This window comes from Aphelocoma coerulescens, assembly GCF_041296385.1.
Source record: "Aphelocoma coerulescens isolate FSJ_1873_10779 chromosome Z unlocalized genomic scaffold, UR_Acoe_1.0 ChrZ, whole genome shotgun sequence".
NCBI classification, from domain to species: Eukaryota; Metazoa; Chordata; class Aves; order Passeriformes; family Corvidae; genus Aphelocoma; species Aphelocoma coerulescens.
The window spans coordinates 39,768,874-39,909,575 of NW_027184085.1; the positions used below are offsets into that span (position 1 = coordinate 39,768,874).

Sequence of the window (140,702 nt, forward strand, 5' to 3'; positions counted from 1 at the left end):
TTTCTAAATGAGATGCTGTGCAAATGTATTGTTTTAACAGAGTATTGTTCAGGAAGATGGACTCACCTTCAAAAAAGGAAAATAACTTGACAGTTGAAGCTTTCATCTGGGATTTGTGAGATCTAGGTTTGAATTCCTACTTTTTCTGATTTAGCCTAAGGAATGGACTCAGACTTTCCTAAAATCTAGTTTTAGTGGCCTATCTAAAAGATTATCAGCTATTTCAAAGCCTGTCTCTGCTCATCTGTTTGTCTTCCTCTTTTTTTTTCAGATTTTTTTTCCATTTTTTAATAATAATAGTGGAAAAAAAAGACAGTAAAACCTTGGCTTTGTCCTGGTGCAAGACAGGAATATGTTTTACATCTCAACATTTGCAGGACAGGGAATCAATTTTCTGCCCAGCTCTGTCTGGAATATAATTATGGCAATTTTAATATCTTTTACTTTAATTCTTTTTATTGATCCTGTTATTGACCTGTGTCTGCTTGTTATTGTGTAAATACTGACAAAGAAACAGGAAAAAAATAACAGTTTCCAGGTGGCACCAATTAATTTGTTAAATTTTCTGAATGGAGAAAGAAAGAATGTTTTTGCACTGACAGTCCAAACCCCTCCCATTCTCCTCAGCGTAATCTTCAATCGTCAGTGTAATCTCTTCATTCCCCAGTGTAATCTTACCCTTTTTTAGTTGCAAGTATGTTCTAACTCTCTATTCTCAGACTCACACTGGTGGCAAAAAAGTCTGCCATGACCTAAAGAGTGAGAATTGGGGACATCATAAAGTGAAAAATAAGTTCTAGGTCCATTTTGAAGTCATAATATAGGAAAAAAAGCCAATAAAGGGCACTGCACTGACTGCAATGATTTCCGCAGTGAGGTCGGGTTTGTTTTTCAAATATTGCAACAGAGTTAACTGTTTTGCTGAGGGGCTGCAGGACTCACGGGTGGAAAGGAGCTAGGATACCCTCACTCTGACTGTGGGTTTACACCTGATAAAAGTTCTTGACTGCATCTGGGCCATTTCTGAGCTTCTTCATTTCGGATGTCAGAGCATGTCTGGCATCCAGGGCACACATACCACCTTCCTTGGATTCAATCTGTTTAAGTATGCTTTGTGCATAATTAAACGGGTTAAGGGTAGATTGTCTTTGCCAAGCAGCTTGGCAGATTGCTTCTCCTACATGGTCAACATGAGAAAAAAATTTCTATGCCTGTGTATGAAGTCATACAGACATTTGTTTGGCAGAAATACAGTTTTTTTTGCTGAGTTAGTGAAAGCCAGCTCTTCCCACAGAAATTAACTCCATCTAAACTGCTGGTTTTCAGCAGGATTATTTTTTACTCACTTTATTCTAGTAGAATTACCTCATGTAGGCGAAAGGTATTATCTCTTTAATAACTAACAGGTCAACCTGCTTGTTTTCATGGTGGAAGTGAATGGCTTTGATAGACGCTGTGTGTTGCAATTACAAATGAATCAAACGGATGAAGACCAGGTCATATCCAGGGACAAATCTTCAGAAGGGGTCTTTTTTGTTGCTCTGAGCTTTTGTTGCTGCTGCCAGTACTTTCTTCTGATTCCCACGTGCAGATGTGGGAAGGTGGAGGGCAGCAAGCTGTAGTGCAACATAGCAGTTCAAGGACATGCAGTTCTATCACGTACCTGGTGTGCATGAAGAAGACGGACAGGATCGTGCCCTCTGCATCTGGCCTTGGAGTTGTATTAGGCAGTGTTTTTGGGGAAAGCCAAGAATGGTGCCCCAGCTGGGGGTACTGGGACAGTCACAGGCCACAGCTCCAGTGTGTGTCTGTAGTCAGTACAGGTCAGGTCTTTACTCACTGTACCAGGCAGGACATGACAAACTGTAAAGACCGAAAAAAAGGCTCTGAACTCTTGTGGTTCAGAAATGTGGTTTTTCTGAAACCATGTGACAAAAAAATAGGACAAAATAATAGTGAAAACCAACGGAAGCCAACAGAGGACACAAGGGATTATGCTTGGTTGGAAGTTTAGGAAAAAAAGGCTAAAAGCAAAGTCTACAGGCAATGAAATGAAACCTAATCTGCTTGCCTTTCTGCAGGACTTCTGGACTAGAATGTGATCTCTGTTAATGTCATTACTTTCCAAGGATGGAATTTTAAAATTAACTCTTGTTAATTATTTTGGGGTTTTTGCAACCACCAGGCTTCTTTGCTCCCATCATGAAAGTTTTGTGAGTTGTGCAGTTTAGTATTCTTCCACATATGCTGTCTTAGTTTTTTCATTATGGACAGTAAAAATAAAGTTTTGAAATCCAGATTCATCTCACTTTTGCATTTAGATATTTGGAAAAGAGAAGAAAAAGGGCTTTCTTGAGGTTAGCATTTTTGGTTTTATAGTTTTTTTCCTTTTGAAATTGTTGTTTGGACAAACCAAAAGATGACAAATATCGTGAGAAGAGGGGTAAGTAGGAAATTTAAATATCATTTTAGAAATTTTAAAAGGTTAAGTTTGAGTACAGTCATGCAACTTTACTTTCACAGTGTATAGATTACGTATATGTGTGCCCAGGGATATTTTAAACCTGGTCTGTCCTGCCAAACTTTATCCATAGAACTTGTCTTTTATAGTAATAATCTTCACACTCAGTTTAAAAACCTGAATTCAGCAGGTTGTCTGGTTCTCCACCCATGCAGCTCAATATAGGCAATGACTTATAAAGCATTTTGCTCTAAGCAAAGGTTTCCCTGAAAGTGGGAACACCAAAAACTTCAGGGTTGATTAATAGCCTCTTCTTTTTCTAAATGAGTTCAAATTAAATAGATATAAAATGCCCATTGCCTTGGATAACCTAGTATATTTTGTGAGGTACAGGCAGGGTCACATGAAAATATCACTTTATGGAATTGAAAATGTATCCTTTTTTTTTCATCAGAGGGCAGTGGACTTCACATTCACTGCATAATCAGAACAAGTATCTGTTCAATTACTGTGAAAGAGCTACCATGTGAATACTTATTTCATGGCTTTCAGGACTCTGACATCTTGGTGTGGGAAATTACTGACCAAAATGTAACCACAGTGAGCATAAAATGTATGCGACATGCTGATCAATCTGTGTGAGGAGTGGAAAGCATAGGGAATAGAAATTCCCTACATTACACACAGATAAAGGAAAATGGATTTGAGGGTGTGCGTATCCAGGATTTCCATACCTTATCGAATCCTGTCAATGCTAATGCTCCAGCTGAGGTAATTACTAAGTATTCAACAAAAAAGCCCAACGACTGTGACATCAGTTTATCCCTTCACAGGCAAAGGTTCTGCTTGAATGTCTCTTGTAGCCAATATCCCCATGGCAGCTCACCTGTTGGGGCTACCTGCTAGAGCTGGAGCTGCTGCCCTGCCTAGTGACATGTTTAAGATTTCCTTGGTGCATAAAAGGCTTGAATGGATTTCTGTTAAATGTTTGTGTAAATGAAATTCTGTGCTAACAATGCAAAAACTTGCTGGGTCTTGGATATGCCAGGGCTGGAAGAAGGAGCAGCTGTAGTAACATTATTTAAAACTGGAGAAAAGTGAAATATCTGTTTTCAAATTTTCTTTCTGGCCAGTGTTAGGCCATGATTGGGTTATTTTTATTTCTACAGGAATAGGATGAGACATTAAACAATTGAGAGACCAAAGGAGAAATAACAATCTGTTTTAAATAGGAGAGAGTGATGAGGGACTTCTAATACTCCTCATCTTAATTTGCTCTTTTAAGTGACACAGCTAGAGTGTTCAGAGTGCATTCGTAGCTTGACTCTGCTTGTGTCTCATGAGCTGTTGGCTTCAACATACATAATCTGTGGGGCTTTTGTGTCCCTCTTTCACATGTTTTAGTGATAAGAGTTATACCAGAATTTTGGGCAATATGTGGTTGGCTGGAGACATGTATTCTAGCCCAAGGCAATGTAAACTCATGTCTCCAAGACCTGGTAAGGATCACCTTAACGCCTAACCAAACTCATTGCAGAGATTGGGTTATATTTGTAAACCAGTCTTTTGAACCTATGTTCCTATGTACCAAAAAGCCCTATGAGCTATAATGAACTGCAAGTGTGAGTCTTTAGTCCTTGTGTAGTGACAAATATATGTATTTTTATCTCAACTGTCTCTATGAGAATCAGAAAGAAATCTGTAAATGGACACAGGCAGCCCAGACCTCTGCTTTGAAATTAGTGCACTTAGCATCAGAGTAAATCAAAAGTGTAACTCCCTAGTTTCTCTCTCATCCGGTGAGTTTGTGTGCTGGCACAGCTTCGGTAGCTCCAGTAAAGGAACGTCTCAGGTAACTTGACTGATTCCTGAAAAAGTGATTTGGTCTCCAGTAGAGGGACATATGTGGAATGACTCTTTGGTTACCCATGCACCTGATGAATCTAGCTGATACATAAATATTTTTATCCTAATGATCAAAACTGACAGAAATATTGAATGAATTATTTTTTTCTGTCCCTGAAGATACTGGTTGAGACATACTGATATAAGAGTACCAATAGAAGCAGGTATTTAAGAGTCAGTCTTTAATTTTTTTAAAGAGGGGATTTTGGCTCTCAATCTCTCCCTATTCAAACCTTTAAATTTCATTAATGACCAGAATGAAATAAAATTCTGCAATAAGACTATTAATATAGCTTTATACAACATTTTTGTAGAAAGCCTAAGAACAGATCAGGTATTACTGGAAATCTGAAATGTTCTTTCTGAATTGAATTCTGACACACACTCCAGTAAAATAACATAACATGTATTGCTCTTTAATTCTGTGCAAGTTTTGCTGTTGAGGCAGACAATAGGTGCATCCACCTTCCCCTTCCCCCAGGTCTAAGCTGTGTGAATCACCTTAGGGAAAAAAACAATGCAGCTTGTACCACCCTCAGTGAGAGGAGTGTAGCATCTTCTCACTGGGGTTGCCGCTGCATGGGATAATACCTGGTGAATCCTAATTCCTTTCTACAGATAACTACCCAGTAGAGGTCTGCAGTTCTTGAGAAAACCTTGCTACAGAGAAGAAATATATCAGATATCTCAGCAAGATAATTTTAACTGGTCAAAACTCTAAAGTTTGACCAGTTAAACAATCATTTTGGTGAAGGGTGTGATTGCTTTATATAAATCCTTCTGTGCTTTTGCACTTATAGTGCAGTAAAGATATTCAAACTATGGAATTGTTCAGGAATAATTATAAACACTTTTTTACTGCTGTAGCTTAATTTTCTTTAAGTTATTGGTACAGATTTAGTCTACCAGATTATGTAATCCATAAATATTAACTACGTCATTAATATGACACCTCTCTCAAAACTGGAAGATAAATTATAATGACTTTCATAAGAAGGATTACTTTTTTGAGAAGCCTGAACCAATCCATAAAGAGGTATTTAGAGTAATAACTTGCAAAAGTATATAACTTGCAAAATCTCAGCACATATGATTTTTTCTCATTCTGGAGCAAAGAGTGCATGAGTTGGGAAGCTTTCTCTCCACTTACAATATAAATACATTGCTATGAGCCGAAAAGAAAAAAAAGATTTTCAGTTCTATAAAGGTTAAGCAAACAATTTATATTAAGTCTTTACACCAGCTTCAGCAGCTCAAGATGATCACTTAGTCTTTTAAAAGAGACGATCAACTCATGAGATGGATGTTTTATCTCTAGGTTGATTTTGGAAAAAGTGCAACTCATCAACAAAAAAACCCAAAACCCAAACCAAGAAAAAGGTAATAAATCAGACAAAAAACCCAACCAAATAAAGAAGTTACTGCCCAGTGGAAAGAAAGCAAAATACCCCACTCAGATAATATATTATTACATCAGCATATTATTCAGTTACAAGGAAAAATTCAGAATTATGGAACTAGTTGCCAAGAATTTGCAGAGAGTGGGTTAATTTTAAACATATGGGAAAAAACCAGACTTTGTCACAAAATATTCTGTGAGCTTGCAGCCTGGCACCAGCTCCTGCTGTGCACAGCAGGCATTTCCCCGGCAAACTAGAGCATATACTCACAAGACACTAAAGAGGACCAGAACTTCTCCTGATCCCTCCTTGAGGAATACATATTACCTCTGGCTTTGTCAAGAGGATATAGATCCATCCTGAAATGGGATTGAAAAAAGCACTTATAAGAAACAAGATAAACACAGATGCAGTATTAAAGATGCTGTTCCTGAGTTTTGCTAGCAAAAAACCTCACCCAAGTAATTTAAGTGAGGACAATCAAAACATTCTGTAAACTAACTCCCTTCCTTCCTTCCTTCCTTCCTTCCTTCCTTCCTTCCTTCCTTCCTTCCTTCCTTCCTTCCTTCCTTCCTTCCTTCCGAATTCCTTCCTTCCTTCCTTCCTTCCTTCCTTCCTTCCTTCCTTCCTTCCGAATTCCTTCCTTCCTTCCTTCCTTCCTTCCGAATTCCTTCCTTCCTTCCTTCCTTCCGAATTCCTTCCTTCCGAATTCCTTCCTTCCTTCCTTCCTTCCTTCCTTCCTTCCTTCCTTCCTTCCTTCCTTCCTTCCTTCCTTCCTTCCTTCCTTCCTTCCTTCCTTCCTTCCTTCCTTCCTTCCTTCCTTCCTTCCTTCCTTCCTTCCTTCCTTCCTTCCTTCCTTCCTTCCTTCCTTCCTTCCTTCCCTCCCTCCCTCCCTCCCTCCCTCCCTCCCTCCCTTCTTCTGTGTGCAAAAATTCTGCTGATACAGAGATTTCTGTAGAAATGCTGGAAAATCTACCATAGGTGTAATCACACCAGCAAAATACTCTTTTTTTTCCCCTTGAGAATCAGCAAAATCCATACTTGTATTTTCAGCTACCTCAGAGGGAGATAAAGCAATAGAGAATCCATGTCATGGCCAGAGCTGCGGTGAAAAAGTTGATAGATACTGCTAAAGGCAATTTTGTCAGGCAGCAAAACTCCCAGGTCAGAATGAGAAATGTATGAAAGAATTTCTTCAGTTAGACCTGTGCTACCAAAATCCCTCTAAGATCAGCTTTGCGTTAGTGTTGGGTGTCTTTGCAGTCACTTATTCATGCTCACAATGGTGGTGCTGCTGTATTTCTTGCTGGTTCTAGGTGTTTGTGGGTATTATGTGTCTCTGTGATACTTTTTGGAGAAGTACAAAAAGAATGGTTCAAGTTTGGCCTGGACTTTGGCTTTAAACCTCTTTTGTACTGTTTTGTTTGTACCCTCACAAAGGGGTAGATTTGGTGCGAAGTGTTAGTGTTCCTCCATTTTTTCTTCCAGTTCATCACAGTGCAATGAAGACAGTTATGAGGTACACTGTAGCCAGAGTCTCCTGCTACAGCTGTGTGTCCAGGAAGAAATTGCCAAAGAAAGACTTACCCTGTCAGTGGAAGCTTCCTTGTTTTGGTTATATCAGAGGTGCTGTTAATTATTAGGTTATTACAGATGAGACTCTCACATACCTCAATATTCAGCAGTGTAAGCTGCTTGGATAGCAGTGTTGCTGTTTTCCTCTTCCACCTGCTACTATTGGACATGTGGGAGCCAAATCTAAACCTACAGTGATATTTGAATGCCTTGGTGTCAGTCTGCCTGCTCCTTTTTCAGGGGTGTCCACCACACAAAGGGTCTATCTAGGGACAACAGGGGGTGCGAAGATCCTTTTGTTTTCAGATTTTTGGCCTACTGTTTTCTTTAACATATTTTGTGGGATCACTGAAAGGCATTGACCTGTTTTACTTTTTCTCCTGAACCAGTGCCAAATCACCAAGGAGAATTGGAACCTAGTTATCCATGTGACACAGAGTTTGTTGTACCTTTCCATTCACCTACTGAAATATTAGGTCTGACATTAATTAATCAGCAGTGGTCATTTCTGTTTAATATACCTCTACCTGAATATTTGGTTTTTTTTCTGTTCGAAACACTTGAGAAGAAAATGAGAAACTCCCATTGCTGGTTGCATGCGAGGCAAGATAATTGAACAGCTCAGAAAAGAGCTGCAAACCATGACCCTATATTCAGTCTGTCCCACTGGGTAAAGGTGCTTAGACCTAACATTTTGATTCAGGCCCCATCTTTACTTTAGAGCTTCACTTGACTGCTTTAAACAGAAGACTGATTGCCCAGATGGATTTTCAGTGCTCCACAGCAGCAGTCTATTAACCTATTTAGATGGTATCTGAGGTAGTAATGAGATTAGAAACTAGAAAGGAAACGGGAGGGAGGGAAGTCAAGAAACTCAAAAGCAGGTTAAAATTTTTGATGAAAGTACCAGAAATAAGGGTCAAATTATCCCACAAGTGAGTGTGTTCAGTTGATATGAGGTAATCCTTTAAAGACAGTCATGTACTAGCTAGATTCTGAAAGACACTAATGCCAAGATAACACAGAATTATTAGAAGATGTTATGCATTTCTCCCAGTGGCATCTCCTCACAGACTAACTGCAGCTCTTGGGAGCACTCTGTTTGCAATAAAACTAGTTTTTCTGCATTACAAAGATCTGAAAGCTGTACTTTCCAAACTTTCACTAAGGACATTAAGTGCAAACTTGCTTCAGCAATTAAATTTTCATCAAACTCTGAATTTGACAGCCACTGCTGTAGGGCAGAGCCACTGTTCTGTGCTTCAGAAAATTAAGTGCTACTTTCTCCAAGAGAACCTTTTGTTTCAGAGCTATGTGGTCTCTGGATCCAGGTTTTACACCTTTAAAACAGTGGTGAATTTTAATTAATTCCTAATTTGTCTGTATTGCCCAATAAAAGTTGTCATCTTCACAACATTAGGATCTGTTTCTCCCTCTCTTTGTATTGAACCCATCTTTGTGAGATGGGTTGTTTGTAAGCAAAGGAGGTGTTATTGTAAAGCATGTTTGCAAAACTTGTAGCTGCTAATTTTCAGAGAATCCCTTCAGGTCAGCAATTTGGGACCTACTGGAAGCTGAGGATCAGAGGCTTTCCACAAAAGGTCATTGTAGCTATATTTTGCCACTTTGATTAAAACAAAGGCTAACCATTCTACAGCCCAGCAGCAGGAGGCAATTTGTTTTTCATGGAAAACCAGAACCTATTAGCAGTTGTGAGCACAAGCTATTGCTCATTACAGCCATTCTTAGAGAAGATTGCATGTGTACACACATGGAAAATTCTGATTCACTGGACTATACAAATCAGGGAATGGCTGTACTGAGATCGAAATCAACCTTATTTAAAAATCTGCCACTCAGCAAAAAGTCCAGCAAGTGTTATGTTGTAAAAATACTTTTACAGAGAAGACGTTCTTAAAGCACTAAGGCATCCTAAAAACACAAAGTAGGTATCAACTGTGGACAAATGTGAAGTTTGAAAACTAAGCAATTCAAGGAGTAGCAGGGGAAACTTAAGACTGTAAAAAGCCTTTTTCTTTTTGTTAAAAGTATAAGCTTCTAATAAGAAGTAAATTATTTAAGGGAGGCCCTGGGACAGTATTATGAGCTTTTTTTATTTCGCCATGATTGAAGTACAGACATTGAGATACCTAAAAGAGCAGGTTACACAACTTGATTTGTAATTCTTCACCGAATTGGCACATGCATGGCAGGAGACGTTTCTGACCATAGAAGGACATATGTATACACATAAAAGTCTAAAGTAAGCATGGCATTTGAATTAAACTTCTTGATGAAGAAGGAGAAAAAAAACTTCATGGTGTGAGAAATAGTAACCTCAATTATCTGATGAAGAGTCATAAGAAAAGTAATCTAGTTGCCTAGGAAAAGAAAGTTTTAACAAGTAGTTGTTTGAACTATGTAAGTGGGTACTGCATTATTTAATTTGCCATTTTAACTGTACCAGTCATTGAAACCAATATATTATAAGCCCAAGGTCTTTCCTAGAGAAAATAATTTTCAGTTCTTGTGAGGAAAAAAAGCTGCTTAGGAAACTTCATTCCTCTCGAGGAAGGTAACTTAGGGAATTAGAGAGATACTAACAGGCTTGTCAGATGCCCATGAAAAAACTGTAGATATTTAAGCGAACAGCTACATTCTCTACACAATGTAGAAAACGACATCCTGTGTAAAAATATCTATTTGTCAATCTCCCCACCCCCCTCTCCTTTTTTTCCCCTCACAAAAGCGTGTGAAGATCCCCGGATAGTGACTTGAGGTATACTGACAATCGGCTTGATTTTTCTGTTACACCTTCCACGGTGGTAGAGGCAGATCGCTGCAGGTACAGAAAAACACGGCTTTATAAAAAATTTCTCATTTAATTTCTCAGGACTGTTAAAACAAGAAAAAAAGAAGGCAATTATTGCTAGTCAGGTACTACAAAACTTTTACATTAAAAAAAGAAAAACCAACCCTGAAATCGTTTAAGGCCAAAAAAAGTGGGAACTTTCTCTTCTTCTTCCATACTGGAAAGCAGAGTACAAGTAGCGTGAAAATAACCACAGATGTTTTCGGCTGGTAAGACACTGGGAAAGTATTTTGAGAATCTCCTCTTCATCCTTACTTTACTTGACAAACCGAAATCAAAAGGAGGAATTCTTTTCGCAGTGAACATGCACATTTCCCCCTTCGATTCAAAAACCTTTTGAGCCATTGGAATGCATTTCTGGCGGGCACTCAGGAGCACAGGAAATTTGAAAGGAGCTGTGAATAGCTGTTAACGGTTGCATTCAGAAGAGAGAAGATAGTGGAAGCTAGAAAAGCTAGAGCAGCAGTTTGTTCCTTGCCTACTAGGCAAAAGTCAGATTCTTGGATTTCTAGGTAGCTTTCTAAAATTGTCTTTTTATAAATCTAATTTTCCCTATTTCGTTGTTTTATCAACAGAGACCTTTGACTTAGCATTTCCCCCCTCAATTAATTAGACAGTTGTCCTGTAGTATGAGGGTTCTCCAAGATGTTTTTCGGCATGTTTGATGTCCTAGTTGTAATGTTGATGTCAGCAGCCTACTGCAACCTAGCAGCTTAGGATCCTGCTTAGTGAGAAAATGCACACCATATATTTGCTGTCTCAGCCCCTAAAGATAATTTACTTACCACAGACGTCTTGAAATATGTGCTATGCTTTGCAGAGTCCTACAAGCACACTTGTATGGAAAAGGAACAAATTCCTCTTTACTGTGGATAACAGCATCACAATCTCTGCTAAACACAAAGAACCCTGCTTATTTTAAAACCAGCCTATTGGTAAACCAGTAGAATATAGATTTCTTTTAAAAATTTCCATTTTATTTTTCATAATGTTCATGTGTTTTCACTGTGACTATGCCCATCAGCCACAGTGCCAGCCACAGAAGTGTTAAGACACTAAACGTACCCGCCCCCCCCAACCCCAAAGCAGACAAAAGCAACTCTCCATGGTACAAGTTCTTTATTTTTACAGCAAAGTTTAACAAATGTAACAACTTGCCTTTAAAATTCTACTAAAAACAGTACTCCTCCCCTAAATCCTACCTTCACACATGCATGTGTTTTTGTGTTTGATCACCTGAGAGTTATAAATAGTGTATTTCCTTCAACTGCATTGAAAAAAAATAAAGGAAAAATATTTTAAAAATAGAGAAATATTGGAAATGTCTGTTGTACAAGGACTAGATTGCTTTTGGATATTTTTTATCCTGTCCTGGACCACAGGGCAGGACGATAAGATAACCTCTTGATGTCTTGCCTTCCCTTTTTTGTAGCTCTGTAATTGCTTGATATTCTTTCAGTGGAAACTGAGAAACAGGGCTGTCCTTCAGTACTGTATTTTCCTTGTGTTATTGCTGCAGGCAGATTGAAGTCAGGGTGACAGGAGGAAATGGTTCTGTAACACCATGTTTAGTAAAAAATCACCTCCCTGCTGTGGTCAGGGAGCTGTATTAATTTATTGCCAGGAATACTTTGGCAAGGATACAGAGAAAACTTGAGAGTCTTTTTCAAGTAGGAGTCCATCTTAAAAAGTTGATTTTAAATGAAGAAATTTTGGATATCACCAAAGTTTTAAAATATGATCATAAAAAGCTCTTTCCCTCACCGGTTAGTGGCTTTTGCCTATTGAGACCAAGTCTCTTCTAGTACAAAAATTATATTTTTCAAGCACAGCATGTATATTTCATTTCCCAAATAACTTTTCCCTTTTAAAAAATATTTTCTTCAAGTGGTTGGAAAATAAGTTCTTTGAAAACAGCACGCTCCAGCTGGCTTCCAGCATGAAAGACTTTTAATAGCTTCAAGTAGAGGTTGCTGGATACATAGCAAGGTTACACATTTGTCATAACTGGTCATAACTCCTTTATTTTAAGTTTTCTAAAGTGAGGAAGCTTACTATCTGCAAAAATACTTTCTTACAAGAATGACCTCAGAAAATCTGAGATTTTTTTTGTTTGAATTATCTTAAAATGAGAGCAAATAATCTAAATTAAGATTTAGATTTAGTCCTAAATTAAGGACTAGAAAGATGCAGAGTATTATGGTGGTCAAATAACAGTTTAGAAATTGGAGATGGAGGACTCAGTTTTTTAATAACTAGTTGAAGAATAAAGAAATCTTTTCACAGTTAGCAAAAGACGAAGGGGAGGCAAAAGTCACTAAGGCAATTAGTTTGAATTATTCAGCCATGTTGCCACCATTCCTATGGCAGAAAATTGCTCCAGTGCATAATCTTTAATCACAGGGTGGTGCAGGAACTTACTGTCGCTGAGGACAAGGAGAGGTAGCTAGGTTATACCTTTGAAAATATATTTGTTCCATTAATTACTCTAGGGAGAATCCAAAAAATTTGTGTCCTGGTGCAACTGTCTGTCCATTTTTCAGTGGATGCCTTCTGGTGTGCTCTTAATTTTAAAAACCGAAAAACATACTATAAGAAAAAAAAAAAAAGGGAAAATATTTTCAAATCTTCCCTAACACACTGAAAGGAAAAGCTCTTACCAAACACCAGTCCCAGCTTCATTGTGTCAGAGAACAGAAGCAGAACACAAATGAATTCACAACAAAAAAAGGGGCTCAGCAGAGGCAAGGACAAGACTAAGTTGCAGCATAGGTGAGAAAGGTGGAGGAACTCCTCAAAAGTTGTATATAAGATAAAAAATTTAGCAAAAGTTTATGTAAACAAATTCAATCCACTAGAAAAGCAGAGAAATCTTTCCCCTTCAGTTGCTAAAAAAATCAGTCAAGAGCACTAACAGAGCTGTAAAGAGGATCTTGACCTTTCTAGCCTGGTAGGGAGGCTCTTTACTCATCATCCTTTTGTATACTTCCAAAAGCAAGGAAGAAATAACAGCACATTTTGTTGTCAAGTCCCTCTAGCCATTGCTTACCATCATCTGTTTTCAAGAGTAACTCACTGTGAGAACTGGAAGCAGCTTTCCAAGTTGTGTTCTGTAAGGTTTAAATGTTGCTACCTCTGCTTTCCTGCCTAGCAAGTTAGTCAATAAGCAATTGCAAGGCAATTATCACCTGTCTACCCCCCACTCCCAGTATGGATATTTCCACTACAGCTCACCTGAGTGAACATATGTCACAGCAGATACAGACTGCCAGTGTTTCTGGCACATACTGCCCCAGTACTACACACATTTTGCAGCAGGTGTCAGAGGCAGATGTATTTTCACTGATATTCATGGGATGAAGATTTATTTATACCTACACAGACATAATTGCCCCAGGAACATTTTGGAAAGCCAGCAGGTAGCACAGAAAGACTTTTGTGAATGGAAAAACCACATCTGTAACACATTCAAGGAAATATCTGATTGAAAACTGAAACACTGAAGCAATGACTTGAATGATTTCTCATATTCGAAAGAATCCTAATTACATTAAGTCTAGGATGTCTAATAGCGTTGAGTATGGAGTAGCAGACAACTTTGATCCAGTCCATTCCTTTCCAAACAGGAGCCCTGGCCATTACCTGGGCATGGAACTGAAAGCTGTATCAAACGAAGTCTTTAGTCCTGTCAAGCTTCATGAAATCGCAGGATCTCTAGGTAGGCTTAAGATCTGCCAAGTCAATACAAAACTGAATGCCTTGTATGCTAACCTTGCCTTGTATGCAGATGGTGCCTGCCTCAAGGAAATTTGCACCTGTAAAGTTTAAATTTGAACAAATCATCAGGTGAATGTCAGGCAGGTGGCCAAGGCTCTTTAAGCATAACACAACTAATCGAAGCTTTGTGGGCATTGTAAATTACACATAAATTGCCATGTCAAAGGGCCTGGTCCTTTGGGAGAAATAGTTCGACAATATGGATTTATGCACTCATTTTGCAATACAAGCACAAAACACAAGGTCAAGGCAATAGAGAACAAAGGACTAGAAGCCAAACCTCCATTACATTAAAGAAAATTTCAAATGGGGTCTAATAAGCAGTCAATTCCACTACTGTTGAAATTAGTGGCAGCCCCTTGGGTAACCACTGCTTGTGCTTTGAGTACACCATCATCTGCAGCTACTTGGGATGGATCTCACAGGATTTGTGGAGTTTACTGAGTGCACAACAGAATGGCTATACTGCAGTCCTTGGAAAAAAAAGCATCTCCTTTTTCTCATGTGGAAAGATGTGATAAAAATGTGTAATGATTTGCCAGGAAATGGAACTTTAAAGGCCAAATATAAATAGGTGATAACTAAAATTTAGCTCTGGGATACCAACATTCCTTGGATGCTTATGCATATAAGCGCGCACACACACACACACACACACACACAGACGTATATATAAATACATATACGCATATAAAGCAAAAAGAGAAATCTGTGGAAATGGAGGAGCAATGTGCCTCCCAAGTTGTACTAAGAACTATGTTAAAGTCATGGACTATCTTGCAGCACTTGCATAGTTTTTTCAATACTTTCTTTTTTACTAGCTTCAGCTTCTTGGTGTTAAATTGAGCTGGCACTGTTGCAGGCCATTTTAAATTGATACTTGCAGAACAGCAAGAAGTGTGAAGCTGCCAATGAAGAGTCAATGAGGAGCCAGTGATAGCAGTTATCAGCTTCTCCACACAAATATCCTGAGTTTTCCAGCTGTGTGAGCCTTTCCAAGTTTGATTAAAAAGGGATTAATTTTCTTTTCTCTATATGTACACACACACAGACACACACACAAATATATATATGTTTACATGAACAAGATTATGTGGGGTTGCAAGTTATAACCCTTCAGGCAGATTTACATTTGAATGTACCCCTTTTCTAATGGGAGCTGTGATTTCAAGCAGCAGTGAAAATTTTTGATCGGACATGCTCATACAATTTTACAAGCACTTTGCATCATTTCATTGTTGAGCCATAACTGGAAGAGGCTATGCTTCAACAGTGAATCCAATGAGCTGGTTATGACATTATTCTTATCATGCTGAAAATGCAGGAGGTTCCTGGTGTCTGGGTGAGGCAGAGATTTTTTAATTCCCTTGGTATTCATCACTACTGACATGATGCAGGGCTTTCTAGATTAGGGAGGGCAGGTCATGCCATTTAATATGGAATACATGAGCTGCTCCCATCCAGTGAACAGTTTGTTGTCATTGGCTGATCACCTTCTCATCCCTTCAGACCGAAAACACACTGAATAACAAAACAAAGTGTTTTTTCTTTCTTTGGTCTGTGACTTGAATTGGCTCATTTGATATCAGATTGGGTGTTTCTCTGTCAAAAGCAAGGGAAGTGGGAAGGGGATTTGGAAAAAAAGGAGCAGCAACCATGACTTCTGTTGCTATCAGTTTATCCAGTTCACCAATCTCACTGAAATCAACCTTAGGAACAGAATTAGCTAAATATGTAAAGACAAAGTGTTGAATCAAAAAACTGGGTCAGAAACACTACTAGCTTTCTCATCTGCAATGTGATGAGAGTACACAATTGTTAAGACCTCCATGTGAATATGCTGGTACAAAGACTGGCCAGCAGGTCAACAGCATGGTTTTTTTATGGATTGTATCTCTCAAAATGTATTGCCATTTTGCATCAGATTGCTTAGACAATATAGGAAGGGTATGTGCTGGTGTTGCTGGAACTATGTAAATTAAGTTCCCAGTCGTGTAAATTGAAATATGATAAACTATGTTTTTCTCTGCATGTTTTCTGTATTCTTCAGGAAGAAGGGTGCCATGAATGTTTCAAACATGAGCAGTAACTTACAGATCCTGCAAATCTATTTCTTCTTCCAATGTTTGTATTTGCAAATGCTAAGGTATAAATTGAAGAAAAAAAGCCGGTGTCAGTAAACATTCTGTGAGTTTTCCCCTTGTGTAGCTGTAAATACATTTAAATCCTAGGGGGATGATGTGGACATGGAGTGTTAAATAATCCTGAGTTAGATAGTGAAGTAACATGACTCCAGAGGAGAAACCGAATGCCCTCTCTTCCAAGAAAGTCTCAAGCATTTATGACTTAAAACTAATGGTACTATGACATTCTTTCCCACCTCCCGCCCCTGATGGCCTACCCCTCTCCCAGCCCCCCTCCTTCCCCAATTTAAACTGATTTCAAATCCTGATGAACTCAATATAAAAAAATTGTTTTCACTGATGGGGTAAATCACATGGTGTGATTCTTGGGGCTGTCCTCTACAGTGCCAGGAGCTGGACTAGGATGACCCTTGTGGGTTCCTTCTAGCTCAGGATAGTCCATGATTCTAGTCTATGCTAAGAAATCTCCCTCTGCCCCTCTGTTTTTTTTTTTCTTTCCACCCTCATCTGAGCAGCCACTTGTGCTGGTATGTATTAGATCCAGAAATCCCGTTTTAAATTAATTGCTTTATCTGAAAGCTGCTAATATATTTTGCTGGAACTGTTTCTTCTGAGTTAATTATAAGACACAGAGAAGAACTGCTTACTGGCAGAGGTGGTACAAGGTAAAGGATGAAAGTATTCACCTCGGAGCTGGGAAAGAATTGGGACTTTCAAGGAATTTTCACATAGCTTGCTGTGCTCTTCTACCAGGGAATCTCCAGGCTGAAGTTTGCTTCTTCTCATCTCTTGCTTTGGACCTGAACATGTAAGGCAAAAAGAAGCAAAAATCCTTCTCCCTTTTGATGAAATCAAAATGACTCCTTTCTGAGGAAATTCCATGATTTCCTGTCTCATGGAATCATGCCTTAAACACTACATTCAGGCTTGGACTACATGCAGTCATAGAGAACTAAGGCCTGCATACACCTGTATATGCTACTCAGACCTTGGGTCTCAAGGCAGAAAGTGCTATGGTGTGCATTGCTCTCTTCCAGAACAGGTTATTGAAGACACCGGGAAAATTTTGGATTTGGATCCCAAAATCTTATACCAGCAAACTACTGTCTGTGTGGACCACACACAAATAGGTTCCTAAGTAGTTCCTAAGAGATGCCATGCATGCCCCGGTCAGAAATAATTTAGAGCAATGCAAAGGTCTGGTGTGTTCATTGACTGACTTTAGCTGATGATCACGGCAGAGGGCAAGCACAGCACAGTAGGTGCTTCTCACTGTATATTGTGTATTCAAGATACTGTCACCATACTTTAGCCAGTATTTCTAGTCAACATTCAATATTAAAAATATAAAATTTAAAATAACTATGTACAATCTCTTGATAGAAGCCAGGAAGACCTTTGAGATCCCTGAGGCTTTTCTGAAGACCCTTAAGTCTCCTAGAATCTGCTCAGTAGCAGTACAGTCATTTTAGCTCCTGGTCAGCAGTCCAAAAAACTTGTGCTTGGTTGTCCGAGATTGAGGCTTCAGTTTCCCAAGTGCTGAGCTACTTTGGTTTTGCCACGGTCCTGCTTACCTAGAGCTGTGGCCGTGCGGCACTCCTCCCTTCTGCTGCAGATGTCCCTACCTGCTGAGCTCTGCCAGCTGTGGAGTTCAGCTGACAGAAATTAACGCTGCCAGAAGAGGTGGGATGTTTTTTCTCTTATGCTTTAACTCCCCAAATCTGCTGTGTGTGGAACAATGGATGTACCAGTGCCAAAAGAAGAGAAGGGAAGATGGACACATCCAGGGCAGAGAGAAAGGTAAAATGACCGAAGGAGGTCTAGTAGGTTTTTTTTTCCGGCAAATTTTATCCCAGCTTCTTATGCCTCTTATCGTGGGCCTCAGGTAGCCCTCCAAGAGATTAAAAACAAACCTGAATCAGTCTCAAAGGGTCTTTTTACCTTTTAAAAAAATCTCATTTTGGTGCTCCTTCATTACTTACTTATAATGAAGATCTCAAATCTCTGAAATACAGTCTTCCAGTTAGCCTTATCAGATTGAACGAAAAGCTATTTAAAACACAAACTACCTGGGAATCAATGACAGTCAGAAAACTACTTATCATCTCCCGTCTTTTTTTGGCACCCATTGCTTGTGGATACACAATGAAGTGCTGCTTAAATCTGTTTTTTCTTCTCCAGTACTGAGAAACACACATTTTAATTGTTCTGTTTTTCGCACACTGTTTCTTTTACCTAGTTTGTTTAGTCCTGGCATCCTGCATGTTTTGTAATTATTGTGGAGGCAAGAAATCTGACTGAGGTATCCTTTATTCAGTTGCTGTGCTTTTGCAGGTCAAGGCTGTGCTAGCCTTTACACAACCAGCACAAACTGGCTGTGAGTAATTCTGGGTGGAACACAAGGAGAGGTCTACTCACCTCCAAACAAATGAGATGCAGTAGCCTCTTTTTCAGTAGCACTGGGGAATTTTGATCAGCTGAGGAAAAACACTGTCTGACTGGCTCCAGCAGTAGTAGGAAACTTAGTTCAAAAGATCCTGAAGTTAAAAGGGCCTTCTTAAAAGATATTTTCACTACAGTTATGAGAAAATGCTATTTCAGTAATGCCTCTTCTTTTTAGGATATTTTTTATACCCATTGTACTTCATATGACTTTTTGAATCTGTGTTAGAAACCTGTGTCCTAGTATAAAAGTACATATATCTGTTGTTGGAAATAGTTGAAAACATAAAAAAATATTTCCATCAAATTATTCTCTGTGTCTCTGATTTTAAGTATTCTGAGAAATCATTACCGGTCCTACTTATGAGTTCATTGTACTAGGATCTGTTCCACCTCAGACATTCGTCTATAAATCTGTAATACAATCATTAAAGCTGTGCTAAAGGTTGGGTTTATTAAAACTTCCCTTCCAAATCAAAATGATGAATTTGTGTCTTAATAGGATAGTTCATTTAAACAAATTAAAGACCATTTAAACGTTTTTTTTTTTTTTTTTTTTTTTTAAATGTTACATTCTACTAGGTTAATTATTTCAAAGTTATTGTTTAATCTGTATGAATTGCCTAGACAGAACAAGGGTCCTTCATCCTTTCTCACAATTCATCTTCTGCTGTGATAAACTGCTTTGTCTCCACTTGTAATTACCTTCTGTAATTGCCACTGCCCCCCCTTGTAATATTTGCTTGACAGACTGAAAGGTAATATATATTTAATGATTGTAGCACCTTTAATATTTGCTGTTGTCAACAATACAAAGCTCAACTGTGTAAAGCTACACTGGTAATGGATAATGCTGTTGCTATTGTGCTGCTAGTAGTGAATTGGTGCAATGCCTTTCATCTGCAGAGGCTGGCAAGGCCTTCAAGTGTGTCTTCCATGTGAGGACTATGGCACACAAGACCTGATGGTGGGTCTGTGTGGTCACAGGAATGGTTAACATATCTGACTGGGCTGCAGGACTCAGAAAGGGCTGCTAGCACCACTGTCAGTAATCATCCCTGAACTAAAGCACCTGCCAAACCCAGACCTGGTTCTTCTGTGGGTGACTGGTGAGACTTCTGGAACAGGGTGCCACATCTACCCTGTGTACTATTCACAGAGCTTCCCAGATCATCAGGCTCTTTGTGGCATGGGGATATATATCTTGTGGCTTTTGACTATGTGAAGATTTATAAGCTGTGGGGTCAGCAAACCTGATGTCTTGCCCTTGCAGTTTAGAGGTTCTTTTGCAAAGACCCTGTACTCTGTTCCAGCTAAATACTTAATTCTGATAACTAGCCCCATGAGTCATGTGTAGAGGAGATGCCTGACTGTTTCTGGTGAATTACCTTATCAATATTAATGTGTGCTAAGAATGTTCATAAAATTAAAACTTCTCCTTATCCACCTTCAGTACACCATTCTTAATCTTGTTCTTTGCGTTTCTCTGCTATTAAGTTAAAACCTTGTACTCTGTATAAACGAAAACCATTAAGAACCATCAGACTGGCAAAATTAAGTTATTTCTCTTTCTTTCAGGGCTCTTTCTGCAGTCTTTACAACTGCAGTGTTATAATGGTGTGGTTTGAGGCTGAACTTCCATTCAGTGTAATTTCTTTCAGCTCTGTTTGTAGTATAGAGAATGAAATAAATTACAGAGAGAAGCACTACAAAATTAGCTTAACTCTGATGGCACAAGATCTGCAGTGACCACAGACTTTTCATTACTACCCTAGATTGAGCTTTACTGCCCTAGTTTGAGCTAGCTTCTTATATGTCACTTTGAAACTAGAAATTATCTTACTCATATGGGCTGCAAGCATAAGAAACTCACTTGAACTCTTGTAATACTTATTAGGTCATTCTAGTGTGATCTAAATTTAGTGTATAATCAGTAACATGGTACTGAGTTGAGAAGTCACTTAGCAATTTTTTTGCTGTGTTTATCTCAAAGTTGCTTCTCTTGAAGGTGATCATATTCATATTTACACTTCCTCTGCTAATAGTTTGTAGGTATGGAACAAAACTCCTTTTCCTCATGGCTCTGTCTTGTAAAGTTATGATAAGAATTTTGCAAAAGCTCAAAAATATCGTGCAGATAGGGGCAGAAGAGCTGGCTGGCAGCACATGAGCAAGATACAAGTTTTAAAAGTTCTCAAGGCAAATTTTTTCTTCAAGTTACACAGGTTGCACTTTCATTGTAATAAACTCTTTCTTCTGGCTCATGTGCCCTTCAAAAAGTGTCTCCTGAGTCAGCAAAACATTAAAACTCTCTGGCATTTCTGCTGCAAACCCAAAATACTGCTGGCAAGCATGCTTCAGAGACCCTCTATAGTCTGCTTTTACATCAACATAGTTGGGGGGGAGAAGGCAGTGGGCAATGTAAGGGCATTTGCTATCCTGCTAGTCAATCCTTGGTCATGAGTCAGAATCCCAAAGTCTCTCTAAGCCTTTAGCCCAGCCTGCTCTGATTAACCATGTGTCAGAATGGTGATATGAGGTCAGATTACACCTTCTTCCCTGCAAAGACAAGAGTGGGCATCTGGCACTGCAGGCCAAATTTGTTTTCTGATGTCACAGTTTTTCCTCGCTTGCTGGCCTGACTCGTGACAGCCTCATGAGTTCTCACTGATCTTTTGTTTGGTTTTTTTTTGGTTTTTTCTTTTTTTTTGTTTTGTTTTGTTTTGTTTAATTCTTTGGTGCCTCTTTTCATAGATTTAATCAAATTCAAGTTCATTCCCCTTACATCAGGGGCTCTGAAAAGTCAGTCCTATTTTCTTATTTTCTTTTTCTGTCATCTTGTGACAATTCCACGCATGAGATAGTTAAGGAATGCCTACAAGGCATGTGGGCTACAAAAAAAAAAAAAAAAGAAAAAAAAGGTAAATATTAAGTGTTGCTTATTGGTGAACTATTTAGTTTACTAGCAGCAGGTCATGAATTAAAAAATAAAACCATTTCTGGATTAGAGTAGACAAAGACAGCTTCTCCTCTCTGTCTTTTCTATCTGCAGCTAGTATGCCTACATCCAGGAAAATTACTGTCTGTAGCCTAGGAATAGACACAGGGAGCCCTTTGAACTTCATACTGTATATGAATGGTTCTACAGGGGGTCAGTGGGGTGAGGCAGTCACACCAGAGGGTTATTCTGTGTTCTAGTTACATATTCTTGCATGTACCTGCACTCTGTAAAATAGACTGCCAAAGCAGATCTATCTCTGAGGCTCCATGTGGCACAAAGGAATAAAAGGGAAAAGCAGCTATTTGTATTAATCTCTCCATAATAGCAGATAGTTGAAGGCAGAAGAACCTTAGGGTTTAATGTGACAAATGCAGGGAGATGGGTGTCCCTGTAATTTGGACAATAGATGGCACCCTTCATTTCTTTCTTAAAAACATTATCTTCTGCTGCAGTTTCATAAAGCAGCAAATCTGCAGGAGGAGGCTGACAACAATGTCTGTGCTGCTTTCTAGCCAGCTCAGAATAGGAACCTTTCTTTGTTTTCTTTATGGTACCACAGTGGAGTGCAATGGGGCACGAGCCATAAATCTGTGTCAATCTATGGTGTGCTGTGGTTTTCACAGGTTAGAGAGTCGCCTCATCCTCTCAGACACATTACATGAATAGACTGCTGTATCGAGTTTGTGTGGCTGGGTTTTGGTAGTGGGGGGCTACAAGGATGGGTTCTGTGAGAAACTGCTGAAATCTTCCTCCATGTCTGGGAGACCCAATCCCTGGCAGCTTCAAACTTGAATGTGCCACTGGCCAAGGCTGGGACAGTTAGAAATGGTGGCAACATGTCTGGAATAACATATTTAAGGGAAAAAAGTTATTGTGCAGATGTAATTGTGGCCAGAGAAGAGCAGAGTGAGAATGAGAGGAACAGCCCTGCAGACACCAAGGTGATGGTATTGGTAAGTGATCTCTCCCTGTCCTTATCTCAACCCAGGAACCTTTGTTATATTTCCTCTCCCCTGTCCATTTGCAAAGTGAAGTGATAGAGAAACTTTGGTGTGTGCTTGGAATCCAGCCAGGATTAACCCACTACAGCTGCCTAGGCAGGGTGTTGCTTTTGGTAGCCCAGTGGTCTGTTTTATCCTGAGCTCCTGACAGGCAAGGGTGACTATAAATGGAACTGAGTTTTCCTATATTTCCCCTCCTTCTTGCAGATTTAATTGTCCCCGGAAAGCAATGAGTTTTGTCCCTAGATAGTGCCCTATTACATCTTGATGAAGATATGCATGCCCAGAAAGAGCTTGTGCTCCTTCACTGACTTGGTCAGGATGGAGGCATAGCTGCAGTTGGCTCCCTTTAATGACATATCTAATGATGCTGTCTACTAAGCCCAGCTCCTGCCAAAAAGCTTCCTGTTCTCAACAATTACTGGTCAATCAAACGTAACACACATCTAATTTCTGTTCATTCACACCAGTGGGCTCCTGGTGGGCTCCTGTGTCTTTCATTTGTTGCACAATTAAATGTAATGAGACAGATCAATAGATGACATGCCCATTATTTAGTTCAGAAAATGTTTCTTAAATGAGGTGATTCAGTTCAAATAGGGTACAAGTCTAAGTAGCTCTAAAAGGAATCTGTTGTTGAGTAAAACTGTGCTTCCACTTACAAACATGTACATCATTCACATAGAGGGCTGATCATCAAATGCTAATTCTAATATAAGTTCTGACAGGTTTTCATCTTGGGAATCTTTATAAGCTTGTTAACAACCTCCCAGGAGGACCTCAACCAGTCACATCCTTGTTGTCTACTCAAAGTCTGTGGTGTCTTATACAACTCTGGATTTTAAGTGCTACACTTCTTCCTCACAGTGCCCGTGCAATCCTTCATGAACTTTCAGACATTCTTCCTGTCATGATTCAAAAGTCCTTGTACATTTACTGGAAGCTGACTTACCTCTGGACAAACAGTCTTAATGAGTTGAAATTATTTTTAAGTCACTTATGAAATTCTGGGGACAGATATACAGGTGTCCTGTGGTTCTTTGAAAGTTATTTATTCCCAGGTCACTTGGGAGCTGCAGCTTTTGAGGACTTATGTATTAAGTCAACAGAGTCTCCAATGAAGTCTCTAAAGAGCAGCAGAGGAAGGGTTTGTTTTGAGAAGAGCTGTGCAATCTCACAAAAAAAATACAAGATGAATTACAAGCTGAAACACTTGTGTCGCGGCAGAGGTAAGTCTGCACAAAAGGTCTCACAGCACAGGTAGGACAGCAAAATAGTGTGACTCAGAGCCCAGAATTATGAACATTGCCTGAGACTCAGCTCATCATACTAATGCTCCAGGCACATTTCAGAACAGCCATCTCTGGGCTGTAGCTTTGTCAGGAGTTATAAATTGGATCTTTCTTTGGTACATACTGAGATTGCATCAGAAAGGACTGACCCCTTAAAACTGAAAGGTCACAGATGTAAGAATCTGACCTGCTGAAGAGATTTTTAATGTGACTTATGGATTCTGCAGTATTATTACATTTACTCAGCAGCTCTGACAGCTCAAGACTGAAAGCCATACGGATAATATGAAAACAAAGTAACAAGCAAAAATGTTTTATTTATCAGTACATGATAAATTACTATAGCAATTTCTATCCTTTCTTCAGCCTGACTTTGTGTAAGTCTTTGCATAGATTTTGCTTTGCTGTATATTTATGGGAAGTGTGTCCCTAAAAAGCTGTTACTTGTCAAGTGTTTCCTTCTAGTAGATGTTTTGATGACAGCAATGCTAGAACCTCTTCTTTTGTCAGTCTTTTAGGTCTGAAATGCTGGCGTGAAGGTGCCTTGTCTACATGAAATGCTGTTTTCACATCTACCCCATGCTGGGTCTTGGCTGCAGCCTGTGTTACCCAGACACTGACCTTAATGTTTAGAGTTTTCCACTGACCTTAATTTAATTGCATATTGTTATCCTTAGTAGAACGAACAATGAAGATAGACCAGCAAAATAAGCATATCTACAGCAATTACTTATACAGCAGATTATGTTGCTAGTATCTTTGTTGCCTTTACTTTATGAGTTTTCTATAAAGAGATTGAGTTGAGAAGTTTTGCTCCAGCTAATGCACAAGTGGAAAAAGATAATATCCCTTGGTTTGTTTTTTATAGTCAATTCTCATTTAACTCAGTTGGATTATCTGAGCTGTGGATCTGACAGTTTCATGGGTAGAGGATCTGCTATCCTAGAATAGTACACTGATTCATGACCAGGGCTGTTTTGCTTTCAGAGTGAACTCATTACTGGAAGCAACACAGCTGCTGCCTCTGGAGCAGCTGACTTCACGCTGCAGCAGCTTGGGCAGATTCGCAAGCTGTTTCCAAGACCTGGATGTCAGGGAGTCCAGTGATGGCTCCTCTGCTTCCAATAGCTCCAGTTTATGAGACTGATGAGCTTCGGCAGCCGAAATGGACCTGCCTCTTTATGAAATGACTGTTTTTTGTACCACTTCCCAGGCAACGGTCCTTGTCCAGGAGGATGATTCAGTAGACTGCAGTGTCATATGAGTACATTGATCCTGGTCAGTCCACTGGACCACCTGGATGAGGAGCACCTCCTGTGGGAATGCTGTGGCAAGCATGAAAGGCTGTGTTGGAGCCAAGGTCAGTTTGGCTCTGACAGACTAATACTGCTGATGATGAACTGGGATGCAGGATGCACTAGGCAGAGAATACCTTTGAAAAAACTCACTTCTGTCACTCTAGCATGCCTTAAATAGATTCAAGCCTGCCAATGGGTTTGTTTGCTTCCAAGCAAGCCTTCTGTCTGTTCACTGGCCTAAGCAGTATGCTGTCTACTACTCTCTTGCTTGTGGTATTTCCATACTATGCAAGCATTTAGGCATTGACTTACAGTTTTCCTTTTCCTTAGTATTTTTTTTCAAGTACACTGAGATCCACAACTAAAGAATATTATATATTCTGTCTCTCTCTCCTCTCTCTCTCTTTCTGACTTCCCAGTCAGTCACTTTTTAATACTTCCTCTAAATCTTTCATGCCCTTCCTCAGTTGTTTTTCCATCCTTAGTGCCTTTTCTTCAGTATGACAGCCTTTTATTTTTTTTTTAAGTAGGTGATGCCTACTTCACCGGCTGATCTTTTTTCTCATTCCCTTTCCAGCAAACATCCCAAGCCTTTCCTTGTCATGGGTAAGCTATGATTGTAGTTGGAAGGTTAGCTGATCTATGAATCCTTGGCTAGGGCCAGGGAATTTACTGCAAGCTCAGCTTTCTGTTACTGAAATGCATTTCAGTATTTCAACATTTAAAGAACGCAAGACCTCTTACCATCCTTTGCCAACATCAACACCTGTACAGCAAGGGATGGATCCTGAAAAAGTGAGATGGAGGTCACTTTTTTCTCAATATTATTGCTAATTAAATATTATTTCATGTTGTCACATTCTGAACAAAAATATAGCAACATGTTTTCCTAGGCAGTGTGCACAAAAGCTGAAATGTGGATCATGCTTTTGAACACAGAAGGGATGCACTTTCCCTGTTCAAAGTATTTTCTCCCTCACTGATTTCTTCATGAGCTCTTGTGGCTGAAGTCTGATAATGGTCACTGCTGCAGGAAACCCAGATAGCTATATGGCAAAAAATATGCAAATGTGTGGGTAGTTGTATCAGAAAATAAAAAGGTGTTATAAAAATTGGATGTGACGATCGCTATTTATTACTGATGTTTGTGAAGGATAAGATGACTGAACAGTAAGAACTTGTGATGCAGGATCCTTCAGGCATGTCACCATACCTTGAAACACACTGCATCGAAAAAGATCAAAGTGAATTCTGATACTTACTCCTTCAGTCTTGAAGACAAAATTGAACATTTAAACTCACAGCTCATGACTTTCCCTGTCTTTCCCATTCCAATACAATGTGATTTCAGCAAGGTCACTGAAAATGCAGCAATGTAAAACTAGTATCTGAAGTTTAAGCCAAGCCCAGCTGTAGTAATTAATGTTTATTGTTATTCACAGTGATGAAAAATAAACAGAAATTGTTGAAAAAGCCTGTTTTTATTTAGATTAAAGATATGAAGCTATTTTCATTGAAAAGCTGAATTTAAAAGGAAATTAAATTAAAAGCAGTTTTTGAAAATACCTCTGATGAAAAACTTTATTTATTGAAAATAAGCCTTTGTTGAAAGGCTTCCCTCCCTCCCTCCCTCCCTCCCTCCCTCCCTCCCTCCCTCCCTCCCTCCCTCCCTCCCTCCCTCCCTCCCTCCCTCCCTCCCTCCCTCCCTCCCTCCCTCCCTCCCTCCCTTCCTCCCTTCCTTCCTCCCTTCCTTCCTCCCTTCCTTCCTCCCTTCCTTCCTTCCTCCCTTCCTTCCTTCCTCCCTTCCTCCCTTCCTTCCTTCCTTCCTTCCTTCCTTCCTTCCTTCCTTCCTTCCTTCCTTCCTTCCTTCCTTCCTTCCTTCCTTCCTTCCTTCCTTCCTTCCTTCCTTCCTTCCTTCCTTCCTTCCTTCCTTCCTTCCTTCCTTCCTTCCTTCCTTCCTTCCTTCCTTCCTTCCTTCCTTCCTTCCTTCCTTCCTTCCTTCCTTCCTTCCTTCCTTCCTTCCTCCCTCCCTCCCTCCCTCCCTCCCTCCCTCCCTCCCTCCCTCCCTGCCTCTCGCATTTTCTCGCAAATTCCCATTTGCCCGTGGCTCAGGCTCCCACATCAGCCAGCCCCTCGATGCTGATTCTGCAGCAGAGATGGTCTCTGTCTGCCCATAGCCTGCCCTTCTTGTCCACTAACAATAGCCAGGATTACTGCCATCAATGACAAGCAGTGTTGTAAAAAAAGTGAGCCACCACCAGTAAGAAAAAGCAGAATTTGCTGCAATCAATCAATCATGCAAAGTGCATGGTGATAGCGTGTGTACATAGGTGTATGCTTATCTCAGAAATGAATGGACATGGGAAGGAAAAGGTAGCCTGTACTAGAGGAATGCAGACTATATGTGCATTTTTGTTTTATTCTCCTTGCCCTTTTCCGATGAAAATACATAAGTATGGGTAACATTAGCTCTGTCACACTTTCCTTGAAGCAAATGAGATGCTGTCCTAGCACTGTTGTTCCCATCCTGTGTTGAGTCATGCAGTGCAGACACTTTATCCTGCCTGTGTCTCTGCTGTAAGACCACATATCATGTTATCACTTTACAAATATAGCATATTAGTACATCTGGAAGGCTAGTCACGCTGTGGGGCTCAAACAGATCTGGCTGGCCATGAGCTATGCTATGCTATAAACAACCTCAGTGTCTCACATTGAATAACTGCAGAGCCCACTCGGGAGCTCTGGACACTTGTGTTCTTTAGTAGTAGGTAAGTGACAGTTTTGCTGATTATTGTGTTTCTTCAGATGTGTGAAGTCAAGGTGGAAAATGGCAGGGAAAGTGAGAAGTAGCTATCAGGTTGCTGCTGTTGTAGTGTGGGTCTTCAAAAACTAATGCATATGGGAAAAATAACTGGAACAGAGAGCACTTAGTGCAAGGCAGTATGTTTGGTGGATATCTTTAAAGATAGTGAGATTAACCCTGTACATAGTTCCTCTAAATAGATTTACACTTGTGACAAATCTGAACTTTATAATTTAGGAAACCCTTCAAGTTTCACTCTGTGACTCAGTTATAATAACCCGTTGCTATTACATCTCAAGGACATATGCTGGTGTGAGAATGATTTTCAATAAAAAAATGGTTTGAGAGCCCAGTCATTTATCTTTGTTGTCTGTCTAAATTTACTGTGGAATTTAAAAAGAGATATAGAACATAAGTTTCTGAAGGCTACTTATAGTTAATCTAACTGGCATAGAAAATACAGCCTGCTACATCTTTTGTGAACACAGCCTATCATTTAAAGTCAAATATTGCCATTATTGTTGTTGTTGTTGCTATCACAAGTATTTATGTGCTATCATTGACATGTTACTTTCTGAGGTTAAAAGGTACTGACTAGCTCTCTTCCTCTCAACAGTAGTTAACTGAGTGGAGTTTCAAGGACCAGGGATGGATGATAATGCTTATTAACCAAAGAGGTAGATCATACCAAAGAGTTTAATTCACTTTGCTCTTCTCAGACAGAAGGCAAATTATTATTCCAAAGGAGAATTATTCAAAAGGAAGGTGTTCAGCTGCCAATGTCACCTGTATCCCCTATCCACAGGCATGGGAAAGTTTTGTGGGAAAGACTAAGGACACAGCTGCGGTGAGAGAACTGATAAAATACAGATGCCACCTCAGGATTCTGCAGTTGGATTCAGACCACTAGAGCTAAAATAACTGGACTGCTGGAGTAGTTGAAAGCAGAATCATCTCTTGCTTATCTAAATTATCTGCCATCTTAAATCACAGAATTTAACATCTTGGCAATTGGCTATGACCATTTTACTCATTATACGACTAATGATCTTGTATCTAACACTGGAAATAGGACTGCTATATTTCAGATATAAATTTATGCTCTCCATCTGCAGTAGAGGCAGGTGACAGTATTGGATTCTTAGATCAATACATGTAAAATGGTCCCCGGGGAGGAAAAGAAAATGATAAATTTTGAGGGTCTTTAATTAGTGTCAGTTAGGACAGAGAGTTTAAAATAAACTTATGATGTAGTCATCCACACAGATAACTTCAGAGGCCCTTCTCTTCAGAGTACCCTCTAAAGGTACATGAAAGGTAAGTAATAGTAGCCTCACTGCTTGGGAACTGTTCAGTAACCTTAAGACAAATAAGTCAATGAAACATTGTGTTTAAAAACACAATGGTCATGAAACAGGTTTGAGAAACCTGAGAGTGTAATGTTATGCTTAATTAAGATCATCTAATTGTATATGAAAGCCTCAATGTTTTGCTCAGTGGCAATGAGTGCAATTTTATTTGCCACATCTGTGTATGAGCAGTTAAGTGGGATCTCTCTAATCAGTTCTTAGAATATGCTCTTGGTTTCCCAGGACTCTGTTGTATGCTACCTAAGACAATTGTTTACACCTGCTGACTACAGCTATATTCATAGATTCAACACCTTTACAAATATGTAATACACTTTAGAGCTTACTGTTTTTCCCCTGATAAGAAACAGCCTCAAAATACATGCTCATTTCAAAAACATCATCCCTCTCTCAGTCTTAAGACAATTAGAACTCTCCTCAGCAATACGCACTGAAAAAAAAAAAAAAAAGGATTTTTGTCTGAGACATCAGTCCAGTGTTTCATTAGCTTCACTGTCAGTGGAAGAATAATTAGTCCGCTCACTGAAGTGCTAGGGGAATACATCTGTAATAAATCCCCTTGCATATGTAACATCTATCATGCTTGATGGCAAACATATTAGTGTTACAAGAGTTGAGAAAGTATAAGGAATATTGTAATTCAGCTGCTAATTAATCCATAATTAAAGACCTAATTAATGAATAACCCCGTGAAAAATTGTCTAAAAATCAAGATGTGAAGACTGCAGTGATAAAGAGGACTCTTGTTTGTGAGACTGGTTAATTTACATCTAGAATAGGAGCTGATTAATGAAAACTGTCAGTAAGGCATTATACTGCAGCACTGGACAAAGAGAAATATGCACATAAAAATGTGTGGAAAACAAGCTCAGCCCTTGCATATCTGTTTTTAATTTTATAGTGTTCATAGCTATTTTTACCTGAAGTATAAGGAGTAGGTTAATAAAAGATATATTTTATCTTAGTTGTGGTGTGTAAACAATGCAAAAGTTATTTACTTGTGTATGTCAGATTCTATTCATAACTGTCTCTTTCATGAAATGGCTAAAGAAGAAAACTAAAAAAAGATCTTAATTCATCAAAGCATTCATGATTAAGCTCCATGATACGGAAAGACACTAATTTCTGAAATTAACTTCGCTGAAAGTTGGACTAATTAATAGCTTGAAAGTGTCACTGTCTGTCGGTGTTTGTTTATGTAGGAGCCAGCTGGCTGAGACTGTACTCTTGAGAGAGCAGGAAGGAACATTTGAAACTCCCAAAACATCTGGGCTCAAGTCCAGGTGTCAGGACTGCTTTCTCCAGCCCTGGAGCAGCTTGTCTCTTTCCTTTTGTATTTATTCTGTGGTATAGCTACATTTATTGGATCTCTGTAGACCCAGTCCTTCAGGGAGGCACTCACTGTGATCCATTGCATTGCCCTTCCCACGTGTTCCCCAGGACCCAGCAATCACATGCATGCATGCATATGTGTTCTGAAGCACAATCTATCTTGGATCCCGGACCTCAAACTCTCACTGTCAAATCTGCACATTTGGCAAGAGTAGTGACAGGTAAACCAACCAAATTCAGAGGAAGGATCATTCCCTGCTGGTGTAGAACAATAAGAGATTGTAACTAGCGGCAAAACTAGGTAGGGAAGGGCAACTTCCCACTTTGCAGTCCTCTCCCATTCCCCAAGTGGAACAGAGAAGCACTACCCCACTTACAAGCTGTGCACAGTAAGCAAAATATAATTGTATACAATGAACATTGTCACAATCTCTATTGCTCTTTCAATCACAGCACGTTTCTCTAATTTAATCTTTTCCTGATAACATAAAAAATGTGTTCAGTTGCTATTCAAATGTCAGGTTTCCTCTGAATTATTTAAAGACTTGAGAGATAAATGACTTGATAATTCTGAAGCACAGTGTGAGTGAGCTTATTTCCTAAGAAATTATTTGCAGGATTTGTAGGAAATATTTCACTCACATTTTCCCCCATGTAATCCTGCCAGTAATATTCATTAGATTGCAGCAGATCTCCCACAGTGATTATCTGAAAGAAAAAGGGCCCAGGTTGAAAAAGTGAACCTGGTTGTTAAGCAAATTGAAGAAACCAAAACATTAATAATTTAATAATGCATGTAAAGCAGCAAAGGAAAGCATACACAGTGCTGTTTTTTTGGGCAACCAGGCGCCATATGAAATCAGTAGAGCTGTTAACAGAGACTAATACTGGCTGTATCTGTAGTTATCAAAACTATGTTGGACTCTTTCCAGACTCAAGAGAAGACACAGGTTTTGTTCTACAGAATACACTGTGTGCACATAAGTTGTTCAGCATTAACACTGGTGTCAGCTATGTTAAGAGGACATTAAACTCAAGAATAATAAGGCCAATGTAATTTTGGCTTATCACTGGCTGTATTCTACCACTGAAGAGAAGACAAATAATGTTGATAAACAGGGAGGAGCCACAGGAGAGTTGGTAAGTTAATCTTGGCAGACCACAGAGTAATCATATCTAAGAATACTTCCCTTGTGCTCTACTTTTCAAAGAACTTCCCTTGTCTCTTTTTTTTTTTTTTGTAGTATGCTTCTCTGTGCATCTGTGCATTGATTGATATTTCTCAGGTGCTGAGAAGTGGCAGGTTATTAAACTCACTTGATAAGAAGATGGATCTCAGTGTTGAGATGGGGCTTGCAATAGGAAGAATCAGAGAGAGTTGCTTGGTAGGAGAGGGGCTTGATAAGGTGCTCTAGTGAAGGCACAGGACTCTGGAATAATGGAATCGAGAACATTTTGCAGGCTATAGTATCTTGAACTGAAAGTACATCCCTGGGGAGATGTATGGGAAAGAGGAATCTGTAGTTTAGAGAGTAGAGGGAAGATTCTAGTTATAAAGATTCCTGTGATTTCCTTATTAATGAAAACTGGGACAAGGTTGACATAGCCTGCTGGTTGAGGAACAGAAGATGTTGTAAAGGCCATGGTGTTCAAAGGGATTTTTTATTCTCCCTCTTCCTAAAAAAAAGTGTAAAGAGAGGGAAGGAGTGAAGCCAAAGAAAATTTATTTCCTCTGACACTAATGCAAGTTTCTCTGGTGACAAACTCTCATATCACTTTGCCAAGTAATGCAATGCTTATTTTAAAAAAAGCTATTTTTAAAATTTTGAGATTATTTTATTTATTTATTTATTATATTACCTAAAAATATTTCCTTAAATGTAATATGTGGCTGCTTCTGAAGGAAAATCTTGAAATAATTAAAACAAAACAAAAAAATGTATCCTGAATGGCCAGGTTTGTTTCTGAGCTAATCAGCTCAGAAGACAAAATCAGCTTGACTTTCTAGTATGTTGCCTTTTAAGGATATTGATTAAGGTCTTGCAGATAACTTCTTCGGAGGTGTAAATGGCTAGGGATAAGATTATTTGCTTCCATAGATACACACAGAGAACTAGTTTCTCCATAAATGATTCTCTTGCAAATGACATCTTTGCCTCCTTTTTGTCTTCCTGAATCCCTTTGCCCCTGGAAAGTGCTGTACATTAATTATCATACATTACTGAGTAGCCTTATTTTGTCACCTATCTCACTAATAACTCAGAAGACTGATAAATGTTTTAACCATGCATCATCTAAGAAAGGTATGCTGATGATCTATAGCATAATTTAGATGTAGATGTCACTCAAGGAAGATGACTTTAGGCGGCAAACTCATGGAGTTATGAAGTACGGTCTTGAGAACGCAGGTGATGACTGCTTTTGCAGTCAGGACTTGTCCTTAATGAAAGCAAGGTTGCCTGTTTCTTGGGTAAGAAATAGTTTTTTGTTTTTCTGCCATGTGAATGGGTCAGGTAATCCTCACAAGTATGACCAAAGCCTGTCCTTAATGATCATGAGTAGGTATGGGGATGAGAAAGGAGCAATGTTGAATTACAAAATGATGGGGAAATTGGAAGAGGAAGGGTGTTGCAGGATGTACAGATTTGGGTCAATAACCATATGACTGCTTTGAACAGAGCAGTCAGGCGAGGTGACCTCTATAGACTCTTTCTAACATCACTGGTTTCTGACAATGGACAAAATTATAATAGTGATTACCTGTGAATAACCTTACTATGGGAGGAAACATAGCTGTGTTTTTGGTTGAAGGGAAGAAGTTAGAAAGAAGTGTATGATGAGACTTTTCTCTATCCAAAGGTAGTTTACCATCTGTGAATAATAGATGATAGCTTTGAGTTTTCAGCTGCAGGCCTAACCTGATGTTTGGAAGCAAGAAACCACTGCATGTGAACTTGAACATGTATTTCTAGAAATCAAAATCATTATTAGTAGTTGCTTCTTCTGTCATAAATTCTTGTGATTCACAAGTAGGTATCCTGAAGAACCTACACTTAGTATCAGATGAGCCTAGCTTTAGTCTGTTGTCCTTTCTGGGCAACATCTCATCATCAGGAAAATGGTGGTGGCTGAACTTTGGCAAATACATATTCTGCCAACATGCTTGATACTTCGTGCCCATTTTCTAGACAAGGATATAGGATAAAGCACCAGCCCTGTGAAGATTGCTAGGTGACCTTTTCAGAGCTGTAGATGTCAAAAAGTGTTTCACATTTGTCCTGATGTGTATTTCTAAAACCTTAGTCACCCTGTAATCTGATCAGGATTTGTGGCTTTGCTCCTACTGAAGAGATTAATTCTGAGGAGTTATGATGGACAGCTCTCACCTCCCACTCAAGTTCCTCCTCTGCTTGGCTTTATCATTGAAGAAAACCCCACAATGCCTTGCAGCTTAGTGCAATATGTGGATAAAAGCTGTATGAACTTTTCAAAACTAGTGTTTAATAAATCAGTGTCTCAATAAAGAACAGATGACTTAACCTGTGAGACAGAAGGGTGAGAAACAAGCCAAGGAAAAGGAACACTTTCACAGTCTATTCAGACTCTGTGCTGATTAAGGCCATCTAGTTCCAACAGAGGTCAAGTGTCCAGCTGCAACTTCAATGTCTCGCAACAATTCAGCTCCGGCAATAGCCTTCCTACCAAAACACACTTCTATGAATTGGTCTATTAAAATGAATTAGACCCTGCAGAGTGACTGCTGCTCTGCAGTTACTGTGAGGGGTGAAGTCCTTGTCACTGGGTTTCTTTCTCCTGTAAGCAGAGGTGAACATTTTATTTTATAAGGTAAACAGTTCCTGTAAATTAGTAGTGAATATGTTTTAGAAGGATAAACCTTTCGACAGAGAATAAGGTCACTGTTTTAATTACACTGCTTTAATGGGGTTTTGGCTCAGCTGGTGTCAGCTGTTAGTTCCAGATAGGTTAGGAACTATTTTTGCCTCATTTTTAGTGCCAGCAAAGATAAACAAGCAATAGGTGTAGCTTTATGAACAGCAAAGATAACATTTTATATGAACATCTTAAGATAGAGAAGGTTATGTAAATAGAATGATACTGGTCTCTGACCAGTTTCTGAGCCAGTACTTGTAGGTATTTGTAAGGGCCTTTCTTATTGAGATGAACAGAGGTATCTTTGCTCTGGATTTACCTATGCATAATTCCTTTTATTCCATGCTGTGCATTTTCCAGAGGACACGAGAGTGTTTTCCTGGCTCAGAAAAAATTATTCCTTTATGTGTTATGTACTACAGAAGGATGCATAGGTGAAAGGGAGTGAAAGAGAAAAGGGACGGTTGCAAAGTTACAAGAGAAAAAATACAGAGAGGAGAATAATTTCCCCTTTGTCCTCAATATTATAACAAAAGGACAGATAAAAAATAGCCCCAGCTGAAGGACGCATTGCTTGAAAAAAATGATCACAGTAGCATCTGAGGAAAAAATTGTAGACACGAGCTTGAAAACACACAGGAAAGGAAGGAGAGGATTGCTCTTTAACTAATCAGTAGATGGATTTTCATCAATCAAGCAGGATTTTCTTCTACTGTTCCTTTATTTCTTTTTCCTAAACTTATAAATGGTATAATAAATGTGTTCTTTGATAAAAAATAGATGTGTTCTCTGATAAAACCTCACACAAAGTTTAAATAACTGACTTTCCTCTGTTGGTAATCTAGCTACATTTCATGAACTTCAGTATATTGTGATGATTGTACCTCCACCAGTGACTCTGGGCAAGAAAATATAGTTTCACCTCTTTTCTGGAGATTTGTTTGTGTACTTGCATTAGAAATTAGTAGATAATTAGTTTCCTATGTTGGTACTGAACCACTGTAACAGTTTAGTAAGGAACACCATGTCATATGTCATGTTGTGTTTCACACAGAAAATCATAGAATGGCTTGGGTTGGAAAGGACCTTAAATGTCATCCAGTTCCAGGACAGGGATACCTTTCACTGGACCACGTTGCTCAGAGCCCCATCCAGCCTGGCCTTGAACACTTCCAAGGAGAGGTAATCTACAACTTGTGTGGGCAACCTGTTCCAGTGCCTTACCACCCTCACAGGAAAGAATTTCTTCAGAATATCTAATCTAAACCTTCTCTTTCAATTTGAATCCATTCCCCCTTGTCTTATCATTACATGCTCTTGTAAAAAATTCCCTCTCCATCTTTCTTGTAGGCTTCCTTTAGGTACCTACATTTGCAATTTGCAAAACCAACAGTTGCAATTACCCCAAAGCCTTCTCTCCTCCAGGCTGAACCATCCCAATTCTCACAGACTTTTCTCTAAGGAGAGGTGTTCCATCCCTCTAATCATCTTGGTGGTCCTTCTCTGGACTGCTCCAACAGGTCAATGCCTTTCCTGTAATGAGGAACATAGAGGAGGATGCAGCAGTCCAGGTTGGGTCCTCACGAGAGTGGAGTAGAAGAGAAGAATCCCCTCCCTCAATCTGCTGACCATTCCTTTTGATCCACTCCAGGACACATTTGGCTTTCCGGGCTGTGAGTGTGCATGGCTGGGTCATGTCCAGCCTCTCATCCACCTGCACCCCCAAGGCCTTCTCAGCAGGGCTGCTCTCCATCTGTTCATCCCCCAGCCTGTGTTGTAAGGGGTTTTCCGACCCAGGTACAGCACCTTGCACTTGGTCTTCTTGCACTTGCACTTGGTGCAGCAAGTTGCACTTGTGCCAAGTGGGAAAGTGGGAAAAGAAGTGAGAAATGCTCATAGGCCTAATTCTCAATCTTGTCCAGGTGCCTGTGGATGCCATCCCATCTTTCAGGTGTGTCAGCAGCACCACTCAGCTTGGTGTCCTCTACAAATTTGCTGAGGGTACACTTGATCTTTTTGTGCAAGTGGTAAACTAAGATATTGGCTACTACTGGTCCCAATACAGATGCCTGAGGGACACCACTAGTCATTGATGTCCATCAGGACTCTGAGCTGTTGACCACTACTCTCTGGATGTGACTGTCCAGCCAACTCCTTATCCATCCAACAGTCCACCTGTCAAATCCTTGTCTTGCCAAATTAGAGAGAAGGACATAGTGGGGGACTGTGTCAAAGGCTTTACAGAAGTCCATATAGATGACATCCATAGCCCTTCTCTTGTCCAATGGTGTGATCACTTCATCACGGAAGGCCACTGGGCTGGTCAGGCAGGACTTGCCCTTGGTGAAGCTGTCTGTCCCAAATCATCTTCCTGTTCTCTATGTGTCTTAGCACAGCTTGTAGGAGGACCTGTTCCAGGACCTTCCCAGGCACAGAAGTGAAGCTGACTGTTTGGTAACGCCCAAGGTCCTCCTTTCTAGCCTTTTTAAAGATAGGTACAATATTTCCCTTTTTCTACTCACCAGGGAGTAGAAAAGTCATTTACCCTGACTTCTATAACTATCCTGATATCAAGGAGATTGGCTTGTCAACCACATCAGCCTATTCCCTCAGGACTCTGAGACGCATCTCATCAGGCCCCAAAAAATGATGTATGTTCAGGATCCTCAGGTGGTCATGAACTTGATCTTGGGGAAGGGAGTCTTCTCTTCCAGTCCACATCCTGCAGTCCACCCAGCCAAGAAGGGTGGGAAAAGAGGTTGCCATTAAAGACTGAGAGTACCTCAGCTTTCTCCTTGTCCATTGCTACCAGTTTTCCAGCATTTTATATCAGAGGGGGTACATATTCTTTGACCTTCCTTTTCTGGCTGACATCAGTTCTTAACTGCATGGAATCAGATAAACTGATACCAAGCCGTTGGAATGTGTCTCCACATGTCTTGTGGTTTAGGAATGGTACTCCCCAGTTTAGTGTTCCCACTCAAAATACCACAGACAATGTGATGCTCTCTCACTCTCTGCCCTCCCTTGTAGCAGGATTGAGAGGAAAATGGGAGGCACAAAAACGTAAAGATCATAGGTTGAGATAAGAATGATTTAGCGGAAACAGCAATGAAATAAAAACCCCAGTTACACCAGTACTAACAACAGACTGTACAGGTTAGGTGAATGATTCACAGGTGATTGCTCACTATGAGCAACCTGACATTACCTGGCTGCGCACTCCAGCAAACCGAAAAAGGCAGGTGTGACCACCTCACCACGAGCTGAGGTGAATAACCTCAGGGTCCTGGTCATGTCCCTCCTGGCTGCTGCAAAGTTAACCCGGATTTGGCCAGAATAAGGACATGTTAATAAGTGGAGACCATGATATGTTCATAAAACCTTCCCCATGTCTCTGCCTCAGGTAAATTTTTTTGTGCATTATGGGGCTCGTCTTTCAATGCATTTCACAGATAAGCACATACTAATGGGAACACTGGAATTTCACAAATTCCACTGAAATAAGATAGCTTGAGGTCACAAAGATCAATACACAAGAACTTCAGATGAAGGGCTTTTGCATGATTTAAAATGAATAAATTCTGTATGAACATTCATTTTAATATTAGTCACAGAAATTATTAAAAATGCAAAGCCTTTAAAGCTATTTTCATCAGTGTTACTTAATCAAACCAGTATTTTTTTGCAACTCTGTCTTTGTCTTGAAAAGGAAAAAATAAAAGGAATACAAAAATTCAGCGTGTAGCTGTTGCCGTGGATTTTATGTACAAGTCAGTTGTGTGCTACATTGATTACGCCAGCACAAAACCCTAGATAAATTGGGTAAGATGGAAAACATACTATGTTAATATTTCTTATTACTTCCGCTCTTATCACCAGATAATTTTAATGAAACAGGATAGTTTGGATCTTTATTTTTCTCGTTATTCCTTTTCTGAAGGGTTGGCTTGTTCTTACAGGAGAAGCTTAATGTCAACAATATGGGGCATCAGGTGATAATATTTGACTTTTCTGTCATAAGAGGACTGTGGGAAACTCGAGTAAAGAAGAACAAAGAACGTCAGAAGAAGGAGAAAGAAAGATTAGAAAAAAGTGCACTGGAGAAGTAAGACAACTTTTGTGTTGTTCATTTTAACCAAATCTATTCTTATTATCCACTAACATTGATATATACTAAATATATTAAATATAAATATATATAATAAATATAACTAATATATGAAATATTTATTTTTGATTATTAAAATTTTGGGGTTTGGGTTTGATTTCAATGACTTCTTTCCTCCTTTCCTTACATGACAGAAAGAGAAATGCAGCACAAACTACACTTGTATTTCATTAGTTCCTGCTCTTTCCTATGTGATATATTAGAGGTATACCTTATTGTTTGCTGTAGACATAAATTGAAGAGAAAAATAACACATTTTGTACCTTTCTATTTCTCATATGCTGCATGAAAGTATGGCTTATTAATTATGGAACATGCTCATAAGTTTCAGTACTAAGAAATACTTTAAGACTTTTTGTTGAGTTGACAGGAGAAAGAAAACTAATTAAATTAGTGGACATATTCAATTGCTTCTGTATAGTTAATAGTGAAGAGAATAAGAATTGATTGATTATTTTTTTCTTGTTGGGGTATTAAAGGCCTTGACTACAATGCTTACACACACTGATAATTTTATTGCTTTATTATATTGAATTAATTTTTTCTTTAAGCAGTATTTTGCTTCCCATAAGACACTGTTAAATATTATATTGTGTTGGCAAGGTTGGAAACATATGACATTAATTTCCTCCCTCTGAGAAGAGAAAAAAGAATAAAAATCACCTTCTGTTTCAAAAATAAAATGCATAGGATTAAACAGTGCATCTGTTTAAGAACATAATTGTATTGAACTTTTGTGTGGTGTTTCAGTGCTTTCAGGCCCTCACTCATAGATTCTCACTGCCAGTGCAGCTACCCTGACAACAGAGCAGCTGGTCTAAGATGAGACCAGGGTAATACAAAGTCTGACTGTTCTTTCTGTGGAACCTTTCTCTTCAAAACAGCCATAGTAGCAGTCTTGGATTTCCCATCTCTACCAAAGCTTACATTAAAAACCATTCTCCTAACAAAAAAAAAAAAAAAAAAAAAAAAAAAAAAAAAAAAAAAGGAAAAAGAAGTTCATCCTTCAGACTGAATTCTCTAGCAAGGATAAGCTTTCTTTTTGGTGTGAGCTGTGTCCTGGTTTCAGCTAAGATAGAGTTAGTTTTCTTCTTCATAACTGGGAGTTAGTTTTCTTCTTAGTAACTGGTACAGTGCCGTGTTTCGGATTTAGTATGAGAATAATGTTGATAACACACTTGTTTGGACTGTTGCTAAGTAGTTCTTATGCTAAGTCAAGGACTTTCCTGTGTCTCATTCTCTGCTAGTTAGGGGCTGCATAAAGAGCTGGCAGGAAGCATAGCCAGGACAGCTGACCTGAACATGATATTCCATACCATAGAACATTATTCTCAGTATAGAAACTGGTGGAGTTGGCAATGAGCAAGTGATTGTTTCTCAGGAATGGACTATGAGTTGGTCAGCTGGTTGTGAACACTTGTATTGGGTATAATTTATATAATTTATTTCTCTTGGTTTTTTTTTCTCTCTCTTGTTGTTGTTTATTATTATTTTTCTTTGTTTTTTACTTTGTTTCTGTTATGAAACTGTTCTTAATGCAGAAATGTTATATTTATTTTCTGATTCTCCTGCCCATCCTGCCAGGGGCTGGGGAGTAAGTGCATGTGTGGTACTTGGTTGCCATCTGGGGTTTAACCATGACAGTGGAGAGACAGATGTTTGCTGTTTCCCTTATGTTTCATATTCATATTATGTTTCCCTTATGTGGAAAAGACAAGTGAAAGGATTTGGGATGAAAATTGTTCAAACCTTATTTCTGTCCCAATGTGGACAACATGTCGACATCCCCCTGCCGCATTTTTGGTTTGATTTTGGTTTTCTGTGATGCAGAAGATAACTTTTGAGTTCACTAGTACAAAAGCAAATGATGCATGGTAAATTCTCTCTGTAAGAAGGAAAGAGGGTCACGTTATGTCCTCTGAGGTAGCTAATTTGGGCTCCCATGTCTTTTGTCAGTAGCATATGTTAAGACTAATTTCTTACATTGACTTGTCTTTTCCATAGAAGCAATACATTCTCCCTGTTTTTCTGCCTGTGGTTAATTGTTGTAGATACACCTCCATCTGAAAGAGTGGAGCTTCAGCACTTTTCCTGTTTTTTTTCCAGTAATGATGTCCAAATTCATTATCTTATCCTCCTGTACCACCTGAAGATGGGGAATTTGAGATAAAATGCACAGAAGTAAAAGTTCCCAGGTGCACCTGCAGCATGCACAAAAGATTTTTGTTTTCTTCTTTTAAATTGCTAATTGCATATTGTGCTTTGCATAGTTGTGCATCTTCACACACTCAGATTGCTTTCCAGTTAGTTCTACTTGTAGAGGTCCTGGGAAAAAAGAAGGAAATACATTAGACTTTGTCTTCTGAATATGAGTGATCACTATTATACCCACTGAAACAAATAACAAAGTTCGTGTTCATTCTCATGATTCAGGCCTTATAGAATGAACAAAGCTGATAGAATAATGGTCAAAGTAATAATATTAGTAACAAAATGCTAAATTCAGTTAAAAGAAAATCCTCTTTTTTTTATGAGATGTGAAGTGACCACTGGCATTTAGGTCCTAAATGTCAGCTCACATGTTATTTCTTAAGTGCTTTTCAGTGCTCTCAAATGTTGGACCAAAAATATGAGAAGACTTCACTGGTTTTTAGCTTTAAAGTATAGATTAGATTGTATTTCTAATTAAATAATACAAATAATATTTCAAAATGTAACTACATTTCATTATTTTATGGAGTTCTGCATTAACTAAATTCAGGTATCATACTCAGAGATCAAAATTTTACTATTGTCAGGCAGATCCACTGAAATCAAAGCAAGTACATATTGTGCCACAGTAATAAAGTATTTTGAAAGTACTTTGATCCAAAATGATAATTCCCAAAAGATGTTTACAAGGGGCACTTTCCTGAAATGGGGCTGCATTTTAGCATTTAAGATTCTAGATATTTGCTTTTTCCAGAAGCCAGAGTGAATTCCTAAGTAGCAGAGTTTGGAATCTGGCCTTTTCAGGCTGCCTTTTTTTTTTTTTTTTTTAAACAAACCCCATTTTTCTCAAAGAGGTTATAATTTGCTAATGTCTTCGAGATTTTGCAGTTCCTTTATATGCAGTGTTACTATGTAAAATGACCTGATAATATGCAGTGAAATGTAGTATGTAGTATTCAAAGATAAACTGCCAGTTAACCTCTAGGGAACTGTTTTTGCCTTAGGGCAAGTTAATTTAGTTCATGCAGCATCATTAAACAGTAACTTGTAAGATATTTTTTGAATGAAGATTTTCTTAGGAAAATCTCACAAATAAATTAAAAGCTTCAACTGTGCATTAATGGTGAGGTCTTGTAAAGATTTGTTTATAGGGCAGATATTTAAGCAACCAGCCAGTGAAATCTCATTCTGGACAACCAACTAGTGAGAATACTGGCCTTCTGAGGTATTGGTATCAGATAAATTTTTGGTTTTGTGGGACTGTGAAAGTATGGCAGTTTAAAGAACACATATAAACCAGCAACTGAATATAAAAGAAAAAGAAATAGGACAGTGTCCGGTAGACTTATTTTCATTTTACTTCATGCTCTTGATCCCATCAGAGAAGCCCAGTCGAAATCTCCCATAGAATATGAAACACAATGTTAGAAAATATGTCCACTGTGCTGAGATTTTCTATATGTTTATGAAAGTGCATATTATGGAAAGAAGTTTGTATTTATAGCACTGTTTTATGTTTAATCTTCTAGAGCATGGTTGTGGGGAACAATAAAAGATTGTTCAAAATCCTGAATGTTGTCAGATGAACTTGATGTGATACGACAATTTTCCACATTGAGATTTCTTTTCTACTTGTTTTCTTTTCTCTCTCTTTTTTTTTTTTAAGGGAATAAGAATAAAAATTTACAGTTAGATTTTTTTTTTGAAGGGTTGCAACGTGTTTTGTCATTTGTGTGAAAAGCAGGTAAGATAAATCTGAAGGCTAACAAATTAAGCATTCAAGTGAGGAAATGCCAGAGCTGTTTGCCCAGATTAGCTATCTAAATCTTTGTTGTGAAATGGCACAGCCTGCTCTGTCCACCCACAAACATGCAGCAAAAATTAAAGGTTGTTCAGCTACCTCTTCCAGTGTGTCTCTTCTCCAAAAATATCTCCTCGAGGTCTGACTACTTAAATGTGCATGTATTACTTTTTGAGTTATATGCTTCCCGAATATTAAAAGTAAAAAGCAAAACAGCAAACTACACTCTGCAGGCAGACTGACTTTTTTCCCTGAAAGGTTACACTTTTGTCCAATAAAAAAGATTTGTCTCTATCTCTCTGCCAAACTTCAGTGTTATAACTCTATTTGTACCTGAACTAAGATTTTATTTGTTATGTTTATCTTTATTCTCCTACTCAATACCCAATGCAGAACTTTTTCCAAGCAAGTCTAAAACTCAAGCTGGGAGTTCCTTGGCCCCAAACACAAATTATAGGCAAAAAGTTTGGTTTCAATCTGCAGCATTAATAAATATACTAAGTTATTTGACTTTGTGCAGACAGACTGTGTGTCTTAAGTAATGCACAGAAGTGCATTGTAAGATAAAAGCTGTTGTTTAGCCACAATCCTTTAAAACGGAGGGAAGAGCCTGGCAGTGATACTGAAATTGAATCAATCCAATTGAATTTGAAGCAAATGTTACTCATCCATCAGGAATATTATTCTGGGCTGAGCTCAAGTTTTACTGCGATGCTCTTCTAAAAATTCCATACGACTATTTAATGATCCTACATGGCTAGTGATTCTGATTTAAACATTGCTCAGGAGTTCTCAGCTGGTGTCATCATGTAGTGTCCTGGTCAATTCTTCTGTCCTGGTTTAGAGGAAATAGTGCCATCTAACGAAACTTCCTTTCCTTACCTAAGAATCATAACTTTTCCCCAAAAGCTGCTAAGCAGACGTTGAGCAGAGGATAACTGCTGAAGGAAGAGCAATTCAAAGAAACCCAGTTACTCCTCATTAGCTTCAATGGCTCTGAAACCCCTACCGAAGCACACTTCCTTTCCAAGCTGGTTGTTCCTTTGAAAGGTCCAACCACTGAACTAATTATACAGTAACTCTTTGCATCAGGTTGATTAGATGGAGAATTTTGTTGGAGAAAATAAAATTTCAAGCAGGGAACTCTCACATCCTTGAAAAGAAATATGTGTAATAATTAAAAAATTATATGCTGTGAATCTTTTTTCTGAATGTATACTCCAATAGTGAAGTAGCATTTGGGAAATGATTACCTGAAGTGAAATTCAGGACTAATTAAAATGGAAATACTTGAATCTTCTATTTCCCTGCTGATCCCATTTCATAACTATAGTGTATTGTCCTGAAAGCTCACTGGAAAATGGAAATGTATTGGAAAATAGCTTGCCAGAGTAAAATTTCCTCTATACCACATATATCTGCCTTAGTGACACATGTGCTTTTGTGTTACAGATGTATAGGTATGATATGTAACTTTTTTTTTTGACAAACATAAGCAGCATGCAACAAGCCTTTTTTAAAATTAGTGGAACTATATGTATGATTGAAGTGGAAATACTGGAGTAGTTAGCTGATTTAGAACCTTAGATCTCATCTGGCCCTTTGTCCAGGAAAAATATTTTTTTTGTTTTCATATTCCCACATAAATTAGGCTTGACTTGACTGTCTTCAACTTTCTTAATACTGAAAATGATTGTTGTTTCTTTAATCTGACTGAAACCGTTTGATCAAGGCGTAGAGGAAGGCAAAAATATTTTATTGTTAAATAGTATTAAAAAGACATAAACTTCAGGAGAGCTGTGATTTTGTAACTCATTTGTCAACTGTGAAAATGTGTTTCTGGAACATCAGGAGTCTTTAAATTGTCAAGACCAGAAATTTAATTTCTCTAAAAGTGTATTAGTATTTAGAAGATTATTTTATTTTTGTGGAGATTTCTTTTCTCTTTTTACCCCATTGGTTTAGAGGCCTTTTCTTTTAGATATCTTTCCTGAAGATTCATGTAGTAGCCTCCAGATATGACAAACCTGGTGGAAATTCTGTCTTGTCTGAGGATTGTCACCAAATGAAGACTTAAAATGTCATTATTTTGGTAATGATCCCATAAAAAGTACCATCACCTCATTTTTTTTACGATGACAGAGCAGAATGACAACCATGTAGCCAAATAGATCCCTTTGGTTTGATCTCAACCGGACCTGCAAATTTACAGCTTTGTCATCTTTGCTTCGTGATGCACACTGGCTTGATATAAGTCACAACTCCAGACCAGTAAGGCTCATAGTGATTAATTTGGTTAGCATGTAACCCAAGAGTACAGGCAGGTGTTGTAACTTATTAGACCCTTTGCCATGGGAAATATAATGTTTCATTCTGAGATGCACTGTACAAAATTATGCACTTTTGTTGCTTCATTATTAATTCTCTTTCCATCTGTTCTAAATGTGCTTGCACTCAATACTTGCATTCTTTAAAAGCTTAACAGAGCATGTTTCCATTAACTTAATGTATGAGTAAAGAAGAAATTTGACACAGGACTTTCGTATCAGTGTGCAATATACACGCTGAATTCCCTACCAGGTTTTATTTTTGACCCCTGTCTTTCTTCTGAGGTAAATGCTTCACTGACTGATTTGCTTAATAGCCATTTTTGTTACATGCATTATATTTTACTTGGCTAGCAATGACCTCCTGAGTTTTGTGTTTTGTATATATTATCAGCAGACTGTCAGAGGGCAGTTTGTTTTTTTCAGCTTTACTGTAGTTCCCTTCTTCCATTTTTTACGTTTCTTGTTTTGACAGAGTAAAATTTTAGATCTGAGCCCTCTGCTGTAGTGTTCCTGGGGTCTACCTAAGAGAGCTGGCACTGATGCAGCTTACTTTTTAGTGAATTAAACTTTTTGACCTCTTCTTTCTGTTTTTAAAATTTTTAACCTTAGAATTTATACTGTGAGGAATAAGTCAGTCATTTTTGTGCTTGAGAGAAGAGCAATGAATACAAAAACTGCCCATTTTGTGGGCAAGTTTTTTCAGTGCAATAATTATGCACGGAGTGAAATATTTATTGCTTTGGTAGAAAATGAAGGAATTCCATGGAAATGAGAGGGTAGTGATGCAGAGTTAAGCTTCATAGAAGGACAAAAAAGCTATAGGTGGAGGACTGGAGAATGTGAGAAAGAGCAGTATGGCCGTGGTAAGTAAAACTTGGAATATTTAAGAAAAAATAATTCTAGGTATTTGATCCTATGGTCCTTCTGGCTCCTGACTCTTAATTGTTCAGATACTTTTGTTGTCTTCCTTGAGATTCATTTAGCACCCTTCCCATACCACTTATTTTCCCATCAATACAGAGCTTTTATAATTATTTAGCTATGCTCACTGATAGACAAGTTTTGGAACAAAATGTGAGTAGGTGGTTTGGGACTGGTTTTTTTTCCTTATAGTGTATGAAGATACTGTTTTGTAGCTTTTCCTAGTGGTCTCTTGCCATTAAAATGTCCACACTCTGTTGTGTTGGCAGTTTCTAGGGTTCAAATGACAGATTGAATAGTTAAGATCAACACTAAAAATTGGATTGGCTCATGTGTCAAAGCATCTGAAAGTGTTTGAACTATCATGTCTGCTGATATGGAGAACTCTGTCATCTGAGCCCTTCTAGACTGCAACTGGTGGGGATACCTTTAGTAGGGCTGCTTAGTGAAATCAGGTGTTTGGATATCTGTCCCTCTGTAATAGAAAATTTAGAAATATTAGCTACAGCTTGTTGAGATATCACAGTATGGGCTAAGAAGCTGCATCTCTTTTAACCTATTTTCTTGTCTTTGTCATATCAAGTAAATTCAGAAAAGACTTGTGAAGATATTGTGCATAGTTGGTGGACTCTTCCTTGACTGTGCTAGCACCTTTAGTCCACTCTAGGGACTCCCTGGGCTGAATGCTTTTCTGTCTGTCCAGTCTTTTTTTTCTTGACTCGTTTACATATCACAGCTTGCTGTGGTATGAAACATTCCAGGTGCAGTAGACACTGACAGAAACTGGGAGAGTTATTTCAAATATATTTTAGTATTCTCACACCTCCTCTATTGATGCTTTTAATACCAAAAGTTCTTCCAGATGTCTGCTTATGAAGTGCATTCTGATCTCTCTAATGAAAACTGAAGCCAAGAATGAGTAACACTTCCTCAGCTATCAATAACTTCTTTAACCATTCCTTTATTTCTCCTTTCACATTTTGAGAAACTATGGTTCCCATCATCTTTCTGAGGCTTCTGTCTTCTGATATGCTACAAATCCTTTTCCTACTAATTTACATACCTGTAGTAGCTTCATTTCCTTTTTCTGTGTTAATCACAGCTTATATTTCCTTCTAAATTTTTTCATTTGAAGATAAATACAATTTTATCTTTTAAAAATATTTTTGTTATTTTTTAAATAAGGGAGAAATAGATCCTTACTGTCATCATTAGAATGTACTTAGTCTGAGTTTTTGGTGTCTTCAGGTAGTCTGTTAACACTTTATCCAGTGAGCTAGCTTTTAAACAACCTCTCTGTTGATTCACCCTCTGAAATATTTGTAGAAGGTGCTTTTCTGTACTTTCCCTTTATAAAGACGTCACTTGGGAATACATTGCAGTCATTACAGAAGGGGCTTTCTGCAGTTCTCTTGTGTGCCATGTGTAGTGTGCTGCTCCTTGAAACTGTCCTCTGGTGGTCCCTCAGGCTTGCTCCTCTGATAAATGGTTATATGTATTTTCCAAAAGTGTACAAAGTGCCTGCAGTGTGTCCCTGTGCTCTGTATTTGTCTTTGCCATTGCTGCACTCTGCCTTCAAGCTCCTCTAACATCCCCTGAGATTTCTGTAAGTGACACAATGTATACAACTGTCTCAGTAAAACCTTTCTATCTAGGCATGCAGTTTTGCTCTCTGAAGACTTATTTTGATAGCATGAAGTCAGTGCTGCCGTATTTCCATAAGAGTGTTCTGCGCTGCAGTTTCATACCTTGCTACGAGTGTCCAAAAATTATTTATTTCAACAAGATTTTGGGACATGCTTCTTGTACCTAAGTTTGTAACTGGTTTCTTGTATGTGACTTAAAACAAGACATTCTGGTTTTAATTCTGACAAATTTGGGGGTCTTTTATGATGGAGCCATGGCATTGGTGGATAGGGGCAAAAGCAATTGGCATCATCTACCTGGACTTATACAGTGTTCAGTGCTGTCTTGAATGACATCTTTGACTCTAAATAGGGGGTCATGGATTTTGACGGATGGACTTGGTGACAACTGGTGTCCCTCAGGAGTCAGTGTTGGGGCTGACACTGCTCAGCATCTTTTCTTTGGTGACATGGACAGTGGGATTGAGGGCACCCTCAGCAAGTTCACTGACAACACCAAGGTGTGTGATGCAGACACGCTGGAGGGAAGGGATGTCAGCCAGAGGGACCTTGACAGGCTTGAGAGGTGGGTTTATGCAAAACTCATGAAGTTCAACAAAGTGAAGTGCAAGGTCCTACACCTGGGTCGAGGCAATCTCAGGCATATTTACAGGCTGGGAATAGAATTGATTGAGAGCAGCCCTGAGGAGAAGGACTTGCAGGTGATACTTGACAATAAACTAAACATGAACCAGCAATGTGTGTTCACAGCCCAGAAAGCAACTGTGTCCTGGGCTGCATCAAAAGCAGACCGAGGGAGGTGATTCTACCCCTCTACTCTGCTCTTGTGAGACCCCACATCCAGCTCTGGTGCCCCCAAAATAGAAACAACATGGAATTGTTGGAGAAAGTCCAGAGGAGACCACAAAGTTGAGAGGAGGACTGGATCATCTCCCTTATGAAGACAGGCTGAGAAAGTTTGGGTTGTTCAGCCTGGAGAAGAGAAAGTTGCTTGGAGATCTCATAGCAAGCTTCCATTATCTGAAGGGGGGCTACAGGGAAGCCAGAGAGAATCTCTTCATCAAGAGCTGTAGTGCCAAGACACGGGAGAATGGCTTCAAACTGAAAGAGAGTAGGTTTATATTAGATATTAGGAAGAAATTCTTTACTGTGAGGGTAATGAGGCAGTGAAACAAGTTCCTCAGAGAAGCTGTGGATGCCGCATCCCTGGAAGTGTTCAAGCCTCCTTTGTGGCTGAGGGGGAACTTGAGCAACCTGGTCTAGTGGAAGGTGTCCCTGTGGTGGTGGGGCTGGAACTAGATAATCTTCAATGTCCCTTCCAACCCAAATAATTCCACGATTCTATGATTCTGTTTCATGTGATTTTTTTTTCTATCTTAACATTGTAGAGAAAAATCTCATGACTAAGTGGTAATACATGTAAAGGTTTTGTTGCTTTCTATTTGAACTTTATAAACTTTCATGTAATTCTCTTTCTAGGACATGATGTATTTACTTTCTCTAGGGGTACTTTATTCTGAACTTTTTGTCCTTCTTCAGCTGTCAATTTTCGTCAATCCTTTAGATTAAGATTTCTATCAGAGGATGAGGATGACATAAATGAGTCTCGTGTACCACAGGATCTAGAATCCAAAGTGTGAAGTCAGATTTATCATACAAAAGGCCTTGCAGAGTCTTATTTTGGTGTAAGGAAGGCTTGCTTCTGTTAATTAACCAGTTCTTTAATTGAGTAAGAAGAAATAAATCTCTCCTAACTAGAAGCATGAGCTTTTGACAATGCTTAGTAATGTCAAATTGAATTTGCTCCTGAAGATACAAGAGAAAAGTTTGCCTTGAAGGTGGTACAGAAGTTACAGTGAAATTGAATCTGAAATCAGTTGTCATGTAATAACTTTGAAGTTATTGGTGTAAAAATTAAAATAAATCTTTATACTTGAACAAGAAAGGGCAGGGGAAAAAGGCACTTCTCACTTTTTTTCCCCCTAGGAAAATGTTTTCATGTATCACCAGGTACTTGATTTTGTTTATGCATATAACTTGTTCTGTGAGAATATATTTTCTCTCCTATCAAATTGAATAGCATAATTTTTCCTCTTTTCCACAACAGTTTGCTCAGTCTCCACTTTTCGATTATTCTCTGGGCTTCACTGTATTGTAGTCAGTGAATGAAATCCTGATCATTTGAAATCTATATGTATGTCTAGAAAATCTTCGTGTAACTCCAGGAAATGCACCTTTTTAAAACAGAGATATAAAAAATAGCCAATACCTTAGACGAATAATTATATTTTGTGAAGTACTTGTGCAAACACAGATTAAGCTTTAGAACTTACCTGCCATATTTTTTCAGCTGATTCACATAAACTTTTTTTGGCACTATTTCAGGATAAAACAGGAATGGAATTTGATACTAGAGTGCCGTAAGAAAGGTATTCCTCAATCAAAATACCTCAAGAATGGCTTTGTAGACATCAATGAGAAGGATCTGGACACTTATGGAAAGACTCCTCAGCTCAAGAAGAGTCGTGCTTCGCCAGATGGAACAAATAAGGAACAAAACAAGTTTATTTTTCAGCTTTCTGGAGAGCAGTGGACGGTAAATAGAATGGAAAATATGTTTCTGTTGGTGAAGAGTTTGGGTGTCTTTATCTTTTAATCACTGCTTTTTTTTTTAGTGGGAAATGCATATTAAGTTGAAGCTTTTTCACAGTGTTAGAAGTGACTAAAGCATTTTCTACCTCAGCCTGAACTAGTGGTTTAGTTTTCAGGTATGCGTATTTTAAATTCTCTGCTGATACATGTAATTTAGCCCTCTCAAAAATTTTGGTATGAGCAATAAGGTTATCTTATGCTAAAATTCCCAGTTGGGTGAAGAGAGATGAAAATAATGTTTGTTGTCTTATTGCTGTTTTCGACTAATCAGAGATCTGTGTTCTTGCTCTAATGGTCTGGTAACACTTTCTCAAGCTCTGCTCAGTTTGAAACTAATATTAGCATCAATCCACAATGGTCTTATTGAAAAAAAAGCACACTTGACTTGCAGATATGTTTGATGTGAAATACCAGTTTGCAGGTAAGATGTGAGTTAGTGCTGGCTTGAAATTGAGCTAGTGGTGGGTTAGAGCTGTTCTGAAGCTTTCTGGAGTTGTAAAAGCCTTGATTGATATGTATTCAGAGAAACACCACATTATTTATTATGTGAAATCAAAATTTTTACTTTTCTGTAGCATTCTCATTAAAAAAAATAAGTCAAAATGTTAATTGATAAGAAAAGCTAGAATTATTTTTTGATTGACCTGAAGTATAACATTACCTAGATTTGATTTTGAATCTGATGGTGTTTTCTTTTTCAGTTTTCATTTTTTTCTTGCTTTAATTTCTTTTTGAATAAACCTAGAACAGCGAAAAATTTCTGGACTATAGAAAACCCTGGTTCCCATTCAGCTCTACTAAGGATACTCTTTCTTCAGCTGATATCAATCATTGATGTGATAGGACTGCTTGCTGGAGAGTTATCACATCTCTTCATTCAAGAACTTGGGATTTTGAAAGTGATGTTTAAGATGTGTAGTCAAATACTGCATTCTTTTGGGTATTATAAACCTTAGCTTAGAGGTACCTTAGGAAAAAAGAAGAGATTACAGCTCCTTAGACACTGATATAGTAGAAACTGCAAATATCCTCAGTGCACCAGGGAAGAGTTGCATAATTAAACTTTTCTTTTGCTTATTCTCTTTTGCCAAACCATTAAAATTTTGCTTTGTCACCATAAGCTAGACTTTACATCAGGAGGCAAAATAAAACACACATTTTGTTCTGTTTTACAGAGTATTTAATTTTAATTTGACATTCTGAAAAATCCCATTTAAGAGAAATTGGTGTACTGTTATGTACACTATGCCACCTTGAGCAGTACATTCCTAACCACCATGGGCTTTGATATCTCCTTATCGGATGCTCAGTGTGGCCACATCAAACAGACATCAAGTCTCATGGTCCAGCTCTAGCCTAGCTAAAGTGGGTGTCCTGTTTCAACAATGAATTGTGACATAGTTCAAATGTCTGCAAAAAAAGATACAATCACAGATTATTTATTTAAAGGTCAGTGCTCCTTTAAAATCAAAAAGAAATGTCACTTTCTAACAGCTGAAAATTATTTTAAAATTGTGAAAACTCACTTGACAAAGTTCTGAAAGAAGTGTATATCCACTTACTGCAAAAATTTTGTAAAGTTTTTATGTTATACAAATCATACCACTCATTTTGTTTTTTTAAAATCTGAATTGGTGCTTCTGAACCAAAGACAGAATCAGATACTATACTGTTTCTCCCTGTTACTTTCTCACAAAAAGAAAGTAATTCACATTTAAACAAAATGAATTTTCAGACTATAAACCCAATGCTGCACAGTCTAGCAATCTGCACATTAAAAAATTCTGTGGACATATGACAGTTTCCTCAGAGAAGCCTGTACGTTATGTAGCTGGGAGCTGTGGTGTCTATTGTGGTTTAGTTTTTTGATGTGTTTTGCACACATCAAATACATCTATGAGTTGAAAGTTTCAGTGATTAAGCACTCAGGGACTTGGAGGAGTCAGAGCTGGGATTACCTGTGCAGATTTACGGGCACATAACCAGCTGGATTTGCTGTTGACTTGGCACTTACCATTGGCAGCAGCAAACAGCACAGTCCTGTAAAGTATCCATTTGGGGACGAGCTGCTGAATCTTCTATCTTCCTTTTACCTGATAAGTATTTCTATTATGTTTCCCCTTTCCTCTCATCAATGAAGCAGTAATATATCCTCTAGACAGTTGATAGCTAAATCTGAGTAGGTTGCTGGTGTGACTTAGAGGTTTCATTTTGAGAACAAGGCTTGCTTCTGGGCTATACCAGTTCTTTTTATGTCTTCTGGGAAGTTAAGTTTCACAGAGGAGTAATCTCCAGCATAAGGATATGGCTTTACCACATCCTTCTCATAGGCCTCAGCGTCAGAGTGCCCAGGATGTCTAGATGGTAAAAATGTAGTCTTGTCAGAAGGAAGCTGCTGCTTTGTCCTCGATATCCACAGAGCATCTGGCTTACTGATTCTGCATTGTTGAGTAGGAGGTTAAAAATGGATGGAATCATAGAAGTATTTAGGCTGGAGAAGACCCATAAGTTCATTGAGAAAAAACATTAACCTAGCAGTTGAGGGATGTAGTCAATATCTTCAGCAGAAGCACCATGAGGCTGGCTGGCACCTAGGGAACGTGGTCTCTCCTTATCTCTGAGGATACCCTGCACAGCCAGAGTACTTGTGGATAGGCAACAATATTCACCCAGCCACAAGAGTTTGGGATAGCTCGGAAAAAATATTTTGAAAATAATCTGGATCATGCATTTTTGAAAATAATGTCAGACCTTCTTCTGAGAACCTTAGTAAAGCTGAAAATCAGAACAGATCACACATTTTGAATTCCTAATAGGAATTCCTTCCTTTGAGACCTCGTGGCACTTTTTTCCCACCTCTCAAATATTATGGATATAATAATGTATTTTCATTAGGTGGAGACCCACTGTTCCTTGTACTTGCAAAGTAATTATTTTAACACATCTGAGAAAAAATAAAGGTCTTTAACAGCAAGAAAATAGTGAGGGGGAAAAAAGGGTAATAATTTTGTAATGATTAGCCTTTGATACTTTTGGGTACAGTTTTACTTCTAGTGTTCGTGATTATAGGCCTCCTTAAAGGCACATATTTCTGTGAAGAAGATGAATAAAGTGAGTGATTTATGGATTAAAAGCCAAGGAATTATGACACAGTCTTAAAGAACACAAGGAAGCAGCTCAGTTTGGGCTTTTTAACAAAGCTAGAGTGACAGTGAGATCAGTGAAAAGAGACTGGAAATAAGAAGAATCAAGTACAAATCAGGTTTTCTTAGAAGTAAGAATAACAGTGTTAAACAGGATACAGCTAGCACTGGGCATGTCTTGCAAGGGATAAGTACATAAATGAATACTATTTTGATGCCAGGAAAACAGAAGGAGAAAATGCTAGATTGCAACAGCAAATGACACACTAAAATGTTTTGTGTAGCTCACACAAAAGCAAAAAGCTCCCACAACAACTATTAGGTTGAACAAATAGGCACAAAGTAGTAGCTAAAGAGACTAGGGCTTAATTTTACAGTATATGAATTCTGAAAAAAATTGTATTCTCTTTATGCAGATCCATATTTCCTTGTGGATCAACAGTACTGGAAGTAGAACTAGTACGAAGCCTCTGTGCTTGAAGAACAAGTACTCAGCAAGTCCCTCTGAGTCTGAAAGACATTCTGTAACTTGAGTTCTGGTTTAGCCATGCCTGTCCATGTAGTTACCTTCAGCCTGCGGGCAGTGGTTGATAGCTACATTGATGAGATAGTCTTACCTTTGTCTGTCACAACTCCATCTGGCTGGCATTCTTTGACAGCATCCTTAAGGTTCAGGGGTCCTTGTCTCCCTTTTACATACCAGGCAAATATTTTAGGCTGGACATTAGGAAAAACTTCTTCACAAAAGGAGTAATTGGTCTTTGGAATGGGCTGCCCGGGGCATTGGTGGAGTCATGGTCCCTGGAGGTGTCCAAGAAAAGAGTGGATGTGGCACTTAGTGCCATGGGTTGACAAGGTGGTGTTGGGTCATAGGTTGGACTCGATGATCTCAAAGGTCTTTTCCAAGGTAATTAATTCTGTGATGCTGTGATTCTGTGACTCTAGTGTCTACTTCCCATGGGTGTACATTTCTGCCAGCTGGGAACAGTAATGAATTAATATTTAAAGTTAGGAAAGAAAAGGGCATATAACAAAAAATGGGCTGGTCTTATAATCATAAAATCTCAATCTGGTATTGTGAGTGAAATCAGACAGATTTTCTCTTCTTTTTCTCTTTTAATAAAAACGGGGCAGAATACAGTCGTATTGCCCCAGCAGTGAGTCTCCTAAATTTTCCTGTGTTTGCAAAACACTTGGGACTTTGACAGCATGAGAATGGTGTGTTGTGCCACAAGTAATTTCAGGTTCCCAAGGTATGTTTCAGAAGAAGAAAATTACTTATTTGAGAGTTTTACAGGCAAACACACTGTGAAAAAGATATGTATATATATATATATAATATATATATAAAATATTATATATATATTATGAATTGGATGCTTAGGAAAGAACAATGCAGAGTTGATAATTGAGAACCTGTGTACACATAAACATGTATCTACTCAATTAAATTTGTTCTTCAGAGAAACAGCACCATTAGAACTAGAAACTGAGGCAAAATAATGTCATGAATATTCATATGAATTTTTAAATTAAATCACTTTAACTCTGTTTTTCCCCTCTGAGTATTTATTTTCTGCTGTTAATTAATGAATATTTATTTTCTAGTGAATCAGTGAATTTTAAATGTTTTTCACAAAATATTCAGGATAAACAAATTTTTTAATGTTGTGATATCAATACTGGCAGAGGAAAATTGATGATGCTCCTCAAATACAGAGTAGGACTGTTCTCGGCCATTCTGCTTTACCTAAGTAGAGGATCTGGATGCATACCTACTTTAAAAAACTTTATTGTCAGATGTGCAAGTAAGTGAATGGTGGTAAAATTCTTTACTCATAAACCATGATTTTCTTGCATATAATTTCCTCATAGAACAAGGCAGCAAATTACTATATTTGTATTTATTCTCACAGTTTTATTGTCTAACATAATATGTATTTTCACTGAGAACAGAGAATTTCCAGTTGTTATTCCCAACTGTTTGTGACAGTGATGTATTTATTTCCTACAAAGGGTCAAGTAGCATTGGTGCATTGAATGGACAGGGAAAATCTCTCTTGTGCTTATGTAAATTCCAGAGATTTCTCCAGAGATATTCCCCCCTCAAAAAAAAAAAAAAAAAGTTCCTGACTCAGTCATGACCACTTTTATTATTACAGGTGGTCCCGAGACATACTACATTTCATAGAATCACAGTATCAGTAAGGTTTGAAAAGACATCTAAGATCATCGAGTCCAGCCATTAACCTAACGCTGTCAGATCCACCACTAACCCGTGACCCTAAATGCCTGGGGAATGTTTAGCCTGGTGGCACTGTTGGGAAGCAGCCCCTCTGTGCTTCTGGGCTTCAACTGGTCAGGAGCTGGAGTGCAAGAGGTATGTGAGAGGCTAAGGGCAGGGTCTCTGCTCAGCCCATAGAACAGGAGTAAGGGGCTCTCCTGCTCTCCCTGTCAGCATGAGCCTTTCCTGAACTCATCTTTCCCTCAAGAAGCAACAGGCACAAGTGAGTACGGTTGGAAAATCATCCTGTTTTATTAACATGTCCACAACAAAGTCCCCCACACTGGTCCCTTGGGACTGCGATGTCCCACCCCAGATTTGTAAATGCCCATGTTTGAAAGAAATGACAACATTTAGAGGGTCCAAAAAAACTTGCAAAGTTTTATCAGTAAATTACTGCTACAATTTGATATTAAAGTCCTTTGCCCAAATGAAGGTGCAAATGAGGCCAAATGCTGGTTTAAGAATAATAATTTTACTTTGTGTACCAATTTTATTAAGCATATGGGGAAAAAAGGTGGGGAGGAGGCAGAGAGAGATACAGAGATAGAGGAGATAGTACGAGCAGAAGATAGCTACCAGTGAGTGCTTGTTTGAAGTATAAGCTGCAAATGCTATTAACCCTTTCCTTACACCACCTTGTTACTTTGATCAGTAGTCATAGTCTTTGATCATTGTCTTTATCCATGGTGGTGATGTGAACATACCAAACAGAGGAACAAAAAAAGAATGAAGCAGAAGAGATAATGCAACAAATCATATATCAAACAATTGCCATTCCAATAATTAAGAAAATAATTCTTAATTTTTTCTTTATAAGAAATCATTCCAAATTGCAGTAACCATGAGCCCCACCCTATAAGTCCTAATGATCAGAGTGTAGACATCAGCCAGGAGATAGGGCTCCAACTGTCTAAACCAGTCATTTGGTTTCATGGATTGAAACAGTTCCGCAGTTTAGCCAGTTATTTCTTTCGTTTTAGCTCATGCTTTCTTAATGGAAGTAGAGGCATTATGAAAGGTAATGCAACATTCTCTATTGGTTGAATATAACATTCCACATACATCTTGCTCTTTAAGTAATTAAAGATTAATTTAACTAATCCTCATTGATTTTTAAAAACCTTTTTTGACACTTATTGGACTTGCAATTTAAGTTCTCAAGAGGCATACTTTGTCCAACTGATGTATGCACTTGCCATGTGATGTTTTCTATTGTCCATTGATGTGATCTGATAACTATATAAAGTGTAAAAAGCATTTTAAATCTCAAAGCCTATCCAAATGGTACAAGATAGTTACTCATCTTGCAAATCCAGGTGTCATTTCAGTCTAACAAATATATTTAGGGAGACAATGGGAGCACAATAGTCTTTAACAGGTAGTGGGTGCGAGGGTTTCCACAAGTACTGCCTGTTGGATATGGGTCCAGTGCATCTTAATTTCCAGGAACTGGGCCCAGTGTTAAGCCATGGGGTGAAAAAGTTCCAAGATAGGCCTGTGGGGTATGTGCTTGGGGATGGTAACATCCCTCAGGGCTTTGTCAAAACGAACCACTTTGGGATAGGCTATGGGCAGATCTCCTCAGGTGCCCTTGCTCCTGTCTAATTTATGACATGGTTACTTGCTACACTGAGGTTAATGTCTCAAGAGGGAACACAAACAGCATCTCCCTTGCCAAGAATTTTTTCTCTTACCAGGACACTGAATTTTATCCTCTGAGATCTTTAACCCTATACCTTCAAGGTGCTCAATAATATATTTTTTAATGTTTCCCACTTTATCTGTGTCTGGACCCCCAATCAATACATCATCAATATATTGGTAAGTCCTTATCCCCTCATCTACTGAAATTGTAGCTAATTCTTGGGCTAGGGTAAAGTGTCCTAGTGTGGGGGAGTCCTGGTATTGCTGCAGTATTTGGGTGAAAGTGTATTGCATCTCCTCCCATGTGAAAGCAAAACAATTCCAATGGCTCTCCTGAAATGGAACCATAAAGTATAGATCTTTCATGGTGGTGGTGGCTAAACTTGGATGATCTTCCTGTATTATGGCAATTAACTCAGCAGTGTTAGGCACTGCTGCTGTTAAAGGTGCAGTATTAGCATTTAGTTTTCCATAATCCATGGTCAATCACCATTTTCTGTTTGGCTTTTTTAATGGCCAGACAGAAGAGTTACAAGGAGAGCAAGTGGAAGCTATTATCTCCTTTTCCCCCAAGTCTAATATCACATGGGAAATTCCTCCGGGACTTGAAGGAGATACTTTTTATAGAGAGGTTTTCGTGCCCTGAAGGCAGGTTTCTCACTTGCTCTGCAAATTTGTCATCATGAACAGTCCATTCTTACAGACATTTCTGGAAATAGGTTGGAGGCCTTTGGGGGTTTTGGGTGGCCTTGAAATCCCTGTGCAGTCCAAGGCCATTTCTTGGCCTTGTTCCTGTGCTTAGGTGGTTCTGCATCGTGCTTATCTCTGGGAGCTACAACAAGGATGTTTGTCCTGAAGAGGCACTGCTCTACTTGGGCCAGCACAGCCTACTGTGTGGCTGCCTTCTCCAGCCATGTCATGTTCTTTCCCATGACATGTTATTACCAAAAATCCTTGGTTATTATCAACAATTTGTGTATTTTATTACCAAAATAATGGTTGGATCCACAGCCATCCATCCGTATATTGCTGTTTGAGACATACACATTAGCCCCTTATCTCCTGGGATATTACAAGGCACAGGCTTAGGGCCAGCTGCCATCTCCAGAGATCTGCCTGATGCTGGCAGCGGGTTGCTATAGCTCTGGCTGTCTTGTGAGGCAAGAGCACTGGAACACCCAGCACAGAGCACCAAGTGCCCTCCTGAAGAAAGAGGCCCCTTGCTTGGGGACAGCTGGAGGTGAGGACCTGCGTAGCATACGCTCAAATGACTTCCTATTCCACGCCATCAAATCTTCCTTCCAGAAAGTGGTCTCTTCAGAAGCGATTCTTTCCCTCATATGCCACATGAGGTCACCTTCAAAGCTGAAAAAACTTTCTTCCTCCCAATCCAAGCAGGACAGATCCAGGTCATAAGAAGGCCTGTTATGGACCCACTTCGGCAGATCCAATTCGGTGCTTGTGGGTGTGTGTAGCTGACTGTCCCAGAGCTCTTCTCATGCCTTGTGTGGGCTGGGCATGGGAAAACTCTCTTCCTCAGTATTCCAATTTTTTTCTGTGCTGTCTTCTCCTCAGGACAGCTTTTGGTCTCTGTTATCTTCCCAGTCTTTCTCTGTCTTAGCCAAGGCCTCTGCCTTGGTCACTGGTGCTGGCAGGAGTGCCCCTGCTGCCAGTCCTACTTGCTGCCCACTGAGGACATGGGCTTCCAGCTGGCTTGATGTGGAGGAGCTGGGGGGTGACCAGCAGGGCCTGTGAATTGCAGCTTCTTGGCTCTCTGTGTCTGCTGCTATGGATGTTGCTGTCATCCTCATATCCATCATTTCAGCCTCCCAGAGAGGCTCATAAATCAGGGTCAAAGTTGAGCCTCTTTCCCTCCTGCTTAGAGGTGGGATACTGAGCTAGGATACCCCATTGTTAAAGCCCCAGTACTCTGACCATGCCTGACGTGTGAGGGGCAAGGGGGTCTTCTCTTTTCTAGCACTCCAGTTTTGGTCTTCATTATGTTCCACTTGAGACACCTCTTGGGGGTTGTAGAATTTCAAGACTCCCCCCTCCTCTGACAAGACCTCCTTCTTGGTCTCTGACACTTCCAGGACTGCTCCTGCTGCCACCCCTGCCCATTGCCCATTGAGGGCATGGGCTTCCAGAGGGCTTGATGAGGAGCTGGGGGGGGGGGGGGCAGCAGGGTCTGTGTGCAGTAGCTCCCTATCTCTCTGCCTCTGTTGCTGTCACCTGCTTGATGAAGTCAGAAGAAGCTGCTGCCTTTGGCATCTCTTGAGCTTTGGCAGTGAGAGGCACTCACGGCTCCTCTGCCTGCACTGCTGCCTACGGCTGCCTGTGGCCCACTAATGGGCAAGAGAAGAAAGACGAAGAGGATGAGGTGGAGGAGGAGGTGGTGGTCCCATCCCCCTAGTCTGTCACCCTGTGACTCTTTGGCAACCTCTGCCACTGAGGCACTCAGGGGAGACGCTGCCTCCTGAGGGAAGTCTTCTCCTGGGATTTGGCACTCCAGATCTTAGTGTTTTTCAAATAACCTCCTGTCACGCGTGGCCCTGCGTGACAGTGGATTCTAGGCACCATGAGACCCCTGCACCACAAAAGGCCCAGGAGTGTGCTGCTGTGATCATGGTACCCCATGTGCAGTGACCCCAGTGGCCTTGTAACAGCGGGGTGGGGATGCGCAAAACGGGCTAGGTGGGCTTCCAGCAGGTGGACCCAGCTGGAAGCAGCCATGCCTGGCATAAGGCAGACCCTGCTTTCTCCTCACAGAGGCTCCAGCTGACCCAAACCATCGCCCCCACATAGCCCCAGTGCCTTTGGCCCTGCTTAGCTAAGCCCTGTCTGCCTTCAGCTGCTTGGGGTGCCACCACCCTGGGCAGCCAGTGGCTGGGGAGTGATGTCCAGGTGTCAGAAGGATAAACTACTTGTTAGAATTGCTTTGTTAAGGTTTAGGGCTTGCCACCCAGCAACCCTTTCTCTGCAGAACTGTAAATTAGTCAAAGAACTCCTGTGTGTGGATCAGCCTCTTGCACACTGCGTGAAAGACAACACCCAGTTGTTTTGGGACAACAGGGGGGACACGGGGACAGTGCCAGTGTTGTGCTGGAGACCTGCAGCAGGGAGTGCCTGGAACTAGCTTAAAATTTTTTTAAAAGAGTGGGAGGTTTGGATCCAAAATTTTGTTTTGGCCCATGACAGATAAAAGTATAGAGCTGGAAAATAAACCAAATTGAAACTTCTTAGAGCTTTGATCACAGTTTTAGTTCAGGCTCAGGTTTAGCAGGTAATTTTCTCTCTTAATTAGAAACATTATAATCAACAGTGGTTGTATGTTTGTTATTTATTTAAAACTTTTTTTCTCTTCCAAAAATCAAACAAGTTTGAAGTATTGTTTTGCTGTTAAAGACAAAAGATTGGCTATCCTCCAAGTGTCAGTCTTCATGCAGCAATTTATCAGCAGGATGCCAGCTCTAGCATGGCAGCAGAAGATTACAAAAGAACACAAGAGAATCAGAGAGTAAAGCAAACGTAAAGCTTGTGGAAGTTTCAGTTGCCATCCCTATCTAGTTTGTAAATGAAGCAAAATATCACATCCATTTATGCTTCAGTAACACAAAAATTAATGTATTTTAAAATGGAAAATATTGAAAAGGCACATAGTAGCAAAGTATTTGCATGCTTGCATGTGCAAACTGTAAATATGATCATATGATACAAAGAAATATTCTCAAGAAAGAAAAGCAAGTTGGCAGTTGGTAGAAAAATGGAATCTACTTCCATTCTTTTGAAGTAATGTCTAAATGTATTTTTGTTGCTGCACAGGAATATCTTGGTGCTCTAAACTAGCCTTAATGCAGACATAGAGATTTAAAAAAATCTTTATGCATTAATAATAAACAAATATTTTCCATATTTTGGGTTAATTTTTCTAAAATGGTGAATGACTTTGATCTTGATCTAGCAGAGAGCCTTGTGTGCTGCACTGTTTTCAATGGATCAAGAAGAATTTTATGGAGTACCCCCTTCAGTGTGGGAAAACAGCATGGCTGTTGGCTTCAGAGGGAAAAGGGCTGTATTTGCCACCAAAGAGCTGGAGATGGTGTCTTGTGACAAAAAAGTGCAAAAACCAGTAGGTCAATAGAAAGTCAAAGACTGGTCTGAACTGTGGAGAAACAGAGTGTTAACACAGGCATCTTTTTCCCTTTAGTATGATTATTCATCTCTCTCTGAATCATAGTTATTCCCTACAGAGACATCTATGACACTCCAGCTAAATATTATCCCCTATGCTGAATTTTCTATTTGTTACAGGTAGGAAAGACAATACTAACCAAAATTTTTGTTGTCATCTAGTATTTTATTTTGCTGCAGAAAAATGTGCAGCACTGAAGGTGAGAAATAGTGATTAATTCCACAAATTTGGAGAGATTTCTCACTACCAGCCCTGAGACATTTGAGGTATTTTATTTTTTAATTGTCTTAAACTGACAAATATAGGAGATGGATCACAATGGAATACACACACATATCTAACTGGAAGATGAAATAAGAAATGAAATTATCTGTATCAAATATGAAAGGGAAGGTAGCAAGGCAGAATGACAAAACATAGGTTTTCTGTCTGCATGTGCAAATTTGAAAAGAACTGAAATGAGAGGCTTCTGGTCAGCAGTCCAGTATACCTATAATTGCAATTAGATGTTTTAATTTAACTAAGAGTTAAGTAGCAGTATTGCTAATCCAGAAGTTCAGCATTCATAAAAAAAACTAATTCAAATGCATCACTCTTATAAACGTCTTGGGAGATCTATGAAATCTAGAAGGAAAAAAAGAAATGAGCACTATCCTTTTTATAAAAACACTAATTCCTACTGTGTCATACTCTTCACACTCAGAAAACAAATCTGAAATCTATAAAAGATTGAAAGGCTGAAACTCTCACATGTCTTCTTACAGAGCAAAGTTAGTGGTAGAACCTCTTCCAGATTATTTATTTCTCATGTTTACCAGTGCACAGTGCTATAAAACATAGGACAGGCTGGTAAGTTATGTGATGCTTAAGAAAGTGGAGTTAAAATTATCTAGCCATCATCTTTTGAAACTGATTTTTGTCTGTTTCAAGTTCAAAGAATTCAGTGACAAAATTCAAACAAAGACATGTAGATCTGAAGTGAATACTGATTAATTAAAGCAATTTTGTAAGACTCCAAAGGCTTTATAAATTTTAGTTTCATTTTTTACGTTAAAGAGTTCTGTTAAATAGAATAATCTAAAAATTACTCAGAAATCACAGGAAATTTAAAAATTCCTGGAATTTGGAAAGCAAAGGATTCTGCATGACTAAATCAAGAACTTCTTGCAAATGTGGACTGATTTAAAGGTAAGTTTTGTTATTTAATTTAAAAATCAATTTTATTCTTCCTAAAGAAAACCTGGAAAAATTTTTGAACACTGCTGTAACAGTTTAGGAAGTTGAGACAGGTGGTATGTGTGTACACTATCTGAAATGGTTCTGTTCTGTCTTGGAAAACAAAATTTGAAACATTGGCAGGTATTCAGAACATAGTCACACCTTTTTTCTTTTTTTTTTAGCAAACCCTATTTAGATATTCTCTATGTACTCTTCTGTTCTGTACTGCATTTCACTACATCTTTATGTGTGAATTAAAGCACTGAAGTGTGTTTTAGGAAAATCCTCCATCTGGAAAAAAGAGATAATGTGTGAGACACCAAACAGATTGAGTTCTTCAGATAGGTTTCTGTTTTAGAGCAAATAATTGCATTATGAGTTAAAAAAATAAATATGTGGTGAACACAGCTGCAATGCTCTTCAAAAGCAGACAGCTTCTGTAAGGCTTTGGCAAACTGCTATTCTACATCAAGATAATTAAGGCAAAGCGCATTTTTCTCCCTATTTGGAAACAGGGTAACAAAATTCTAACTTCATGCTTTCTATTTGCCTGTTCTTATTTCATTTACAGGAACTCCCAGATTCTCTGAAAGAACAGACTTATCTGAAAGAATGGCACGTGTACAATACATTGATACAAACCATTCCAGCCTACATTGCACTATTTCAAGATCTGAGAGTACTGGAATTGTCAAAAAATCAAATCAACCATCTTCCAGCAGAGATTGGTAAGTTGGTCCAAGATATTCAGATATTTATACTCATTCCATTTAACTCTAATGCAGGGAAATGAGCATCCATGGATATTCTTGTTAATTTACTGATAATTTTCTTCCCTGTTTACACTGAACAATCCCCTCTACATTTTTATATCTCTCTGTCTTTAATTATACTTGCCAGATTGTAGTGAAAACCAGGTATGTAGTATGGATCAAACATGGGAAAAAGTTAGCACATTTTTGCTGTCTGATTATAAGGCAGTTATTGCTTATATTCAAGTAGATGGAGAGTTGTTTCTGGGAACAGGTGGTGTTTTATATTCCTTACAGGTTAAGAAAAATATAAGTATTACAGAATTTTAAGCCTCAAACAAGATGAATCGAAACATAAGGTTGTGGGGAAAAGGAAACAAAAACAGAATCCTGCAAAAAATATGAATTTAAATTTTTTAAAGTGTTCAGCAATGATCTTAATTTAATAAAGATATATATTATCGAATAATTGAGTCATAGAATAATTTGGATTGGAAGGGACCTTTAAAGTCATCTAGTTCCAACCCCACTGCCATGGGCAGGGACACTTTTCATTAGACCAGGTTTGTCAGAGCTGCTTCCAACCTGGCCTTGAATGTTTCCAGGCATGGTGTTTCCACCACTTTTCTGAGAAACCTGTGCCAGTGCCTCAACACCCTCACAGTGAAGATTTTCTTCCTAATATCTAATCTAAATCTACCCAACCTGATGTTACGAGTTTTAGAGAAACAAATTCTTAATGCTTTCATGCGTTAACCCTTGCCGTTTTAAGCTCCATAACAATAATTTTAAAGCTTGCCTCTCCTGTGTTTTTTGATCTTACAATATAAAAGCCTGTTTGACAGATTGTATTGACATTGAGAGGGATTTACTGCTCTTACAAGGAAAAATATGGCTGTAACAGGTGGCATCTTTGAGAGCTGAAGAAACTGGGCCCACTATGGGTTCGCCACTGTCGAGCCCATGCACCCAGCTGTACTAATATCTCAGCCTTAGATTTTAAATGCAGTAGTCCTAAGCTTTCTCCATGATTTCCATTCCTTATGTACACTAAAAGACTATGTACAGCTTAAAGACTAAAACCTCCACCTAGCTTGATATCATAGGTTTAATTAAGAAAAACAGGAAGAGGGAGAGTGTCCTGAAACACAGAAATCTGTGCTAAAACTTTCTATTCTTTTAGTATTCTATTACTCAAGTAACACTTATTTGAGTGTTTTGATTTATTTACTAGTACTATATTTTGCGAAGAAAATTTTACACAGACATCAAGATATATTTTATAGCTTCAGCCTGGCATCGAAACACACTAACAGATCATAAGACGTAAGCAGGAGATAATGGACATAAAATGAACACTGTTTTACCAGCACTTTGACTGTAGAACTCAGATAGGTCAGTGAGTTTAATGGACAAACAACTTTTAAGACATAGTTTGGAAGAAAGGGGAAAGGCTACGAGTTTCCTGACAGAGGCTACCCTAAACCATTAAACAGAGGGTTTTAAGGGATTGCTGCTTAACAACTGAGGTGAGTAGACGCAGAAAAAGTTTCTTCTTTATTCTCATAATATTATGCACTGTTAATGAAAATGAGAAAAAAAATATTATTAATGCTATTAAAATCTGTTTCCACTAAAAAAGCACAAATACAGATCTCAGAATCAGAGAATTGTTAAGACTGGAAACAGCCTCTAGGATCATTGACTCCAACCATAAACCTATCCCCACTGTGTTAATCTCTAAACCATGTCCCTCAGTGACACATGCACACATTTTTTTAGCACTTTTGGGGATGGTAACTCTACCTACTATTTGAGTGTCCTGTTCCAATGCCTGGCCAACCTTTCAGTGAAGATTTTTTTCTCTAGTATCCAATCTAGACCTCCCCTTGTGCAACTTGAGGTCATTTCCTCTCATCCTGTTGCTTCTCCCACTTCTCATGTGGGAGAAGAGACTGACTTTCATCTGGCTACACCCTCCTTTCAGGCAGTTGTAGAGAGTGATAAGGTCACTCCTCACCTTCCTTTTCTCCAGGATCAACAACCCCAGCTCCCCCAGCTGCTCCTCATAAAACTTGTGCTCCAGACCCTTCCCCAGCTCTGTTGCCCCTCTCTGGACACTCTACAGCACCTCAGTGTCTGGAGCTGTGAAGGTTTAGAAATGGTATTCCCCAATTTAATGTTCTCACTGAAGCACTCCTAACCATGTGGCACTCACTCATTCTCCTCTCCTCTCCCCCTCCCCTTTGCATGGTGTGGAGAGGAATATTTGTGGCACAAAAGGTAAAGATCAGGGGTTGAGATAAGAACAATTTACTGGAAAGAGCTAAAACATCAGTTGCAGAGCAAAGCAGTGATACCCTGCCATACTTACTCAACCAGAAGGGACCCCTTCTCTCACCCTTGAAAAATGATGTGAGGTGGTCTTGAACAACCTCTGGGTATTAGCAATGCCCCCTCCTGGCTTCTGCAAAATTTAGCCCTGTCCTGGATGAAACTAGGACAGGGTCCCAGAGCTGAACACAGGATTTGAGGTGTGGCCTCATCAATGCTGAGGACAGCAGGACAATCACTGCCCTGGTCCTGCTGGCCACACTATTTTTGATAAAGGCCAGGATGTCTGTGGCCTTCTTGGCCACCTGGGCACAGTGCTGGATCATGTTCGATTGGCTGTCAACCATCACCCCCAAGTCCTTTTCTGCCAGGCAGCTTTTCTGCTGCTTTTCCCCAAGCCTGTAGTGCTGTATGGGGCTGTTGTGACCCAAGGACAGGACTCAGCCCTTTGTGTTATTGAACCTCATGCAATTGCCCTTGGCCCATTGATCCAGCCGGTCCAGATGACTGAACATCTTTCCCACCCTATAGTAGATCAATACTCCCACCCAGCTTAGTGTTGTTTGCAAAGTGACTAAGGGGACGCTCGACCTCCATATCCAGATCAACAATAAAGACTATGAAAAGGGCTGGCCCCAAAACTGAGCCCTGGGGAACACCACTGATGACCAGGGGACAAGTAGATTGTTCTAGTAGAGGGTAATGTAGAGCCTGTATCAGACCTTTTTTGGAAACAAGCTAAAAAGACTCAGTGTTTCTAGTAGCAATCACTGTTCTTTCAATTGCATTAAAATTATGTGACTTCTGCTCATCAGTAGCTTTTATGTTATTCCCATTTATTCACTTTCCCTCCAATATGTTTATCCTGCTCGCTTATATCCATGATTTCTTTCTTCAATGTTTTTGTTGCTGTTTTTTTATGTAAATGTTTGCCTGGAAGGGCCAGAGAATGTTAGAAAATGGTTTGCTGTAGGGCTTCCTCAGACACAATATTATAGCACTCACCATCCTCCTCTTACCATTGAACCTTTGTTCAGAAATTTTATTTTTCAAGTTTCATTACACCTAAGCACTCCTCTGTGGAAACACAGATTTGAACATTAGACACTGCATAACCAAATTAACAAATTTGCTAAGCCATAGATGCTATTTATACAATAATTCTACATCACAGTAGTAATTCTAGCCTATGCAGAAAATGATGCATAATCACTGATGTAGTTTAAAAAGAAATAATACAAAAAGCCACTCCAAGACTGTGTAACTGAACTGTTCAGTACTTTTTTGCCAAAACTTCCAGATGTTTTTCAGTCTTACTGAAAGTTGTGTGTTGATAAGCCACCTACTAGTAAGGCAGTGGAACTGCCCTTTTAATTATGGCACAAATTAAAGAGGAGTTTTTTTTCAATTTGTGTAATTCTCTCTTTGTTTATGTGTAAGGGGGCATGCTTGCAAATAGCTGTGCTTTTATTTCATGTGCTATATATGCATACAGAGATGGACGTTAATGCGTATTGGAAATGCTAATTATTTTCATGAGACAATATTATGAAAGGCTTTGGATATTTTGAAGTTTTTGAATACTGCTTCTAAATGGAACCTTTCTTACTTTAGTCAACTTATCTACTAAATTTTCACAAGGAAAATAATCGATGTAGGTTTGATTTGGGAGCTCTATCTAAGCAAAGAGTGAGGACTGGGTGTTAAATCAGAAGGTAAGGTGTCTGGAAAGGTTAACTGCTAAGGTATTCATCATTTTGTCTCCTGTTTACAAAACAGCAATAACTAGGTAAATATCACAGCTAAAATGTATGTGAGAGTAATGACAGATAGTTGATGTTGGCAGTGACATGCATCTTGTTGAGTCTTTAATCTTCAGACAGAATTGAAGTCAAGTTTAGATCAACAAATCATCTGGCGGAGGATAACCTAGTGAGACATATCAGGACAACTTTTGATTCTTGCAGGAGGTAAAGGTATGAGAGAACACGAAGTGATAAGAATACTTTCAATGAAAAAAATTGTCGCTGCAGTAGAAGTTTCTGGACTTATGTATTATTGAAGTTCATATTCCTGTTTTACCAGATTTAGAGGATAATGCTCCACTCTGAATCAGAGAGAAGAAAGAGCTGAATCTGTTATCAGATATTTCAAACCACATTCTCATGGTCACATATGTACATGAACAAGAGCAACTCTGTAACAGAAGACAATTGAGAATACTTTAGATTTTATAATTTTTGTGTAATAGCAAGTATTTTAACGGGAATCATGTAAAGAAAAGAAAAAATCCCCTGCAGAATGGCGCTGTCTGTCTTAAAGTGATTTGTCTAGGAGTAACAGAATAAAAATCATGAATGGGTGTAGCCAGGGGATTTTCTTTGTCTTCTGGGTGAGATTACAGCTCTGGCTCTGACTGTGTGACTGCAGTGCAGTTTCTGTGTATAAACTAGTGCTAGTACATTAGTAATTGATATAATTGGAAATATCCAACAATATATTTTCATATACACATAGGAAGTAGTGAACTGAAATTTCATATGATCCCAAAGCCTTTGTGCTGGGATGGGATTGTAAGGCTGTATTATTCATTAAACATTCAAAGAGCTGTTAAAATATTTGTACTGTGTTCTCTCACATTTTTTATTTTCCAAATATTTAGCATTAAAAATAACTGCTTTTGAGACCTACTTTCATAAGAAATCACAGTGAATTTTTGTTTCTTTTCTACTGCATGTTATAAAATTTCATTTGTGCATATCATTAATCCAATTTTCTAGAACTCAGAGGGGAAAACTATTAGTAATAGAGTTTTAAGTGACTTCTACATATCTAAAATAGCTTTTTCTATTAATAAGATTCCCAATGTGTTTTGTGAGTTTCCAAGAAGAAAATACATATTCTCAGCTTAAATGCCTATTCTGAGGAACTGCAAACTGATCTATTACCCTTGTCATTTATTCAGTATTCAGGGTTATTTGTCCAACAGCTCAGTCTTTTATGAAACTGAGGAAAATTTTGTTTATATCCCCCCTTTGAAGAGGCAGTATTAAACAGGGGTGTTGCAAGTTGACTGTTTTTATGAGGACATTTTTGACTCAGTTTTCAGTGGCACCCTTTGTTCTCACTCTTCCTGAGTGGATGGAGCTGGGAGCAGGGACTGGGGAAGTTAAGTCAGTGGCACTGTAAAAAATGATCAGGTTCATGACCACCTGAGGAACCTGAATATAGGTGTGTCTATGGGAACTGATGAGATGCATCCCAGAGGCTTGAGGGAACTGCCTGATGTAGCCACCAAGACACTGTGTGACACTTGAAAAGTTATGGCAGTCAGGTAAAGTCCCAGGTGACTGAAGGATGGGAAACACTGCGCTCATTTTAGAAGAAGGTGAAAAGGAGGACCTTGGGATCTGCTGACCTGTCAGCATCATCTCTGTCCCTGGGAAAATCATGGAAGAGATCCTCTTGAAAGCTATGCTAAGGCACATAGAGGCCAGAGGGGTAGTTTGAGAAAACCAGCATGCTTCACTGAGGAAAAGTCCTTCCGGATCAACTTGTTGCTCTCCTACAGTGGAGTGACTTTATCCATGGTGAGAGAAGGGCTAACCTGTCATCTGTCTGGGCATTGGTAAGGCCTTTGATATGGTCCCCCGCAACATCTTCCTCTCTAAAGTGCAGAGACATGGATGTGATATGTGGGCTGTTCAGTGGATGAGGGCTTGGCTGGATGATCTCATCCAGAGTGTATTGGTCAAGAACTCAATGTCTGGATGGATGTTTGTGAGAAGTGGTGTGCCTCAGGGGTCTGTATGGGAAACAGAGCTATTCAGTGTCTTCATCAATGATGTAGGCGGTGGGTTTGAGTGCACCCTCAACATACTTGCAGACAACATACAGCTGAGTGGTTTGGCTGACCTGTTTGAAGGATAGGTTAACCTGTCTCTCATACAGAGGGACCTGGACAAGCTTGGGAACTGGGCTCCTGTGAATCTCATGAGGTTTAGCAAGACCAAGTACAAGGTGCTGCGCTGGTACCAACACAGGCTGGGGGATGAACAGTTTGAGAGCAGCCCTGGGGGCAAGGACTTCGGGGTGCTGGTGGGTGAGAGGCTTAGCATGACCCAGCAATGTGCATGTGCAGCCCAGAAAGCCAAACTTATCCTGGGCTTCATCCAAAGCAGCGTGGTCAGCAGGGTGAGGGAGGACATTCTGCCCCTCTGCTCTGCTCTGGTGACACCCCACTTGGAGCTCTGCATCCAGCTCTGGATGGACATGGACCTGTTGGTGTGATATGCACAAGGATGGGATACACAAGAGCAGATACACGAGGATGATTAGAGGGATGGAGTATCTCTTCTATGATGACAGGCTGAGAGAAACGGGATTATTCAGCCTGTAGGAAAGAAGGCTCTGGGGTGACCTTACTGTGACCTTTCAGTACCTGAAGGAGGCCTACAGAAAAGCTTGGTAGGAACTGTTTACAAGGGCATGTAGTAACAGGACAAAGGGTGATGGCCATAAACTTGAGGAGGGTAGGTTTAGTTTAGATATTATGTAGATATTCTTTACTGTGAGGGTGGTGAGGCAATTAAACAGGTTGCCCAGATAAGTTGTGGATGACCCATCCCTGGAAGTGTTCAAGACCAGATTGGATGGGGCTTTGAGAACCCTGGTCTAGAGAAAGGTGACCTTGCTCATGGCAGTGGGGTTAGAGATAGATGATCTTTAAGGCTCCTTCCAACCCAAACCATTCCACAATTCAATAATTCAATTGCAGATTAATGTAAAAAGTTGCGTAGTGTTTTACTCCAGTTTGCACAAGTGAATCTACATTTGCATTGATCCTTAGATGATAAAGGCATTGTGTAACTTCATCTGTATTTTTTCTCTGACACCTTGTTTGGATCACTAATGTAGGCTTGTGTAAAAGGTGAATTTGTACTACAATTTTTTTATAAGAAACTAGAGAATTTAATTACCACTTCAGTTTTTTTTAAATGAATTAAAAATTTAAACTGTGAATAAACATAGCAACTATGACATTGCATCTACCATCTAAAAGAAATAAATCTTAATTGTGAAACTTTCAGGGACGCCATGGATTTCATTACGGCTTTTACTGTGTCTTCATGGAAAACACAGACATGATGGCCGTTTAATTCCAGAATTTGCAAATTTTATAGAAAAAAAATTCAGTGTCATTAAACAGAGTTAATAGCACTATTGCAGCAGCAATTATTTTACTATTACTACTTTTAATTCAGAAGTTGTGCTTGAATGTTATTTGAATGTATAGGTGATGTGTGGGAGTGAAATCCTGCTCTACATTTGTGCAGTCAGGGAAGGGATGTCACTACCTCTCTCTCCTCCTAAAGCTGCCTCAATGGCTGTATTACATACTCACTAAGCCTGATACTGACTGGGCAGCATACCAAAGACAGTGGAGAACTTCTGCACCAAGAAGACATAAAAAAGACCCTAGGTGCAGATTTCGGATTGTGAAAGTCATACATACTGCCTTACCTTCTTATTCCCCCTCTGTCAACTAACAATGTCTATGGTATTTGAAGAGTATTTTGGGATTCATCGCTCCACAATTTTGTGTTTCTTAAGTCAAGACACAGAAATTTAGAATCTTTAGTTTTCTTTAGTTTTTAGTGTTAAACTTTAAATTTTTAGTTTTAAACTAATTTTTAGTTTTTAGTGTTTTTTTTTATAGACACACAATTGTGCTCTCTCTCTGACAAAGTTAGCCTAGCAGATCTCAGTCTGTAATCTGGATAACTATTCTGGCAGTTCATCCAGCTTAATTCTACCCTTATGTAGACTGTTAGTTGTAAAAATTTTTGAACAGTTATTTAGAGGAAGAAGTAATTAGAGATGTGGTGCTGAATGGAAACCAGGCGGAAATAAAAAATTTCTAAAGGAAAAGCAAGTTTTTCCCAACTCATTTGGTTTCTATCCTTCGAGAAGTTGGTTGAGCTTCAATTAGCAGATCTTGTCTACCTGGTATTCCATGAAGTACTTGATACAGAGAACTATGGAAAATGAATGTTTGACTCTGGCAGAACGGACTTTGATACCACAATTGTAAAAATGAGCAAAAGACTTGTTAAACCAGAGGCAAAAATATGCTTATTTGGAAAGAGAAGGTATTCGTCATGAGGAAGGTAATTTGTAGATTTTCTCAAGGATCAGTCTTGGCTTTATTACTTAGTAATTTTCAGGAATGGGGTTACTGAAATTTTCTGCTGACACAGTTTGGCTGTGCATTGTCACTGAAAACAGGTGGAAATATGGAAAGGCTGATGAGCAGATAGGCTTCTGAAAAAATACAGAGATTATATTCACAGTTGCAGAGCTCAAGGCCATATATTCATTTTTTGTGCAGCATATCAGAAATCATTAAATGCAAAAAATGGAAGAAATGAAATTCCAAATCTAACAGTCACAGGAGGACTATCCAGTAATTTTAGATGAGAACAGATGCAAAATAAGTCTATTAGGACCATTTAAGGAGGGGAATTTTTATTTTGTCAGCAGAGACTAGAAAAAATGGCTTAGTCAGGCTAGAAGAATATATTAAGAGATGTCTGTTACCTATGGAAACCTCAGAAGTAAACACCAGGGAAGGAAAAGAGCCATTTAAAGATAAAATAGACAAAATAATTAATGGTTATAAAACTTCTACAAATAATTCAGGCTAGCAATCTGAAGACTATTCCAAATAAAGAAAATTATGAAACTCAGTAACTATGTTCTTCCATAACAACAGCAGATGTAAAAAATAAATTACTTTTAAAATGGGATGTAATAAATAAAAGAATGGAATTATGTGAAGTGGTCATGCAAGGATTTCATGCAGGAGATCCTGGTTAGTCCTACATATGTCTTATGGTCTTAGAGGGGGTGTTAATGCTTGGCTACTGCTCACTTGAGAGGTGGCATAACTTAATCCACTAAAGAGCCCAGAGGTGAAAAATAGCCCTTATAGAATCCAAGAGATTGCTCCCGGCAGGCAGATCTTGGCAAGCTTCATCCCACTCATTTATGTTATCCTGAATTTGTAATGGAAATTAAATTCTGTTGCAAGACTCATGGCTTTTCACAGTAATTTTGATAATCTTAGTCACAGCAATTAGCGTAAATTGACTGTAGATTCTGTAGTGCCCTTCTGCTAGGTTAGAGAGAGATTATCTATCACAAGAAAAAATGTGATGAGTTTTCTACTTATCTTTTTTCTCATACCTGTAAACCACAGTGGGAGCATTGACATACATGTTAGATGCTATGAAAGTCAGACAGAGAAGCTGTGCTTGAGTCCATCATGCTACCCAGAAGAGCTGCTGTATTTTTGTGATTTTTTTTCCATGAGTGGTTCTGCTCCATGTCTCTAATGCATCAGAGATGACCATCTGAACAGATTAGACAAGAGGTTTACTAGCATGTTGGTAACGCTAGATGTCTTGCCTACATTAGTTCTTCAACTACTAATGGAACTGAGAGGTAGAAATTTCAATGACTGAAAAATAAGCAACTGTATCTGTTGTGGGTTAACACTTACAGGCAGCTAAGCCTCATACAGCTTGCTTGGTCCCCTGCAGTCCAGTCTCCCACAGCAGGATACGGAGAGAAGGAGAAAGGCAAAAGTGAGAAAACTCGTGTATCAGGATAAAGACAGTTTAATAAGTGAAGAAGATGTAAAGAAACTAGTGATGTAAAGGCACTCACCACAAATCGATCCACATTCAGTCTCTAAGCAATAGGGACCTTGGAAAATTTCCTCCCTTTCCTCTCCTGTCTCCAGCTTTTACTGCTGAATGTGACATTATATGCTACAGCATATTCCTTTGGTCAACTTGAATCCAGGGTCTCAGCCCTGTCCCCTCAGCCTCCTGCCCACTCACAGCTGACTCACTGGGGCAGCAGAGTGAGAAACAAAAGATGGCTTTTTTGCTGTGTTAGCACTGTTCAGTTTTTACTGTTGTTTGGTCACAAATCCAAAACATAGCATTATATGAGTTGCTATGAGAAACACTAACTCCATTCCAGATAGAACCAGTACAATATTCCAGTGCTAAAAAGACAGACAAAATATTCAAGGGCTATTGAATCAACGGTTCCTTTTTCACTCCAATGGGATTTGTTCTCCTTTATTACGGGATTAACTGATTGAGGAAATAAATAGTGATTTTCTGATTCTCTAGTTTTAAAGAATTTTTGTTTCAGTGATTATTTTGTTGCAATGAAGGCATAAATTCATGGTTATGACACTTAACATGTGATGTAATATCTTCATCTACATTATGATACTAAACCTGGGGAGGCTCCCTGATGGATAGAATAAACTTCTATTATTTTTAGGTGCTTAAAAATATGGAAATAAGGTAGTTCACACATTGACTCCATTGAATTAGTACTATTACTCCAACGACCCTTGTCAGATAGCAGTTTACTGGAAAAACAATGCCTGTTGTAGTCTTACAGAAAATTTTTCTTCTGATATTTTAACTGAACCAGCAGCTTATAGTAAAGGAAAACAGGGTCACTGTCCTAAAAGGACTGCTGAATTTTGAAATACACCTCAGTTTCTGTTTCTGGCAGAGCTAAAAGAGGAAGGAAGCTGAGTGGAAGAGCCTATGTTTTTATGTAACCTGTAGAGATTAATATAACAGAGTTCTCACAATATATGCCTTGTCTGTCACACGTGAGATGATTTGGATGGTCCAGTCATCATTTGAAGACATTGTTGTGTCCTAAGGAAACTAAGGTGTTTATGTAAAATGCTGTGTGATTTGGTGGCTCCTAGTGTTGACCATCAAACTGCATGTCTCTGTCTCTGACAACAGCAATTTCTCATGAAAAAAATGTAGAGCTTTTGACTCCCCATGCTTCTTCTCTGTCCTGTTCCGTGGAAGTACCAAGTAGCCTCTGGTAAGGATTTCCACAGATTGCAAATGGTTAGAAACTCTAAGCCAACATTTGCTTTGGAAGAAGTTTAACTAAGTGTTAATATCTTAAGGATAAGCTCACTATTGCGACATTTTCTTGAGGACTCATCATGTACTCTCCAATGTCAACCAAGTCTAATGAAACACCAGATTATTTTTAAAAGATTGAGTATAAATAGAAGACAGATTGTTGTGATTTAGGAATGGTACCCTCCAATTCAGTACCCCTGCTGGGACTCTCCAAATCATATGCCACTCCACCTTGCACCCTGGCTTTCCCTTTCTCCTCTCCCTGCAGCACTCTGGAGAGGAGAATTGGAGGAACAAAAGGCAAAGATTACAGATTGAGAGAAGAAAAAAAGTACTGGAAACAGCAATAAGTTAATAAAATGTACAGTTACAACCACAGTAGTAATGACAGAGGGTACAAGGAAAAAAGCAATTCACACAGAAAAAGCCCTGATAATAGAAAATTCAGAAATCAGGTGGCTCCCTCTGCCATGGTTACTTGACCAAACCAGAACCCCTTCTTCCTGGAAGAAAGTCTCTTTCTCCCACTCCTGACAATGATGTGAGGTGGTATAGAATAACCTCTGGGTCCTGGCCATGCCCTTTATCAGCTCCTGGAAAAATTAGCCCTCTCCTGGCCAGATCTGGGACTCTGATATAAGTTTTTGATTCCTGTATGTCTTGTCTTGGTTTAGAAATATCTAGTCTGCTTCGAGAGCCTGTTGACACATGATACTCTTCTCTCCCAGTTTCCAACTGCTGAATTGCATTTCTGTTTCTTACTTCTGCATTTCCTTCTGAATGCTTGTACTCTGTCACTGGGTAGAAGGGAATAACACCGGAATATAATTGAGTGGAGGGGAATATTGTAGATGATAACAAGCTGAGTATATACAGTTGATATCCTTACAGGAAGGAATGCCATCCAGGACCACCTTGACAAGCTTGAGAAGTGGGTTTATGTGAGCTTCATGGAAGTCAACAAGGGAAAGTATAAGATCCTGCACATGAGCTGAGACAATTTCCAGTATCCGTGCAGATGAATGGGGATGAGTGGATTGAGAACAGCCCCACAGAGAAGGACTTGAGAATACTGGTGAATGAGAATTGGATATGAGCTGTCAATGTGCATTCGCAGCCCAGAAAGCCAACAGTACCCTGAGCTGCATCAAAAAATGTGGGACCAGTAGGTTGAAGGGAGGGTGTCACTGTGAGACTCCACCTGGAATACTTCATCCAGTCCTGGGGCCTCCAGTACAAAAAAGACATGGGCCTATTGGAATGGCTTCAGTGGAGGGCTGTGAAAATTGTCAGAGGTCTGGAACACTTCTTCTATGAATAAAAGCTGAGACAGTTGGGAGTGTTTAGACTGGAGAAGACAAGGTTTTGTTGGCACCTTATTGCCACCTTTCAACATATAAAGACTTCTTATGAGAAAGGTAGAGGGAGACTTTTTACCAGTGCCTGTACTGACAGGACAAGGGACAATGGCTGTAAGCTGAAAGAGAGTAGGTGTAGATTGGACATAAGAATTTTTTTATGATGAAGGTGATGTGGCATTGGAATAGTATGCCTGGAGAAATTGTACATGACTCATCATGGGAAGTATTCAGTCAGATAGGACAGGGCTTTGGACTAGATGATTTTTGAAGGTTCCTTCCAAATGAAACCATTTTGTGATCCTTCAGTTCTATGATCCTCCATGTAATACAACAACAGGGCTTTCCATAAAATGTTCTCATTTTTTAATGTATTTAATGATACCTTTGCTAACACATCAGCTATTTGATATATTCAAATTCCTTCCCCTTTGATTATATCACAGTACAACTTGCATTTTTTCAGGATATTGCATTTTAATGATGTTTCTAACCCTCCTTTTGCTAAAGATTATGTAATGTTATAATTTGAAGAAACAAAATACTTTCTTACTAAATGTAAGCTAGAATATTATAGTGGCCTTTAAATTAAGCCAATAGATATGATAAATCACAATAAGGAAAATAATGAAACACTTGCACACATCCATTACCTTTTATAATCAAAAGTATGCAATGCAGGATGCTAAAGACATAATTCTTGATGTAGTAAGTTTAGTAGGAGTGATTGTTCCCAATGAACAGGTTGTATTGCTAAGATGTCTTTCAGTTGGCAAGCAAATTTTCTACAGTGGCCAAACCAAAAGCCAACTTCTCTAGTTTCAGCTGAGGTCAAGAGGTATCTCAACATTAGAAGAAAAAAGATATTTGCCTGCCTCCTTTCAAACTCTCGCCAAAATCATTGCTGATTAAGGGGCATTATTGCCCTTCAAAATGTTAATGATCACTGCAGAAAATATTTATTAATCTTACTCATCATGACAATATGGAACTTTTTCTTTGCTTAACTGAGTATACTTTTGATTTTTACTTTCTCCCTTTTTTTTTTAAGTACACTGATTTGAATTATCTTACCCTCACAGGCTGCTTAAAAAACCTCAAAGTGCTCAATGTGAGTTTCAATAATTTGAAGTCAGTTCCTCCAGAACTGGGTGATTGTGAGAATCTAGAAAAACTGGATTTGTCTGGAAATATGGAAATAACAGAGCTCCCATTTGAAGTAAGATAACAATCTATGTTTGTTCCCATCTTTTTTATTTGGCTTAAAAGTTATTTTATCAGTGTTCAAATCTTCTCTTAACAGATTAAATCACATTCTTTGCAGTTTTTAGCAATAATGTCTTAGTAGTAATATCATTGAAAATGCCTTAGGAGCAGTTAAATAGGGCCAAGGTACTTTGTTTTGGTTTTCAAGTGACTAAATTTTACTTGTATATATTCTGATATATGAAGGAGGACATGATCCTAAAGGGGATTTGGCTGTGGTAGTAAGCTGAAGGCTGCAAATAGCTATTTTCTGTAAAAATGAAGTGCATCTTGATAGTTAAATTCACATACACACTTTGTATGTTCCCAGTGTCGGTTTCCTTTAAAAACTGCATGAAGAGTTCTATAAACAGCACTGCATTTTGTTATGAGCACAAATATCTCTTTGAAAAGGATATTACATCTGAGGAGTGGCATGAATATATAATAGACTGAGAAAAGAACTCCCAGGCATGCACCAACTTTTTTTTTTCCTGTTGGCTTCATAACTGCTCTCTGCCACAGATGCTCTGAGACTTATTGTCAGGGAGAAATAAAATCATTGGTTGGTACCTAATCACAATTTTAGCTGTCATTTGTATTTCTCAGGTTCTTAATATCCTGATTTATGGGGGCTGAGTGGGGGAATCTTTGGGGAAAAGTGTCAGCGTCCTCTTTACTGATTCCTACTTTTTCTCTAAACATCTGTTACTGGTGATTCACAGGCAATGTTGGAGTGGATTAAACTTAACATGAGATCTAATTTAGCCATGCTTATGTTATCTTCTGAGGAAACTAACAGTAATTAATTTTCTCCTTTGACTTTTTGTAGTAAAGTAGTTTATCTGAAAAGAATTGCTGAAAAATTGTGTGAACGAAACAGAAACAAGGAGTCAACCTTCCCATCATAAGTGGACATGGCAAAGAAATGCTAGCAACAGAATAAGCAAAGCAGGTCTCCTTTCTCCTTCCTCATCTCTTTCTTTGGATAGCAAAACCAGGCAACAAAACAGAATTTAACTGATAAAAAGGAATCATAGTGGAATCAGAAAACCATATGTCCTGATTAGGCAAAGGAGTTAAATAAAATTATCTTAGAAAAGTGAGTATATTCAAACTTGTGGATGGTAAACTTACCCCCAGTCAATGATATTTTAACATCACTGAGTATTTTCCCAGTTGCTTACAGAGGTCTTGTAGTGCAAAGATTTATCCATGCTTATGCATTATGGGTAGCCTTTGCAAGTAAACCTACCTGTGCATGTAAGTCTTTCCAGGGCTGAGCCCTGAGAGACTGGCATTTCTTTTGGAGAGCTCAAAAATATTGTTTCCTTCCAAAAGTCCCCTATTCAATGAGATTGAAAGCCACAAAACTGAGTGTAGGTTATTGGATAATGGTTCACTTAAAACCTATGGAAGAAAATTGGAGCTGCGCAGATACCTTTATATAACAGCAAAAACTTCAAGCAACATCATGTCAGCATGGTATAAAAGGTTGAGAAGAAAAATATTGGCATTATTTATTGTGTTTCTCTAGAGGCTAAAACTCAATTTATATTTGCAGTGATCTGGGAGGCAGGCTATACAAACTTGTCTGATTTAGATTATAAACTTAGTTTCCCAGAATCAACATTTCAAGGGCAGCTTTGGAAGCTGAACATACAATTAAAAGAACACTTCTGTCAAATGATTTGAAATGCTGCAAAGTCTTTGGCCTTTGGCATACTCAATATGGCTCGTTATTCAGAGCCATTGCATCAGTATACTTGCTAAAATTAATAGGTGTCTGATGTTGAATCTCGCACAAATAGTTATAGTGATTGGCAGGTAGCTATTTAACAAATTAAAATATTGAAGTCTGAACAATTTAAGGAGGGAAAGCAGAAAGACAGTGGCGGGCTAGCTTTGTCTAACAGCCAAACACCTACCTGTCTGCTCACTTCATCCCCCTCCTCAGCAGGATTTTGGGAGAAAACAGTTTAAGAAACCTCATGGTTCAAGATAAAAGGGAGATTGTTTCTTATTTATTTTTGTAGGCAAAAGAGACTGTACTTTGGGAAGATTAATTTAATATTGACAATATATATTTCTGTAATAAGAAACAAAGACATGAAACCAAAATCTTTCCTCCCCTCTCTCCCAACATCAACTTCATTTCAGATTCCTCTTCCATCCCTGAGCAGTGTAGGGAGGCAAGAGAAGTTACAGCCCATACACAGTGGTTTATAGCTGCTTCTACTTCCTCCTCACACTTTTGTCCTCCCCTCCTGTGGTGTCCCCATGGGCTGAGCTTTTTTCAGGAATATCCATCTGCAGCAGCATGAGTCTGCCATGAGCTGTACTGTGGAGATCTACTCCACCATGTAGCACCTCCTCCTTCTCCTGCTCTGACTTGATATTCCCTCTGTTCTTTCTCACTCTTTTTATTCTCCCCCTTTCTCTGGTGGACTTTTTCCCCCTTTCTTAAATCCACCCCCACTGCCAGCACCTTGTTAGGTTATATCATTTATTGTCTAACACAGTTGTTGCTCACATCCATGAATCCAGTGAAATGCTCATAAGGGTTGGTCACATCTCTCATGTGGAGTCAGTACTGGGAACTGAAGATTATAAGCCGGCAAATATATGCAAGTTCTGTTTTGGTAGGAGAATGGCTTCACTTTACAACATTAGGAGGAAAGAGAAAACTTGGCAACTAATAGAAAAAATAACACAGAATGTTGATAAAAATATTTCCTGTTTATCCTCTGTTAGGTTTGTAAATTTTTTATCTGACTTTGAAATCCTTAAAAGTTTCTTTTGGGAAAATTAAAGAAGTGTGTGAGAACATCATCAGTATTCTTCAGTGTAAAACTTAGTCAAAATTAATAAAGGCAAACTGCAGCCCAGTAAAAATGATTAAAGTTTAATTTTGCCTTGAGGTTTTTTTTTTTTACATAGAGTAATGGCCAGAGAGACACCCCATGTGAAACTCTAATATTATTCTTGTCCTAAAGCACCTCATGGAGTAGCTGCATCAGCCTATTAGGAGCATGTATGTCCAAGTGCCTGGACTTTTTCAGTATTTCTATTTGGGTATGCTTTGGAACTGTTCCTTGAGGGGCATGCCTTGTGCCATAGCATCAGGAAGAAAGCACATTGCTCACTTGCCTGTTCATTTCTAAGGGAAAGCTCTTTCTCTGCTTGTAAAAGCCACTTCCAGCACTCTGTAAGTCATCTCACTAAATCTTAAAATGAGGTAATCTGATGCTACATGAAAAAAAATTGAGGATGTGTGCTCTCATCTTTTACTTTCACAAGGCTTAGGATTTCATACCATTCCATATTATATCCAAGGAAGAGCAATCTGTTTCAACGTATAGTTTTCAATTTATTTTTATTTATTCTACTGTTGGATGTCTCACTATTTTAGATATTAAAAGTTATAGTTAACATCAATATTTGATAAGTATCAATTAAAAGTAGAACTTTGGCAGAGAAAGTTTATGGATCTGCAGTTGAGTTCAAATCTATATTAGCCACATTTTCAAATTAAAAATTTCTTCCTCTGGACATGAGTGAAAATATAAATTGAAATAAAATATAAATATAAGAAAAGGCAAGCTACATGACATTACATTTATGCTGCCAGTTTGTAACAGGTACTTCTAGACCTCAGTAGCCAAGTTTAGCAGAGGAAGGTACACTATGAGGCTTAGGGCACAATCCTCCCTGATATGGCACATAGTCATAAAACTCTTAGGTGGAGAGGACTTTGCTCTTCTAGCTAAGATGCTCAAGAGAGGCATGCCCTGTACCTTATTCAGTTCCTCTCTTCGCATAGTGTGATTATACTGAATACTTTATATTAGTGATTCCAGAGAGAAGGAGATGGATGGATTTGTTTCTAAATTTCTTGTATATTTTGCATGTGAATTTAAGAATTAGTATAATGCTGGTATTTGTATTTTAACTGTTGGATAGAGTTCCTCTCGCTATCATCATCATACAGGTTACACAATAATTCTGTTTTCCCAGGAACAAAAACTGTATTATAAATAATGTATTTTCTGATAAAAGTTTGTAGAAAAACTGCTCTGACCCTATTTTCAGGTGTGTTTTCTTCAGAAAGTATTACTTGCTACAGTTATTTACTGAATCACATAATTACAGTTTCCTGTGTATGATATTTCAAAGAAACAACTTTGTTGTGTGTTTCTTTTTTTTCTGCCAATAATGTTGCTGCAGCCAACACTATCTATGTCACCCAAAGGAACTTCAGTGAGAAGAGAGGGAAGATGAAGAAGTTCTAATTTCCTCCATCTGTACCATCTGCTATAGCACATGCTGTCAGTCAGAGGACAGGCAAGTCATTCCACAGGACCAGGAACAAGACAGAAATGTTTGCAGTAGATGTTCTGATACAGAAAAAAAATTAAAAAGGTTTTTTTTTCAAACTTATTCTGCTTTGAACAGTGTTCAACACTACATCTGAGCAGTCCCAGTAAGTGATCTGAATTTTTTCTGTATCATCTGGGTAGAGCAAAGTGAAGGAATTAGCGACTATTAAAGCATATAAATAATTTGTCAAGCAGAGTACGTATCTATGAATGCCTCCATCCTTCATAACCTGATCTTTGAAATTCAGAGAAATTAAAAGGCTATGCTTTCTGGGTGCTTTAACACAATGTGTTTTCAAAACATCAAATTAAATCTTGTTTTGTATTTCTGATGCACAGTTTCAGCTAAGTCCTAATATAAACAAGCACAGACATGAGGACCCTTCAAAATCATAGAATCATAGAATAGTTTGGAAAGGATCTGTAAAGATTGTCCAACCCTCCTGGCATGGGCAGGAACATCTTTATCTAGATCATGTTTCTAAAAGCCTCATCCAATCTGACTTCGAATGTTTCCAGGAACAGGAAACCATCTCTCTGGGGAACCTGTACCAGTGTTTCACCACCCTCATTATTAAAAATGCCTTCCTCATATCATCTAATTCTAAACTCTTTTAGTTTAAAAACATTACCCCTTGTCCTATCATGACAGTCCCTACTATAAACTGTCTCCATCTTTACTGGAAGCCCCGTGTAAGAACTGAAAGTCTGCAGTGAAATGTCCCCTGGACCATACTCTTTTCCAGGTTAAACAACCCCAACTCTCTCGGTTTGTCCTCACAGAGCAGGTTTTTTGGAACTCTGATAATTTCTGTTGCTCTCTTCTGGACTCACTCCAACAGGTCTTTTCTGCATCAGAAATCCCAGAGCTGGGTGCAGTGTTCCAGGTAGGGTCTCAGCAGAGCAGAGCAGAATCCCCTCCCTCCCCCTGCTGCCCATGCTGCTTTGAATGCAGACCAGGACATGTTTGGCTTTTTGGGAGCGCACATGGCTGAGCTGTGTCCAGCCTCTCCTCCACCAGCACCCCCAAGTCCTTCTCCTCAGGGCTGCTCTTGGTTGTTCATCCCCCACCCTTTGATCCTGGGGTTGCTCTGACCCAGGTGTAGCACCTCACACTTGGTCTTGTTAAATCTCATGATGTTCACATGAACCCACTTCCTTGAGCTTGTCCAGGTCCCTCTGGATGACATGACATGACATGACATGACATGACATGACATGACATGACATGACATGACATCACATCACATCACATCACATCACATCACATCACATCACATCACATCATCACTCAAACAGGTCAACTGCACCACTCAGCTGGGTGTCATCTGCAAATTTGTTGAGAGTCCATTTGATCCCACTGCTTATATCACTGATGAAGGTATTGCAGTGCTAGTTCCAGTACAGATCCCTGAAGCACACCACCTCTCACCAACTTCTATCCAGATATTGAGACATTGACCAGTACATTGGGGACAACACCATCCAGCCAATTCCTCGTTCACGGACCACTCCAGCCACCAAATCCCTGTCTCTCCACCTCAGTGAGAAGTACGTTGTGGGGGACCATGTCAAGGGCTTTACAGAAATCTGTATAGATGACTTGTGTAACTCCTTCCTTTTCCATCGATTGAGTCATTCCACTGTAGAAGGCCACTAGGCTAAGCAGGCAGGACATTTCCTTGGTGAAGATCTGCTGGCTGTCCCGAATCAACTTCTAGTCTTCTGTGTGCCTTAGCATACTGTATTGGGTTTGCATGGCCAGGTTTTGGTAGCATGGGTGCTACAGGGATGGCTTCTATCAAAAGCTGCCAGAAGTTTCCTCCAAGTCTGGCAGAGCCAGTGCTAAGGATGGGCCAGTCAGAAATGGTGGCAATGCTTCTGTTATATTTAAGAATGAAAGAAAAGGTTTTGTGCAGATATAGTTGCAACCAGAGAAGAGCGGGGTGAGTACACATGAGAGGAACAACTCTGCAGACACCAAGGGCAGTGGAGAAGGAGAGGCAGGAGCTGCTTCAGGCACCAGAGTTGAGAGTCCCCTGCAGCCTGTGGTGTAGACCATGGTGAGGCAGCTGTGCCCCTGCAGTCCGTGGAGGTCCAGCGGGATGCAGAGATCCCCTTATAGCTTCACCTTGGTCTTCCTCACCCCATCCCTCTACAAATGGACTGTGTTCCTGTAGTCCTCCCAGGTTACCTGTCCTTGCTTCTGCTGTTTATACATTTGCTTCTTTCCCTCTAGTTTGACCAGCAGTTCCCTGCTTAGCCATTCCAGTCCCTTGCCCTCCTTGCTTGATCACTTACACCTGGGGATAGAAAGATCTTGTGCACTATGGAAGGCATCCATAAATATCTGCCAACTCTGTTTTCCTCCCTTGTCCCTGACATAAGTTTCCCCAAGGGATTGATATTGACTAGACCCTTGAAGAGCTGGAAATTTGCTTTCCTAAAGCTCAGGGTCCTGACTTTACTCTTTGACTAACTCACATCCTTCTGGACTGTGAACTCCATCAGTGTGTGATAACTACAGTCCAGGCTGCCTCTAACCTTTATGTCACCAATTAGATTACTTGCATTGATGACCTACAGGTCCAGAAATGCATCCCCTCTGGACAGGCTTTCTACAGTGACAAGAGTTATAACTGGTACTATTTCTCTACTTTGCCTACCTGAAAAATATAATTATAAATAGTTGTTTCTTAAATTGTTTAATAATGCCAACAGGTGCGACCCTAAAAAAACCCCTGACGTGATTAAGGATTTATTAGGCACTAAGATTTGTTGCCTGTGGTTTTCAAACACAACAGTACCCAGAACAGACATAAATAACTTTTTACACATTAATACAATTCCAGCTGATATTTTAAAACTGAGGTTCAACAACTGGAAAATTTTCAGTCTCTTTTGTCCTGTTTTTTTTTTTTTTGTCTATCCAATCCTATTCACCAAAGCCACACATTTAGTGGGATAAACAGAGGCACAAGGTCTATGTGTGTATGCAGAGGCTTCAAATAAGTCCCCACTGGTCATTTTCATGTAACTTCTTGTCTTTGTGATCCATGACTGACACATCTCAAAGCCTTTACCTGGTAGGTAGGGACACCAGCAGCCTCTGGTGTTCACAGAACTGTAAACTATCAGGTTATTTTACCAGCACATTATTCTCCAAATCTGTATGCTTCCAAACCTGTCTCTTTTCATTGCTATTTGTTTGGGTTTTCCTAATATGTGTGACAATTATAAATAAAAAATGCAATTGGATGTACAGGACATTAATTTCCCAGGGGTTTCACTATCCAATAAGGCACTGGAAGAACTCACCAGGTCCTTCCTGTCTTATTAAATGGGACTATAAAGAATCTGTCAAATCTTTACTTCTGTAAGATTTTATACAAGTTGCAAAGGGTTCATGTATTAGATTTGTTAAAAATGGAATTTTATTTGTGAGAGTTTTTTTGGGACCACAGAGCAGAGAGGAGTGCTGTAATAAGGGGCTTAACTTGGTACTGGGAAGCCAACCTCTGGTAAATTTTTCATTTTAAATCACTAGGAAATGTCTAGTTGACTGTAATCACACCAACATTTCTGTACACATATTTTTCAGTCTCAGAAATGGTTTTCCAACTGCCTGACTTCATTGCATCTCCATTAGACAGAATTTCATCTTGTCCTTCTTTGCTCAGGGCTTATATTTTCTTTGAATTTGCTTAAAGCTTGAGTTGCTGTCCAATGCAGTTGGTCAAAGTGTCAATCCATGCAAAACAACAGCTGTGTTATGGAACTGGTATAAGATGCAATATCAAACATTAGCAGGAGGGGTGTGAAACCCAAAAAAGCAGGTGCAAAGGTGTTAGGTGTCGGAAGAGATTCTCGGAGGCCTTACTGCTGCACGACTTCTCATAAATGTTTTAATAGGTGAGGGGCTAAAGAAGGACATGGATCTATGTTAAGAAACAGGATTACAGAGTTAGGCACAGGAAACCATGTCAGTTGATCTCACTCTTGACACTGTGCTTCCAAAGCCTTCTAATTAATATAGCACCATTTTAAAACCACTTCACTATCAGAATAAATCAGCAGCTAATAATAGCAGTCCACTTCATTGGAGATCTGACCCATGCTTACCTCCATGCTGTGGTGCCAGTGACCTTTCCTTTACCTTTCACATTGGTTCAGTAAAAGTAGTATCACCTTTCACAGTCTGAAATGTTTTTGTAATAGGGAATGGCACACAAGTAGTTTTACAGCATAAGGGAAGACTTAACAATGACCAAAGGGGCATAATAAGAACATTAAAACATGGCTATATTATTACAAAAAGCATGAATCTAACTGTAAAAGAATTCAGTGGTAGGAAAAAGTATTTGGTACTCTTCCAGCTTTGCTTTCTCTCAAAACAGTTCCAAATCTCTTTGAGAGCAAAACAGGCTTTCAAAATTCTGGTAATATATCTTCCATTCATCTGTGAGATAATCTGAGGCAGATTTTGTATAGCTACTGAATAGAAGCAGAGAGCAAAACAAATACATAGCACTATCAGACTTGCATGTTTTGTCTTGCAGAAAAATGTCTCTGGTGCCAACATACATGGATTGATGAGAATCAAAAGAGAGTTATAGCTGAAGGGAGAGAAAAGCATGCTGTTTATTTTTCCATAAAGTGCAGATAATGAGAGGTATTATTTATTCCATAAGAAAAATAAAGTTGGAGAGTATAATTGAAATTAATGTGTTTATTACTGAATATATTCCTATCAGTTGTTAACTAATTACAGGTAGTTACATGATTGATCAACTCTTCACAGCTGTAAAAACACTTGGTAAGGCTGACTGTCATGTTTATTCATCATCATTGATCAGTGAGAAAGACATAGCGATAGCCTGATCAGTTGAAAGCAGACATCATCCCAGGATTTTTTTTTTTGTCTCATAGAGAACTCAGGTAAGATCTCTTACTAGTCCTGAGCAAAAGAGCATAGAATTATACCCAATGTGAAGTGGAAGAGATGTTGAATTTGTGAGGGATTTCAAAGAAGGATATGTTCCAATGGTTCTTGCTTTACTTATTGAAAAGATGCCAGCTCACAAGCCTGGACTTCTGTCATTCTAAACTGCAGTACAAAGCAGGATGAGTTCAGGTTAAGAAATGAATGGCTGGAAAGTTCAGAACAAATATAAAAATTGGAGACATTTCTTCACTAGCTGTTTAGACTATCCAGCCAATTCACTATTTTGACTTGTCATAGAGCTGTTTAATACTGATGGAGTTTAGAAGGAGATGTGTTATTTAATGAATAATAAAAGCAAATGTCATAGAAGTTATGGAAAGGTTAAAACACAACTGTGTAAGAATAAGATTTCCAGACTTCTCTATCTTTTACTTTGAGAAATCAATCTTGTCTTTTTTTTTCTTCTAATCTATTTTTAATTGACATGTGTTTTATTATATTCCCCATCACCTACATTACTCTAGCCACATCAGACTGTTTCTTCCTGGACTAATCGGAGATATTACTGGTAATCTTGGTTTGCCAAATTCTGTGACTCAAAATTTGAGATTCCACGTGCCAGTTTACATGTGCATTGTGGATGCTGGGCATATGTGAGCAGTCTTGCCTGTGTGCAGAGTGTGCAGAGTTTGTGTGAAGAATGTGTATGACTGTGTGACAGACCTTCCCCTGACTGTGTCTGGTTACACGACACATGATTATATGGCTACATGACTGGGGAGTGGATGCACCACAAACTGCTGCTAAGGGCTAGCTGCTGTGACTCCTAGCTTCAGTCATGTCAGGCAGCATATGCTGGCTGCCATGAAATGTTTCATTTCATCTGGAAATACAGAGTTGGTCAGTTGAAAGTTATATCTGAATGGTGTGACTGTTGTAACAGAAGGGCTACAAGTGTCCGGATCATGTGTGGGCACCACCATTTCATGATTTGCTGTTCTTTTCTGCCCCTATGGTTTCTCTTTGAATAGACTCCTTTCAGTGAAGAGAAATGTTTTAAGGAGAGGCCAGGCTACTTCAAACTGTTTTTAATATAGCTGAAATATTTTTCATTCTCAGACACAAAATGCTCTTTGAAATGGTGGCTAGAGGCAACAAAAGAGTTATCAAGGCTAGAGGACCTAATTGAGAACTGTAGAATGTTGGACTATATTTTTTCAAAAAAGAAGGAAGAAACGAGGAGGTTCTAAAAATACAGGTCATCTTAAATCTCAGTTAATTTCATTGCCATAATTAAGGTCTTGATAGACTTGTTACATTACATACCTTGAGTGGTTCTCAGCATCTCAAGACTAGTAATCAGGAAACCTGTGCTATACTTTCTCTGATGTAGTTTTTCACCTTGGTAAGTGACATGCGGCCACTGTGTTTCTGTTCACTTTTCCCCATTTGCTTGTAGTGACTATTGATGGCATTGAAACAGCACAATAGAGAACTCTTAATATGTGTTTTTTACAGCATAGCAGCACAGAGATTTATTTGCAGGTTTTTGTGCTCTGGTAATGATGATATCAGTACAGGAATAAACCCTAAATTGCAGATCTGCTTTACAAAAAATTCAACTTTTAGAAGTTTTGACATCTGAAATCTCAATAAGCAGTGTTATTCTACTAGAACACTGGTGAGGTGTTTGTGCTATATTCTGAGGTTGAAAAAATTTGGACTGTGCTTCTTTGGACTGTGACATAGAAATAGAGGTTTTCATTATTTGTGTAAATGTCAGTTTCCTCAGAATTTTGTGAAGTTATTAAAAAACATGTTGCAAATTCTACAATCTAATTGTGTAGAGGTTTTATTGAGAGGTGCAAAGTTTTTGGTTATGTTGCTCTTGTGAGGAACATTGTGAAGGAAAAATATGTAATGAATTACCAATTTCTTGCTCAATTGTTCTAATCTTTACAGTTTTTCCTAATCTTGATTCAGGTCTTTCCAAACTACTGCAAACCAAAAATTTAACAAAAAAACCAAAGTATTCCCATTCTGTTATTATCTATTCATCTCTGAATGCCATATACTACTATAATTTACCTTGTGAAAAATCGGGAATTATGGTGTTTTGTATGTAGTGTTTTATTTAGTGGGAAATAATTTGGGGTTAATTATTGTATATCACATTACATATATATCCAACGATTTTTTTGCTTGTCTGACCACCAATGCATAGTGAACACAAGACTTTCATGAAGTCACTTTTTTCATTTTTCCATATTTTCCCAGGTTTTAGTCAGTTTAAGAAATGTTCTTGCATTAGCTTGTACTTCTCTGTATTAGATTTTATTTGCAGTTGTGAAAATCTTATCAGCTTAGATGCATGCTGCTAATAATAAATGTTACTCCTATGTATTTGTTCAGCAGTCATACTTTCTTCTGTTATATTCATGTTTTCATATGCTCAAAGCATTATATAGGTATTTGTAAAATGTCATGGTCACAGAAAATATTATCTGATATTGCACATGATATACACAAATACGTCAATGTTTTTTGTTTTACTATTAAAAAATTACTAGGGCTATATATGCCTCTAGCAGCAATATGCAGCTAAACAAAGATAAGTAGCTTGGATGCAATCTGAAGGGAATTGACTAGTAAAACATCTGTTTGTAAGCTACTTATATTGATATAAGGCATAGAAGTAAAAGTGTAAAATGTATCCGAGCTTATACTGTTTCAGTACCATGAAACCTGATTCTACACAATTTATCTTCCCAACAACTATGCTGGGACAGGCCAGATGACTGATTTTGTTAGGCATTTTTTCCTTGTTTAAGAGACACAGGACAAGATTTAGCAATCCAAGGAGCTTTATGGAACAAGCCTTCAGCTGCATTCGTGCCTATATCTTCCTGAGGTACTCTGAGCCAGTGGAAGAGGTCTTGATATAATTTAGACCTAGCAGCTTCCCAGAAATATAAAAGCCTCCTGGCTACACTGAAGATCTGGCCAGATATATTCCATGCAGTCAGTTTTTTTTTAAAAAGACCATTTCAGCAAGTGCTTCATTAGTGTATAACAGAAAAAAAGCAATCTACCAATCAAATGACCAACCAAAAAAACCCAAGAAAAAGGTAATTTCAGGACTTTCCAGTAAAAAGCAGATGATGTTTGTAGGCTTGCTATGTTATCACCCCTACCAAAGATCACATGGCTGAGTGGTATTACTGGAGGGCTGCTGTCCAGAACCTATGCCACATCTCTGTATATTTCACATTAGGGGAATTCTTCCGCTAAAATGTATCTTGAAAGTCCAGCTTCATTAAGAGCTTTCTAAAGTATGTATATGAATAAGTATTCAGTTTTATATTTATCAGAAACTTAATAAGAACAGCCTAATGCAATACCTTAAATTGCTTGAATGAACTAAGGTCACAGACTGCATGGAGTAGTGCCAAGTAGCAATGAAGCACTAAGAACTGTAAGAATTCTTAGCCTCATGCTCTTAATTGCACCAACAACTTCTCAGAAAGTAGCCAGAAATTTATTTACACAAAAAACTGCCCATTGTACACACGACATTTGTGCCATTCCTTAGCTTTCTTGTGCAAGTCAGGAAAAGTCTGCTTGCATATCTGATTATTTTACTTATATTAGCTTTATTTTCAATTTGCACATTTGTGTTAAAAGACATAAAACTTCCTAGAAATACTGTTTGTGAAGAGATGAGCTCAATTTTTTTCCTGCTAGTCTTGTCACTACCTGAAAGAAAGTATATAAAAAGCCCATGTGTATCTAGCAGCACTATAAGAAAGGAAGGAAGAGGAGGGAGAGAAAATTTGCTATAGTCCTGTCAAGCCATAAAGCAGTGACCTGTTATGTTAAATTGTGGATAGTGTTCTCAGTTGTAGGTTTGTGTACTATCAATGTCATACACGTAATCTGTGGAGTTAAAAGAAAAATTATTTTGATGATGGATATTTTACAACAATATGCTCGATTAGATGTGGTCTAATTCCAGACTAGATGTGTCACAGTGTGCAAAGAAGTCTTATCTCCATTCTGAATTTCCGAAATCTGGGGATATTCTTTACGAAATTCCTGCTTCAAGAAAAGACAAATCCAGATCCAAGTTGCAGGGTTCTCCTGCTGGTAGACAATTATGCAAAACTGCTCCAGTATGTAGCACCACAGCAGGCAAGAATCTTGTGCATTTTGGTGAAGTTACTCTGTGCCAAAACAAAAAGATTTTCTACCATTTCTGTTTGCAAAGTAAAAAACCCATAGAGATGCTTATTCGTGGTATCATAAAGGTGGCTCACAAATTGCAAACCTTCTGACCTCTGCTGCTGAAGTAGAAATGTCTTTTTTGCCTTAACATTTTGTCTTCCACTTAATTTATTAGCTAGCTGATTTCTGGCTGACATTTCATGAAAGTCTTTTTTCCAAGCTTACCAGGCTATCTCTGCTCAACCTGGTGTAGAATGCAGATTGCTGTTGTTGCCCAGCCCCAGTATACATAAGGTGAAATAATTTCATCATCAATCATCTAAAATGGGGTGAATGTAACAAATTAGTGATACAGAACAACATTCTTAGTTTTATTGCTATGTTTTTCTCCCACAATTTTCCTAATTATTTATTTTGCATCCATCAATATTGCATCATAACCTCTCTTCTGCTGACATTACCTCTTCAAGAATCCTTGATAATTTTTTCCTTTCAAGTGAATGGTTACTATTTTATCAATGTAAAACAAAACAGCCAATGCATTATAATTATTTATTTTAGCTGCCATCTTTGTTTATAATATCTTTTTAAAGTTGCTACAGAATAAAATTTCCATATCTTTTGGACGTTTTACCCACATCCCATTTTTGAACATAGTGATTTATTCTGCAATTCAGAATGAGCTCAAATGAGTGTCCTGGGTTGAGGTGTATTCTATTACCATCCTCATGAGCTGTGGAAATCAGGTGGGGCAGTGTTTCCTTGCCTCCTCCCCCCAGACTATCTTGCTGTTAATGGCCCATCATTGTCCTGCTGCATGACTCAGAGATAACTCCCTCCAGACTATCTTCTGTTAATGAGCCTAATCAACACCTGGCCTCATGACTCATTACACCATTGTGAGATGCTCCACCCAGAGGGAGGAACCAAGCATCCCATCGTGGATATAATCTGAGACTGAGGACCAGAGACAACCCTTCTCCACTGGATCTCCAGAGGACAGGAGCTACACAGCCACCACTGGACCTTCTGAGGAAGAGCAGACCTTTTTATTCTACAGGATCACCGCTTCAGAGAACTGCAACCACCACCCTGCCTAACCGGGACTCCAGTTGTATCTTGACTCTGTCAGTTTGAACCAGTGTTTTCTTTTAGTCTTTCTTTTTTCCCTTTTCTTTAATTTTCCCCATTAAATTGTTATTCTGACTTGGTGCCTCCCACTGGTTTGTTTTCAAACTAGTACAATGAGCATACTCAGTTTTTTGAACCAGAAGGGTAACTTCACACGGTACATGATGTTGTCATGGCAAACCAGAATCATTGTACATGCTTAAATCATCATTAAGATGGCACCATTTGAATAGCATTTCTTCAATTGCTATGCATCTAGAAGCAGAAATGAAAAAATGTTTTTGGCTAGGTCTCTATTCTGTTGTGAGAATGAGCAAAATTGATCATCTCTTGGTGAAGGAACAGATTATATCTTTAAAGGGTCTTTTTTTAGGTTTGAGGACACCTGGTCTCCAAACATCCTGGATAGGTAGCTTAATGTTCATAGGGTACTGATTTTGCTGTTCTTCCTCCTTGAATGGTTTTAACTGAAACATACGAAGGGTACATTCCCAAAGTGAGCTACTGAACCTATTTAAGTTGATGAAAAATCTTTAACTGACTTTTGGTAGAGCCTAGTTTTCCCTTCTACTGTGTGTCCTTAATTTAAAAGTTTTGGAAGTTTGAATATGAGATGACTTTATGATGGCAAAGTGCAATAATATATGCAGACTGTCTGTAGCTGCAGCATCAAAGCTATCGAAATTTAATGTTACTAATCAACATAAATTTATTTTTTGAGACAGAGACTTGTTTTGGCTTTAGTCCAGGAAATCATTAATTGGGTGCTTAATTTCATACATGTGCCCCTTCTATTGGCTTGAAATGACTTCTATACTTAGACTTATATATAGATGATCCACATTCTTAGGGATTTTAACTGTATGATGATAGTCCTGCCCTTATTGCTATGTGATTCTCCATCCACCTGTGAATGATCAATACCTGATACTTTTGTGAATATTGCACAAGTGGTGTGTATTGCATATATTTTGTGAATATTGAATAAAATTGATTTCTTCATTTTTTGTAGAGCTGATGAAAGACTTTTGCATACAAAAAGACTGCTTTAGTAATAAGCAAAGTCCCTTTCTATGAACTTCTAATGCTTAGATCATCATAGCTATATGTACTCTATTAGACACTAAACTTTAGTTGTTTGGATGATGAAATGATGAACAGGGAAAAGGGACAATGTTAAACTTCCAAGTAACAGCTTGGCATAAGGATAAAAGTGTTTTCTGGGGGATTAACTCTACAAAAGGTTTAGGATTTAGCATTACAAAATCAGAATGATGCCATCACAGTGAATGCTTTCTTTCACTCACATTTCTTGGATATAGATTACCAAGATGTCATGATCCAATCAGTGAGAAATGCCTCTGCCCTAATTAAGATGCAAACAAGACCATATCCTGAAGTCAAAACCACTGAGTTTATTTAACAATCAATGTGAAGTAGAAAGAAAGAAATAGAAAAGGCAGAGGGGAGAGAGAGCTATAAAGTAGAAGATAGCTGCCACCTCTGGATCCATTGGCATCCCATTGGTCCTTCATCACCCTGAGCTTCTTGGTGGTGGGGTTCCCAAGGTCTTTCAAAGCTCTTAATTATTTATACACTTTAGCAAACAAAGGAATTAATGCTTATTGGCTACACAGTTTTCTTATTCTACTGGTTATGTGATTCCCTCATGTTTAATGATAGTAAGTCCATATACTTAGTTTCTCTTTTCTTTTGAGTTGGCAGGTTTCTTGAGTTGGTGGGTTGTGAGTCAGTGCTCTCAATCTTCTCCTGCTGGAATTACCCTTTACCTAGATGGAGTTGATTTTAGCACAGTTGCTGAGTTGGCTTTCCCTGTGGCCCATAAATTCTGCATTCTTTGTGGTCATTATCACTGATAGATTCTTCTCCCCAAGCTTTGTTAACCTCCCCGCTGAGATAATGCTCAGACAATAGCACCACCTTTATTTTATCTCAAGCCCCTGCTGTGGTGGCTCACTGTCCAAGTCCCAGGTATCCACAGAGGCATATTCAGAGGGGCTTCGGTGGTTAAGGATGCCTTCCATCCTATAATTTGGGGTGATCTTTGTTTGACTCGTGGTAAGCATATGAGCAGTTGCTTCTTTACACAGTTCACCACAGAGTGAATTTTTGTCGGGATGCATTGTCCAGGATGTACTAGCCAGATACCACCTCCACCAGGCCTGGAGTTAGTGCCATCCTGCCTCTCCATTCTGTGCTTATCTCACGGAAAAGTCCTTCTCCTTAAGAGTGGCTTTAACAGTGTTTGAGACAGGCAACTGTGCTCCTTAGGGCATTATACAAGATACCGCCAAATGAAGTGCTGTTTGATTGCACATATTTTTGACCTTCAGAGGGTTTTGTCACAAAAAGCGTGAAATTAGGACCCTGTTTCTAAGCAGTTGGATTGACTGTTGAATGCCTTTGCCTCATCAAGTTTAAGAGTCCAGTTTGGCAATCTGGTGGTGAACTGGGATATAAGAATACAACTATATCTTCATGAAAAGTATCTTCTGCCTCTAAAGATTCTTGTACTAAGTTTCTGCAATTGGTGCTTTCATCCATGAATGTCAATGAGATTATAGAAGAGATTACACTTACAGCTTGATGAAAGAAAGATAGGCATGTGGTTTGAATTCATGATATCTAAGTGGCCAACTATGCAGTTTGCTCCCAGGGTGTTTCTTTGTCATATATATCCAACTGTGTTCAGCAGGTTAACAATGAGTGTCAATCTATGGGAAACAATATATGTGATAGCCTATGCTACGGAAGTGATACAAATTTTCTTTGACTTTATTGAGTCTGAAATTTCTGGGCAAAAATGCATTTTTAATGCATGGATAGATGTTTCTAGGTTAATCCCTTGGATATCTTGTCATGCATTGACTTTGATGGCTTGCAGTTTCTGCTATTTACATGCCACTGAAAAATACAGTACTTTAACACAATGTCACACCTTTTAATTTGTTGGTGTTAAGTAGTAGGCAACTCATGGTAAAAAAGCATGCAACCTTATGAGTAAATCCCTTTCTTCAGCAAAAAAGTAGAAGAAAAATAAAACACACCCGTTAATCAAAAAATTGTTTTGCCCAAGGCATGGTGTCCTTTTCTTTCAACTGAAGGTTTAACTGCCAGAGAGAAAAAAGAAGCATAGAGCTCTACAATGTTATCTGGATTAATTTTATGAACAAAATTATGACGATAAGTAAAATGGTGCAGCTTGTCAAAGAAAAATGACAAGAATGATTAAACATAAGTACCACAATAAGTCTATCCAGGTAGCTAGACTATTAAATATGGCTATTTTCTTTTTTAATGGAACTTGCATAAAGCCTATATACTGATTGATTCAAAGTTACATAATAAAGAAAATAGTAAAAATCAACATCAAGTAAAAATGAATGATAACATAAAAATGATAAGGGAGCCATGCTTGTTTGAAAATGAAATGTTGTAAAAGGTGCAAAAATCCATCAGTCCTTTAAGAAGAAATAAAATACAGAGTGTTTTCTTTAGGAAATATAATACACAGCTGCTATAATTTCCAATGCATCATCTATCATAGGCATTTGTTGGTAACATATCATGAAGACATTAAATTAAAAACTCCATTAGGTTTCAACATACTCTAGAAAATGGACATCTTTGTTAAATATTACCCTAAAAGTACAAGTACTCAGGGCTTACAGCATGCACAATATAATCATGGCTCCAAATGTTTTGTGGCATGCTGAACCAAAATTTGTTTTGATAGAGTAGATGGTCTTATGTTTTGTTAGTACATTTTTATGGGAATACAAATTCCCAAAAAAGTGTATTTTAATCTAACCAAGTATTAAAGTATTAAACCAATCTATATACCATAGTATTTGAAAAATGGAAGAAACAGCTATATTTCTTAAAAAGATAATACTGCTAAGTTAAGATTGCTTGTAATATTTAATTCAATAAAGCAGTTTCAGAGAAGACTAGTTACTATTGTTGAAGAAATATAACTACCATCTAATCTTAATGCTACCAAGTTGTTTCAGAACACAAGGTGACTACAAATAAAAGCAAAATGTTTAGGAACTTGAGGGAACAGTAAAGAAAGTATACTTTAACGTGTATCTGCTACTCTGTGTCTAGAGGTTGTGGCTTTTCTTCTTTAGGGATGGTTTGAGAACTTTTTGAGTGGCATTTAAGACTGTGGAATATTATTTTAATTCTACACTTGCAAAATTTTTGGGAGGAGAATTTATTGAAATACATGTATCAGCAGTTTAAGCAAGTTATCCTGAGTATAGAGAAACTTGAAATATTTACTTGGGATTTGAAATTGTGAGGATAATTTGAAATCACAAGGTAATTGCAGTTTAAAGATAGTGTCAGATACTTTTTATACTGTCTTGTTGCTACAATCGAGAAGAGTCACTGTGCTTTCCTTGTTCAAAGAGAGGATCTGTTTTTCTGGAAAAAAAATTCAGAATCTGGAAAATTTACAGAATATGACTGAGAGTTCATTGCCAGCAGTCAGTCCCCAAAATGACAAAATGGTTGGAAAGTAAGAAGTGTCAGAATAAAATGTGTTTGTCTCCTCTGAATCTGTAGTGAGATGTCCATGGTGATGACTCATCAGGACTATTTTAAGACAGTGGGGAGAGATTTTGAAATTATACCTCTGACTTCAGGAACTCTGAACCTCTATTATGTTTTGGAAAGATAAACTTCATTATGTAGTCATTGTAATAGGATAGCTTCAGTAAATCTCCCTGAAAATATTTCTCAAAATGATAAGATTTTGCAGCTGTATGAGGTTATAACTAGAAAAGAAACCAAACAGCAAACAAATAAAACCCACAAGACACCAACCAAACAAGAAACCTACATCCCACAAACTAAAAAACACCCACCACCAAAAAGTCTCAGAAGAAACTGGCTCTGTCACAGCACCGTGCTGTGAATGTGAGGATTTTAAATAGCAAGGGTCAAATTAAGATGAAAGTCTGGTAGTATTGCAGTAAAAAGTAGCTTGGATAGATAATATAAAGAAACCACAGGTCTTAATTCTTAATAATTAAAAAGTAATTCTCAAGGATTCAGTATGTGCTTTATTACTTTATAATTTTTTCATATTTTATCCTTTTCATGTGTTTTGCTCACCTTGGAAGTGGAAAATGTGTTTGGCTTGGGGTTTTTGTTTCCTATATTCTAAAATACCTTCAGGAAAAGGCCAAGGAAATTTTTTTGCAAATTTTTCCTCTGTATCATGATCTGTAGATTTTGATTGTGATGGTGACTGATGATTAGAAGCTCAGAAATACAATTTCAATTCTAAAATAATTTTTGGTTAACATTTATACTCCTTTGATATACACTTTAGCTAGCTGCATAGTTTTATGAACACTGGTGGAGTTCATAATTGATTCAGTACAGAGAGAGCCCTATTCAACACATTAATTTCTTTCACAGGTATATTTTACATTTCTATTTAAACTTCATTGCACTAAGTGTTTATCACTTAAAAATAGAATTCCTTTGAAAAGAATTTCAATAAAAATTCCTACTGTACTTTATTGTATATTTAGTTTGCAGGATGGAAGCTGTATTTTTAAAGATCTTTGAAAAATATTGGACCAAATTTTCTGTTGGTTTAAATTGATAGTTTCATTTTCTAATCCTGTCCTAGTATCACACTCTCACTGCATAGTAGAGTTATAGTGAAGGGAATCTATGTAATTTTGATAGGGGTTATCAAGTCTCTGATTTTCAGAATGGTAACCTGGTATCTATTAGTTATAAAAATTGTGTTTTTTCAGCTCAGAACCAAGTAATTTTCTGGTTCCAGACTTGTCATCTAAACCTGTAGGGTTTTAAAGAATAAAAATTTCATTCAATCCCCTGATGCTGTTAGAAAGGTGGTGAACAATTTGGCAGGTAGGTATTTCTGAATTTATTTTTCTATAAAATGATGACTAAGACACAAGGCTGGCAAATAGTTGAGTAAAAAAATAATGAATTCTTATCTTTCTAAGTGCTTTTAGAGAAATAAACATGGTTGATGAATGAAATGTCTTCTTGTATTTGCAAAAAGTAACTAAAATAAAGCACTGCTTCTTTCTAGCTAAGTAACCTGAAACAACTCACATTTGTGGATGTGTCAGCAAACAAGTTCCATTCTATTCCAATTTGTGTACTCCGGATGTCTAATTTGCAGTGGTTGGATATTAGCAGCAACAGCCTGAAAGACCTCCCAGAAGACATAGACAGGTAGTTCATGTTTTAATTCAATGACAGGTATAGGGACTCTTAAGTGAATTTAGAAAGTAACAAGCTTCCAAGGGATACTGTTGATGGAAAGACACACTTGGAAATATATCACATATTTTTGCGTGTAAACATTCCCCCTATTATTGATAGACTGCGTCTGAGAACAAAAGCTGATTTTTCTAGCTCATTGATGGCAGTCAGTTAACTATATACGTTTTCTGCTGCTTTCATAATAATTTGTCATTATATCTGGACATTTTTTGGGGGAAGTTCACCAGGTATGTGCTACCACAGTTCCAGCAAAGGGGACTCATTGTATGGAGCTGGCAACAGTAAATCTCTGGAGGGTAGATGGGGAGGAGGAAAAGATGAACTAAAGCATTTTTAACCTGATAAATAACCTGATAAACTTTGTTATTAAAGAAGAGAAATATTGGTAAGATGCAAAAACCCCATTGACAATCCTCCCCTTCTGTTCTGAAGTATATATTGATGTGTGCATATATACTAACTCTCCCAGTTTAGATAACCACCAGAACTAGTTTTTAAAAAGACATGCTGATCCTTTTAATGGGACTTGCTAGCCGGAGAGAGCACTATTCTTATTCTTATCTTAATTATCTTATTATGAATTTATTTGTTCAGTCTGAAGTGCTGCAGCAACTTAGTTTACAAAACTTTACCTAGCCCTAAGTGAAAAAACCCAAACATATAAACTAGAGTTTATCAATAAATATTCTGGATTATTTATTGATCTGGGAATAGAAATCCCTGAGGCAGAAGAAACTTCACAGAAAGCTCATTCAGTTTTAACTTTTGCAAGGCCTTTTTTGTTGGGCAAAAAGACGTTTCTGGGACATCGTGTAATCACAGATTATTCTGACAGCAGCACTGAAGTCTTAACTTGTGTTACTAATTCACATGCTTTAGCTACAAACAACATAAACTTGCCATTTTTTCACAAGGTATCTGACCAGAAATTCGACTAACTTCAAAGAGTTTCTAAGAGGATATTTTTCTTTTATAGAAGGATACCCTCTCAACTTAAAGAACTTTTTTTTCCCTGTAACCTGTATTCCTGTAGCTTCAAATTATTCCCTTTCTTCTTTTCATCTTCTCCATTTTGTACTGAGTTGCCAGATTTGACGCTAGAATATCATAATCAGACACCACAAAATAAGGTTTTCTTTGTTTGACTTTGGGCTCATGTGCATTCAGAAGACAAGAAAATGTCAGGATAACCCCCGCATCAGGAAACTAATACTCTTATTCAGACTCATGATTTCAATGCCTATGGTGTCAAAGAATCTCAATGAATTATGATTGCCTGTAATACCATTACAATAGTCTGTGATTAATAAAGATGAGTTGACAGTAAACTGAAGCCTTACTTAAAATTTTTCCCTGAATTCAAACAAACTCCATGGGCCTGACAAGCATAGCCTTCAACACTGTTTTAGGAATGGACCCTTCCAGTCAAACAAGACAAATTTTTTCATCAATTTGGTATGCTTTTTGTCTTCTACGTAATCTGAGGAATAAAGGCCCAAATTTCTATTGCACTAGGAAAAGCCAGGGGAAATAGAGCAGAAGTTCCTCCACAAAACACTGTCATTAAATTGATCTCATTGGGACAACTTGCAAGAGCCTCATGACCGGGAGTTGGTTCTTCTCTTGCTCCCCACAGTACTAATTACTAGTGAAAAACAATAGATGGGGATGTACTGCCTACCGCAGACATAGTTCATAGAAACCAGCATGTGGGCAGTGGTGTGAGCAGATGACCTGTATTTTTCATTAGTTGCAGAATGCACATGGTGAGGCTTTATATCATGTTCTGTCAACATGTCTATGAAAGCACTGTAAATTTTGTAGCTTTATATCTTGAGCATGCTTCTGATTACCTGTCAGAGGTATGCTATTAATACTATAATGCTGAACCATTGCTGGAGATTTCCATTAAAGTTGATGAAATTTTGTGAAAGTAGGGTTTGAGCGACTTTTTAAGAAGCCAAAGATGTTTCATCTTAACTGCTCCTATTATACACAAGATTAAGTCAGTATTACCATCTTGAATAGATGCTCCTGTTTGAAATAAATATTTTAAGTAATCTCTCTTTTACCTCTTCACAGGTTAGATGAATTGCAGACACTTCTCCTACAGAAAAACAAGTTGACTTATCTTCCACGAGCTCTTGTCAATATGCCAAAGCTCAGTTTGCTAGTTGTCAGTGGTGATGACTTGGTTGAGATACCCACAGCCATCTGTGAGTCAACCACAGGTTTAAAGTAAGTAAAAGTGAGAGACAAAGGGAAATATTCTTAAGAAGATAAGGTAAAATACACCCTGGAGAAATGCTTTCATGAACATCAGTTTCTACAAATTCTGACCCCATTTATATCAGAGTGGTAAAGGAGACACTAAAAAGATTGGAAATTACAGAGGGTCTGCAGTTTTATGATTTTCATTTACCCACATTGTGCATCTGTATGTCTAAACTACTATTTCTGAGTAGACTGGGTCATAGTAGCTCTAACTCTGGAGTTGCAAAACCATGCTTCAGAGCGGGACGACAAAAGCATCTTGCTGGGAGAGGGAGACATGGCTAGTAAAATGTTAAGTAAGGTCACACGAGTTTAGTAGTTCTTTGCTGTGAAACACCACCTTACTGCTGCATGCTGGATAAGACTAAAAGGCCTTTTAGTCTGCAATTACAGAGATTTTGCATTTCTGCAGGCAATGTTCATGTTTTTGATTATGGAACTGTTTCAGACTCTATACTGGGTCTGGCTTGAGTGGAGCTAGCTCTGGATGGAATTAACTTTCCTCGTAGCCATCCTCTCTTGGAGATGTTCCTTGCACTGGTAGCTAGAAAGGTGTTGATAACACATCAGTGTTTTTAGCAATAGCTGAGCAATGGTGGCACAGCATCAAGGCTGTCTCTCCAACCCTCCCCTGAGAAAGCACTGTAGGATAAGGGTAAGCCAGAGGTTGGGAGGGGATACAGCCAGAATAGTTGACCCCAGCTGACCAAAGGGATATTTCATATCATATGGTGTCATGCTCAGCATATGAAGCTAAGAGAAAGGAGAGGGGAGGGGGATCATGTTATTGAAGTTTTTGTCTTCCAAAGTGTAGCGGGTTGGGTTTGTAACCGGGCAGAAACACCAATTTAGTGTAGTGGTTTGGTCTAAAATACTCATTACTGTTGTTGCGGCCTGGCCGAATTTAGAAATACACTCTGAGAGAAGGTACAACCACCCGTCCCCCACCAGGTTCGGGAAAAATAAATTTTCCTCAAAGGAAAGTGAAGGAGATAAAACTATTTATTTACCAAACACACGGGAAAAGGAAAACAATGCTAAATAATAAAATCTCTCACTGTGGAGAAAAAACATGGGAAAGTGTTAGAGTCCTCCCTTTGGTCTCCTCGGAGCTGGGGCTTGGCCCAGGGCCAGGCCCTCTGTCCCCAGTGGAAAGTCCTCCTGATTTGCTCTGAGGTTGAAAGCAGTCCAGTAGAAAAGGGAGAAAATCCGGAATTCCAGAGAAGGAAAAGCAAAGTTCAACTCTCAGTCTCTCTCCGGAGAAAAAGAAACTGAACAACTGGCCAAAAGCTGACTGGAAAGCAGCAAGCTGGGTGCCTCCTCACTCCCCTGCCACAGCTGGGAAGAAACTGCTATCTCTGTGTGACCTTGAACAAGCTGCAAACTGCTTTGAAAAAGTTTTGCTCAGTTTTTCCTTCCCCCTCTCAGGCTCAGTTTAGAGGCATAGAAAAGCACAAAAATTAATTTCTGGGCATAGGGCAACGGTATGGGATACACATTATAAAGTCACCGCAAGACACTGGCTACCTTCTGTGAGATAAGAATTAGGAGAAAGGCAAAGCAGGCACAAAACTTAAAAGAATATAAAGAAGTTTATTACCAGACCTAAAAGAAGAGAAAAAAAAATCATACCACACCTTCAGAACTCTTCTCCTCACCCCCCCTCCCCCCCTTCTCCCTTCTCCCACTGACAATGTAAAAAGACAACCCTTGAGATGTTCAGTCTGTTTACCACTTCCATAATAACCTTGTTCAGTCCATTTAGGAAGAGGAGTCTCTCTTGCCCATGCTATGATAACATTATCACAACGCGACAGTTGGGTGGGTTGGTTCTCTGCTTGCATGTGAGTCCCTTCCCATGACTTGCAGCTTTTCCCACAACTGCTTTAGAGGGTCCACTCTTGAATTACTGGGGTATAAATTTAAGGTTGAGCCATTCAGAAGCAAAAGTTGTCTTCACCCATCTCTGGGAGCATTTCATCTCTAAGAACCGAGGCCCTTCTCCTTCCCTGGGAGCAAAGGGTCTTCCTCATCTTCATCTTTAGGTATATCTCTGGGAGCATCTCTAGAAACTGAGGTCTTCTTCTTTTCCATTTAGAGCAAAAGTCCCCATTGCTTCCTGTCCAAACTTCTCATGAAATTACAGCTGCTTTAGCATCTACCTATCTCAGCGCAGGTGCTTTTGCTCACAAGTACAAGTTGAACGCTCCACTCCTCATGCCTTCATGAAATTACGGGTACTCTGATATATCATAGCTTCACAACAGAATTTCAGCTTTAAGCATCTCCTCTTTCTTCTCCCTCAGGTTTTCTGCTCTTCACAGCACTAAAAGGGTTAATCTCACCCGGGCCTTGCAGCTGGAATTTTGCTTATCGCTGTTGGTCACATGATCTTTTGCTGGACAGCGGGGCAGCTTCAGCTGAATCTTGGCCGCACTGGAGAGGGGGGAAGCCGAGCCGCTCCGGCTGCCCACAGCAGGGCTGTGGCGGGGTTCCACGGGTGGAACGTGGAACAGGTCCATCAGCTCCAGGATGGCCGTGGCCCGGCCCGGCCTGGCCCGAGCAGGGCCTGGGCAGGGCCCGCTGGCCCCCACCACGGGGCCCGCACCACCTGTCCCAACACTGGAAACGAGAGAGAGCCTCTACTCGGGGTTTTCTATTCTTAAGTGTGGATCACAGAGGCGGTCACAACTTTAAGTGGCTCAAAGAATTGTCCATATTCAAACTGGCCAGCTGATAGGTTCTGTCAGGTCACAGAGGAAGCTGTAAGCACCCCTTGGCAAGGACATCACTTCCGGGACCATGCTTGCTAACCCATGACACAAAGGAACCAACTACATACACTCAGTCTCTGCTTCCCAGGAAGTAGATAGACATTACTTGTTGAGAAGTAGAAAGTAATTTTTTTGCTTTGCTTTGCCTTGCTTCTATGCATAGGTTTTACTTTTCTCATTAAGCTTATGTACAATATTTTCATCTGCTATTCCTTCTCTTGAGGAGAGGGGCAGAAAGAGCTGCTAGGTGGGCACCTGGCCAGCTAAGGGCAGCTGATCACAAGCTCACAGCGACTCATGAGATTTTTTAGAAAGCCATATGATTTGTTGGAACATTTGTCCTTTTGAAGCAACATTTTTTTTTCCTTCTTAGAGTGAAAATCAGAGATTTTCAGAATGCTATGCACTTATTTGCACACTATTGAAGTTTTTTATGTAACCACCTAGTTTTTCACCTGCAAAGTGTACCTTTAGGAAGTTTGCAATTACAAAGTAATGCATGCCCTGTCATGTATTGTAAAAGAGAAGTAATGTAACAACAACCAAAAAATGGAGGTGCATATTGTCAGCTAAGTGATACTGGCAAAATTCCACATTGCTAGGCAATATTACTAGGATGAAGTTCACATTGCTCATTAACAGATGGGAAATTACAGAGTAGTGTACACTTCTTTCAGAAGTTTCATAATAAATATACCTGTTATTGCAAAGAATGATTTATGTGGATAGATGGAAAAAGAGAAATCTAATAATTTTTATATGGAAAGTGGATTATAGAGAAAGTTCCATTTCAAATCTGTATTTCTAATAATAGATGTATCCTAACAATGCCATGATGCAAAATTGAGCTAATGTTTTTCACATTTCTCCTTCTGGCTCTGGTAGCAATTTCTAAAATGTCATTCATGATGGCCAGTGATGTTCAGCTGCCTGTGCATATATTCTTTTGTTAATCTCTCCCTAGATTTGTAAGTCTCAAGGACAGTCCAGTTGAAACTATTGTCTGTGAAGACACTGAAGAAATTATAGAAAATGAACGTGAACGTGAGCAAATTGAGAAAGAGTTTATGAAAGCATACATTGAAGACCTAATGGAAAGGGGTATGTGTAAATTTGCAGTAAGCTTCCCGCTATCTTAGATATAACTACAGACATACATTGTGAAGATTCATTTTTAAGAGGACAAGCAATATACTCTTAAACTCTAACTGTCTTTTATGGTATTAAATAAGTCTAATAATGAAAATGCCAAATGTGTTTCATTGAAAGTTTGGACCCTAACTAGGACCCTTGATATTGAAGAAACATATACAAAATTAATTGTGTTTGTATATGCCTTAAACTTAATTGATTGATGATGTATACAAAGATTATTCTCATTCTCTAGATTAACTTCTCTTGGGATTAGTATTAGTGATTTTGAATTCCTGATGAAGTACTTCTCCTCTTCAAAAAGAAACACAATGTATATATGAAAGGCTCTTTGTATTGGTAGAATATACTTTGACATTATTATCTGTTTCAAGGTACTATCTATTTAACTGCTGTACAGTAATAGTAAAATACCTGCTTTTATCTTTATTACATAGCATCTGAAGCTTTACTTATTATTTCATTTTGCTACTGTGTTTTATATTTACTGTCATTAAGAAACCGCTGCTCTCTTTAGCGTCCTTTAACAAAATTCGCTAGAAAACATGGGGGAAGTTTCCTGTGAGACAGAATACCCCATAGGTTCATTTTAATTCCTGTAATAGTTTGTGTGTAGAAAGGACTTTTTGTTGAATGAATCTTATGGGAGCTTTTCATTCCTTGCATTTAATTTAAGTGGTCAATATAGCGGTCCTACAAAACCTGTTAAAAGAAATGTAAAGAAAGGCCACAGGATGTGGCTTCAGAATACTTTTCATGTTCTCATGCTGGGCTTTTGCTCCTTAATGTCTATAAGCTGTGCTTATGAGTATTCATTCTGTCTATTTCTAAATTGAAGTCTGCTATAAAAGTGATAATGGTAACAGTGGTGGTTAAAATAGAAAGAAAAATGGAATGGAGGAAAAGCTAAGGTCATAATTTGGTTTTAGAGACAGTCATAAAATATGTAGTGATGTAGTTGTATCTATATTCTTATGAAATATGGAAGTCTGTCAATCTGCCTGAAACCTGCATTTGGCCCTATTGAGAATAAGCCAGCTTTATGCTCTTCTGGGGCAAAGCAGCTCAGGGACACACTTTTCTGCCTTTCTAGACCTTACCTCCCTACTTTTTATGAGGCATTTGGATCATGAATCACTTTTGTATTTCCTGCTTCTGAACTTTTGTGCTATAGATAATGCTAATACTTGCTTTTGAAAAACAGACTGGAGAAGGAATATCCTTTTGAAAAACAGACTGGAGAAGGAATATCTTCTGTAAAATATGAACCAGGAGAATTTCTGAAAGAGAGCACAGAGATCATTTGTAGAGTACCTTTGAAATAAGACCAAACCCAGCTGATTCTAGCTAAGGGCTTCATTTATTTGTGCTGGATTACATAGCTCAAGTCTGAGATTTATTTCTTTTTTCTCTTTTCGCAGAGTCTACTCCTTCCTACACTACAAAAGTAATGCTCAGTCTCCAGCTCTGAAGATTAAAAATCTCTAGATCTCTACTGAATATCCGAATAACTCTCTTTTTATCCACCTGAATAGTAAACACAGGAAAATATAGATGGCCAGAATGACATCAAAATCATATTGAATAATTTATTTGTTTCAGTAGTCTTTTCAAGTGACTACAGATAAAACAAGGAGCAGTAGAACCTTCATAAGATGCTGTTTCACATTTTAAGTCAACATATTTTTTTTCAAGTTCACAGCAACAGCCACTAATTTGCATGTAGACCTGCTGAAAGTAGATGTTCACTGTAACAAAGTATACCCAGGCATAGATGAAGAATGAAGACCTTGTGTGTTGTAGCTGAAACAGTGAAACACAAAGCATGATCTTAAAAAGAGATTTGATTTTATAAAAGGGGATAGACTGATTTATAAAATGAATGTTGTTTTCTTAAGACCAAATACACATTTAGTTATTTACAATATTCAAATGAGAACACACCCATAGTTTGCATTTACGTTCTGTTCTGCAAGAAAATTGTTCTCCTTGGGATTTTCAGTTTAGATGACTTTCAACAACTTTACATATAGAAACTGTAGCAGTTCTCCTGTTTCTTTCAAGCATATTATAAGCTTTTACCTGTTTGCAAATGCAAGTACCAATGTGATCGAAATTTCTGTGCTAAGCAGTCTTGTAGTATAGTACGGTACTAAGTAAGATTTTAAGGCACTAAGCTGTGTCAGCTAATACTATCAGCAAAATGATGATACAGGTCTTCTATTAATGGTTTCAGATCACAGGATTTTGTGGATATTTATTGGAATTTTCCAAATTGTGTAAGAATGAGTTTGCTGGTAAAACAGTATTTTGCTTGCTATTCAAGAATCTGTTTATATACAATTATCTAAGTGTATATAGAGTAGAGTTTCAGAAACTTAGTTTTACATGTACTTTTCATTTAATAAAGCAATCTTTTTAATCTAAAAAGACTTGAGGCTTTGAGAATTTAGACTCAAATTAGGCTCAATTTATAGAATTTAAATGGTCTTAAACTTATGAGTGCAGTTAGGTGAGACAATATTTTCATCTTCGTTTTTTGTTATAGATGAGCTATTTTCAATTTTGTGGAGTAGAATGCCACTTAAGTAGTCATATTTAAAAAGCAAAGCAATGAAGGATATGGTCCTCAGGCTTCCATATAGAAATGAAAGATTTTAGCTGTTTTCTTTTCTTTTTAATATTCTAGCATTCAATCTGTTAAAAGAAAACAATTTTAAAATAGGTGGTGTGTTATTTAATCCACTTACACTCTTCTGCAGTTATATTACTATCAAAATGAAACTCACTCAAGTTGGTCTCTAGGTGTTAATGCACATTTTAAGCAAGTTCTGATCAAGGGGAAAGTTAAAAAAATAAAAACAATTGACATTGATCTGATGCAGAATAATAGAAGACAATTTCTTTATTATGAAGAAGAATTGAAATAGGATAAAATAGTATCAAAGTGGGCTTAGAGAAATTAGGCTATGTGAAACTACCCTGCCAAACTTTCTTTTATGGAAATTATAAATTTATTTGATTAAGTATTGATATTGATGTAATAAACTTCTGTAAGACATCTCTTCTGATATTGCTTGAAATTCTATTTCTAGAATTCTCTCATAGTCTAATATGATCCACTGAAAATTATAGGAATGGAAATCACAAAATCTGTGTCCATAGAATGGAGTTGTAACTACAAAAACTAGGGATGCAAACATAGTTAACAAATCAAAAGTGCCAGTGCAAATTCTACTATCAGCAGTATTGGGTATATAAACAGAAAGTACTTGAATAGAGAAGTCAGATTAGTACTTACCATCGCTGTTAATCTTACTCAAAATTTTTTTGCTGTTCACAGATAAGATTGCTACAAATAATCTGCAGGACTGTCAGAAACAAAAAAATAGCATTAATAAAACCCATGCATTTTTCAGTTCATTGAACAGCACTGTTCACGAGTCCATTTGCTTGTCAATATTTATAAATGCAAGATCACTGTCTAGAAGCAGGATTTTTTAAGGCAGCAGGCAAACATAAGGCAGAAGACTAAAACTTGAATTCACATATGTAGTGGTTTGGTCCAAAATACTCATTACTTACTCATTTACCTTCTGTGAGATAAGAATTAGGAGAAAGTAAAGCAGGCACAAAACTTAAAAGAATATAAAAAAATTTATTAACAGACCTAAAAGAAAGAAAAAAAATCAGACCATACCTTCAGAACACTTCACCTCCCCCATCTTTCTCCCTTCTCCCACTGACAACGTAAAAAGACAACCCTTGAGATGTTCAGTCTGTTTACCACTTCTATAGTAACCTTTTTCAGTTCACTTAGGGAGAGGAGTCTCTCTTGCTCATGCTGTGGAGACATCTCCACAAGAAGTTCTTTCATGGCTTCAATGTCACAACAAGACAGTCGCCTGTGATGGTTCTCTGCTCACAGGTGAAAGTCCCTTCCCTCGTCTTACAGCTTTCCCCACAACTGCTTTTGAGGGTCCAGTCTTGAGCTACTGGTGTACCATCTTAAGGATGAGCTGTTCAGAAACAAAGATTCTCTTCACCTATCTCTGGGAGCATCTTCATCTCTAGGAACAGAGGTCTTCTCCTTCCAATTTGGAGCAAGAGTCCTCATCGCTTCCATCTCTCCCTGTTCAAACTTCTCATCAAATTACAGCTGCTTCAGCATTTGCTTACTTCAGCACAGGTACTTTTGCTCACAATTACAGTCATTTGCTGGTTTCAGCATAGGTACTTTTGCTCACAAGTACAGTTTGAACACTCCACCCCCCCATGCTTTCATGAAATTACAAGGGGTACTCGGATGTATCATAGTCCATCACCACCATAGCTTTACAACAGAATTTCAGCTTCTAAGCATCTTCTCTTTCTCCTCCCTCAGGGTTTCAGCTCTTCCTTCTTCACTGACTTTGGTGTCCCTATGGTGTTTCCTTCACCTTCCCTCTTCCTCAGACTCGGAAGAGGATTGATGTCTGCAGGTTTCATCTGTTCTGGAGGAAACTTAACAGCACTAAAAAAAAAGGGTTAATCTCACCTGGGCCCCGCAGCTGGAATTTGTTTATTGCTGTTGGTCACATGATCTTTGCCAGGCAGTGGGGCAGCGGCCCCAGATGAGCCCTGGCCACACCAGGGGCTGCCTGCACGGAGCAGGGCTGGGGGGGGGAAGCGGCATGGATGGAACAGGGCTGCGCCACGGCCAACCTGAGCAAGGCCTGGCCCGGCCCCGGTGGGCTGCACAGGCCCCCTCCAGTTACCCGTCCGAAGGCCAGAAGCAAGAGAGGCTTTCCCGGGGTTTGTTCATTCTTAAATGTAGATCACAGAGGCGTGTCAAGCTCTTTAAGTGGCTTAAAAAGTTGCCAATATTCAAACTAGCCAACTGATAGGTTCTGTTAGGTCATAGAGGAAGCTGTGAGCACCTCTTTGCAAGAGAATCACTTCTGTAGCTATGCTAACCCATGACAACCTATCTGTATTAGAAGCAAAAGTACTTTTTTTCCATAAAAGTAACCATGGGATGACTTATAAAACACAAATTCTCAAACACCAGCAATCTTTAAGTTCAGGTTAACACTTTCCTAAAAAAAATCTGTAACAATTAAGTAATGGAAAATGTAAGGTCAGTAGTATACTTGACTCCAGACATCTGTGAATTCAATTTTCATGGAATCACAGATTCCATTTCAATTAGAAAGGACATTCAAAGGTCATCTATCCCAAGCCCTCTCTCACACACAGAGGCACCTTTCATTAGATCGGGTCTTTCAAAGCCCAGTCCAAGCTGGCTATGAACACTTCCCATGATGGGGCACCCACAACATTCAGTGACTCACCAACCTTGTCATAAAGAATTTCTTCCTTAGATCCAATCTAGAACTAAATCTACCCTGTTTCAAACTGTTACCCTTTGCCCAGTCACTAAAACCCCTGCTAAAAAGTCTTTCTCCAATATTCTCATAAGCCTATTTATATTGAATAGCTGCAATAAGACTTTTTTTCTCCAGGCTGAACAACTTTAACTCTCTCAGCCTTTCCTTGAAGGAGAGGTGCTTCAGCTCTCTGATCATTTTTGTGGCCCTCCTCTGGATCTGCTTGAACAGGGCTGTATTCTTCTTGTGCTAAGAATGGCGGAGTACTTCAGGTAGAGTCACAGGAGAGCAGAGTAGAGACTCACCTCCCTTGACCTGCTGGCCTTGTTCCTTTTGCTGCAGGATAGGGCTGGTTTTCTGGGCTGCAAGAACACCTAACCAGCTCATGGTCTACTTTTCATCCCTAGTATCCCCACATCCTCCACAGGGCGGAGAGCTTTTATTTCTAGCTCTTGTAGAACATTACTTCCTCAAATGTTATCCATAAATAAGATTGTCACAGAATTTGTTAGGTACCTCTGCTTAAGGGGAAGACGGTGCACAACGGTCTCAATTACACCTAAGACATGCAGTGGGTAATGCCAGCTGCCAGCTATTACTGAAAGTACTAATTTCAGCATAACTCCATGTAAGTTATACTTCTATGTCCTTTACAGGAAAAATACTGTAAGAACATACTTATGATATGAAATATAACTTTATTAGTGCCCTCCACTGTGGTAAAAAAAAAAAGTGTGTCAAAAGGCACCTCATTTTGAATTAGATCTAATTGTATTGCTTTTCTACATAACCTGTTTTACTAGCAGTTATAATTTAAACTATTATCTTTCACCAGAAAACAACACTACCAAAGAGAATGCTGTCAGCATGTTTAATATATTTTCAATTTTTGAAAGTGAATAATTTTATGAATAACAGGAATTTTGTGTACAATGGCAATTATGTTATTTACAAGCTTCTGATGTCAGGAATCTAGATACCTTAAGGAAAACAATGTGTTTTTTCTTCTGCACTGCATTTTATACAGCTGCCAAACACTACACTTCCTAAAACTCAATACTTTGTTCTACTTTACAAGCAGCTGCTATTTCAAAGCAGCAAGACTGGGAGGAACTGAAATGTGTCTTCTAGAATACTCATTGGCTCAATGTGAAAAAGTCAATCAGATAATCACATTAATTTTTGTTTCTTTTCCTTATTCTGTATTAGGGCCTTGTTTCTAAGGACAGCATATTATAAGCTAGGAAGAAAAACTTATAGGGATAGCAAATAACCTCATATTTAATTAACAAATGCCTAAGAATAACACAATCATGCATTAGATATTGGCTTAGTTTACGGTTAATGCTGGACAATATATTCTTTCTTCTCCCCCCTTGAGTATTTATGCAACATCAGAACTGTTTTACTGTGTTTATTTTCTGCAAAGGAAACACCAAGCAAAATTGAAAATGTAATGGTCTTTTCTTGATTATGCAGCCTCTAGGTCCTGGCTTGTGGAAGATTTCATAGAATCATAGAATTGCTTGGGTTGGAAGAGATGTCATAGTTCACCTAGTTTCACCTCCCCCTCCCACAGGTAGGGTCAAGTTCCACTTGACCTGGTTGCTAAAAGCCCTATCCAACCTGGCATCAAACACTTTTGGGGATGGGTATCCACAACTTCTCTGTTTCAGTGACTCATCACACTCTGAGTAAAGAATTTATTCTAATGTTTAATCTAATTCTAATATAAAATTTAAAATGCTTCCCCATTTGACCTAAAACTATCAAATTGTATAAAAAGTAGCTCTCCCTCTTTTTTTAAAGTCCTGTTAAGGTAGTGCAAGGCTGCCATAAGATCTCACCAAAGTCTTCTGTTCTCTAGGCTACACAACCCCAGCTGTCTCAGCCTGTCTTCATAGAAGACAACCCTCTGCTTATCTTTATGGCCCTCCTAACAGGTCCACATCTTTCTTGTGCTGATGGATGCAGCACTCCACGTGGGGTCTTGCAAGGCCAGGGCAGAGGGAGAGAATCACCTCCTTCAACCTGTTAGACATGTTTCTTTTGATGCAGCTCAGGACACAGATGTTTTTTCTAGGCTGTGAATTCACACTATTGACTCATGTCCAGCTTTTCATTCACAAGAACTCCCAAGTCCTCCTCAGGATTGCTCTCAATCACTTCTCCATCTTTGTTCATGTCTGGGATTGCCCTGACCCAGGTGCACCACCTTGCACTTGGCCCTGTTCAACCTCATAAGGTTCTCATGGGCACATTTCTCAAGATTGTCCAGGAATGACATCCCATTCTTCAGGTGAGTCAACAGTACTGCTCAGCTTTGTTTTATCTGCAAACATGTTGAGGGACAACTTGACCTCACTGTCTCTGTCATTGAGGAAGACATTGAAGAAGAGCACTGGTCCAAGACAGAGCCCTGACGAACATCACTTGTCATCAGTTCCACCTGAACATTGACTTCCACTCCCTGGATGTGTCCATCCAGCCAACTCCTTACCTACCAAATAGTCCACCCTTCAAATCCATGTCCAATTTGAAGACAATCTGTCACCCAGAAGTCTGGGTAGATGACAGTGGTCAGTCTTTGCTTGTCAACATTGCAGTTGCTCCATCACAGAAGGCTACTAGTTCGGTCAGGCACAACTTGTCCCTAGTGTTGTGGTTATAGAAAAAAAAGGGGCTTAGTTTCTAGGACTGTTTAATTCCATACCACCCACATTATTGTGGGGCCTTTGTTCAGCTGGAGCCAGAAGCAGAAGTCTTGCCATCTTTAGTTGGGCTTGGGGGGGAGTGGGATGTAGAGGTTCTAGGGTCAGCCCAGCTCATCCAAACCCTCTCTGCTACTGGCAGTCCGTGTGCTGCCTGCCTTGGATCACCTCCTTGTCTTTTATGTGCCTTAAAACATTTTCTACAAGGATCTGCTGCATGATCTTTCCAGGCACAGAGGTGACACTCCCCAGTCTGCAGTTCCTTTTGTCTCCTTTTCTCCCCTTTTTAAAAACAGGAGTGATATTTCCTTTTTTCCAGTCATTGGAGACTTCACCTGGTCACTATGACCCTTCAAATAGCATGGAGATGTGCTTGGCAACAATATCAACCCTCAGGACCCTGGATGCCTGTCATCAGGTCCCGTAAACTTGTGGTTATTCAGCTTCATCAAGTGGTTTCAAGCCTGTTTTTCATCGACAGGGGACACTCCTGCATCCCACCTGGATGTTCAAGGACTTGAGAGACATGGGATGTCTGGTGGTCAGTGAAGATTGAAGCAAAAAGCTTGTTGAGTGCTCCAACCCTCTTCATATCTGTTGAAACCAGATTACCCTTCTCATCTACCAGAGATGGGAGTACACTCTCCTTGGAATTTATTTTCTGATATATGTACTTATAGAATCCCTTCTTGTTATTCTTCACATCCCTTTTTAGGCCTTAACCATCTGTGTCTTAGATTTCTGACCCCATCCCTATGCATCTGAACTATATTCCTGTACTCCCCCTAGGTCACTTGTTCTTGCTTCCTGTGGCTATGCATTAACCTCTTTCTCCTCAGTTTGAGGAGCAAGTCCTTGCTGAGACATGTCAGTTTTCAACCTGCCTTACTTGATTTCCAGTACACTGTGATGGAGACCTCTTGTGCTCTAAGATAAATGTCCTTAAAGAGATGCCAGCTCTGATCAGCTCCTCTGTCCATAAGAACAGTTTCCCAGGTGATATCATCTATTGATTCCTTAAAGAGCTGGAATTCAGTCTTCCAAAGTTCATGGTCCTGACTCTTTGCCATGCCCATGTTTCTTGAGATCACGAACTCAGTCAGGGCATAGTTACTCATCCACACTGGTGAGCACTAGATCCAGTAATGCTTCTCCTCTAGTTGGTTTGTCCAGTGTCTGGACCAGGAATTTGTCCTTGATGTAGTCCAGGAGCCTCCTGGTTTACCTGCAGATATCTGTGTTCCTTACCCAACATATGTCTGCGTGGTTGAAATTCCCCACTAGGATGGGGGCCTGTCAGCATGATGATCCTGGCACTGAAGCAAGAGGCCTCATCAGCAGCTCCCTCTGATCAGGTAGCCTGTAACAGACCCCAATGGCACGGTGTCTTTTGTTGGTCCTGTCATTGATTTTCATCCACAGGCTCTCAACCTGTTTGTGGCTGTTTCTCATAGGCAGCTCTTTACAATCTATCTCTTCCTTAACATCCATCCTCTCTCTTCTGAAAATCTTGTAGCCCTTGGTTGCAGTCCTCCTGTTGTGGGACTTGTCCCACCATCCTTCCATGAGTGCAATTAGGTCATGGTTTTCTAATTGCACCATGGTTTCTGACTTGTCTTCTTTGTTACCCATGCTGCATGCAGCTGTGTAGAGGCACTTCATCTGGGCTGGAGGTCTCTTCACCTTTTGGGAGAATCCTTCCCTAATTACTTGCTGATGATTTACAGGTATCTCCTTGCTGCTTCCTGTAAGAGCTATTGTTTCCTGGTTCCTCTCTGACATTTGGAAATACCCCCTTCCCTTGCTAAGTCTGCTTTTAAACTCTGGTAAGAAGTCCAGCCAGTTTCCTTCCCAGAACATGCTCACCCCACTGACACAGGTGAGCCCCATGAACTGTCAGCTGTTTCTCAAAGGTGCATCCTAGATCATAGAACCCAAAACCCTAAGCGTGGCACCAGCCATGCAGTCAACCACCTTCCTGATCCATTCATCTTCTTTTTGGGTCCCCAGTCTCCTGCTAAGGGTATAGAGGAGAACACTACCCATGGTTCTGATCCCTTCAGCATGTTTCTGAAGGATGTGAAGCCCCTTTTGATACTTTGCAAACTCCTTGTGCAGCCTAATTTGACCCTGTGTGAAAGAGTAGGAGTCCACCGTAGTGCTGTGGTTCTACCAGGTGGGGCAGCCTCTTTGTGACATTGCAAATGTAAACCCCCAGTAGACAGCAAACCTCTCTAGAGAGGTCCAGATGGCAAATGGGTGCTTCAGTGACTCTCAGTGAGAAGTCAGCAATTACTAACAATGGTCATGTTATTTTGGTGTCACTCTCTCTGCATAGGTTAGCTCCTGCTTCATAATGGGTGGGAGGAGGTTGGAAAATCAGGATTTTTTCCCCAGATTTTGAGACCTCATTTGAACTGATCCTAATAAATAGAACTGTAACTCAGCATAACTCTGGTTATGTACTTCTAAGGTAACTACTATACACTGAGGAGTTCAGGAGGAGTCTCTTTTCAATAGCTGAATCTGCTACTTGGGCTGATTCCAGCTGTGACTACATTCTATACTACAGCTTGCTCTCTTCTTCTCTTCACTGGTCCATTAACAGCTGTGGTATTGCTGAGTGTAAAAAGGCTATTCGCATGGTGTTTTCATTATTTGCCGGCTGTCATTAATATGAAAGGATCATTACTGTCTCTTACTGCTCCTTGGAACTTCCTGTTTTCTTGTTGCCAGCTGCAACATAACTACTCGAGGTTCAGCAAAATCTTAGTAAAGGTGCTTTTTATATCTAAAATGCAATTATATCTTAAACATATTGCCTTGGCTAGGTTCAGAGTTTCTATTTTTCATTAATGCTTCCAGCCTTTTCCTAAAATCAACAGTGACATTTATAAAGAATTAAATTAGCTGTCAAATCCTGCTGAATAGATCTGTAAAGAAGAATATCAGTTTAGAGAACTGAAAATCAGTTTTAGTCTATACAAGAGCAACATTTGAGTTCAAATTTACATATACAACATTGCATTTTCTTTTTCATTTGTTACATAGGTCCAGATAATTTGAGGAACAGCCAGCCTTTGAGCCTGCATATTACATAATGGCATGAAATAATACATTTGCAAAAACCAATTTGCTATGCTGTAGGGCTCTACATTGATAAAATGCTATTCAGTGTTACTTTCTTATTCTGTGTTTGCTGATGTAAAAACTGTAATGATCTGTCATCTGTGGCATCCATACAACTTTCTGTCAAGATAAGTATTTGAAAATAAGTTGTTCCTAAGGTTGTGGTGTTGCCTGGCCTCAGAGAATTAGAGCAGGTCATCTGTTTGCTCTGAGGGCATTCAGAGAAGGTGTGTTCAGTGGTCACATATTGGTAACTTCAGGAACCACTAATGGCAACACTTGATACAGCCAGGCAACTAAAGGAGATTGAGTCTTTATATTAAAAAAAAAGTAAATATGGTTTTGTTTTTACATTTTAAAGAGGTCCATATTGACAGGTTTCCTTTCTCTATAGCTAAGGAAGCAGTCTGTCAAAGAACATATTGGCATATTATGGTAGCTTGTGATTTAGGAATGAGGGTTTAAAGAAAGCAATAGTATCTTAATTGCATTGAAGTGATCTTTGACAACACACTCAATATGGATAAAAATTATATATCTGCTTTTATGCTAGAAGTAGCCTTTGCATATGTTAGAAAGTCTTAGAAAGTCTTCTGAGTTTCTGCTCAGAAGATGTTGCATGGTTCCTTCTCCTCTTTGGACTAGTTTAAGGATGTATTTTATTAAGCCAAAATACCTGGAGCTTTCAATTGCAGAGTAACCGAGGGAAGACCTCAGGACTTTGTTTCCCCTTGCCTTGACTAGCCTTGCCTTCCGGAGCTGGATGATATCATTGCAATAACAATGCATTGCCTCACAATGATTGATCATGGCGTCTGGGAGAAATGCCTGAACACTGGCAGAAAACAAATACCACTTTAATCCCTGGAAACTATTTCTAGGCACATTGACAAGAACATCATGGGGTGCTGTTCATATGGCTTCATGAGGAGGAGTTCATGCCTGACCGGCTTGATAAGCTTCTACATTGAAATGCCTGGCATGGTGGAAGAGTGGCCAGGCCCAGACTGTGGTGATTAGCTGCTCAAAGTCTAATTTGAGGCCAGTATCAATCGGTGATCCCCAAGGACAATACTGAGTCTGATCCTGTTTGATATCTTCATTAATAATTAATTAGTAACTGATTATAATCATGATGATGGGGCAGAGTGTACCTTTGGCAGGTTTGCTGATGACTTAAGACTGGTGGGAGTAGTTGATGTATTAGAGGGTTGTGCTGCCATTCAGAGATTGTGCTCTCAGCCTGGCAAAACCTCTGGAAATGGGCTGGCAGGAAGATCATGAAGCTCAGTGAGGAGAAGCATAAAGCTCTGCAGCTGAGGATGAGTAACACCAGGCATCAGTACATGCTGGGGGCTGCCCAGCTGGAAAATAACTTTGCAGAAACTACTCTGGGGGTCCTGGTAGACACCAGGTTGTACATGAGTCAACAATGTGCTGTTGTTGCAAGAAGGCAAGGGCTAATGGTATCCTGGGCTACATAAAGAGGAGTCTTGTCAACAAGCTGAGGGAAGTGATCATTCATGTCTCCTCAGCACTGGTGAGGTCACATCTGTGTCCAGGTCTGGGCTTCCCACTACAGTTGATGTATTGACCTGCTGGAAAAAGTCCAATGAAGGGCCACTAAAATGATTAAGGGACTGGAGAATCTCACAAGGAAAGGCTGAGAGAGTTTAGACTGTTCAGCCTGGAAAAGAGAAGGATCAGAGAGACCCTATCAATAAGTACCTGAAGGGAGGGGTGCAAAGAAGATGGAACCAGGCTGTCCTCAGTGGTGCCCAGTGACAGGACAAGACATAGTGGGCATAAATTGAAATACAGGAGGTATTTCTTGAAAATCAGGAAATGCATTTTTACTACGACTGTTAGTGAGCACTGGCACAGGTTTCCAGGGAAGTGGTAGTCCTCATTCTTGGAGAATAAAAAACCCCAACCCAACGAAACCCAAAGAATGCAAACCAAACCGAATCAAAAGCTTTCTGGATATAGTTTATGACCATCTACTCTAGATGACCCTTTCTGAGCATGGGACATTGGACCAGGTGATGCCTAGAGGTCTCTTCCTCCTTCAACTGTTCTGTGACCCAGGGACAGGACAGGTGTCCCGAAAACTGTTTTGCTTCATGTGGCTAATCCCAGCTGTAATGTTTCAGCACTACAGAAAGGTTGTTTGCATGCCCTGTGCGCAGGTTCATTATGGCAGATTTATTGGAAGAGTGTTATCTGCTGTGTTGTCAACTCTGAGATCAGGAATATAAAACCTCACTGAATATTTCTATAATGCAGTAATGTTCAGAAGAGAGAAAATGAAACAATATCTTAAGTTATGGGTGAATACTGCCTAACATTCATCATCATTTGTGGATAATGCAAGCTACTTCAATAAACAGAGAAATTTGGTCTGTGCAGCTCTAGAATTGCTTCACTCCATATCTCATGGAATGAGTATTGCTGTACTGTGCATCAGATGCTTGGATTAATAGATGCAAATATTCGAAAGAAATTCAGCAGATGTTTGCAATGATGTCATTTTGCGCACTTGTGGGAAATTTTCTCTGTTGCATATCCCCTGCTGCTGCATAGTAAGAATCACAGAATCAGTAGGGCTGGAAAGGACCTGTCATCCCCCTGCCAAGCCAATGCTCAGCTAGAGCATGTGACACAGGAACACATCCAGGTGGATTTTGAATGTCTTCAGAGAGGGAGACTCCATGACCTCCCTAGGCAGCCTTTGCCAGTGCTCTGGCACCCCCAGTGTAAAGAAGTTCTTCCTCATGTTGATGTGGAACTTCTTGGGTACTCAGTTTATGGCCATGGATCCTCATCCTGTTGCTGGGCACCACTGAAAAGAGTCTGGCACCATTCTCCTGTCATCCACCTTTGAGATACTTATATGCATTAATGAAATCCCTCTCAGTCTTCTCATCTCCATACTAAACAGGCCCAGTTCCTGCTGTCTCTCCTCATAAGAGAGGAGACCAACCTTGGCCCAAACCCCAAATCATCTTTCTGGCCCTCCACTGGACCCTCTTGGGGACCTCCTTGTCTCTCTTTTACTGAGGAGCCCAGAACTGGACACAGCAGTCCGGATGTGGCCTCAGCAGGGCCGAGTAGAGGGGACAGCATCACCTCCCTCAATCTTCCGGCTACACTCTGCCCGATGCACCACAGGATACCATTGGCTCTCCTGGCCACAGGGGCACTGCTGGCTGATGGGCAACTTGCGATCCACCAGGAGTCCCTGGTCCTTCCCCATAGAGCTCCTCTGTAGGAGAAACCCCCAGACTGTGCTGGCCCTTGGGGTTATTCCTCCCCAGGTGCAGGACCTGACACTTGACCTTAAAGAAGACCTGTAGAGCTTGTCAGTAGGATTTCCTGTTAAAAGTATGATCTCTGGACGACATCTCATTTGCTATTAACCTAGAATTATGGAAACGTCACAGTACGTGTCCTATGTTTTGCAGTACTCCCTTCTTTGTCTTTAGTACTACAAGGCTTTACAGTAAAGGTAGACATGTGTTCACTAAGTAAACAACTGGATTGGTGTGCTTGGATGCTACAGTTTTGTCTGAGGTGTTGAAAAAAATAAAAGTGAAGTAAAAGCAGTTTCTTTTCTGTGTTTAAAATCAAATCAGAAATATGAGTAGCTCTGAGAAGTTCATGTCAATAAGTAAAATAGTTTTAAATATACAATACCAAGTGAAGGTAAGAACAGTTTCAGATGAAATCTCTGAAGTCACCAGTAAGATATCTTGGTCAGAGTTTGACAGTCATTTAATTTCATTGTGTTATGTCAGCATAATTTGGTTTTTATATTGCTTTTGGCCCCCTCGGGACCAAATTATTTTTAGTTCAGATAAATTCGCAGTCTGTTTGACTGTATCTACTATCACAAAGGGGTTTAGTAAAGCATTTCCTCTGAAATAAACATTCACAGCCTTGCCTCATTAGTAACCAGGTTGTGACGAAGTTGTAGGTTATCCAGTTGTTGGCTCCTGACATTTTCTGATCTATTTAAAATCAATGTAGCAGATACACAGGGGAAGTGCCCCTTTGAACTATCAGAATAACAATTGTAGTTGGCACCTCGGTAATACCAGAACAGGAATGAGCTCTGGAAAACAAAATGCCAGCCATGTTTGTGATACTTAAGTATTGCATTTTACATGCAATCTTCTGGGAATTGTAGTCCATTCTTCATGCTCTGTGCAGTTACTAATTTCAAGAGCTTTCATATCTGGCTGATGGTTTCAATTTCCTTCCTCAAAAGTTCCCAATGAATTCTTTATGATCTATTTCTATTTTTTATTTGAAAACCATATAGACATAAAAATATGAGAAAAAAAGAAAACCCAAGGCAAACTAACCACTGACTGAGAATTCACTGGTCATTCCAATACTTGTTTTGGAGGGAGATAAACATTTCTGGACCAGTTTTCCATTGGAATTTTTAATTTAACCAAGCCATACAGATTATATAATGGGGAAACTGGTGAATATTATTGTATTCTCAACATAAAAAAAAAAAAAAATTAAGGTTTTAGTTTTTTGTACAGCATCAAGGGTCAGCTGATTGGAAGGAACTACTGATGTGTATGCACTTTGAAATATGGTTCAATGTATTACTGCAGTCCAAAGTACAAGGCTTAGCTCTTTCAAGGTCTTCCAGTTTTATGGCATTTTTCTCCTATTTAATTTTCTAAATTTCTAGGAGGCAATATGAAGTATTTTTAGGATAAATGGTGTGAATGGAGGGGAAAGCCTAAGGTTTTGGGAAAGTCAAAGTCCAAAATGGTTACAAAACAGATGAGTTTCTCTTGGTGTTTCTGAATTAAAAGAGCAGTTCTCTATTGTCTGAGAAGCATGATTGTAGACTTGAGAGTTTTGGAAAGGTTTTAATTTATATTGCTACATGGATCTGAAGCTTCAAAGTTTTCACTTATTTTGTGGTCAGTTGTTGGTGGCTGCAAATATTAGAGAGAGAATTACTGCATGTTACATGAGAGAGGAGTTTTGGAAAGTATCAGAAATTTACATCTTCAGTCAGGAATACCTTTTAATTTCAAAATGTGTTGTGACTTCAATCCACTCCCTGCTAATGTTGCAATATATAAACAGGTCAGTTCTTCCAAGTCTGAAGGGTTTTCAGACTGTACTGGAATACCTCAAGAAGCTTTTTAATTTCAAATGTACTGGAATTTGTGTGTGAGTTATGCACTTCTTCCTCTCTATAATTGCTCTGGCAATGATGTCAAATTACTATTTAGAAACTGATTTTCTCCAGCTTCATTACTTATGTAGGTCTTTTGAAATGTGAGCACAATTTTTATCTAAACTACAAATAGAAGTAGTTCTATTGGAAACTAAACCCAAAAATAATAGAACAAAATCAACAGATTAATGAAGGCTGGGTTAGTACTGTATATTTTGAAATTGTGTTCGCTATTACAGTCAAGGTTAGTTGTTATCAAACACCTTTATCAGGTATGATTTTTCCTTGTTTTACCTTTTCAGCATATCTCACCCTACATTTCACCCTTAGTACTTTTTTAGTTATGTATTATGTAGCTTTAAAATACATTTGTATTTAAGAACCTATTTTTTGTCTACATTCTGACTAAAAGGAGCATTCTGGAAGCCTCTGTCCAGATACAGCAACAACTGTGTCAAAAAGCAATGCACAGCCAACTAATTAGAATTTAGCTTTATCTGTCTATTCCTGCAGGTAAAATTTCAGCATCTGTTGGCAAAAACCATGGACTGGCTAGCTAGCAGAAGTACTGTAATGCAGGGACAGTAGTGGTTGTAGGACTTTTTTTGGTTTTGAGAGGGATGGTAAACAAAGTCACGGAGATTGTCTGACATAAAAAAGACCATCTGCCATCTTCTCTAGTCCTGGTAGCTCTACATTCAGCATGAAAGCCTTTTATTAACTTATCATTTATCAGGTCTATATAAAAAAAATATGCCTCCAAACTTGTGTGAGCTTGGCTTTCTGAAGTTCAGGAAGACTTTTAGCCCAGAAGACTTAGTTGCTCCTAATTTGCGTCACTTCAAGATACTAATTAGCCAGATATATTTCAAAAAATCTATATATTAATAAGTACTACACTATGGGAAGCAGGAAGGTAATTTTTCCTGAATCTCTGTAGTCCTTTTTCTCTGGGAAAAGAAATTTTCATTTTCATTTTAGTGAGGCTGTGCTTGTACACAAAAAGTATAGCAACTATACCTGTTGGTAGAAATTTCCATGGCTTATTATAGTTCTTCCATCTTTCCTAATATGAGTAGGAAATTTACTACTAATTTACTACTAATTTACTACTAATATGTGTGGCCATGTCACATATAGATGCAAAGAGAGCAGTCTAAAGGTAAGTGCAGGGCCATTTCCAACTCAGCCAGATGCAAACTGCTCCTAGTTTGTAGGGGACATGGGGGACCATAGAGGCTGTCTGTAAGGGCACATAGTGACACAAGTGGTGTATCTGCATGATTTTTGTGGTGACAAGCTGTAATGACCAAGGCATGGACCCAGACCGGCAGGGAATCTGAGATTTTTATTCCAAGAAATGAGCTGGTTTTAGACACTTCTTCAAGACACAGTATTTCCTAATATGGTATTTTTCACCAAGCGACCTATCACACATTGCCATGTCAGTAACACACTTTCTTTATGTCCTAGTATGGGGGTGATTACATGCTGTTCAGGTGTCTGTCAGCTTCTGGCAGGCTCCTCTCTGCACCTCTCTGCTGTGTGGCATTTCCTCCCCCCAAGGTCAGGTAGAGAGACAAGCCTCTCTGTGCTGCCATGGAGTTCTGCAGGTGTGTCTCACAGCCCGAAGCTCAATTCTATCTGCTCTCTCCCCACAACAAGCAAGCTACCTACTCACATACCTTCTGCCTGACAGCAGAGTGCTGAGGAAATGGCAGCTAAGTGCAGGGGAAACTTGCTTTCTGGTCTAGTTGAGATTCTTAATGTGACATTTTTGGCACAAGTGATATGAACAAAGAAGAGGTTTGAGAAGCTGGAGCTGACAGATGGCGTCATGTATGGGAGACAGGTAGCAGCCTCCACTCTTTTCCCCACTCTTACTCTACACCTTGACTTTACTCTAAACCCTGGGGGACTCTGGCTAACTGTTCCCAGCCAGCTCCCCACATTCACAAAGCACAGCTCCCACCCTTCCAGTAATCTTAAATTCTCTTATTTAGCCCTGCCTATTGTTGGTCTGCAAAATGCACTGATAGTAGGGCAAACTGGGAAGAGCACCTTGGTTCATTCACATTTCATGTCCTTTCCTTCCTTGGCTGGAGAAAAGATGCATGCCCAGGATTGGCATGCAGCTGCTGAAAGTGGCTTGTCCAGCACAAATTCTACAGGTATTGCTGTTTGCCTTATCCTTGGGATTGGTATTATGGCCTAGAGGCATAAATATATCCATTACACATTTCTGTTATTCCTGTTTCACACCTACTTTAGAGAGACTTTGAACAAATTATTGGGAATCATGTTCTATAACTGCTCTTTAGAATACTGATTTTCCTCTCTGTTTTAGTGCTACTGACGATTACTGTAATTTCTAGCACTTTACTTTAAAGCCTTGTCATACTTTAGATGTAGAAAGGCTTATTAGAAAGGAAGCTATCTGGCATTGGAGTGATTTATTTCCATATAATTTTTGCCTTGGAAATCAGTGGCATTTTGCCAAGGGAAAAGCCTTCCCATGGTCTGCTTTGATTTTTGAAGTTATAGTATTTTCAGGAAATTACATACACTCATATACATTAATTTCTTTTGCAGTACCAAGCCTTAGGCTAGACACTTGTCTGCATTTTAGCATCTGTCCAGATCAGTTTAGTTAAAGAAAATAGCATGAATTTTATGTTCACATAATTTTTCTTTTTAATCAGGTGTTTGAATAGAACTGTTGGAGGGAGAAAACTACAGCAGGGAGTACACTGTAGTAACGAAATTGATTGAAAGGAATTATTTGGCATCATAAATAAGTTTAAGGTATCTAGATGAAACTTACAGCACTGTGGAAGAGACTATCAAATTCACTGTAGGTATTTTTTCTACTTTCAGAATCTTTATTTAAAATGACGAAATTAAAAAGCAAATGTGAATTCACAGTATCATCCTCATTATATTCAATGCAACTTTTTGAATAGTTCTGGAGCTGCACAGATGATTCACTTTGCCTCTTGCACATTTCCTACATCTGTCTCCTTCAGTTCTCTGGGGCAGATTCATAAAGTGTAAATATCCTCTGGGTTCTATGTACTACTTGGGCTCGTAGTGACTGTAGCTCATAATGTAAGTACCCTGTGACCGATTTCTAGCCAACATATCTTACAGACCCCACAAATGGGTGTCCTCTGTGTTTTCGCACTTCTGTAGAGTGTCTCACTCCACTGAATAATGAACTTTTGTTAGAATACTTGAAGCACCATTCTTAGTAACCTTTCTTCTGGGAGGTTTTTGAAACTTACTGATTCAGCTTGAAAGCTGAGATTTATTTTCAGAAATGTGAGCAATCCTATATTCTCTCTCCCTTCCACCCCAATTACATGGAGATATCTGCAGAAATTACCGTGATAGGAATAAGACAGAGGAGTACAGTGTGATTATTACCACAGCTTTAATGTCATATAGGATGTAGCCTGAATTATGTCATGGACACATAAATTTCACAAGGTTATTTTATGGTTTTTCTTGAAAATTAAAAAAAAAAAATTACATTAATATTTTTGTTTCAACCATGCATTTTAGACCATATCTATTTTTTTTCTTTTTTCTGCCCAAAGTTTACAGATATCTTCAGTGCATTTTTAGCTCTTTTAGAAAACAACTATTTTCTTGCCATTTTTGATGTGGAAAATGTAGTTCTTTTTGATAAAAGAAATTATAATTTGATATTACTAATATATTTGGTGAAAAAATCTGAAGATATCAAAAGAAAGCAGCCACAGAATTTAAACTGATATAGATGGGTAGACGGTAGCAGAACAAGTGTTCTATTTATCTGAAGTCAGCAGTTGCTGTTTCCTTCTTTAACTGGCTATTGGAAGTATTTTTATTTTCATTGTTTTTGTAAACCAGCATAGGTGTTAATGCCACGTGCCAAGTGATTTTTTTGTTTAACAGAAAATCCTCTAAGATGTGAAAAAACTTACAAGTTATTAAGAGAATGTGCTGATGAAGTTTATAATTGATTTACCACATTCTTCACTGTATTTCTTGACTTGATTGCCTGATCTTAACTGAATGTTGAATAAGTTGGCTACTCATTATTATTTTAAAATTGTCCAGCTTTATAGTTTTATATTACAAAATTATCTGATGCTAACCTATCAGTATAATTTTTTTAATAACGTTGTTTTTCTTGTGGGAAGAGGCATATGTCTTATTGCAAAAATTGGTCCATCAACCTGCTTTCTGATAGCTATAACTTTTTTCAAAATCTATGAATGCATGTTTTCCCTGCCAAGAAGAATGTGAAATGTCATAACATCCTTTCCCTTTTTCCAAGTTCATGTTATCAGTGCTCTCCAATGCTTTGTCAAGCCTCATATTCTGACAATTAGAAACTTCCTTCTCCCTTTTTATTTTTGTTTAGTCAATATTTGTTTTGTTCTGTACCAAGGTTGCCCTTAAATAGATTTTTTTCCCTATCCTTATACATAATTCTCTAATGCATATCGTCAGCAACATTGTTCATTCTCAAACAATTCTCGTCTACTCTGTAAGATCTGCAGTTCTCTCTCCATGGTGTTTGCACTGATTCTAGGATCTTTACTCTGTCTGATTGTTTTGAATAACAGCCACCACTCCCTTTTTAAAATTTTAATTTCTTTCTTTATTCACCAGCATAAAATAAAAAAAAGAAACAAAGTGGCATGCTGAACTACCTATGTGTTTCAGCACTGCTGTGTGGAAAAACATTTTGTACACTCAAGCATGTACAAAACGTGTGCTAGTTTTCTACAGATGCCCACTTTATCATCATGTTGTTGCTTACTGACAAATCTTGATTCTTCTCATCATTTTAGAAATTATCAACGGGAAGTCACATGATTCACATTTTAACCAATTTCTTACTGAACAGAACTTTTAGGGGTATCTATATTCTGATTTCAGCTTACCACAAGTACTTCATTCATTTATTTGCAATGAAGCAAAATGAACATGCTTCATTTTGAAGGAACTCTTTTTGTGGATACAAAAATGCTGCTAGCAAGCATTTTCTTGCTATTTTCTAAGTCCGTGAGAGACTTTTCTCTCACAGAAGATAGTAGAAGAGTTCTATAAACAATGAAACACCTGCAACCTTGAGAAGCCTGTTTATAGTATAGTAGAAAAATGTTTTGGCAATGAATGTTTTAGGATTTTAGCCAATCATCCCCAAGGGGTGGCTGATCCTTTGTCCAATTAGACTATGAAGAAAAAGTCTATAAAAGAGTTTGTAAAATAATTAAATAAATCAATCTTGCTGCACAATTCCTGCCTGCTGGATCTTCTCTCCTCCTCCTCCTCCCTATGGCTGCAGGACATGGTAATATTTTATGATGTTAATTTCTTTTTGCATCAGGAAAATTTTTATGTAAAAGCCCATGGGATGCTTTTGCAATAACTCTTAAAATATTCTTCATGTTTGCTATATTGCCATCATGAAATATTCCACCTTAAAACCAGATGATATTTTTGAAAATTTTGAATAAGGTTCAAAGGTAAGTCCTTGTGCTTGTTTATAATATTGTGAAGGGCCTACCTGGATATTCTTAAATATTTCTCAAACCTTAAACATATGCTTTCTCCCACCCTCAGAACAGTGACCAGTGACAGAACTCAAGGAAACTGCATGAAGCTGAGTCAGAGGAGGTTTAGGTTGGATATTGGGAGAAAGTTTGTCACCCAGAGGGTGTTTGGGCACTGGAACAGGCTCTCCAGGGAAGTGGTCACAGCTCCAGCCTGACAGAGTTCAAAAAGTGTTTAGACAATGCTCTTGGGCACATAGTGTGACTCTTGTGGTGTCTCGTGTAGGGCCAGGAGTCGTACTCATTGATTCTGATGGGTCCCTTGCAACTCAGCACATTCTGTGGTTTGTGGAAATGAAACGCTTTGTAATTCTGTTTAAGAATCTCAATTTTGTGTGTCATCAAAGACACACATAATTCTTTCATTTGTCTCATTGAATTATCTTTGTGTTTTTAAAATGTTCAAGCACACTTTTCCACAGGGAAATATGAAGGGGAAGGAAGGTAAAAAAAGTCAAGATTTTCCAGTGAATATGCTAATCAGAGAAGGTAAGCAGTAGAGAGCTATTAAAGAGTAAATGGGTAGTGCAAAAAGTCAAAAAATGTAACATCATCGTGCAAAAAGTGCAAAAAATGTAACATCATCGAGTGAGTGTAGTGGGTTCCCTCAGAAAATATCCACCCAGCTTTTCACTCACATTTACAGAATGTGGACAAAATAGAAAGAAGGTTAGAAGACTCACAGATAGAGGCAATGCCATTTTAATAAGAAAAGTAAAAGCTGCAGGGAAAAGAAAATGAGGAGTGTCTGCCACTCCCCAGTAGATGCTGCTCCCTGGGAAGCAGGACAAAAGCATAATGGTTGCTTGGGAAGACAAATACCAGAACCACAATGATCCCTCCTTCCTCCTCTCCCTGAGCTTTCACTGCTGAGCAAGATGCCATGTGGTATGAGATAATGCATTGGTCAAATCTGGTCAGCTCTTTTGGATGTGTGCCCTCCCAGCCTCTTTTCCACTCTCAGTCTGCTCACAGGGGGAGAAGGCAGAAGAGAGAAAGCCTTAATGCTGTGCAAGCATGTTCAGCAATAGCCAAAACACGGGTGTGCTACCAGCAGTAGCACGTTCCTAGCCATGAATGCAGAGCATAGCACCCAAAGGGCTGCTGTGTAGAAAGTCAGTTTCATCCTGGCCAAATCCAGTACAACAATAAATACAAATGCCATTTAGAAACATTAACTTTACAACCTCTCTATGTTTCAGAGTGAATTTGATTAGTCAGTTGAATATTAGATATTTTTCCTTTTGAACAGAAAAACAAAAAGCACACACAGTGAAAATTTCCACTTTTCAGGAATTATTCAGTTTGTTACAGAATTGCATTTTGGAACAAGAGAATAGGGTGTTTTGTTAAGATCAGTATCATTATTTTGCTGGGAGTTGTCACCAAAAAGGAAAGAGAATTTTTTCTTTGAAGATGCAATCACAAAAGGCAAACTTGTCCTATTCCAGCCACCACTGAAATGTTTCATGTACACTGGAGAGCCACAAGTCATCCCTAACACACATACGTGCACTGCACTTGTGAAATTACCTCCAGCTCTCTACATTACATTACACTGTGATGTTTAATGTAGTTTGCCTTACCTTTGTCAGTACATGGTCTGCTATTTATTTTATAGACCTTAAGAAACATTCCTAATTACTAAATCAAGGCCTGCAAATTCATACTTAAAGTGATTCTTTCATTAGCCAGTGCACTGCAGGTGCCTAATGTGTTTAGAGGCTATTAGTTAGATAAAATTTTCTTTTCTTGGTATTTATTTTTCATATAGCCAGGCCTGTTTTGAACCAATTGCTCTACAGATGAATACTTAGGACTGGCCTGTTCTACTTAGTACACTGCTTTCTGGAAATGGTGTCCTACTGATAATAAGACATGCAGTCTGTCTCCTTCAAATAGACCCAATTTTATACAAACAGTAATCACTGTAGAATATTTGCAGATGGAAAACTGAGATGTATGGTGTGAGGCTTCAAACACTGATTCTGCAGATGCCTCTGCTTGGCTGTTAAAAAAGAAACATTCTGTCTCCAGTGATTGTCTTAATACCTTTAAGTGCTTTTAATAATTTGCTCTTAATTCTAATCTTTTATTGCTAAACTGTGGGTACCTAATACATCTTGTAACACCACCTGTTTGAGTAATGTAAGCTTGTTTAAGCATAGTAAACCCCAACTACACATCTTGCTTGTCTTTAAAAATTTAGCCAGGAGGAGCCACCAGGAAGTAAAAAACTAGCTTGCCCTTTTAATTAAAAAAATTACAAGGTGTCATTTAAAGTCCCCCTTTTAGTGTTAATTTCCAGTACTTTCACTGTCATTGCCATATGTTACTGTCAAGGTCTTGATTGTTACTATTGTTGGAGTTGTGGAGGTTTTCTCTTTCCTTTTGTCCAGCAGCCTGGTACTGCCACTGATGCTGTGTACTGATTAAGAAGGTGTGCAAAATCTACAGCAATAGGAAAAGCAAGATAAGAAAAATATTTACAGTTTTAAATTAGTGTAGAAGCTAAGTCATGTTTTTATGTTGCCGTTGTTAGTGTGAATATCAGAAATAGTGTGTCAAGCAGGACTAGGAAGGGATCCTTTCCCTGTACTTGGCACTGGTGTACCTTGAATCCTGTATTCAGTTTCTGATCCCTCACTACAAGAAAGACATTTAAGTGTTGGAGCAAGTTTGGAGAAGGTCAACAAAGCTGGGGAAGGGTAGGAAGCACAAGTTCTATGAGTGTTATGAAAAACAGCAAAAAACCAAACTCTTCTGAGATTATCATTTTTGTATTTGCAAGCCGGGCATTCTTCATTGTGACACCAGATATACAGGGGATGCCTCCACGTGTTGTACATGCTGAGAACAGAAAAAGCTCCTGTTTACATACTATATTTTTCATACATATTCATAGGTTTTCCCAGAAGAAACATATATGTGATAATAATTTCCCCAAAGCCATTAAGATATATTCCCTTCCATGACCACATAGGTTCTTCTGTCCTGGGGGTGTTCTGGTAGTCAGCCACCCCACAGTCATGTCTGACCACACAATGAACTGGTGTTATTTTTCCAGGTTAAGAGAGAAGTTAACATATCTGGTCTAGTTCATTATTTTGTGAGTCCTTAGATCAGTGAAGTGTAGTTTCTTATTCCTTTCCTTGGTTAATGTTTATCATACCTTTTGATTGTACGGTTCTATAGCCTAATGATTTTGCAAAATTATCATTGAATTAGCCCACTAGGGGCAAGCAATTCTTCACCTGGCAAAATGAGGAGCAGCTGAAGGAGCTGGGATTGTTGAGCCTGGAGAAGAGAAGTGTCAAGTACCTTTCTGCTCTCTACAGCTACTTGAAAGGACGCTGTAGCCAAGTGGGGATTGGCTTCTTCTCCCAGGTAAAAAGTGACACAATGAGGAGAAACAGCTTCAAATTGCACCAGAGGAAGTTTAGGTCTGATATTAGGAAAAATTTCTTCACTGAATGGGTGTTCAGACACTGGAAATAGGATGTCCAGGGTCATGGTGGAATCACCGTCCCTGCAAGTGTTCAAAAGGCATGTGGGTGTGGTAGCTGGGGATGTGATTTGGTGACGACCACAAAGGGGTTAGTTAAACAGTTGAACTTGATGATCTTAGAGGTTTTTCCAGTCTTAACCTCAACAATTCCATGATTTTATGAATATATGAATTACAAGGTTCCAGGGTCACTGCATGTAAGTTTGTGCAACTAAGAATAAAAGTGATTTTTTTGACTCAGTTCTGGATTGTATTTTGTTTTCAAACCAACTTGAACGAAATGAAAAGAAGGGCCCGTGTTTTATACGAGCTTTCAGATAAGAGTGGAAATAGATTTAATTCGTAACTTCTGATGAAATAAGTAATAGCTTCTGCTAAATTTACTGCAGAAACATTCAACTTAGTAAGATTAAGTAGTATAAACATGAGGTGGAAAACACTAGTATAAGGCCAATGGGAAGTCACTGAATATCACAGGCATCAAAATATATTTCTTGTATTTAAATTCTTCTGTTTATTAAAAAATAGAACTGTTTCAATTTAAAAAGAGAAAATACCTTCCTTTCCAATTCAGTGCTGATAAAAGCCTACCTCATATGTTGAATGGTACACAGTTTCTGTTTTAATGTGGCACTTCAAGTTGTTCCTTTGTTTTATATTTGTTATATTTTCTGAGTCTGCCTTACAGAAGTATTTTGATATAGCAGATTTTTGTCATAACCAGGAGTTTATAATTATGAAGTATATGTTTCATATTGACAAACAAGAACACTCATACATTTTGGTTGAATTTTTTAAACAAGTGTTGTTTCTGTGATGTTTTTGTGTTGTATTTTTTAACTGCTTGTGAAATAACAACTGGAAGTGAAACTGGACAGAGGAAAACAAAGATTTTCAAGAAAATTTCTTGTTACCCGATAGGTAGGAAACAGATGACATACAGCAAAAAACCCAATATGAACCTGACACTACATTCATTATTGATGTGATAATGTTATTTTGGTTGCCTTTAGATATATTTCAGCTACCTAAAAAGAAATCATCCTGTGGGTTTATTTAGGATTTTGCAAAACAAACAATCAAGCAAACAGATGAATTAAAGGACACACCTCTTTTGGCTAAGTATTTGGAAGAAATTCCAACAGAAGAGTAACAGGTGGTAAAGGTAAGGACAAAGCTATTTTTCTCAAACTGGGAATCCGTATATCTTCTGTGATATAATGTATGAGGTGCCACCAAAGGTTCATTGTCATCTTTCACTCAGGGAAATCTTTCCCTGTTCTGTCAGCTCCCTGTCCCAGAGAACAAATAGACACTATATGTGTGTTTTTGTAATCCAGTTACAATGCTAGCTGGAGTCTAGCATGCTTTTCTTTCTTTTTGCTACATTGTTTTAGAAACCTCTGTAACATCTGACAAGTTTATGTGATTTCATTAATTCCCTTCTCTTGATTAACATTCAAGGGAGTCATTGATTCCAGCATGAACAAAAATAGAGAGGTGAAAACAATGTTCGGCAAGAAGCTAAATAATTTAGAATAATTTAGGATAATTGAGCTGAAAAACCGTAATGAAATTGTTGCTTGAAGAAAAGACAAATCTGAAAATCATGAACAGGAATAGAGGTCCAAACTTTCAGGGTCTGAAGAGATATATAGAAGATTGTGTAATTGTCCTGGGTTGCAGTGTATTCTATTACCATCCCCATGAGCTGTGGAAATCAGGTGGGGCAGTGTTTCCTTGCCTCCTCCCCCCAGACTATCTTGCTGTTAATGGCCCATCATTGTCCTGCTGCATGACTCAGAGATAACTCCCTCCAGACCATCTTCTGTTAATGAGCCTAATCAACACTTGGCCTCATGACTCATTACACCATTGTGAGATGCTCCACCCAGAGGGAGGAACCAAGCATCCCATTGTGGATATAATCTGAGACTGAACACCAGAGACAACCTTTCCACTGGATTCCCAGAGGACAGAGGACAGGAGCTACACAGCCACCACTGAACCTTCCGAGGAAGAGCAGGCCCTTTCTACAGGATCACTGCTTCGACAACCACATCCATCCCTTCAGGAGGACTGCAGGCACCATCTTATTGGATTACCACCACGACGCTGACTAAGAGGGTGTCAGGTTGTATCCTGACTCTGTCAGTTTAATCCAGTGTTTTCTGCCTTTATTTTTTTTTTTTATTTCCCTATTAAATTGTTATTCTAACTTGATGCCTCCCACTGATTTGTTTTCAAGCTAGTACAATAATCTTTTAGTAGTTAGCTGAAAATTAGCTCATACTCTGTTGTGAGGCCTCTAACAAGGTCTTTAGTCTTTTTAAAAATGTTGGGACATGTGTGACAGGTTTATTTCTCCTGTAACAGACATTTTTTTCCTACTTCCATTTAACAAAATTAAAAAAAGATAACAATAGTATTTAACTTTCAAACCTTCTTTTTATGCACTTGTGAAATTTAAAATCAAACTAAATAGGCCAGGTACTGGAGAAACATGATACCAGGAAACATTATTTAATCCCATCTTTGGGCAAAAAAGTTTTGCCCAAACATCTGCCACTATGTCTGTGGATGCTGGTGTGTGGCATAAGCAGAGAGCTGATGAGACTGCCGCTCCACTTGGACCTTCAATACTGGTAGGGAATTGATAAGGTCTCCATAACACTAGGGGTAATCTTGATTCCAAACAACATTCATTTTTCCAAGGAGAACCTGGGGGGGTGGGGGGAGGGGCGGGGGGACTGTAACTCTCTAAGAACTTTTATCTTGGTTCCATGTCTTTATCTTGATTGCACAGCACATGGACTTATTCTACCAGTGCTCTGTTTCTAGCTACTGAAATTGATGTAGCTCCATTTCAATCAGTGAAGCTGTGCAGGCCTTTAGCAGCTGGGGATTTGTACTTCGTTCTGGTGCACAGAATGAGATTTTTCATATTTCTGTAGACTCAGGCTTAATATGCTACATCTATTGCCCTTCAATTACTCCATATTTTTGGTTTAAATACTGTGATATTGAAACATTTCCTCTCAAGTACCTTGATGCTGTTCCATCACTGACCCATAATTGTATGTTTATTTCTCAATTATGCAAATCCCTGCACTCTGTCTGAGAAAGTTTTGATTTACATAATTATTAGACTGTTATTTCTGAATAACCATGAAGTGTCTATCAGATAGTTCCATGTTAACTTCCTGTAGACATCCTGTTATTCCCCTAAAGGACATAAGTTTTTGTTTCCTTGCCTACTATGTCTTTCTTTGCCTCAGAAAATTAAATGCAACTTATCTTCAAGAAGAAATCACTATTTCAGAAGAGGTAGAAGAAATAAAGGCTTGTCAGTAACCTAATCAATGAAGACTGACTAGGTGATGAATTAGTGTGTCCTTCTCTATAAACCCTTCCTTTCCTTTCTCTCTTCTTTAGCCCTCTGATTTAGAGGATCATGTTGTGCATTTGAAGAATGCAGCTGGTTTGTATACCAAAAGTCTCAAAAAAAAATCTCAAATCAAACCAAAAAAGAGAGAAGTAATTAAAATAAAAGGAAATCAGTTTCAAGTCATGCTTAGGGCAACAAATTTTGTATATATAGAATTAGAATTAAATTATCAATAAGAAAAAGAGAATTCTGTGAAACCAACAAACTGCAGGTTGGATGCTCGCTACCTATGAGTTGTAATAAAATCTTTTTATGAAAGCGGAAATCCTCAAGTTTGATGTGATTCAATTTTGATATCACATTGTAAAAACTCCTGGAAAAATCTAATTAAAAAAGGCCATGTGAATGGTTTATTCTTTTCCCCAATCCATCAAAGTATGGTTAACTGATAGTTTTTTGTTGCCTATCTAACACTGATTAAAACCAGTTTCTAATAATTTTTATAATTTTTTCTTTTGGGGGTGTCTTGTTTTGGTTGTTTTTTTTTTTTTTTTCCTATTAAAAAGTGCAGTTGCATAGGTTTAAATCAGTAAAAACCTTCTTTAAAAGATAAAGATTAACAGCTGCTTCTAGAACATGTATTGCCTACAGCCTAAAGAAATTAATGCGAATGGACATCAAGTAAGAAAATATTGCAATACTCAGACCTAATGACATATGACACACTAGTCAGCTAACCGTACTGAGGAATGAGATGTCCATTAATGATCACAAAATTTGTTGTATCATTTCATAGCATTCTAATTGTCAAGGAACTGAGGTCTTTTTGTTGAGAAGTGGACTGCCTATGCAAAATTTTGATACTTGTACCAATGTTCCAAATAGTCAAAAATATTATAATAATCTGTGGCAGAATTCCAGAATTTTTGCTAGGCAGTCAGCAACAATCACAAAACAATTTGGTGTCAGAGTCTCACTAACAGCACTTTTGAATTATGTCTTTTAATCATAGAGATCACGACATTCAGCTTAATCTTATGTGACTCAAAATTTGTAGTTCTTTCCTACTGTGTTGGGATCTTGAGTTTATGAAGCTTAAAAATCTGGTGTTGTTGCAATCGCATCTTACACACCTCTGTTGGGAGAAGTTTATTGCATACACCAGGAAACAGGTCTATGTGATGAATGTTGTCCTTTGCTAAACCTTCGGCCATCATAAACATATTTTCTTAGATACTGTCAGGTACTGATTTTTTGATTGTATAAGGCTTCTTAAGGGACCATATTTTTAACCTTTTATTTCATTCAATTTTTAAAATTTGGTGACACTATATACCATTAACAGCAGGAGAAGATTTCCATTGCAGTGAATTGAACAGGATGTTATTGCTGTTGTTATGCATGCCATATGTACAATTATTCCACTTAGTTTAAATTTTAATTGAGCTGAGAGACTTTTTTGCAATTCGTAAGATGATTTTTTTCTCCCTACTTTTTCTGCTTTCAAAAGGCTAACCAAAGACATGTGAGAAAGCAGTCTACCTTTATTCTGAAGCTGACACAAAAGAAATGTTTCCTACTTTAATTATCACTCTTTTAGCAGAATTCATCCATAATATGAATTAGTTACTCTGTAGGTGGCCCTCTTTTTAGACAAGATTTCCATATTTTTAAACAGGTAAAAAAGAAATTGAAGAAGGAAATTGATGTTTTTGAGCATTAAATATAATCACAAGTTAAGTTAGATTGTTTTGTTTTTGTTTTGGTTGGTGTTTTGTTTGTTTGCTTTTTTGTTTTCCACTTGTTCTTCAAACTCTTTTATGCAATTTTCTTTATCGTGTGTCACCAGCCCCTATGTTCTCTGTCAATGTGATGATGACACTGGTGGTTTATCAGCATGATGATTTGCTTTATTGTGTGCAGGATTCTCTTTGTACTTGTTTTGCACTCATACAAGAGTGCTCGTGAATTCTGATGTCAGAGAGAACCACTACCTAAAATATAGCTGTTTCAGTTTATAGAGATTAAATATTAACTCATATTCCAAGTCAGGTAAATAAATATTTATTTGATATCTTCTTTGCTTTAAACAGTGGCCTTCAGATGCTAAATATGAGAACCTCCTATCTTCCAGAGGAGATTTACAGGTAATAAGCTTGTCTATTGCTTTACAGTGACACATTGTATAGTCCCTGTTTAGGTTCTACTTAGGAGGTGTAATACATGTACAAAAAACTTATGGCATAAATATAGTTACAAAGTCATGGAGCTGAAGCATTTCATGTTTCCTTCTGGCACTGTGGCTGAAAGTAAGATACATTTTTATAAGGTTTCTACTGAACCAGACAAATCTTAATGGGTTATGAAATAATTCAAGTTAAGACAGTGTAACACAGAAACTTAACAAAGTTCATTTTTGCACAGAGGATGGAAATGTCTTCTGTATAATTGCTTTCCCGACTCGTACTCTGAATGCTTTTGACTGCAGTTATCAAGGAGAATTTGTTTTGCTGTTGATTCTAACATAAAGTTTCTTATTTCTCTGCTATCTCCTGCTGTGTGTTCATTTAATAGCAATATCAGAAGGTTAAACGAGAAGTATTTATTCTCAGAGAAAAAACATTTTTTTCATGACATGAAAAGAAAGAACTACTGAAGCAACATAGGATACATATTCATGCCTTGGAACAAGAAGTGAAAGATAAAGAGCAAGTGATATGAAGGGTCACAGATGACTATGAAATTGCCCAAGAGGACCAGGTTGCAACTAATCTCAAAAGCCTGAGGTAATAACTTGCTTTTTCAAAAATCTTCAAAATAAATGGTGAACTGCTGACTCCTGAAGCTTTGTAAAAAACTCACTGCTGAAGGGAAACTGGTTTTGAAAAGTCATTGTATCTAAACACTTTTTTAGTTTTTCAGCACTTCGGTGAAAGTTGCGGATGGTCCTTCCCTGGAAGTGTTCAAGGATAGGTTGGATGGGGCTTTGAGCAACCTGGTCTAGTGGAAGGTGTCCCTGTCCACAGCAGGGAAGTTAGAACCAAATGATCAATGGAACAGCCAAACAATAAACCAGCCAACCAAAAAAAAAAAAAAAAAAAAAAAAAAAACCAACAAGCAAACCAAAAATAGAAATAGAGAAAAATATCTTTGCTATTTCTGCACCATGAAAACTGGGGAAATCTAGAGCAATCATTTCAAATGGAGATAATTTTATTTCTCATCTCATACTATCTGTTTGACCTTATTGTAGGTTTCAGTAAGTGTGCAGTGATTCCTGGAATTTTATTTAATTGGCTTTTTCAGTCAAACTGCATTCCTCGATGATAGCTAAAAAAAATATTAAAAAGCCCCAACCTGACGTACATTGTGCCATCATAATTTTAAGTATATTGTGTCCAAACACTATTGACTACTGTTGGTAAACACTATTGACTACTGTTGGTTTTTTTAAATAAGTTTCCTGGACCATAACTACAGTTCTGGTTATTTTCAAGTAGAAAAGGTCAGTTTAGCTATTCATATCTCCTCAAACAATGCAGTAATTCATAATCTTGTTATGCCCTTCTCTTTTTGTAATACACAGAAGTCCAGGAATTGACTAAACAGTTGGGAAACTACTTACATTTTTAGCATAGCTGGAGTCAATTTTCACTTATTTTTTTGCTTTGATAATTTCCTGCATAAATACGCAAATTAAAGAAAATTAAATGTTATGGGTATGAGGGATATTTGAAGTGCTCTGTGCTGGCAACACTCCTAATTATGCAGCAGTGCAGTCTAGTCTAGTGAGTACTTGTGCTCTGTGATGCTGAACTGTGGAACAGGAAAAACTCAGTATGTACACAGTTACAAAACTAGGATATGCTCTGGGTACTAATGAAAACTAAGCAAAGCTTCCAAGAACTTAGTTTGTCTGTGGATGGGTTGCAGTGCAGACTGTAGAAAAAAACAAGAATTAGATAATCCAAGATAGCTTGGATTTTGGAATCAGTCCTTTCACAGTCTGGTTTACCTTTATAGGCTGGTTTACCCTGCTTATCATATGAAGCTCTGTGCAATAGCTGCTAGATGTTTCCAGTGCAAACTCACTTGTTTCGATACAACTTACGTACCTCTACCACACAGGCATCTCAGCTTCTGAGACTCTGGCTCCACAAGGTTTAGTACTGCCTTAGGGCAGAGCTGTGATATGCTCTTGGAAGCATTTTGAAATTGCAACTATACTTTAGTTTTCAATTTAGAATATTCTAGAGGGTTGTTAAAACTTAAGGTTGTTTCAAACTTAAGGGAAATTTCTAAAACATATTTTTTTTTTCAGACAGGTCAAGACTGAATATCTGAAACATTTGAAACAGTGTTTCAAAGGACATTAAAAAAAATTTACCTGTCTTTGTCTCCACTCAATTGTCTTCAAACCAGTTGGCATCTTGGCATTGGAATTTGCCCTTACTCTTTCCTTGTCTTTAAGAACTGGAGAACTGATGACAAGGTTTTGAGAAAGGTGATGATTCTTCATAAATGTCTGAGTGAGAGAGTATCACAGCACAGAAAATTTAACATGCCCTCTGTATGCTGTCTCTTCTTCATGTTTTATCACTTTCAAATCAGCAGGAAAAAAGAGACCAATTCTACCTAGCATGATCAAAATGATAATAAAAATGAAGGAAAAAAGTAAGTAAAATAGTTGATGGAGAAACATTAAATGAAATTTGTGATTGCATGATGCCTCCCAAAGTATACCAACACAGTAGGGGGATTTTATGGCTCTAAATGATTGCTGTTTTGAAGGGAAAGGCTGTTGTTTGGGAGTCCTAAGGTGTATAGCAGATGGTACTGAAGTGAAGCTGTGGATGATATTCACAGCAGAAACAAAAAGTCATAAGATTGAATTGACAGGTTGTACAAAAGTGAAAATGCACCCCAGTATCTCAATATTGCTACCTGAAGTATTATGAAAAAGCTAGATTAGAATGGCATGTTGATGTACACTTATTAACTAGTGTTTCATTTATTTTGAGCCCCTCTGGCATATGTCTTCTAATAAATAGGTAAAACAGTGTGATTGTTGTGTTTAATAACTATAGGACTGGCTATTAGTATTTCCATCCTACTGATGAGGTGTGAATATACACTTTGTGGATATTAAAATCATTGTTTTTATTTAGGTGATTTTACTTTTGTTTTGGTATGATTGCTATGAATTAAAGAAAAAATACAGGTAAATGAACTGGTTTAGTTTTTAGTTTATCTATGTTTGTCCTGAACTCTAACAACTTAAAAGAATAACATGGAGAATACACAACTGCCAGATTTTTTCCAGCAATGCTACAGCTGTACAAAGCAAGTTGTCTGAGAGCTATATATTCAATATTCTGATCTCTTTTGAAGATACCAGGACAATCTTAACTTCCATAGGCTTTTCCTCACCAGCTGCTGCTATAGTGCTCTGTTAATTCACTTTAAAAGTAATAATGCAAAGATAAGTTTTTTTAAATATAAGTGTTTGATTTGCAATAAACGGCTTAGAAAGAATTTGTTTTACTTAGTTTCTTGGCAGCAGTTCCAGGAACAAAACTGTTGTCTATGATGATCTAGGCTTACAGACATTCTAGCACTGAAAAACACAATGTTGTATTTTCAGGGCCCACAGACTGACTCTACAGCTTTGAAGCCAAGGAATTTGGTCAGCTTCCTATAGGCATGCTAGGAGCTGTACCAGTTAGCCGTACTTTTTAACAACTTAAAGGAGTATTACTTCATTTCTGTTCTTCCCCCTCCCCAAGGATTCCCATATTATAATTGGTCAGATTCCCCACTGATGAAACTATAGTATAATATATGAGTCTGGGTGTTCCGTAAATGAGATCATGATTGTCAAAATGTGTTCAGAGAAATCTTCTGGATAAAACTCTTTATGGTCTTCTGATGAGAGGCTCAGCTGTAGCAAAAAAACCCCTTTTATCTGAATTCTTTGTCAAGAATTAGTTGGCAAGAATTCCCACTGCTAGACACTAGGCTACAGAGCACTGTATGGGTTAAGAATGTGTTCTAAGATGCTACTGGAATTGAGAGCGAATCTAGAAATATTTTTGTAGGTCATGTAAATATTTATGAGGTGAGTATGAAGATAATCATATTTGCACCTAGAGAGTGCAGGTGTTCAGTGAAAGATTCTATTTGTATATAAGATTTTCCACCACCAGTGAAATTTTTCAGGAAACTAGAAGACTACAGACTTTAAGTTCCCGGTAGATACCTTTTAAATTATTACTATAGGTGGAATCACAGAGCAATTGCCTCCTATGATACATATGGGCCTTCCATGATGTAGTATTGGGATAAAGATGTGCTACTCTGCCTTGTCAAAGAGGAAGATGTCTAGATCTTGTTAGTCTCTTCTTTTCCTTAATGTGTCCTCCCCATCCCCCCCCAAAATCACCAAAAGTAGGCTGTCTAAGTGACCTACATTTGTTTTCTGTGGCAGGATGAGTTTATTGGGTTGCTTGTGTTGAACACTTCTCAGTGGGAAGATGATTATCAGCTCCTCCACATAGCACAATGCCACATGGTGCCTTCACAGCTGAGAGAGCAGGTCCTGCCAGGCCTGAAGGAATGAAAAGAAATACATTTTCCTAAGGATGCAGAGGAGCTTTCCAAGCTTGGAGATCTGGGCAAAATGTTCTTGTCCTTGTGGCACAGACCAGAATTTGCTTCATAAGACCACAGTTACACTTTGAATGTTTTTCTCTGAGCTGACGAATTTCATATTGGAGAGAAGAAGAAAAGGAGAAGAAACCCCTTAATGGTAGCCTTCAGAAAGGGTATCCAGGCATTCTGTGGGCAACCTCCAGGCCCTGAACTGGATGAAAAACTTCCAAAGCCACCCAATACTCCTCCAGATCCTGCAGTCCAGTGTCCATCAGGAGCTGAAGATCTTTGCCATAGTGATACTTGTGTGACAGTGTGCATGCATGGCTCTGCAGTGGTGCACCAGAGGCTGTTGGCTGCTGGGCTGGAAGGGCATCTCTGTACCACGGGGCAAGGGGGCAGCCTGCATGTGTCCCTGGCGCTGCTTTCTCCTGAGGAACATCTCTCACTCCCATTCCAGGCTCCTTCATCAGTGCTGCAAGACCCAGTG

General features: G+C 38.6%; 1 protein-coding gene across 1 annotated transcript; it reads left to right on the forward strand.

The window, feature by feature from the left end:
* Positions 1-27,821: 27,821 nt before the first annotated feature.
* LRRC2 (leucine rich repeat containing 2) lies at positions 27,822-108,048 on the forward strand. Its single transcript, XM_069001403.1, has 9 exons — positions 27,822-27,939; positions 38,530-38,675; positions 50,033-50,243; positions 63,355-63,511; positions 77,291-77,427; positions 98,239-98,384; positions 100,518-100,673; positions 104,448-104,584; positions 106,057-108,048. Exons 2-9 carry the CDS (start codon positions 38,551-38,553, stop codon positions 106,104-106,106), a joined length of 1,119 nt encoding a protein of 372 aa, XP_068857504.1. The 5' UTR covers positions 27,822-27,939; positions 38,530-38,550; the 3' UTR covers positions 106,107-108,048.
* Positions 108,049-140,702: the final 32,654 nt, after the last annotated feature.

Bases quoted from the DNA above. Each gene is read 5' to 3' on its own strand.
- LRRC2 (XM_069001403.1), top strand. From the start codon at position 38,551: ATGGGGCATCAGGTGATAATATTTGACTTTTCTGTCATAAGAGGACTG. The intron at 50,244-63,354 runs GTAAATAGAATG...TTTCATTTACAG, and splicing joins TTTCTGGAGAGCAGTGGACG to GAACTCCCAGATTCTCTGAA. The intron at 63,512-77,290 runs GTAAGTTGGTCC...TTACCCTCACAG, and splicing joins CCATCTTCCAGCAGAGATTG to GCTGCTTAAAAAACCTCAAA.